Source organism: Mustela putorius, unplaced genomic scaffold, assembly GCF_011764305.1.
Source record: "Mustela putorius furo isolate JIRA1106 unplaced genomic scaffold, ASM1176430v1.1 tig00000196_pilon_pilon_pilon, whole genome shotgun sequence".
Classification (NCBI taxonomy): Eukaryota; Metazoa; Chordata; class Mammalia; order Carnivora; family Mustelidae; genus Mustela; species Mustela putorius.
In genome coordinates this window covers 5,335,357-5,468,254 of record NW_025421310.1, presented here as the reverse complement: position 1 = coordinate 5,468,254, position 132,898 = coordinate 5,335,357, and the positions used below count along the sequence as shown (strand labels likewise).

Here is a 132,898-nt window from a genome sequence, read left to right as displayed (position 1 = left end):
AGTGGTATCATTCTTTAAATAACTTTACCGCCATGGTTTGTGCTGGTGTTATAAAAATAAAACTGGATCTTGTTTACAGAATGTGTACTCAGTTGTCTTGCAGAGTTCACATCTTAATTTTAACATATATAGATTATTTTAGATTATTTCTAGCTTTAAAAGATATTTAGAAAGGGAGTTGAGGGAAATTGGAAGGGGGGGTGAACCATGAGAGACTATGGACTCTGAAAAACAATTTGAGGGTTTTGAATGGGCGGGGAGTGGGAGGTTGGGGGAACCAGGTGGTGGGTATTAGAGAGGGCACAGATTGCATGGAGCACTGGGTGTGGTGTAAAAACAATGCTGTTACGCTGAAAAGAAATAAAAAATTTTAAAAAATGTTTAGGATTTTTTTGTAAAATTGATCTCTTTTTTTTATTGTCTTACTATCTGGCTGGAACCTCCAGCACATTAATCGATAGCAAGAATCCTTTTCTTATTACCAGTATCATGGGGAATATTTTTCATGTCTTACCACTGAGTAAACAAATGGTTATAATTTTTTGTAGATATTCATTGTCCCAGTTAGAAAATACCTTTGAGGTATGAATGGGACCTCAAGGTTCATAACACGAACAGTTATGTGGGGAAACCTTCATCCCCTCTACTCTTACTGGTCCATGGCTCTGAAGACCAGTTTTCTGCTTTGCCCCCTCAAACTCAGGCGTCAGCCCACCGGGAGGTGGTTTCTCCCCACACACACATTTCCGTTGAAGGTGTTTTGTGATAAACATTTATGGCTTCCTAGAACTCGCAGTGGATGCTTCTCAGCCTCGTCTCACCTTTGTGCTTGTGTCGGTTGTATGACCACTTCCTCCCTGAAACAGTCAGCTTCAGCTGGCCTCCTCCGCTCATTTTCTGACTATCCTGCACTATCAGTTTTGCAGGGTTTCCACCACCAGAGCTTGTGGTTCCCATGGTAGACCTGCCTTTCTCTGGATACAAACTGGGTAGATCTCATTTAATGCCATGGTTCCAATTTCTCTAAGACGGATGCCCAAGTCAAGTCTATCTCTCTGAACCCTAGTTTTTTTGGGATTTTTTTTTTTTTTGGAACTTCGGATTATTTTATCAGGTTCTTCCAACCAACCTAGACTCATCATCCTCCTACCACCAAAGTTGTTCTTCTCTTTTGGAAAACTCCAGCTTTGTTCTCTTTTCTATACCTATGCTTGTGCTCTGATCACTGCCCGGAAGAAGTGCCGTACAAATTAGCAGGTAATGGAACATTGTCATTTACATGCTTGTGGGTAGAGATCGATATTTTTATTATTTCTCATAACAACTATCCCTTTGGCCATTTGCCTTTTGGAAGTTCAATCAGGTAAAGATCTTATATATAAATATTTTTAGGGGCACCTGGGTGGCTCAGTCAGTTAAGCACCTGACTGGTTGTTGTTGTTATTGTTGTTGTTGTTTTAATTAATTTATTTATTTTCAGAAAAACAGTATTCATTATTTTTTCACCACACCCAGTGCTCCATGCAATCCGTGCCCTCTATAAAATCCACCACCTGGTACCCCAACCTCCCCCCCCCGCCACTTCAAACCCCTCAGATTGTTTTTCAGAGTCCATAGTCTCTCATGATTCAAGTTAACGTGTAATGTAGTACTGATTTCAGGAGAATTTAGTGGTTCATCACTTACATATAACCCCAAGTACTTATCCCAACACCTGCCCTCCTTAATGCCCGTCACTATATCAGCTCAGGACTTGATCTCAGGGCTGTGAGTTCAAGCCCCGCATTGGGCTCCATGCAGGGCATGGAATCTACATAAATAAATAAACATTTTTAAAAGATTGCCTTATTTTTTAAATTTATTTTAATTTTTTATTTTTCATTACGTCAAGTTAGCCAACATATAATACATCATAAGTTTTTTAAAATATATATAGTATAAGTTATATATTGGAGGTATAATTTCCTCAGTTACATTCATATCACAGTGTTTTTCTGATATATGGTATCCACTGCAACTCACACTTTGATTTATGTTTCATTGTTGGTAAATGCCTTTGACATCTCTTCCTCTATTCCATTTAAAAGACCTCAAAAACCCCAACACAAAGGTCCTCAATCTTTTCACCAATGTCTTTGTCTTTAGATTAGCTATTTTCTCACATACACACATACATCATATGCCTACACTGTAATAGTTGTTTAACTTTACAATCAACTTAATGTAACTCTTATGTACATCATGGCTAGTGTGAAGCACCAGGGCAGTCAGCTGCCTGCCAATCAGACACCCACTGGGACAACTCTTCTTGCACATGTATGTCTGAGACCCTCAAATGCAGTATGTTGGGGGCACCTCTTCACTCCTCTCTTCTGGGACCAGATGATCTTGTATTGTGGGGGAATTGCATCCCTCAGCTCAACTGCTGTAACAAAATACCATAGACTCAGTGGCTTAAACAACAGAAATTTATTTTCTCGTAGTCCTGAGACTGGGAAGTCCAAGATCAAGGTGCCAGACAATTCAGCTCCTCAATAAGGATTACTTCCTGCTGGGGAGATGGCCTTTCCTCAGTGCGGGCACAGATTCTGAAAAGACCACCAATCCTATCAGATCAAGAGCCCACCAGTTTGGCCTCATTTAAACCTCATGATCCGAGACGCCTGGGTGGCTCAGTCAGTTAAGCTGATGACTTCAGCTCAGGTCATGATCCCAGGGTCCTGGGATTGAGTCCCCACATCAGGATCCTTGCTCAGCAGAGAGCCCACTTCTCTCTCCACCTCTGCCTGCCACTCTGCCTGCTTATGTGTGTTCTCTCTCCCTCTCTCCCTCTCTCTGACAAATAAATAAAATCTTAAAAAAATAAATCATGATCCCTTAGAAGCCCTAGAACCAAATACAGCTCCAGTAGCAAAGGCTTCAATGTATGCAACTGGGGGAGGGGGCTACAATTCAGTCTCTATCCATGAGATGCCAAGTGCACCCCCTTAACCTTGACTCTGGATGTTGCTAAATGTCCCTTTGGAGACAAAATCACCCCCCGGTTAAGAACTTCAGGCCTAGAAAGATATAAAGAGGGCACTGGGAGTAGTGAGTGGCATGAGGTCTAGCCTAGCAACCGCTGGTGACCATGTGAGCCCCTACCAACCCCCCAGGCAGAGGGAACAGGAAGGGAGGCCAAAGGGGGCGTGCTTGGGAAAATAGCAGGTGCCCAGCATGGCTAGAGTGATGAGCTCCCGGAAGGTGGGTGACTGGGTCAGCAAGGCCAGGTTAGGCATGAAACCTAATGCCATTTCTCTAAAAAACAGAGATGTCTTACTCAATGCTGAGTCTGGGGAATTGCCCTAGAATTGTAACCCTACATCTACTCCGAACTGAGGGGTGGAAGGCAGTTCTTGCTTTCTGGCAGAGAATCATCTCAGCCAGCATTTCTCAACCTCAGCACTACTGAGATTTGGGGCCAGATCATTGTTTGTGGTTGGAGCATTGCAGGATGTTTAACAGTATCTTGTCTCTACTCCTCGGACACCAGTAGCTCCCCCTCTCTCAGTGCTGACAACCAGAAATGTCTCTGGACATCAAGGGGGTGGGAGAAGGATCACCCCAAGCTGAGAACCACTGGGTCTGGGGAGAGATCCAGGAGGTTAGTCTAAGCGTCAGACCTGGAGGTCAGCAAGCTCTGAGGGAGAGTCTGAGGGGGACCTCAACAGACAGAGATGTCGAATGGGCTGCTGGGCAATGGATCTGCTGCAGAGAGCCTGGCCAGCCCTGCCTCTGCCAGTTCCATTCACCCATCACCCATCATTGTCTTCTCCTGGGTCCTGAGCCCTGTCCAGGGTCCTCTGCCTCTGCAGGAAGAAGGGTATTTCCCTAGTCTATCTGGACCCATCTCTGAGGTGTGCATTATGTGCCTGTGCTCTGGACATGGCAGATTTTTCTCTACCGAAGTGTGAGGGCTCCCCACTTGCTCTATCGTAGATTGTTCCACTTCTCCCCCCACCCCAGGTCTATGATGGATTGTTCCACTTCTGGTTCCTCCATTGGTCTATGGTAGATTGTTCCACTTCTGGCTCCCCACCTCCCCGGTCTATGGTGGATCATTCCACATTTGGTTCCCCCCTGAGTCTATGGTGAATTGTTCCACTTCTGGTTCCCCACTTCCCTACCACCCGCTCCCCATCTATGGTGGATTGTTCCACTTCTGGTTCCCTCCATACCCCCCTATGATGGATCGTTTCACTTCTGGTTTCCCCATGGGTCTATGATGGATTGTTCCACTTCTGGTTCCCCCCACCCCCCTATGGTGGATCGTTCCACTTCTGGTTCCCCCCTGGGTCTATGGTGGATTGTTCCACTTCTGCCCCACCATGGGTCTATGATGGATTGTTGTTCCACTTCTGGTTCCCCCTTGGGTCTATAGTGGATTGTCCATTTCTGGCTCTCCCATGGGTCTACGGTGGATCGTTCCTCTTCTGGTTCCCCCCGAATCTATGGTGGATCCTTCCACTTCTGGTCCCCCTTGATCCATGATGGAATGTTCCACTTCTGGCTTCCCCGGAGCCTGTCACGGATTTCCCAGACCACCTATTTGCAATTACAGACCACGCACCTGCAATCACAGAATTGGGAAGACCTGCAAGAGAAGGGCTGGCAAGAGTGCCTGGGAAGTAGGTTCCAGCCCCGAATCTTCCTGTATTCAGGGCTCTGGGCCATCTTCTATCCTGAAGCTTTTTATGGGAGAAGGAAGCTTAAAACCCCAGCCACCCTGTGCTAACCAAGAAGAAGGTCAAGTAGGCATGAGGTGGGGGGCAAGATTCTCCGACTCAGGGACCCTGGGCCTGGACACAGCGCTGGATGAGAAGCCCAAGTAAGATCACCCCACACCTGCAGGGTTTCTGTCTCATCCTGGGCACAGGATGGGCCGGCACTTTCTTTCTGGACTCCCCAGGCTCAGTAGGGTAGGAGAGTTCAGGAGGCGCAATGGCCAGTCCCCAGCCCACGTGCACTTGCAGGGCTGAACTGGTAAGGGACGATTTCTGTGGGGAGTGTCTCGTGGTGGCACAGATGTGGAGAGTGGGACCCAGTAACCCCAGGAGGCTGAGGTCTCCAGCACCTGCCCTGTGGACCGTAAAGAGAAGGAAGAGTGGACTCCTCCTAGGGGTTTATTTCCCCAGCAGGGCGAAGTGTCCTGAAGACACAAGATCAGGCAGGAAGCCGTGCAGCTGTCCACCTGCTGTGGGGTGTTCAGCCCCAGAATGATGGAATTATTTTAATTATTTTAATCATCGTTATTGACATATAGTTGGCCATGTTTGATTAGTTTCAGGTGTAAAGCATAATGATTCAATTATACACAGTGCTCATCTTAAGTCTAGTCACCATATGTTATGATATTTTTGTTTATACTCACTATACTGCACTTTTCTTCCCCATGACATGTATTTTATAACTGGAGGTTTGTACCTTTTAACCCCTTTCATCTATTTTTATTGATTTGACTAATTATTCCCCACACCCCTCCTCCCCTCTAGCAACCACCAGTTTGTTTTCTGTATTGATCAGCCTGTTTCTGTTCTTTTGGGTTTTTTTGTGGGGCTGTGGTGTGCCTTGTAGGATGGTCGGCAGCACCCTGGGTCTCTGCCTGCTAGAAGCTAGTAACACAACCAGGTGTAGCCAAAAAAATCTGGGACAGTCACACACAGAGGGACAGAAAGCAGATTAGTGGGCATGTGGCTTCCCTTTGGGGTGAAGAACACATTCTGAGACTAGATACTGGGGATGTTTGCATAGTGTTCAATACACTCAGTGTGGCTAAACTGTACACTTTAAAAAATTACAATGGTAAATTTGATGTTATGTGTACTTTTTGTGTGCTCTTTTTATCACAGTAAAAAAAAAAAAAAAAAAAGTCTCTAGGCATTGCCAAGTGTCCTCTGGTTGAGGTCAAATTTTCTGTGGTAATGAATGCAGAGACCATAGAGTTTCTTAATTTTAGCCCTACTGAAATTTCGAGCCAGACCATTCTTTGCTGTGGGGTTGTCCTGCATGTTGTAGATGTTTAGCACATCTCTGGGTTCTGCCCATTAGATGCCAGGAGCACCCCCTTGTTGGCACAAATATCTCCCAACATTGCCCAGTGTCCCATGAATGGCAAGTCACTCCTGCTGAGAACCACTAAGACTCTGTGCTGTTTTGCCCACTGAATCCCTAGCAGCATAAAATAAATAAAAAATAGGAAAGGCAGAATAAAGACAGTCTCAGGCAGAATAAAGACAGTCTCTTCAACAAATGGTGTTGGGAAAACTGGACAGCTACATGCAGAAAAATGAAACTGGACCATTTCCTTAAACCACACACGAAAATAGACTCAAAATGGATGAAGGACCTCAATGTGAGAAAGGAATCCATCAAAATCCTTGAGGAGAGCACAGGCAGCAACCTCTTCGACTTCAGCCGCAGCAACATCTTCCTAGGAACTTCGCCAAAGGCAAGAGAAGCAAGGGCAAAAATGAACTATTGGGATTTCATCAAGATCAAAAGCTTTTGCACAGCAAAGGAAACAGTTAACAACTGATGGAATGGGAGAAGATATTTGCAAACGACATATCAGATAAAGGACTAGTGTCCAGAATCTATAAAGAACTTAGCAAACTCAAGGCCCAAAGAACAAATAATCCAATCAAGAAATGGGCAGAGGACATGAACAGACATTTCTGCAAAGAAGACATCCAGATGGCCAACAGATACATGAAAAAGTGCTCCATATCACTCGGCATCAGGGAAATACAAATCAAAGCCACAGTGAGATATCACCTCACACCAGTCAGAATGGCTAAAATCAACAAATCAGGAAATGACAGATGCTGGCGAGGATGCGGAGAAAGGGGAACCCTCCTCCACTGTTGGTGGGAATGCAAGCTGGTCCAGCCACTCTGGAAAACAGCATGGAGGTTCCTCAAAATGTTGAAAATAGAACTGCCCTATGACCCAGCAATTGCACTATTGGGTATTTACCCTAAAGATACAAACGTAGTGATCCAAAGGGGCACGTGCACCCGAATGTTTATAGCAACAATGTCCACAATAGCCAAACTATGGAAAGAACCTAGATGTCCATCAACAGATGAATGGATCAAGAAGATGTGGTATATATACACAATGGAATACTATGCAGCCATCAAAAGAAATGAAATCTTGCCATTTGTGACAACATGGATGGAACTAGAGCGTATCATGCTTAGCGAAATAAGTCAAGCAGAGAAAGACAACTATCATATGATCTCCCTGATATGAGGAAGTGGTGATGCAACATAGGGGCTTAAGTGGGTAGGAGAAGAATCAATGAAACAAGATGGGATTGGGAGGGAGACAAACCATAAGTGACTCTTAATCTCACAAAACAAACTGAGGGTTGCTGGGGGGAGGGGGTTTGGGAGAAGGGGGTGGGATTATGGACATTGGGGAGGGTATGTGCTTTGGTGAGTGCTGTGAAGTGTGTAAACCTGGTGATTCACAGACCTTTACCCCTGGGGATAAAAATATATGTTTATAAAAAATTAAAAATTATAAATTAAAAAAAAAAAAAAAACGTTGAGTGGCCAACAGGATTTGTTTCAAACCCAATTCAAACAGAATTACTAGCTCTGTGTCCAGCAGGCTTGATGCCTGTGGAAGGTGGGACGAGTCTTGCATTTTTAGAATAGGATATGGATCCGTGGGATGCTCCAGTTCACTTCATCCCTCACCCCAAGGTCTGGAGTAGATGCAGGAGCTGCAGGCAAACCCCACAGAGTCCAGATTCCCTCTTGCCACTGCACTGCAACTTCCCAAATGCAGGGACCCTCTCCACATGCCTGGCAGGGTGGAGGGACAAAGGTCTGAGGCCCCTCTGCTGTTTCTGCCCCCCTTTTTCATCAGGACAGAAATGATATCCTTAAAAGCCCCACCAAAAGGACTTAAGCAGACTTCATTGGCCAGCAATGTTCCTTGGCCACCCTTGGCTGAAACATGGTTTTGTGAATGGAGTTGGTGACAAAGAAGCAAGTAGAGTGGGCTTGCACCTCAGGAGCACAGTGGAGGGGCTTTTCTTGATCCTAAACCTAGAACCAAGCCCTTCCTCACTGGGAAGGGCATGTGGAAGTCCAGGTGGCCAGAAGTGGAAGGAGCCCAGCCCAGATGGGTGCCCCTATCCTGGGTGCTTGCTGGGTTCTCACACCCTCTTCCTCTCCCTCCCTGCCTCGCTCTGTGTCTAGAAACTGCTGATTTCTCTCAAAGATGTAATTCAGTTGGTTCTCCAAAACTGGGCCCAAATGAAACCATCATCCTTGTGGAGTGATTAAAACCTGGACTCTGGAGTTATTTGTTCTGTCTGGTCAGAGTCCATCTGCCGCTTGGTGGTCATGTGACCTTGAGTGGTCTATCTGCCTTTCTGGTGCTTCAGTACCAATATCGGAAACAGGGAGGATATAGCACTTGGAAATATTGTAAGGATTCAGTGAGATGAGGCTAAAGGCCTGATTGCAGTACCTGGCTCCCAAGGTATGCCCTGACCCCACCATGCTCAGGAGGAAATCAGAATCCTAAGTCAGGTACTGACAAAGACTCTCTCCTCAACTCAACTGGGGTCAGCATCCTGGGTTTTCTTTTTCAATAGACTTTGTCCTTGGGCTCCCTCCTTGGCCCACTTAGTCCAGCTTGGCCAGAATCCTGCTGAGTCGGTTCAGCAAAAATCCCCCCACCCCTGGTATCTGATCAAATCCTTCCTCTCCCAGGGACAGCTGCTCACCCTGGTCTGCCCTCAGCATGAATCTTGTTGAATGGATCTACCTCTCGGTGACTGCTCACCCATTGGCCCCACCTCCTTGGATCCGCCTCACTTGTCCTTACTGAGCTTGGAGTTGAGCTCCACATCTCTCCTCTGCCTCCAAACCCTAGCTGAAGCTGGCTCTCTCCAATAAAGCCTTCCTTACCATCTTCAAGGGTCATGAAAAAGTTTCCTTTACCAGCTCCTTGGTTTGGCTCTCCATCCTCCCCATGCAGCAAGAAAAAGTGCCTCTGAGTAGAAGTCAGATTGTGTGACATCCCTGCTAGAAACTTCTAGAAACTTCAGACCTGCTTCCTCTCATACCTGAAATCAAATTTTTAAAATATAACCTGCCACTGCCTTCATGACCAGAGATCTGACCCTAGGGTATGAGTCCCTTCCTGTGTTCCTCTGCTCCAGCGACTGCCCATGCTGAACTCCACCCAGTCCCGAGTTTTAATGCTCATTTGCTCTACGACTTTACCCCCCCACACAAAGCTCTCACAGCTAGCAGCAACTTGTCTTCATGTTCTTAATGACCCATTTCCTTTGAGAAAATGTACATGTTCATGTGATGCAAACCCTGTCTCATTCTGCTTCTGTGCCCTCGTCTTCCTTTTTTTTTTTTTCAGATGTTTTAAGGGAAATTTTATTTTTTAATCCAATGACATTCTGTATAATAAATGTGATGTGTGGGAGTCAATCTATCTTTAGATGTTCTTTCTCATAATTGGTGCTAAATCTCAATGCTTCCTTAAAATTCTTTTATTTTTTCAGTGTCTTCATATTTTTATGTCACATGTTTGTTTGAATTTATCTGTGAAGGGTCTGTTTCTCCCACACCCTATATGTGTACCCAAATTGAGTATAAGCCCCAAGTGAGCAAGGTTCTTACCCATCTTTATTGCTGTCCCTTCAGTTCTAAAATTATTCCTGGCACCTAGTGGGAGCTTTTACTTGAAAAAATGAGTGCCCATGGCCACTTAATGAAGTGGGTGATGGCATACTTGTTTTACAACTGGAAATCTGGGCCTAGGACTCTTGGCTCAAATGCTCAACTATTCAATGAATAGAACTTAAACCCATGTCTGTTGAGGTTAGGAAATAACTCTGTAAGCCATAGCAAATTGAAAAAGCATACCACTCAACTGCTTGGGGAGTCTCTGTTGAGATATTTTTAAGGATTTTTTTTATTAACATATAATGTATTATTTGCCCCAGGGTACAGGTTTGTGAATCATCAGGCTTACACATTTCACAACACTCACCATAGCACCTACCCTCCCCAGTGTCCATCACCCAGTTACCCCATCCCTATCCTCCCACCCCCCAGCAACCCTCAGTTTGTTTCATGAGATTAAGAGTCTATTATGGTTTGTCTCCCGCCCAGTCCCATCTTGTTTCATTTTTTTCACCCCCTCCCCACCATGGTCCCCCACCCTGCCTCTCAAATTCCTCATATCAGAGAGATCATATGATAATGTCTTTCTATAATGGACTTATTTCATTTAGCATAATACCCTTTCATTCCATCCATTGCAAATGGCAAGATTTGGGGGAAAGGGGTTGATGGCTGCATAATATCCCATTGTATATATACACCGCATCTTCTTTATCCATCTGTTGATGGACATCTAGGTTCTTCCCATAGTTTGGCTATTATGGACGTTGCTGCTATAAACATTCAGGTGCACATGCCCCTTCAGATCACTACATTTGTATCTTTGGGGTAAATTCCCAGTAGTGCGATTGCTGGGTCATAGGGTAGCTCTATTTTCTACTTTTTGAGGAACCTCCTTACTGTTTTCCAGAGTGGCTCTCCAACTTGTATTCCCACCAACATTGTAGAGGAGGGTTCCCCTTTCTCCATATCCTCACCAGCATCTGTCATTTCTTGACTTGTTAATTTTAGCCATTCTGACTGATGTGAGGTGGTATCTCATTGTGGTTTTGATTTGTATTTCCCTGATGCTGAGTGATGTAGAGCACTTTTTCATGTGTCTGTTGGCTACTTGGATGTCTTCTTTACTGAAATGTCTGTTCATGTCCTCTGCCCATTTCTTGATTGCATTACTTGTTCTTCAGGTGTTGAGTCTAAGTACTTCACAGATTTTGGATACTAGCCCTTTATCTGATATGTCATTGGCAAATATCTTCTCCCATTACATCAGCTGTCTTTTGGTTTGGCTGACTGTTTTCTTTGTTGTGCAAAAGCTTTTGATCTTGTTGTAGTCCTGATAGTTCATTTTTGCCCTTGCTTCCCTTGTCTTTGGCAATGTTTCTAGGAAGGAGTTGCTGCGGCCAAGTTTGAAGATGTTGCTGCCTGTGTTCTCAGGGATTTTCATGGATTGAGGTCTTTAATTGGTTTTGAGTCTATTTTTGTGTGGAGTGTAAGGAAATGATCCAGTTTCATTCTTCTGCATGTGACTGTCCAATTTTCCCAACACCCCTTGTTGAAGAGACTGTCTTTTTTCCATTAAACATTCTTTCCTGCTTTGTTGAAGATTAGTTGACCATAGAATTGAAGGTCCATTTCTGGGCTCCCTATTCTGTTCCACTGATCTATGTGTCTGTTTTTGTGCCAGTAACATACTCTCTTGATGATTACAGCTTTGTAATAGAGCTTGAAGTCTGGAATTGTGATGTCACAAACTTTGGTTTTCTTTTTCAACATTCCTTTGGATATTTAGGGTCTTTTCTGGTTCCATATAAATTTTAGGATTATTTATTCCATTTCTTTGGAAAAAATTGATGGTATTTTTATAGGGATTGCATTAAATGTGTAGATTGCTTTAGGTAGCATAGACATTTTCACAATATTTGTTCTTCTAATCCATGAGCATGGAACATTTTTCCATTTCTTTGTGTCTTCCTCAATTTCTTTCCTGAGTACTTTATAGTTTTCTGAGTACAGATTCTTTGCCTCTTTGGTTAGGTTTATTCCTAGGTATCTTATGGTTTTGGGTGCAACTGTAAATGGGTACAACTCCATAATTTCTCTTTCTTCTGTCTTGTTATTGGTGTATAGAAATGCGACTGATTTCTGTGCACTGATTTTATATCCTGATACATTACTGAATTCCTGTATGAGTTCTAGCAGTTTTGGAGTGGAGTCTGTTGGGTTTTCCACATAAAGTATCATATCATCTGCAAAGAGTGAGAGTTTAACTTCTTTGCTAATTCAGATGCCTTTTATTTCTTTTTGCTGTCTGATTGCTGAGGCTACAAATTCTAGTACTATGTTGAATAGCAGTGGTGATAGTGGATATCCCTGCCATGTTCCTGACCTTAGGGGAAAAGCTCTCAGTTTTTTTCCATTGAGAATGATGTTCACTGTGGGTTTTTCATAGGTGGTTTTGATGTTATTGAGGTATGTATCCTCTATCCCTACACTGGGAAGAGTTTTGATCAAGAAAGGATGCTGCACTTTGTCAAATGCTTTTTCAGCATCTATTGAGAGTATCATATGGTTCTTGTTCTTTCACTTATTAATGTATTGTATCAAATTGATTTGTGGATGTTGAACCAACCTTGCAGACCAGGAATAAATCCCATTTGGTCATGGTGAATAATCCTTTTAATGTACTGTTGGATCCTATTGGCTAGTGTTTTGGTGAGAGTATACAAAAAATAAGGTTAAATACAATGAAGGGATAAAATCTGACTATAACAATAAAAATTTTAAAAGATTTTTAAAAAGGTATCAATAATAATCCAATGGTCCATATACACTATGGAGTATTATGCCTCCATCAGAAAGGATGAATACCCAACTTTTGTAGCAACATGGACGGGACTGGAATATATCATGCTGAGTGAAGTAAGTCAAGCAGAGAGAGTCAATTATCATATGTTTCACTTATTTGTGGAGCATAAGAAATAACATGGAGGACAAGGGGAGTTAGAGAAGAGAAGGGAGTTGGGGAAAATTGGAAGTGGAGGTGAACCATGAGAGACTATGGACCCTGAAAAACAATCTGAGGGGTTTGAAGGGGCAGGGGGGGAGGTTGGGGGAACCAGGTGGTGGGTATTAGAGAGGACACGGATTGCATGGAGCACAGGGTGTGGTGCAAAAACAAGAAATACTGTTGTGCTGAAAATCTTTAAAAAAGGTATCAGTAAGATAAAATAGTTTAAAAATGTTAAAATAGCTTTGTAGTAAAGCTTGAAATCAGGTAATGTGATGTCCCCCCGTTTTATTTTTGTTTTTCAACATTTCCTTAGTGATTCGGGATCTCTTCTTTTTTTTTTAATTTATTTTTTATTTATTTTCGGCATAACAGTATTCATTATTTTTTCACCAAACCCAGTGCTCCATGCAATCCGTGCCCTCTATAATACTCACCACCTGGTACCCCAACCTCCCACCCACCAGCCAATTCAAACCCCTCAGATTGTTTTTTAGAGTCCATAGTCTCTTCTGATTCCATACAAATTTTTGGATTATTTGCTCTAGCTCTTTGAAAAATACTGGTGGAATTTTGATCGGAATGGCATTAAAAGTATATATTGCTCTAGGTAGTATACACATTTTAACAATGTTTATTCTTCCGATCCAAGAGCATGGAATGGTCTTCCATCTATTTGTGTCTTCTTCAATTTCTTTCATGAGGGTTCTGTAGTTCCTCGAGTACAGATCCTTTACCTCTTTGGTTAGGTTTATTCCCAGGTATCTTATGGTTCTTGGTGCTATAGTAAATGGAATCAATTCTCTAATTTCCCTTTCTGTATTTTCATTGTTAATGTATAAGAAAGCCACTGATTTCTGCACATTGACTTTGTATCCTGCCACGTTGCTGAATTGCTGTATGAATTCTAGTAGTTTGGGGGTGGAGTCTTTTGGGTTTTCCATATAAAGAATCATGTCATCTGCGAAGAGAGAGAGTTTGACTTCTTCATTGCCAATTTGGATACCTTTTATTTCTCTTTGTTGTCTGATTGCTGTTGCTAGGACTTCTAATACTATGTTGAACAAGAGTGGTGAAAGTGGGCATCCTTGTCGTGTTCCTGATCTCAACGGGAAGGCTGCAAGCTTTTTCCCATTGAGGATGATATTTGCTGTGGGTCGTTCATAGATAGATTTGATGAGGTTCAGGAATGTTCCCTCTATCCCTATACTTTGAAGCGTTTTAATCAGGAACGGATGCTGGGTTTTGTCAAATGCTTTTCTGCATCAATTGAGAGGACCATGTGGTTCTTCTCTCTTCTCTTATTAATTTGTTGTATCACATTGATTGATTTGTGAATGTTGAACCATCCTTGTAGCTCAGGAATAAATCCCACCTGATCATGGTGGATAATCTTTTTAATGTGCTGTTGGATCCTGTTTGCTAGGATCTTGTTGAGAATCTTAGCATCCATATTCATCAGTGATATTGGTCTAAAATTCTCCTTTTTGGTAGGGTCTTTGCCTGGTTTGGGGATCAAGGTAATGCTGGCTTCATAGAAAGAGTCAGGAAGTTTTCCTTCTGCTTCCATTTTTTGAAACAGCTTCAGGAGAATAGGTGTTATTTCTTCTTTGAATGTTTGGTAGAATTCCCCAGGGAATCCATCAGGTCCTGGGCTCTTGTTTTTTGGGAGGTTTTTGATCACTGCTTCAACCTCGTTATTAGATATCAGTCTATTCAGGTGGTCGATTTCTTCCTGGTTCAATTTTGGTAGTTTATAGTTTTCCAGGAATGCATCCATTTCATCTAGGTTGCTAAGCTTATTGGCATATAACTGTTGATAATAACTTCTGATGATTGTTTCTACTTCCTTGGTGTTAGTTGTGATCTCTCCCTTTTCATTCATAATCAAAAGCTTCTGCACAGCAAAGGAAACAGTCAAAAAAAAACAAAGCGGCAACTCACGGAATGGGAGAAGATATTTGCAAATGACAGTACAGACAAAAGGTTGATATCCAGGATCTATAATAAACTCCTCAAACTCAACACACACAAAACAGGCAAACATATCAAAAAATGGGCAGAAGATATGAACAGACATTTCTCCAATCAAGACATACAAATGGCTATCAAACACATGAAAAAAATGTTCATCATCATTAGCCCTCAGGGAGATTCAAATTAAAACCACATTGAGATATCACCTGACACCAGTTAGAATGGCCAAAATTAACAAAACGGTAAACAACATGTGTTGGAGAGGATGTGGAGAAAGGGGAACCCTCTTCCACTGTTGGTGGGAATGCAAGTTGGTGCAGCCTCTTTGGAGAACAGTGTGGAGATTCCTCAAGAAATTAAAAATAGAACTTCCCTATGACCCTGCAATTGCACTCCTGGATATTTACCCCAAAGATACAGATGTCGTGAAAAGAAGGGCCATCTGTACCCCAATGTTTATAGCAGCAATGGCCACGGTCGCCAAACTGTGGAAAGAACCAAGATGCCCTTCAATGGACAAATGGATAAGGAAGATGTGGTCCATATACACTATGGAATATTATGCCTCCATCAGAAAGGATGAATACCCAACTTTTGTAGCAACATGGATGGGACTGGAAGAGATTATGCTGAGTGAAATAAGTCAGAGAGAGTCAATTATCATATGGTTTCACTTATTTGTGGAGTATAACAAATAGCATGGAGGACAAGGGGTGTTAGAGAGGAGAAGGGAGTTGGGGTAAATTGGAAGGGGAGGTGAATCACGAGAAACTATGGACTCTGAAAAACAATCTGAGGGGTTTGAAGTGGCTGGGGTGAGGGAGGTTGGGGTACCAGGTGGTGGGTATGATAGAGGGCAAGGATTGCATGGAGCACTGGGTGTGGTGAAAAAATAATGAATACTGTTTTTCTGGAAATAAATAAATTGAAAAAAAAAAAACCACATTGAGATATCACCTTACACCAGCTAGAATGGCCAAAATTAGCAAGATAGGCAACAACATGTGTTGGAGGGGATGTGTAGAAAGGGGAACCCTCTTCCACTGTTGGTGGGAATGCAAGTAGGTACAGCCTCTTTGGAGAACAATGTGGAGATTCCTCAAGAAATTAAAAAGAGAACTTCCCTATGACCCTGCCATTGCATTCAGGTATTTACCCCAAGGATACAGATGTAGTGAAAAGAAGGGCCGTCTGTACCCCAATGTTTATAGCAGCAATGGTCTTCAACGGACAAATGGATAAGGAAGATGTGGTCCATATACACTATGGAGTATTATGCCTCCATCAGAATGGATGAATATCCAACTTTTGTAGCAACATGGACGGGACTGGAAGAGATTATGCTGAGTGAAATAAGTCAAGCAGAGAGAGTCAATTATCTTATGGTCTCACTTATTTGTGGAGCATAACAAATAGCATGGAGGACATGGGAGTTAGATAGGACAAGGGAGTTGGGGGAAATTGGAAGGGGAGGTGAACCATGAGAGACTATGGACTCTGAAGAACAATCTGAGCGGTTTAAAGTGGCGGGGGGTGAGTGGTTGGGGTACCAGGTGATGGGTATTATAGAGGGCACGGATTGCATAGAGTACTGGGTGTGGTGCAAAAATAATGAATACTGTTATGCTGAAAACAAATAAAGTTTTTTTAATTATAAAATAAATTTATAAACAATATAAAAGGGCCTCCAGGGTGGCTCAGTGGATTAAAGCCTCTGCCTTCAGCTCAGTTTATGATCCCAGTGTCCTGGGATCAAGCCCCACATCCAGCTCTACAGGGAGCCTGCTTCCTCCTCTCTCTCTCTCTTTCTCTCTCTCTCTCTCTCTGCCTGCCTCTCTGCCTACTTGTGATCTCTGTCAAATAAATAAGTAAATAAATCTTTATAAATAGAATAAGAAATAAAAATAATAGTAAGAAGAAATAAAGTTTTAAAAATTTAATTTTGAAAGACTGTAGGATCATGGGGGGGAAAGCCATGAATTCTATGTGTTGCTTTCCCTTAGCTCTGAAGTTCTGAGTTTCTCATTGATCTGTGAACTTGGTCTTGACTGGCCATTCTTGCTGATTTTCTGGGGGAGGAGCCTAGTGCCATGATTTTCAAATGTCTTTGCCTGAGGTGGAACTGCACTGCCCTTGCTAGGGGCCAGGCTGAGCGATCTGCTCAATATGCTTGGGTTTGTGCTCAGGAGCTTTTGTTTCCTGAATGCTTTCTGTAGAGCTCTGGAGGACAGGAATGAAGAATGAAGGAATAAAAATGGTGGTCTCCCAATCTACAGCCTGGAGGAGCCGAGAGCTCAGGGCCCCACTCCTCAGTGCACCCTCAGAGAAAAGCTGTCAGTCCCTCCAGTCTCCCTGGTCTCCAGCCACGCTCCAAGCTCACCCGTCTGTGACTGTGCATTTCTGTCTCTGGTGCATGGCCCCGTTTGGAGTCTCCAAACCCAGCAAATTCCTGCCACGCACTCTGCACTGCTCTAGAGGAGGAAGGAGGGGGTCTCCCCAGTTCTGCCACATGTGGGGTCCTTGCTTAAAGAGCAGTGGCCCAACAGTTTAAGGTAACCCCATGCTAAGAGTCTCTCCTTGGCTCCATCTCTGCAGTGGCTTCCCTGCTCCAATACCTAGGGGCTTTGCCACACTCAGGCACCCCTGGTCTTTCTGTGACCCCACAGGACCTGAGACCACACTGTTCCTGTGAGGGCTCCACCCCCCGCCCCGACTTAGCCTCTGGAGTGATGTCCTCAGTGGAGCAGACTTCTACAAGTTCCGATTTTGCGTTCTGCTGCTCCACAGCTGGCTGGGAGCTTGCGGGAGACCCCACGGTCTATCTTCAGTCGCTTCAGATTCACTTCTCTGTATGTTGTACCTTCTGGAAAGTGGTTGATTTTCTGTTCATAGAATTGCTGCTCTTCTCTTCAGTCTCCTGTTGAGTTTGTAGGTGTTCAGAATGGTTTGATAACTATCTAGCTGGACTTCTGCAACCTGATGTCATCTCCATCTCGTACTCCTCCACTATCTTGCTTCTCCTCTCTGAGATGTTGTCAACTTAAGACTGTTCTGTAGTCAAGGTCCATAAACATACTAAAATGACAACATGTCAGGTTGCTCCAGAGAGCTAAAGTGGTTAGTTCTCATTAGTTCATTTGTACACCAAATTTACTAAAAACTAACAGATGATCTGCTAGGTCCAGGAGATGGATCTGTGAGGACTTGATACCTACCCTCAGAGATTTGCACACTCTCAAAAGGTTCCCAGACTCCCAAAATGGGAATCACTGTGTCAAGGCAAAAACTAAGGGGGTTGTGAGTGAATTTTCCCTCTTCAGGGGAGTTGGTTTCCAAAGCAGCAGGCTGAGCAGTGAGAATTGCCCAGTTCCTGGCACAAAGGCAACCAGTGTTTAAGACAGGAGTACCCATTCATGGTCTCTTCTTTCTTCCCTTGATTATTCTTTAATGTCTGAAGCTCAGATCTTTCATGCAGGACAAGATGCAACCTTATGCACAGCTGGGTTTCAACCTTCAGCCCCTCCTGGAGCGGCTCAGCCAAGATGAGCTGAGCCAGTTCAAATCTCTGTTGAGGTCCCTTTCCCCACAAGAGGAGTTACAGCACATCCCTGTGACAGAAGTAGAGGAGGCTGATGGGAAGCAACTGACAGAAATTCTCACCAATCGCTGCCCCAGCCACTGGGTAGAGATGGTGACCATCCGGGTCTTTGACAAGATGAACCAAACAGATCTTTCTGAGAGAGCAAAGGATGAGCTCACAGGTAAGTAGAAACTAGCCCACAAGGTGTCCCAGGAGGAAGGAGGAGAGCCTCCAGAGTTTTACATATGTAGGAATAACACTGAGCCTTGGAGAGGCCACCTGTCCTGAACCCAAGTGCTAGACTTTCCTAAAGTCTGGTGGTATCTCTCATTCTAGCTATTTCTACTCTACCCTGGGATTGTATACCTTCCCACCTCAGTCTATATCCCTTCTCTCGTCCAAGACAATTCCTGGAGTATATTCCGGATCCCATTCTCTCACACATCCAAGGTGTTAAATTATTACACACCCTCTGGTTTTCAGCTCCCACTCATGTTTCCTTCCACACACTCACAGAAACAAACCCCTACCTTCCTTTTGATCAGCTATAGCATTTGGGGCTGGGTGAAGAGACCTCCTTTGTATTGCACGATATTTAGCTGTACCTTTGGGACCCTAGTGCTAGCGTCCCAGCACCTCTACCCGTTAGATACTAGCAGCACACACCTCTCACTTGAAACAACCAAAAATGTCTCTAGACACCGCCCAGTGTCCCCTAAGTGGAGCACTGAGTTGTAGGTCAGCGGTTGTCAGCTTTCACTCTTCTGGGCAGTCCTCTCAGGAGCTTCAATGTGCTGATGTCCAGAACCAATCACCAGAGACTTTGAGCTAAATGATCTGTGTCTCCCCCAGATGTGGATTTCTTGAGAGCTTCCCAGTGATGCCTGCGTGCACCCAAGCCTGGGCTCTGCTGCCTAACAGTGGCCATATGCAGTTAGTGCCCAATGGGCATGAGGTTGGTTCTGTTCAGGCGTGCTACCAGGCTAGGACACACATGGGCTTTTAACTGCATGGGTTAATGTACTATCTCATGAGCCACTCTTACACTGACTACACATCAAAGTGATAGCATTTTATTATTTTTATATTTTTAATATTTTTTAATTGTGTTAGTCACCATATGGGACATCACTAGTTTCTGGTGTATTATTCCATGATTCATTGTCTGCCTATAACACCCAGTGCTTCATGCAATCTGTGCCCTCCTTAATACCCATGACCGGGCTCACCCATCCCCCACCATGCCTCCTCCGCTCTTGAGACCTGTTTGATTCCTGGAGCCTATAGTCTCTGGTTCATCTCCCCCTCCGATTTCCCCTTCATTTTCCCCTTCCTTCTCCTAATGTCCTCCATGCTATTCCTTATGTTACACAAGTAAGTGAAACCATATGATAATTGACTTTCTTGGCTTGAATTAGTTCATTTAGCATAATCCCCTCTAGTTCCACCCATACTGATGCAAAAGTTGGGTATTCATCCTTTCTGATGACTGTGTAATATTCCATTGTGTCTTAGTTACATAAAAATTATGAAAGTCCGTTGTACCTCTTTAGACCTTTCATTGTGTGGCTACTAGAAAATACAAAGTTACATAGGTGAGAGGTGTTATATTTGTTTTGGAGAGCACACTGTTCTAGAGAACATTTTCTCTCTTGTTCTTCAGCAAGGGTATTCAAAGGCTCTTCCTTACCTACCATTTTCTTTTTCCGTAAAAATGGCCTGTTTTATTCCATCTAGAGATCTGTTTTTAGCTTACTGTTCCTGGTCTTCAATGGACAGGGGAGGGTTTTCACTCCCAGCTGGCCTCTGGAGATTATAAATTTGGAAATAGCATGAAGAAACTCCAAGATGAGCAGCTAAAAGGGTCTGGCTCTGAAAAGTGTGAGTTTTCCCACCTCCTCCTCTCCCAGAAGCAGCTGTGGAGTCTCTTGGAACAAGCCTCCAGAATTAGATAAGCTACCTCATTTACTTCTTATGTGAGACTTTGAAATTCAGGAGCTTGTTTTAATTAGACAAAACATGGTGCTGAGCACTAAGAATTCAAGGAAAGCCAAGCCCTTCTCTCTGCAGCCATCCCAGTGGATGAGGAGGGAGACCAGGGGAGCTCCATGAGCTGGTATTTATACCAGAAGTCAGTAAATGCACACAGAAGCAGGAAAGTAAGAGCTTTCCTTGGAATCTGGACAGGCTGGATTTTAGCATGACCTACAGCAAGGACTGGCCAACCAGACTCCCAGACCAGCTCCAGCCTGCCATGTACTTTTGACCTTCCCACAAGCTAAGAACTGTTCTTGTATTTTTAAATGGTTGGGAGGATCAAAAGACTGCCTTACAGCCTATGAAAATCATAGGAAGCTTAAACTTCAGTATTCATAAATGAAGTTTTCTTTGCATGTGGCATGCTTATTTGCTTATATGTTACCTATGACAGCTTTTGCTTTACAAGGGCAGAGATGAGTGGTGTGGCCTGAAAAGCAGGAAATGTTTACTGTCTGGCCCTTTGCAGGAACTAGAAAATTAAGTTTGCTAACCCCAGCCAAAAGGATTTTTGAATTAGTGATTATGAACATTCTCCCCTCTCCATATCCCAAATCACCAGTATCCTTAGTGATAAGACTTGGGCTCAAGGCAATAGTAAATGGGAGTGTGGTTTGAAAAGCAAAGGCACAACCATTGATAATCTCAACCTAGATGTCCTGACTTCTTCTATCAATACACAAGTGCCAAAGGGTTCTACAATGATGACCTAACCAAATGTCAGAAGGAGACTGGTGGTCCATCAGATCTTACACTTGGCAATACCGCCAAGTAGGTATTCATTCCAGTAAGTGTTCAGACTAAAAGCGTGGAGAATTCTTTATTCAGAATCCTGCTCTTGGCTTTTATGACCTTGTTGCCTTTGCTCTGTGGCTTGTTGAGGATTATTTTTTCTTCCATTCTTTCAGAATTCTTGCTCTTCTGCCTCATCTTCAAAAGGAATGACTGGCTGGCCATTTTCTCACTCAGCATCCTGGTCCTGGTTGATATCCTTTGGAGTCTTATTGGCTATTTATGTCCTGATGCCTTTGCAAAGGCTATCTTTACACCAGCATTTCTCCCTGAACTTTAGATGCCTACAGCCAACTACCTCCTGGGATTCTCTTCAGAACTCTCCCAGACTCACCACTTCTTTATCCAGTGTTGAGCTTATAGTACTCCCTCTCCCATCAGGACTCTACTGTATTCCTACATCCCCTCCCAGGACAGTTTGGTTTTATCTACCTCATCAGAAACCAGAAGGTTAATCTGTGAAAGCTTTGTGATGGCCTCAAGACAGAGCAAGGGTACACACATTTCTCTCACTGTATTCATTTCTCTCACTGTGTGAACTTGACTGGAGCCTCCTGGGACAAATCCACCATGATGAGCACTCTAGGACGTGCAGCCTTCTTGAACACCACCCCCACCACAGTCACAGTCATTCCTTTTGTTTAACTACACCCCTGAATATACCCTCAGGGCATAATGTCCTTGACCTTCTCTGGAGCTAGAACTGTGGCACACACCCATTCTTACTCTCCTCCGGGTAGACCCCCATTAGCACTCCCAGCCTCTAGGGCTATGGAAGCAGGGTCGTGGAGATCAGCTGGTCTTGCAGCTACCAAATACATACTTCTGTCCCCTTATTAAACAATTTCTTGGGGCCACCTGGGTGGCTCATATAAGTGTTATCCTTCAGCTCAGGGTCCTGGGATAGAGCCCCATGTCCTGCTTCCTACTCAGTGGGGAGTTTGTGTCTCTCTCTCCCTTTCCCTCTGCCTGCTGCTCCCCTACTTGTGCTCTTTCTCTGTCAAATAAAATCTTTAACCATTTGTCGTCAGGCTGGACTGGTCAGCCTTTTTCTTCAGTCTTACAGCTCCTTGGTCTTTGGAGATGATTGTGCATACAACGCCCTCTCATGAGACAGTCACTGTGTGTTCTCAACCACATAGGAAGCCAGAAAAGGCATGTAAGCCCAAGATCGTGGCCTGACACAATCTTCTCTCCCATAGAATGTTAAGATCCTTTTTATGTCATCTGGGCTTATGTATGAGATGCAGTTGTCAAACATAAGTCTTCTTGAAGTCCCACTCTCTCCCCAGACGGAAGTCTCAATAGAGAAGCCTATAATGGCCCCTCTTTTCTCAGGGTTCACCAGGAATCCAGAACCAAAATGTGCAAACTTGGAAGAAACCCAACAGTGTGCAGAAGGAAAGGAGCCAGGTTGGTCAGTGTTGGAGCGAGCCAAGCCACAACTACCACATCCTGTTCTGTCCTCTGCACCCTCCTTTTGTAAGCTCCATCCCCCCCCCACACCGCACATCCTTTCCTCCATGGTTTATAATCCCCAATAGTCTCACAGAAAATGCCTTCCTCCCTCACTTAGGAACAAAGCAGGGAAAGGACCCTTGGAAAGTACTGGATTTCTTCAGTTCACAGAAAATTAGTGCACTATATGGAGTTTCTCTTCAATTTTTCAATTTCAGTTGCTCAGACTTTAGGAAATTCAACTCCCAGATGAGAAAGTTGAGATGTGCTATATGTACATCCAGCACTCTGGTCCCTTAACATCACTGAGTGCCTAAAGTCAGCTGGGTAGTATTGTTTGTTAATGGCTCTGGTAAAGTACAATCTGCATATCCATAAATTTCATTCAAATTAAATGTGCTACTACTAACTTTCAGTAAACCTACAGAATTTCCCAACCATCACCACTATCCAATTTTACAACATGGACATCACCCCCAGAAAGTTCCCTTGTGTCCACACGTGGTCACTCCCTAGTCTCTGTCCGCCAGCTCCGGGCAACCATTATATTATTGTGTCTCTCTAGATTTGGCTTTTCTGGACACATGGTCTTTCCTGTCTGCCTTTCATCACTTACCATAATGTTTTTGAGGTTTGTCCCCATTGTTGAGTGTGTCACTGACTTGCCATCCATTTTTATTACAAAATGATACTCCATGGTGTGGCTATGCCACACTTGATTGTCCATTCGTTGATGGATGGATGGATATCTGAATTTTTTCTACTTTCTGGATGTCTTGCATCACGTTGCTATGCTTGGTGGGCTAGTCTTGACATACGCGCATTTTCACTTACCTTGGGCAGATTCTCAGGAATCGTCTGGTATTCCACACAGGCATGATCTCATTGCTTACTCAGACAATGGAGCAGCTGTACTGGGTTGGGATTCCCTGGTGTGTGGTCTAGACCAGCAGGAAAGATGGATGAGTAGCTTCAATGGATCACATTGAGTTTTGATGGAGCAACTTGAAAAAATATTTCTTGTTATGGGTCTAGAGAGGGCAGGCAGGAAACTTGGTTTAGAAGGTCATTTGCTGAGTAGCAAGCTGAGACTGCTTCAGCTAGCCGGAGATCAGCTAGATAGCTTATCTAAAGATTGCAAACACCTGAAAATCCATCGGCAGATCGAAGAGAAGAAGAACAGCAATTCTGGAAACAGAAAAACAACCACTTTCTGAAAGGTAGGACCGGCAGAGAAGTGAATCCAAAGCGACGGGAAGATAGACCCCGGGGGGAGGGGCCGGCTCCCGGCAAGCGGCGGAGCAACCGCGCACAAAATCAGGACTTTTAAAAGTCTGTTCCGCTGAGGGACATCGCTCCAGAGGCTAAACCGGGGCGAAGCCCACGCGGGGTCAGCGTGGCCTCAGGTCCCGCAGGGTCACAGAAGGATCGGGGGTGTCTGAGTGTCGCAGAGCTTGCGGGTATTGGAACGGGAAAGCCGGCTACAGAGACAGAGCCGACAGTAAGCTCGCAGCTCCGTGTTACCTTGAACCGGTCGCAGGCTCGGTGAGCTTGGAGCGCGGCCGGAGGTCAGGCAGACGGGAGTGACTGGGCGCTGTTCTCTGAGGGCGCACTGAGGAGTGGGGCCCTGGGCTCTCGGCTCCTCCGGGCCGGAGACCAGGAGGCCGCCATTTGTATTCCCGTCCTCTGGAACTCTACGGAAATCGCTCAGGGAACAAAAGCTCCTGAAAGCAAACCCGAGCGGATTACTCACCCCGGCCCGGGTAAGGGCGGTGTAATTCCGCCTGGGGCAAAGACACTTGAGAATCACTACAACAGGCCCCTCCCCCAGAAGATCAACAAGAAATCCAGCCGAGACCAAGTTCACCTACCAAGGAGTGCGGTTTCAATACCAAGGAGAGCAGCAGAATTCCAGAGGAGGAGAAAGCCAAGCACGGAACTCATGGCTTTTTTCCTGTGATTTTTTTTAGTCTTGCAGTTAATTTAATTTTTTCTTTTTCATTTTTTTTTTCTCGCCTTCGGGTAAAATTTTTTTTTTTAACTGTTACCTTTTTCTTTTTTAACGATTTTTTACTAGTTTATCTAATATATATATATATATATATTTTTTTTTTTACATTTTTCTTAGGTGTTTTCTTTTTTTAAAAATTCTTTTCTTTTCTTTTCTTTTTTTTTCTTTTTTCTTTCTTCCTTTTTGAACCTCTTTTTATCCCCTTTCTCCCCACTCACGATTTTGGATCTCTTCTAATTTGGTTAAAGCATATTTTCCTGGGGTTGTTGCCACCCTTTTAGTATTTTACTTGCCCCTTCATTTACTCTTATCTGGACAAAATGACAAGACGTAAAAATTCAACACAAAAAAAAGAACAAGAGGCAGTACCGAAGGCTAGGGACCTAATCAATACAGACATCAATACAGACATCAGATCTAGAGTTCAGAATGACAATTCTCAAGGTTCTAGCCGGGCTTGAGATAGGCATGGAAGATATTAGAGAAACCCTCTCGAGAGATATAAAAGCCCTTTCTGGAGAAATAAAAGAACTAAAATCTAACCAAGTTGAAATCAAAAAAGCTATTAATGAGGTGCAATCAAAAATGGAGGCTCTCACTGCTAGGATAAATGAGGCAGAAGAAAGAATTAGTGATATAGAAGACCAAATGACAGAGAATAAAGAAGCTGAGCAAAAGAGGGACAAACAGCTACTGGACCACGAGGGGAGAATTCGAGAGATAAGTGACACCATAAGACGAAACAACATTAGAATAATTGGGATTCCAGAAGAAGAAGAAAGTGAGAGGGGAGCAGAAGGTATACTGGAGAGAATTACTGGGGAGAATTTCCCCAATATGGCAAAGGGAACGAGCATCAAAATTCAGGAGGTTCAGAGAATGCCCCTCAAAATCAATAAGAATAGGCCCACACCCCGTCACCTAATAGTAAAATTTACAAGTCTCAATGACAAAGAGAAAATCCTGAAAGCAGCCCGGGAAAAGAAGTCTGTAACATACAATGGTAAAAATATTAGATTGGCAGCTGACTTATCCACAGAGACCTGGCAGGCCAGAAAGAGCTGGCATGATATTTTCAGAGCACTAAACGAGAAAAACATGCAGCCAAGAATACTATATCCAGCTAGGCTATCATTGAAAATAGAAGGAGAGATTAAAAGCTTCCAGGACAAACAACAACTGAAAGAATTTGCAAATACCAAACCAGCTCTACAGGAAATATTGAAAGGGGTCCTCTAAGCAAAGAGAGAGCCTACAAGTGGTAGATCAGAAAGGAACAGAGACCATATACAGTAACAGTCACCTTACAGGCAATACAATGGCACTAAATTCATATCTCTCAATAGTTACCCTGAATGTGAATGGGCTAAATGCCCCTGTCAAAAGACACAGGGTATCAGAATGGATGCAAAAACAAAACCCATCTATATGTTGCCTCCAAGAAACTCATTTTAAGCCCGAAGACACCTCCAGATTTAAAGTGAGGGGGTGGAAAAGAATTTACCATGCTAATGGACATCAGAAGAAAGCAGGAGTGGCAATCCTTATATCAGATCAATTAGATTTTAAGCCAAAGACTATAATAAGAGATGAGGAAGGACACTATATCATACTCAAAGGGTCTGTCCAACAAGAAGATTTAACAATTTTAAATATCTATGCCCCCAATGTGGGAGCAGCCAACTATATAAACCAATTAATAACAAAATCAAAGAAACACATCAACAATAATACAATAATAGTAGGGGACTTTAACACTCCCCTCACTGAAATGGACAGGTCATCCAAGCAAAAGATCAGCAAGGAAATAAAGGCCTTAAACGACACACTGGACCAGATGGACATCACAGATATATTCAGAATATTTCATCCCAAAGCAACAGAATACACATTCTTCTCTAGTGCACATGGAACATTCTCCAGAATAGATCACATCCTCGGTCCTAAATCAGGACTCAACCGGTATCAAAAGATTGGGATCATTCCCTGCATATTTTCAGACCACAATGCTCTAAAGCTAGAACTCAACCACAAAAGGAAGTTTGGAAAGAACCCAAATACATGGAGACTAAACAGTATCCTTCTAAAGAATGAATGGGTCAACCGGGAAATTAAAGAAGAATTGAAAAAAATCATGGAAACAAATGATAATGAAAATACAACGGTTCAAAATCTGTGGGACACAACAAAGGCAGTCCTGAGAGGAAAATATATAGCGGTACAAGCCTTTCTCAAGAAACAAGAAAGGTCTCAGGTACACAACCTAACCCTACACCTAAAGGAGCTGGAGAAAGAACAAGAAAGAAACCCTAAGCCCAGCAGGAGAAGAGAAATCATAAAGATCAGAGCAGAAATCAATGAAATAGAAACCAAAAAAACAATAGAACAAATCAACGAAACTAGGAGCTGGTTCTTTGAAAGAATTAATAAAATTGATAAACCCCTGGCCCGACTTATCAAAAAGAAAAGAGAAAGGACCCAAATAAATAAAATCATGAATGAAAGAGGAGAGATCACAACTAACACCAAAGAAATACAAACTATTATAAGAACATACTATGAGCAACTCTACGGCAATAAATTTGACAATCTGGAAGAAATGGATGCATTCCTAAAACATATAAACTACCACAACTGAACCAGGAAGAAATAGAAAGCCTGAACAGACCCATAACCAGTAAGGAGATTGAAACAGTCATTAAAAATCTCCAAACAAACAAAAGCCCAGGGCCAGACGGCTTCCCGGGTGAATTCTACCAAACATTTAAAGAAGAACTAATTCCTATTCTCCTGAAACTGTTCCAAAAAATAGAAATGGAAGGAAAACTTCCAAACTCATTTTATGAGGCCAGCATCACCTCGATGCCAACACCAGACAAGGATCCCACCAAAAAAGAGAGCTATAGACCGATATCCTTGATGAACACAGATGCGAAAATACTCAACAAAATACTAGCCAATAGGATTCAACAGTACATTAAAAAGATTATTCACCACGACCAAGTGGGATTTATTCCAGGGCTGCAAGGTTGGTTCAACATCCGCAAATCAGTCAATGTGATACAACACATCAATAAAAGAAAGAACAAGAACCATATGATACTCTCAATAGATGCTGAAAAAGCATTTGACAAAGTACAACATCCCTTCCTGATCAAAACTCTTCAAAGTGTAGGGATAGAGGGCACATACCTCAATATCATCAAAGCCATCTATGAAAAACCCACTGCAAATATCATTCTCAATGGAGAAAAACTGAAAGCTTTTCCGCTAAGGTCAGGAACACGGCAGGGATGTCCATTATCACCACTGCTATTCAACATCGTACTAGAGGTCCTAGCCTCAGCAATCAGACAACAAAAGGAAATTAAAGGCATCCAAATCGGCAAAGAAGAAGTCAAATTATCACTCTTCGCAGATGATATGATACTCTATGTGGAAAACCCAAAAGACTCCACTCCAAAACTGCTAGAACTTATACAGGAATTCAGTAAAGTGTCAGGATATAAAATCAATGCACAGAAATCAGTTGCATTTCTCTACACCAACAGCAAGACAGAAGAAAGAGATATTAAGGAGTCAATCCCATTTACAATTGCATCCAAAACCATAAGATACCTAGGAATAAACCTAACCAAAGAGACACAGAATCTATACTCAGAAAACTATAAAGTACTCATGAAAGAAATTGAGGAAGACACAAAAAGAAATGGAAAAATGTTCCATGCTCCTGGATTGGAAGAATAAATATTGTGAAAATGTCTATGCTACCTAAAGCAATCTACACATTTAATGCAATTCCTATCAAAGTACCATCCATCTTTTTCAAAGAAATGGAACAAATAATTCTAAAATTTATATGGAACCAGAAAAGACCTCGAATAGCCAAAGGGATATTGAAAAAGAAAGCCAACGTTGGTGGCATCACAATTCCGGTCTTCAAGCTCTCTTACAAAGCTGTCATCATCAAGACAGCATGGTACTGGCACAAAAACAGACACATAGATCAATGGAACAGAATAGAGAGCCCAGAAATAGACCCTCAAATCTATGGTCAACTAATCTTCGACAAAGCAGGAAAGAATGTCCAATGGAAAAAAGACAGCCTCTTCAATAAATGGTGCTGGGAAAATTGGACAGCCACATGCAGAAAAATGAAATTGGACCATTTCCTTACACCACACACAAAAATAGACTCAAAATGGATGAAGGACCTCAATGTACGAAAGGAATCCATCAAAAATCCTTGAGGAGAACACGGGCAGCAACCTCTTCGACCTCTGCCGCAGCAACATCTTCCTAGGAACAACGCAAAAGGCAAGGGAAGCAAGGGAAAAATGAACTACTGGGATTTCATCAAGATCAAAAGCTTTTGCACAGCAAAGGAAACAGTTAACAAAATCAAAAGACAACTGACAGAATGGGAGAAGATATTTGCAAACGACATATCAGATAAAGGACTAGTGTCCAGAATCTATAAAGAACTTAGCAAACTCAACACCCAAAGAACAAATAATCCAATCAAGAAATGGGCAGAAGACATGAACAGACATTTCTGCAAAGAAGACATCCAGATGGCGAACAGACACATGAAAAAGTGCTCCATATCACTCGGCATCAGGGAAATACAAATCAAAACCACAATGAGATATCACCTCACACCAGTCAGAATGGCTAAAATCAACAAGTCAGGAAATGACAGATGCTGGCGAGGATGCGGAGAAAGGGGAACCCTCCTACACTGTTGGTGGGAATGCAAGCTGGTGCAGCCACTCTGGAAAACAGCATGGAGGTTCCTCAAAATGTTGAAAATAGAACTGCCCTATGACCCAGCAATTGCACTATTGGGTACTTACCCTAAAGATACAAATGTAGTGATCCAAAGGGACACATGCACCCGAATGTTTATAGCAGCAATGTCCACAATAGCCAAACTATGGAAAGAACCTAGATGTCCATCAACAGATGAATGGATCAAGAAGATGTGGTATATATACACAATGGAATACTATGCAGCCATCAAAAGAAATGAAATCTTGCCATTTGCAACAACATGGATGGAACTAGAGCGTATCATGCTTAGCGAAATAAGTCAAGCAGAGAAAGACAACTATCATATGATCTCCCTGATATGAGGAAGTGGTGATGCAACATGGAGGCTTAAGTGGGTAGAAGAAGAATCAATGAAACAAGATGGGATTGGGAGGGAGACAAACCATAAGTGACTCTTAATCTCACAAAACAAACTGAGGGTTGCCGGGGGGAGGGGGTTTGGGAGAAGGGGGTGGGATTATGGACATTGGGGAGGGTATGTGATTTGGTGAGTGCTGTGAAGTGTGTAAACCTGGTGATTCACAGACCTGTACCCCTGGGGATAAAAATATATGTTTATAAAAAATTAAAAATTAAAAAAAAAAAAAGAAAGTGTGGTCCTGGGATGCCTGGGTGGCTCATTTGGTTAAGCAAGCTGCCTTCGGCTCAGGTCACGATCCCAGCATCCTGGGATCGAGTCGCACATCGGGCTCCTTGCTCGGAAGGGAGCCTGCTTCTCCCTCTGCCTCTGCCTGCCATTCTGTCTCTCTGTGCTCGCTCGCTCTCCCTCTCTCTCTGACAAATAAATAAAATCTTAAAAAAAAAAAAAGAAAGTGTGGTCCTTATATACAATGGACTATCACTCAGCCATTGGAAAAGATGAATACCCAACTTTTGTATCAACATGGACGGGACTGGAGGAGATTATGCTGAGTGAAATAAGTCAAGCAGAGAGAGTCAATTATCATGTGGTTTCACTTACTTGTGGAGCATAAAGAATAGCACAGAGTACATTAGGAGAAGGAAAGGAGATATGAAGTAGGGGGTGAGAATCAGAAGGGGAGACATATCATGAGAGACTATGGACTCTGAGGGTTTCAGAGGGGAGAGGGGGGTCTGGGTGAGCCTGGGGGTGGGTATTAAGGCGGGCAAGGATTGCATGGAGCACTGGGTGTTATACACAAACAATGAATCATGGAACATTACATCAAAAACTAATGACATACTGTATGGTGACTAACATAACACAATAAAAAAAAATAAATACTATTTTGACTTGGGATCTTGGATGAGATAAGAGGCTATTCATGCAATCTCATTTGCATTCAAAGCAGCTCTTTGATGACCCTCCTGCAGAAGAAAGATTTAGGTAAACCAGCATGTAGGCCTGTATAAACACTTGGATGAGAGAAGAAACAAAGTCAGGACACAGATGAAGGGAAACACCGGTTCAAAGGAATGCACACATCTCTATGTTTATCACAGCATTATCTCCAAAAGCCAAATTAGAGAAGCTGCCCAAGTGACCTCTGACGGATAAAGATGTAGTATATATAATCAATGGAATATTACTCAGGCATTAAAAAGAACGAAAGCCTGCCTTCTGCCAAGACGTGACTGTAGCTACAGTGTGTAACAGGAAGCCACCTGTGCCAGTCAGAGAAGGACAAATATCACAGGATTTCACTCATATGTGGAATTTAAGAAACAGAACAAATAGGCAATGGGTGGGGGGAAGAAGCGAAAACAGACTCTCCACTAAAAAGAGCAAACTGATGGCTACCAGCAGGGAGGGTGGTAGGAGATGTGTAAAAACGGATGATGGTAATTGAGAGTACGGTCAACACGATGAGCACCGACTGTTGTGTAGACCTGCTGAGTCACTATATTGTATCCGGGTAACTAGTATGACAGTGTATATTAGCTTGACTGGAATTACAATAAAGAACTTAACCAATGGGGTCTGTGAGTGCCGGTGATCTTCAAGGTGGAGAAATGTTCCAGCCCAGCCGTCAGGGTCCTGATGCTCCCTGAGGTGACTTGAGTTCACGACTCTCTGCTACATGGGGAAGGAATAAGAGGGAAAGTGAAGGGGATGTGTAAAATAGATGCCTCCACCAGGAAAGCAAGGCGGGGGTGTTTGATTCCGGCCCTGTGAATATGCATGAGGATTTCAGATACTGGATTTCTGATGACAACCTAGGGTTGAGGAAGAGGCAGGCTGATAAGGTAAGTATCAATATATGTCTGGTGGGCCCTACACAGGACCATGAGAAGTGAGCTTGGATTGTGATGGGGGAGGGGCACTTCATAAACCAGCAGACTGGAGTTCGAATCCCATTCAAACACCCTTTAATGAAGCCAGGATCTTCACCTCAACAGGAAAGATTGCAAGTAGCCACCAGGGGATAAATAGTATTTGGAAATGCCATAAGAGCTCAGCTGATGTTACCTGAGGCTACAGCAAGAATAACGTCTCATGACTGCCTGGGGTCATCTCATTGTGTCAGTTGCATTAGGTGACATGCCCATGATTGCGGATGGGGAGAAGTTTTCAGAACCTTGTTGAATCAGCCTCTGACTTTCCACCTTTAATGCCTTTCCATCTGTCATGCTAAACGGGACAACCCCATACAGAGGGGCAATGTAGACAACCAACACGAGGACTAAAGTGAGGTCGAGCCATGTGCAAACATTGCTCAGCTGGAGAAAAAAGGACACAGGTCTCAAAACAAGGTCTGGTTCAAAGGCCCCATCCTTAATATGAGCACCAAACTCTCCACCTTGAAGCACAAGCTGGCAGAAGTAGTTCTGGTAAGAAGAAAATTCTGACCCTAAGCCACAGGGAGGACACTCTGCACTGCTGCTACTGGAGCAGGGAGTGAGGTAGAAGCCCGGGCACTACCAGAGTGAACAGGGCAGGTTCTTACCCGTCAGCCTGAGCCTCTGATCTCCATATAGTATCGTTCTCTAGGAACACCCCCTTTTCTACTCGCAGCCACATTTTCTGCAAGTTTTCACAACCCTTGAGGCAGAACGATGCGTGCACCAGGTCCAAGGTATCTTCCAAATGCAGGGACACTTCTGTGACCTGGGCCATGGCCTCCTTCACAAGCTGCTCCTCCTGGGATTCGTAGAGACAATACAAGGTCTCCTTCGTGTCTGTCACCGAGGAGAAGGGTCTGTGTTCAGGGGACTGCACTGTGCATTCCAGTAGCTCCCGCTTGAACTGAGTGGACACTGGGCAGCCAAAGGTGGTCCCCAGCTCCCTGGCCCTCTTTTCATTGGCGAGGCCAAACAGGAAGCGCCTGATGGGGGCCAGGTGGGGATTCTTGAGGCCTTCTTCCTTGGAGAGCAGCCTCTGCACACCCCCAGTGTGCCAGATGGGGCTCCCCATGTCTTGGCGGCCCTAGACCCAGGCCTTGGCCCCGCATGGGCGCGAACCCGCTGCAGAGGAAGTGCAGCAGCAGAGACGTGGTGGTCCAGCAGGTGAGCCGGGGGTCCGTGCCCTCGGCCATCTGCAGCCTCAGGCAGGTACATGCCATCCAGCACACGGTGGGCACCGTTCCCATGCAGAACAGCGCCGTGTTGCTTCTCATCAGCTGGAAAGCACACAGGGCCTGAGCCTCCTCTCCGAAGTGTCACAAGAAATACACCCTCCTGTCGCGCTCGGAGAGCCCCTCCATCTCCACCAAGAGCGGGTGCTCCACCAGGAGCCGCAGTTCCCTCAGGGTCTTGGGCTGGGTGGTGACCAGCAGGGTGGCTGTGGGGAAGAGATTTCTCTTCAGTAGGCTGCCCAGGAACACCGGCGCAGGCCTCCACATCCTCCAGTCACCACCCAAGTCGTGTGCCAGTGCACCCATGCCCTAGAACACGCGCAGCTCCTCTAAAGTGTCGATGACCAGCAGGAGCTTGTACGCCTGGGCTGGGACTTGCGGAAGGGCGCACTGCAGGTCTGGGGTGCTCTCCGCCAGCAGCTCTGCGAAGGAGCAAGTCCCCTTGCGGCTGAGCACCTTGCCACTGAGATTGAAAGCAACGCGGGGGGTCTGCATGAGGTGTCCTGTGTCCAGTCCAGCATGCACTTCTTGGCCAGAGTGGTCTTCCCTATGCCTGTGGGACCATGCAGCACCACTGTGTGTGGAAATGGCCCTCTGAGCATTTTAGGATTACAGAATGGAATCTGTGTCTCATATCTTTGGGTGACTGTGTGAATGTTCTCACTGGCTCCAGGCCAAAAGTTCTTCCAGATTTGCTGGACCTTCTCTTTCAAAACGCTTCTGTATTTATCCTGTTAACCTTCAGTGATTGGAGGTAGGGGATAGGAAGGACATAGCTGGTTATTAATTAGGGGAAAAAAGATACTTTGGGTTAGGTAGGAAAAAGACAAAAAAGAATGGCCTGACACCAGACTCCTCCAGGAAGACAGGATACAGACCTGACTTTTCTCCTTCCAAAAGTTCCTTTGCTGCTTCTGGGTTTGGGACATCTTCTCCCTGTACTTGAGTAAGTGCTGCAAAATACAAATTAAAGATGAGCTTGACACAAAGACATGTGAATTTCTTTTACCAGAAATACAGTGTTAAAGTGGATCTAAGGAGTACAGAATCTAATCTCTGTCCATATCATGTGCTGGGAGGTGCAAAGGCCGGGTTTATAGAGACGAACAGAGCAAATGACCTTCTTTTTTTTTTTTTTAATTTTTAATTTTTTATAAACATATATTTTTATCCCCAGGGGTACAGGTCTGTGAATCACCAGGTTTACACACTTCACAGCACTCACCAAATCACATACCCTCCCCAATGTCCATAATCCCACCCCCTTCTCCCAAACCCCCTCCCCCCGGCAACCCTCAGTTTGTTTTGTGAGATTAAGAGTCACTTATGGTTTGTCTCCCTCCCAATCCCATCTTGCTTCATTGATTCTTCTTCTACCCACTTAAGCCTCCATGTTGCATCACCACTTCCTCATATCAGGGAGATCATATGATAGTTGTCTTTCTCTGCTTGACTTATTTCGCTAAGCATGATACGCTCTAGTTCCATCCATGTTGTTGCAAATGGCAAGATTTCATTTCTTTTGATGGCTGCATAGTATTCCATTGTGTATATATACCACATCTTCTTGATCCATTCATCTGTTGATGGACATCTAGGTTCTTTCCATAGTTTGGCTATTGTGGACATTGCTGCTATAAACATTCGGGTGCATGTGTCCCTTTGGATCACTACATTTGTATCTTTAGGGTAAGTACCCAATAGTGCAATTGCTGGGTCATAGGGCAGTTCTATTTTCAACATTTTGAGGAACCTCCATGCTGTTTTCCAGAGTGGCTGCACCAGCTTGCATTCCCACCAACAGTGTAGGAGGGTTCCCCTTTCTCCGCATCCTCGCCAGCATCTGTCATTTCCTGACTTGTTGATTTTAGCCATTCTGACTGGTGTGAGGTGATATCTCATTGTGGTTTTGATTTGTATTTCCCTGATGCCGAGTGATATGGAGCACTTTTTCATGTGTCTGTTCGCCATCTGGATGTCTTCTTTGCAGAAATGTCTGTTCATGTCTTCTGCCCATTTCTTGATTGGATTATTTGTTCTTTGGGTGTTGAGTTTGCTAAGTTCTTTATAGATTCTGGACACTAGTCCTTTATCTGATATGTCGTTTGCAAATATCTTCTCCCATTCTGTCAGTTGTCTTTTGATTTTGTTAACTGTTTCCTTTGCTGTGCAAAAGCTTTTGATCTTGATGAAATCCCAGTAGTTCATTTTTTCCCTTGCTTCCCTTGCCTTTTGCGTTGTTCCTAGGAAGATGTTGCTGCGGCAGAGGTCGAAGAGGTTGCTGCCCGTGTTCTCCTCAAGGATTTTGATGGATTCCTTTCGTACATTGAGGTCCTTCATCCATTTTGAGTCTATTTTTGTGTGTGGTGTAAGGAAATGGTCCAATTTCATTTTTCTGCATGTGGCTGTCCAATTTTCCCAGCACCATTTATTGAAGAGGCTGTCTTTTTTCCATTGGACATTCTTTCCTGCTTTGTCGAAGATTAGTTGACCATAGATTTGAGGGTCTATTTCTGGGCTCTCTATTCTGTTCCATTGATCTATGTGTCTGTTTTTGTGCCAGTACCATGCTGTCTTGATGATGACAGCTTTGTAAGAGAGCTTGAAGACCGGAATTGTGATGCCACCAACGTTGGCTTTCTTTTTCAATATCCCTTTGGCTATTCGAGGTCTTTTCTGGTTCCATATAAATTTTAGAATTATTTGTTCCATTTCTTTGAAAAAGATGGATGGTACTTTGATAGGAATTGCATTAAATGTGTAGATTGCTTTAGGTAGCATAGACATTTTCACAATATTTATTCTTCCAATCCAGGAGCATGGAACATTTTTCCATTTCTTTGTGTCTTCCTCAATTTCTTTCATGAGTACTTTATAGTTTTCTGAGTATAGATTCTGTGTCTCTTTGGTTAGGTTTATTCCTAGGTATCTTATGGTTTTGGATGCAATTGTAAATGGGATTGACTCCTTAATATCTCTTTCTTCTGTCTTGCTGTTGGTGTAGAGAAATGCAACTGATTTCTGTGCATTGATTTTATATCCTGACACTTTACTGAATTCCTGTATAAGTTCTAGCAGTTTTGGAGTGGAGTCTTTTGGGTTTTCCACATAGAGTATCATATCATCTGCGAAGAGTGATAATTTGACTTCTTCTTTGCCGATTTGGATGCCTTTAATTTCCTTTTGTTGTCTGATTGCTGAGGCTAGGACCTCTAGTACGATGTTGAATAGCAGTGGTGATAATGGACATCCCTGCCGTGTTCCTGACCTTAGCGGAAAAGCTTTCAGTTTTTCTCCATTGAGAATGATATTTGCGGTGGGTTTTTCATAGATGGCTTTGATGATATTGAGGTATGTGCCCTCTATCCCTACACTTTGAAGAGTTTTGATCAGGAAGGGATGTTGTACTTTGTCAAATGCTTTTTCAGCATCTATTGAGAGTATCATATGGTTCTTGTTCTTTCTTTTATTGATGTGTTGTATCACATTGACTGATTTGCGGATGTTGAACCAACCTTGCAGCCCTGGAATAAATCCCACTTGGTCGTGGTGAATAATCTTTTTAATGTACTGTTGAATCCTATTGGCTAGTATTTTGTTGAGTATTTTCGCATCTGTGTTCATCAAGGATATCGGTCTATAGCTCTCTTTTTTGGTGGGATCCTTGTCTGGTGTTGGCATCGAGGTGATGCTGGCCTCATAAAATGAGTTTGGAAGTTTTCCTTCCATTTCTATTTTTTGGAACAGTTTCAGGAGAATAGGAATTAGTTCTTCTTTAAATTTTTGGTAGAATTCACCCGGGAAGCCGTCTGGCCCTGGGCTTTTGTTTGTTTGGAGATTTTTAATGACTGTTTCAATCTCCTTACTGGTTATGGGTCTGTTCAGGCTTTCTATTTCTTCCTGGTTCAGTTGTGGTAGTTTATATGTTTCTAGGAATGCATCCATTTCTTCCAGATTGTCAAATTTATTGCCGTAGAGTTGCTCATAGTATGTTCTTATAATAGTTTGTATTTCTTTGGTGTTAGTTGTGATCTCTCCTCTTTCATTCATGATTTTATTTATTTGGGTCCTTTCTCTTTTCTTTTTGATAAGTCGGGCCAGGGGTTTATCAATTTTATTAATTCTTTCAAAGAACCAGCTCCTAGTTTCGTTGATTTGTTCTATTGTTTTTTTGGTTTCTATTTCATTGATTTCTGCTCTGATCTTTATGATTTCTCTTCTCCTGCTGGGCTTAGGGTTTCTTTCTTGTTCTTTCTCCAGCTCCTTTAGGTGTAGGGTTAGGTTGTGTACCTGAGACCTTTCTTGTTTCTTGAGAAAGGCTTGTACCGCTATATATTTTCCTCTCAGGACTGCCTTTGTTGTGTCCCACAGATTTTGAACCGTTGTATTTTCATTATCATTTGTTTCCATGATTTTTTTCAATTCTTCTTTAATTTCCCGGTTGACCCATTCATTCTTTAGAAGGATACTGTTTAGTCTCCATGTATTTGGGTTCTTTCCAAACTTCCTTTTGTGGTTGAGTTCTAGCTTTAGAGCATTGTGGTCTGAAAATATGCAGGGAATGATCCCAATCTTTTGATACCGGTTGAGTCCTGATTTAGGACCGAGGATGTGATCTATTCTGGAGAATGTTCCATGTGCACTAGAGAAGAATGTGTATTCTGTTGCTTTGGGATGAAATATTCTGAATATATCTGTGATGTCCATCTGGTCCAGTGTGTCGTTTAAGGCCTTTATTTCCTTGCTGATCTTTTGCTTGGATGACCTGTCCATTTCAGTGAGGGGAGTGTTAAAGTCCCCTACTATTATTGTATTATTGTTGATGTGTTTCTTTGATTTTGTTATTAATTGGTTTATATAGTTGGCTGCTCCCACATTGGGGGCATAGATATTTAAAATTGTTAAATCTTCTTGTTGGACAGACCCTTTGAGTATGATATAGTGTCCTTCCTCATCTCTTATTATAGTCTTTGGCTTAAAATCTAATTGATCTGATATAAGGATTGCCACTCCTGCTTTCTTCTGATGTCCATTAGCATGGTAAATTCTTTTCCACCCCCTCACTTTAAATCTGGAGGTGTCTTCGGGCTTAAAATGAGTTTCTTTGAGGCAACATATAGATGGGTTTTGTTTTTTTGCATCCATTCTGATACCCTGTGTCTTTTGACAGGGGCATTTAGCCCATTCACATTCAGGGTAACTATTGAGAGATATGAATTTAGTGCCATTGTATTGCCTGTAAGGTGACTGTTACTGTATATGGTCTCTGTTCCTTTCTGATCTACCACTTGTAGGCTCTCTCTTTGCTTAGAGGACCCCTTTCAATATTTCCTGTAGAGCTGGTTTGGTATTTGCAAATTCTTTCAGTTGTTGTTTGTCCTGGAAGCTTTTAATCTCTCCTTCTATTTTCAATGATAGCCTAGCTGGATATAGTATTCTTGGCTGCATGTTTTTCTCGTTTAGTGCTCTGAAAATATCATGCCAGCTCTTTCTGGCCTGCCAGGTCTCTGTGGATAAGTCAGCTGCCAATCTAATATTTTTACCATTGTATGTTACAGACTTCTTTTCCCGGGCTGCTTTCAGGATTTTCTCTTTGTCATTGAGACTTGTAAATTTTACTATTAGGTGACGGGGTGTGGGCCTATTCTTATTGATTTTGAGGGGCATTCTCTGAACCTCCTGAATTTTGATGCTCGTTCCCTTTGCCATATTGGGGAAATTCTCCCCAGTAATTCTCTCCAGTATACCTTCTGCTCCCCTCTCACTTTCTTCTTCTTCTGGAATCCCAATTATTCTAATGTTGTTTCGTCTTATGGTGTCACTTATCTCTCGAATTCTCCCCTCGTGGTCCAGTAGCTGTTTGTCCCTCTTTTGCTCAGCTTCTTTATTCTCTGTCATTTGGTCTTCTATATCACTAATTCTTTCTTCTGCCTCATTTATCCTAGCAGTGAGAGCCTCCATTTTTGATTGCACCTCATTAATAGCTTTTTTGATTTCAACTTGGTTAGATTTTAGTTCTTTTATTTCTCCAGAAAGGGCTTTTATATCTCTCGAGAGGGTTTCTCTAATATCTTCCATGCCTATCTCAAGCCCGGCTAGAACCTTGAGAATTGTCATTCTGAACTCTAGATCTGACATATTACCGATGTCTGTATTGATTAGGTCCCTAGCCTTCGGTACTGCCTCTTGTTCTTTTTTTTATGTTGAATTTTTACGTCTTGTCATTTTGTCCAGATAAGAGTAAATGAAGGGGCAAGTAAAATACTAAAAGGGTGGCAACAACCCCAGGAAAATATGCTTTAACCAAATTAGAAGAGAAACAAAATCGTGAGTGGGGAGAAAGGGGATAAAAAGAGGTTCAAAAAGGAAGAAAGAAAAAAAAAAAAACAAAAAGAAAAGAAAAAGAAAAAAAAAAGAAAAGAAAAGAAAAGAATTTTTAAAAAAAGAAAACACCTAAGAAAAATGTAAAAAAATATATATATATTAGATAAACTAGTAAAAAATCGTTAAAAAAGAAAAAGGTAACATTTAAAAAAAAAATTTTACCCAAAGGCGAGAAAAAAAAAATGAAAAAGAAAAAATTAAATTAACTGCAAGACTAAAAAAAATCACAGGAAAAAAGCCATGAGTTCCGTGCTTGGCTTTCTCCTCCTCTGGAATTCTGCTGCTCTCCTTGGTATTGAAACCGCACTCCTTGGTAGGTGAACTTGGTCTCGGCTGGATTTCTTGTTGATCTTCTGGGGGAGGGGCCTGTTGTAGTGATTCTCAAGTGTCTTTGCCCCAGGCGGAATTACACCGCCCTTACCTGGGGCCGGGGTGAGTAATCCGCTCGGTTTGCTTTCAGGAGCTTTTGTTCCCTGAGCGCTTTCTGTAGAGTTCCAGAGGACGGGAATACAAATGGTGGCCTCCTGGTCTCCGGCCCGGAGGAGCCGAGAGCCCAGGGCCCCACTCCTCAGTGCGCCCTCAGAGAACAGCGCCCAGTCACTCCCGTCTGCCTGACCTCCGGCCGCGCTCCAAGCTCACCGAGCCTGCGACCGGTTCAAGGTAACACGGAGCTGCGAGCTTACTGTCGGCTCTGTCTCTGTAGCCGGCTTTCCCGTTCCAATACCCGCAAGCTCTGTGACACTCAGACACCCCCGATCCTTCTGTGACCCTGCGGGACCTGAGGCCACGCTGACCCCGCGTGGGCTTCGCCCCGGTTTAGCCTCTGGAGCGATGTCCCTCAGCGGAACAGACTTTTAAAAGTCCTGATTTTGTGCGCGGTTGCTCCGCTGGGAGCCGGCCCCTCCCCCCGGGGTCTATCTTCCCGTTGCTTTGGATTCACTTCTCCGCCGGTCCTACCTTTCAGAAAGTGGTTGTTTTTCTGTTTCCAGAATTGCTGTTCTTCTTCTCTTCGATCTGCCGATGGATTTTCAGGTGTTTGCAATCTTTAGATAAGCTATCTAGCTGATCTCCGGCTAGCTGAAGCAGTCTCAGCTTGCTACTTCTCCGCCATCTTGACTCCTCCCCCGGACCACACTTTCTTTACCCATTCATCTGTTGAAGGGCATCTCAGCTCTTCCACAGTTTGGCTATTGTGGACATTGCTGCTATGAAGATAGGAGTACATATGGCCCTTCTTTTCACATATATATCTTTGGGATAAATACCCAGTAGTATGATTGCTGGGTCGTAGGATAGCTCTATTTTTAATTTTTTGAGGACCCTCTTTTTTCTTCTTAACCTTGGTTTAGTTAAAACCAATAATAGAGCCAACATGAACACTGCAGGTAATTAACCACAGTTGGACTGCTTTGTCCTTGGAGCCCCCATCTGAGAAGAAGGCAATGGATGTCTTTAGGTGTGATTACAATCATTCTGATCTGAAACACAAATGGATGCTTTCCATGAACGTTCTTTTCAGGTGCCTTTTGCCACTTTCCCTTCTGTCCTGCTCACCACAGCAGGCCCATAGCATTGCTGGTCTGTAACTCCGGGACGCTTAAATCACAGGCTGCTTTCAGTCAGACCACTTCCTCCGGTAGCACAGTGGGAACGAGCCCATGTTCTACACAACGGCTTGATTATCTTCCCCTGATAAGACCATTGCACTAACCCTACACAGCCTCAGATGTCTTTCCCCAGAGCATATAGACCATGCTCTTTGAAAGGCACAAACTAGGTTTCTAAAGGCTTGTCCTCCTCATGTTGCTTCAAATTCTGCAATGAGGACATTAATTTTAAATATATCTTTCATCGAGGCAAGTACCACTAATAAAACCAAAGGTAAAACCTCAACCTAAAGCAGCCAGGCATGCTGAAGCTGACAGAACCTAAGTTCTTTCTGGATTCTTTCTTCCTCTATTTCAAACCACAAAATGTCCACTTTGTGTAGGACTTGCTATTCCGTCAAGGCTAATAATGGAGCTTCTTGACTTTAGAAACTGCTTATTTCTTCTCTAAGCTCTTTTGAATCTTAGGAAGATATTCACGTTGACTCAAATTTACTCTCCCATTAGTGACTTTGGAAGGGTATCCCCCAAACATGGTCTTGTGTAGCCTTGCCCATCTCTAGGAGAAAGGACAATTGTCCTTCAGAAGATAGGGTGACATGAGTAGCCAGCCTCAGCAGGCTTGAGGGAGAGTGGAAAATAAGAGGTTAATTATTCAGATTAATGTTTATGCCCTGGAAACCGGCCACCTTCGTTTGAAAGCCACCGAGCCCAGTTATAGGCTGAGGAATGGAAGATGGTAGGAGGCAACGAAGGTGCTGGGTCTTACTGTTTGACTTTGAGCTCTGTCTCTGTTACGGCTCTGTTACTGTGATGATGGGGAGTGAGTTAGACGCTTTCTGGGCTTCCTTTCCATTATCTTCAGGTAAGCACTGGACCTACTTCGAAGTAGTATTTTTAGATGACTAATTCTAAAATTACTCAAGGTTCCTAGCATATAGGAGTTCAAATTCCAGCTTCAACTTTCATTTACACTTTTCTCTCTTATATTTATGTGCTGGTTACTCTTATTCCTTGCACACTCGTACCTTCAATTTTCTCCACAAAAACCTCCAAATATTTGATTACTCTTAGGTCCCATAGTATTTCCCCATCAATAAGTAAAATGTTTCAACTTTCTGACACATCATGGCTTCAAGTGTTTGTACTGTTTTCCTGAAAATATTTTTCTGATTGCAAAGATCCCTTACATAAATAGAAAATGAAAGCAATACTGAAAAGGATAAAGAAATCATATCACCTACACCAACCCTATGCCCAGAAGCAACCACAGAACAAAATAAACATTCTCTTAAGTCTGTGATTACATCTTCTCAAGTTTTTATGGACGTTTTAGGTTACAAATACAGTTGTAAATTAGATTGAGAATATCATGCATATGGATACACCATCTGACATTCAGATCTCTGACACGCATATCGCTCATTTTTTCATCAATGGTGTATATTGTTTTTTATTTTTTTAATTTATTTATTTTCAGCATAACAGTATCATTATTTTTTCACCACACCCAGTCTTACCTGGTTGATCCTGCCAGTAGTCATATGCTTGTCTCAAAGATTAAGCCATGCATGTCTAAGTATGCACGGCTGGTACAGTGAAACTGCAAATGGCTCATTAAATCAATTATGGTTCCTTTGGTCACTTGCTCCTCTCCTACTTGGATAAATGTGGTAATTCTAGAGCTAATACATGCTGACGGCCGCTGACCCCCTTCACGGGGGTGATGCGTGCATTTATCAGATCAAAACCAACCTGGTCAGCCTCTCCCTGGCCCCGGCGGGGGGGCGGCGGGCGCCGGCAGCTTTGGTGACTCTAGATAACCTCAGGCCGATCACATGCCCCCCGTGGCGTTGACGACCCATTTGAACGTCTGCCCTATCAACTTTCAATGGTAGTAGCCGTGCCTACCATGGTGACCACGGGTGACGAGGAATCAGGGTTCGATTCCAGAGAGAGAGCCTGAGAAACGGCTACCACATCCAAGGAAGGCAGCAGGCACGCAAATTACCCACGCCTCCAGGGGAGACTGCGATGTTTTTGTTTTTGTTTTATTAAATTTATTTATTTTCAGCATAACAGTATTCATTGTTTTTGCACCACACCCGGTGCTCCATGCAATCGGTGCCCTCTATAATACCCACCACATGGTACCCCAACCTCCCACCCCCCCCACCACTTCAAACCTCTCAGATTGTTTTTCAGAGTCCATAGTCTTTCATGATTCACCTCCCCTTCCAATTTCCCCCAACTCCCTTCTCCTCTCTAACTTGTTTTTAATTTTGTATCAATGATCTTAGACTTTTGGTGTATTCTAAACCTCTGTTAGATTGTTGTGCAAGAAGTTTGAGTTCTGGGTAAAGTGGCTCAGTAAGTTCAGCATCTGACTTTGGCTCAGGTCATGATCTTGGGGTCCTGGGATGGAGCTAGAGTCGGGCTCCATGCAGGAAGTCTGTCCCTCTCCCTATACCCACCCCTACCCCCACACCCCTATTCCTGCTTGTTCACTCACACTCTTTCTCTCAAATAAAAAATCTCAAAAAAAAAAAAAAAAAAAGCAAGCAAGCTTGAGTTCTTTCTCCAGTGACCTGTCTCAGGTGATGACTTGTCTGACAGTGATGCTGAGTGATTCAACCATCTGACTTTAGAGCTCTGCCTGTTTATTGGTGTATATACCCGGAGCAGCCCTCCCTAAATAGCTTCACAATGAGGGACCGGTGGTCGTTTTCTCTCCAGCAGTCTTCGGTAATTTCCCTTCTTTGCCTCTTCCCAACAGGTTCCAGAATGATCAATATGTGCTTCCTTTCTGGATGGATCTTCTTTCCGTGTTCGACTCAAACAAGAGTCTGGTGTTTCTAGATATCAGTCAGAGCTTCCTCAGTACCTCATCCGTGAAGCTGCTTTGTGAAAAAATAGATTCCGCTCCCCATAATCTTCAGAAAGTGGTGTAAGTAGACGCTAAACCCGGATAAATAAATTTTTAAAAATTTTTTAAAAATTTTAAAAAAAAGAAAGAAATTAAAGTTATTAAAATTTCAAACTTTTGAGACTTTTTGAGAAGTTTTGTGGCCCAATATATGATTTATCTTGGTATGTATATTATGCATTTTGGATGGAATGTACATTCTATTGTATTTTAGTTACATGTGATATTCTACAAATGTTAAGGTGCTGATAGTGGTTTTTCAGACCCTTTATGTTCAAACTGATTTTTTTTTGGTCTACATTTTCTATAATTTATAGACAGTATGCTGTTAAGATTTCTAGCTATGATTACAGATCTTAAGCACTTACAAATTTGTGACTGATATGTTGAAATGTTGTTCTTCATCTCCAATAACATGTTTGAAATCATTTTACCTAATATTAATAATACTAATTACTAATATTTAAAAAAATAAAAAAATAAAACCCCTAGGGCATAACCAGGTTCCTTACATTTTTCACATTGGAGTAATATTTGAATCCCTTTCCCAAAGTCCAACTGGGTACTCAAGACATGAGGAATTGAGACAGTCCATAACTTACACTTGTCTACTGAATTGTATGAAGTAACTTTTTCCAATTTTTTTATTGTGGTATAACATAAAACTTATCATCTTAACCATTCTTGAGTTCACAGTGATGGATTTTTAAATGTGTAATTATGCGACAGCCACAACCATTCATCTCCAGGACGCTTCATCTTGCAAAACTGAAACTCTGTCTCCCATTAAACAATAATTCCCTGTGGTCCCTTCTCCCCAGCCCCAGGTGATTTTAACACACTGTGAAATACGATTTGGATGTCCACGAAACTCCATGACAACCATCCAGATCCTGGCGGCAGCTTCAGTACCCCTAGACAACCATAGGGCTGTGCATAGAACAGAATTTCTCAACCTCTGCAGACAGTGGGATTGGGCTGTCCTGTGCATCATAGGATTTTAGCAGCAGCCCTGGCCTCTATCTTCCAGATGCGGGTGGCACCCACACCCCTGCCTCCAACTGTGATGACCTAAAATGTCTCCAGACATTGCCAGGTGTCCCTAGGGGATGCAAAATCACCCATGCCTGGGAGCATTGTTGGGGAGATGGTATCAATGTGCTGAGACAGACCTGTGACCTGGGCTGGGTATACGTCTGAATCTGATCCAAAAATCTAGAAGTTGAATGAAGTTGGGAAGAAATAAGGGGGGCTCAGAAGCACCAGAGAAAAGTAATTACACAAGTTAAATACTCGTAATCAGAATAGAGTGTGGTCCTGTCTGCCTGTGACAACACCTCAGAGTCTTCCTGTGGGCCCCCCCTTGCAGCTCACATGCTGGGAAAGTCCTGGAAGCTTACACATGGGCAGGTTGTGGGGGGAGGTTTAGGGAAAGAGAGCAAACATGAGTTAGTCTGCAAAGTGAGCTCTGGTACCAGCAAGATGTTCTCCAAATGAAGGCATCCTTGTTCACAGGTTTCTTTGTCAACATAGAGAAAGAAGGGTCTCTTCTGCTCACTTAGGGTTGCACCAGCCATGCGATCCTGATTCTACACGTGAGATGTTGAGCAGGACCCAGTGTTCCTGAAACGTTCCCATGGTAACACTTGAGGGGAACAAACTACTACCCTTCCTTATCTCTTTCAAAAACCCACAGAACAGCTTTCCTCCAAAACAACTGTTGAGGACCAACTTCCCTTTTTCAGAAGTCTGAGATGACTAAAGAAACGGGGGCTTCTGGGAGTTCCTAAAATTAGATGTTCGTCAAGCCGTACAAAGTTTCAGTTAGTGCAAAATGGGTGAGTTCTGGGGATGTAACCTCACCAATGTGACAACAATTAACAAAACTGCAAGGTATCGTTGAAACTTCTAAGAGACCTGATCTCCAGTGTTCTTGCCACAAAAAAAAAAAAAAAAAAAAAAAAAAGAGAGAGAGAGAGAAATGGTGACTATGTGAACTGAAGGTATATTCACTAGCTTGTTTGTGGTAATGATTTCACAAGGTAGGAGTATATCAAAATATTAAGTTGTGTACCTTCATATATACAGTTTCTTGACCACACCTCACTGGAGGTGAAAAATAGGAACAAAGTTCCCAGTGTTTAAACCTATTGTGGCCCTTTGTTCCCATGTATGTAGAAATGCAAGATTTTACCTTTCTTATTATTTCTCTAGCCTCAAAAATACTTTCCCAGTGGACACCTATCGAAACTTCTGTTTTGTTTTTTGTGGCCATGAGACTCTCACGCATCTGACCCTTCAAGGAAATGACCAGAGTGATATGCTGCCCGTATTGTGTGAGATTATGACACACCCACAGTGTAACCTACAATACCTCAGGTACACCCCATTCTCCCTGAGAACTCCTCACATGTGCACAGAGATGCCACAAGACTGTAGAGCAACTCTATATAAATTGGGGGGAAATCCCTTATTCTGATTCAAAGCAGTGCTACTCCGGGCACATGCCTCACAACAGAAAGTGGGCTGGAGTTTAGTTTCCTCCTGTACTGATCACTGAACAACCTAGACAACCATCCATAGCAGTCCAACAGAACATTCTGAAACTGGATACCATTCTCAATCAGAGAGAATGTTTGTGGTTTATGTTTCTCCGATGTCAAGGTTCAGAATACCAGATTGTGTCCAGATTCATCTGTCCAGGCAAGGATGCATTGACAGCACCAGGTTTTCCCTTTCTTGGTAGTCCTCTGGGTTGAGAGGTCTCCCCTTGGGATGTTCTCCACCTGATTGCTCTGGTGAGGGTTTCCATCACTCATCCTGGGGTGCCCTTGATCCTCACTGGGCCACACTTTAGTCATAATAGGAACACAGTTCAAGGTGATCTGTTGGACTCTGATTGTGGTTCTGCCTCTACATTACGATCTCAGGCTATTCAGCCAGGTCTTAACCCATCTGCAGATGGGGAATGTGCATCTCCCAGGGATTTGAGGACTAAGACTGAGTCCAAGCACACTTATGCTCACTGTTATATTATTGATAATAGCTGTTGCCAAATTGACCATTGATAATGATGTTCCCTTCTCTTTCCTGTGAGGATTCACCAGGAAAAGAAAGTGTGCAGTTTGAACACTTGGGATATTAACTTGCTTCTTGAGGAATAAATGGATGCCCAAAAATGGAAGGAGGGGATTCCAGAAAAATTTGTTTCATTGCGTGGAGCACTGAGTGTGGTGCAACAACAATGAGTCTTGGAACACTGAAAAAATTAAATTTTAAAAAATTGTTTTACTTTATGGGAAGCCATTAAATACTACTTTGGGAAAAAAATTCTACTTTGTGTTCCAATGCCCAGGTTAACTTCAGTTCCTCTATTATAGGTTAGGCTCTAAGAAAAGGAAGTGTTCTGATGACTTTTACTTACGTTTAGTTATAGGGTACACAGTGCACTTCACACTTCAGGCAAATTATCAACTTTAATGAACTCTCAGCATGAGGGTATGACTTATTTCCAATTTAAAGGTGGAAATGAGGTTTGATGAAGTTACATAACTTGGCCACATTTGCATGTATAGTAAATGGTAGATCTGGGATGTTTTACTATTTTTTTAGAAACCCCACTCCAAAGACAATGATACACATAATGTCCCAACAGAATTCCATTCTCCATGGTAAGAACGCTCTCTTCGGATAGAGTGTGGGTCCCTTGCTGGCTGAAATGGTTGACTGACTGGATGTCTAGAGTAGTTCTCCACATGTGGTCTCCACGCTAGCAGCAGCTGTATGGCTTAGGAACTTGTTAAAACCCAAATTCTTGGGTCTGACTCAGATCCTCTGAACCATCGTCTGAGGGTGTGGCCCAGGAGTCTTCTGGGTGATATAAGATACCCCAAAACCGAAGCCAGTGGATTCTGCACCCAGAGTTTCTTTTTTTTTTTATTTCTTATTTTTTTTATTTTTATAAATTAATTAATTTATTTTCAGAAAACAGTATTCATTATTTTTTCACCACACCCAGTGCTCCATGCAATCTGTGCCCTCCATAATACCCACCACCTGGTAACCCAACCTCCCATCTCCCTGCCACTTCAAACCCCTCAGATTGTTTTTCGGAGTCCATATGCACCCAGAGTTTCTTATTTGCATTTCTAACTGCCCGCCAGGTGACGCAGATGCCACTGGGTCAGGGACCACACTCCGCATCCTCTAGTCCAGGACCTGACATAACGGGGAACAAGGGGTGGGAGTGGAGACCAGTGTTTGGTTCTTAAGAATGACCTGTTCCCATTTCTCTGGCAGGTTGGTGTCTTGTTTGGCCGCCCCCCAGCAGTGGGCCCATCTCTCCTGCTCCCTCAGGATCAGCCAGTCCCTCACATGCCTGAACCTCACAGGAATTGAGCTCCCGGAAGAGAGTGCCAAGTTGCTGTGAACGAGTCTAAGACACCCAAAGTGCTTCCTGCAGAGGTTGTCATGAGTACCATCTCTCTTCCCATGGAGCATCTCTGTTTTAGGTCTGTGGCCACATAGGGAAGAGCAATGGTAGTACTGGGTGTACAGGGCCACCCGTAGGGGACCTCCTCCTGATGCAGACACCCGGTTCCCACTTCGGGTCCCAGGCAGGTGGCTCATGCATCCCATCCTTCTCTTACTCCTGGTCCTTCATTACTGAGCCTCAAACACATGGTGAGAGAAGAAGGGGGCTCATGAGAAGGTTGGTAGCCGGGGACTCGAGGCTTTGGGGACAGCCAAGAAAATGGGGCTTCGGAAATATCCTCCCCCTCTGACTGCTCGTGTGACACTTTGGCAGGCTGGAAGACTGTCACCTTTCAGAAGCATGTTGTAAGGAGCTGTCCTCTGCCTTGATCGTCAACCATAGGCTGACGCACCTGTGCTTGGCCAAGAATGCCCTGGGAGACGGTGGGGTAAAGCTGCTGTGTGAAGGCTTGAGTTACCCGGACTGCCAGCTGCAGGGGCTGGTGGAAGTCCGTGCTGTGTGTGTGTGCATGCATGCTGGGTTCAAAGAGCACAGGTGCAGGCATTTAATAGTCCCTCTGAGTGGCCCAGGTAGGATGCTGGCAGTCAGATCTGGTGGACCTGACAAGAGGGTGTTAGGAAAAAAGTATAAGATGTAGAGTCAATATTCCATAGGGATTTGGGGGAAGTGACTGGGTTTCAGGTATGGGGTTTTTTTTAATGCACTTCTTTAAGATTTTATTTATTTGTCTGAGAGGGTGCTCCCAAGCATGGGGAGTAGCAGGCAGAGGGGGAAGCAGGCTCCCTGCTCAGTGAGGAGCCCGATAAAGGGCTTGATCCAAGAACTCTAGGATCATGACCTCAGCCAAAGGCAGATGCTTAACCAACTGAGCCCCAGGCGCTCCTTAGGCCTGTTTTTAAGGCCACGTAACACAAACTCCACCCGCAGCTGACTGTATGTGGACTTACTGGCCAACTAGCTCGTTAAAATCCTCTGGTTAATACTGAAGTCACAGGACGGGTTTTGAGAAAGGAACAGAGCTGCAGTGACTATTTCTACTCAGATTCTGTTCAGTGCCAGCATCTCCAGTGTTCTTGCCGTTGACAAGATCGCCTCAGACGGCAGCTGTCAGCATTTCCTATAAACTAGTTTTGATCTAGGATATGCCTTAAGGCACCCAGTATCCAAAAACTACTCAGTCACTCAAAGTTCCGTGAAGCATTCAGCTCTTGGTTGGAGAGAGTTGGAAGGAAGGGCATTTACTCCCACTGTCTCAGCCCCCCAAACACTGAAATAACATAAAGTTCCATAAGAAATAAGATGCTGGGACACCTGGGTGGCTCAGTGGCTTAAGCCTCTGCCTTTGGCTCAGGGCATGATCTCAGGGTCCTGGGATCGAGCCCCGCATCGGGCTCTCTGCTCAGCGGGGAGCCTGCTTCCCCCTTTCTCTGCCTGCTGCTTTGCCTACTTGTGCAATCTCTCCATCTCTCTGTCAAATAAATAAATTTAATCTTTAAGAAAAAAAAAGATGCCACCCATGCACTAGCTCTGTCTTCAAGTTATGTTACATGTAATTACCCTCAAATCATTTAAACAGAAAAATAAGTCATGGCCAATATTTACCAGGCTCCCAAATTAATTAATATGTGGTGGGCGCTCTGCCAAGATCTTGCCAGAGATTTCTTTCATTTGCCCCCCAGCTTTATGAAATCAGTGTCTGTCTGTCCATTCTGCAGAGAAAGCTAAGACGTGGGCGTTAAATGTCATTGTATTTGCACCCTGTAGAGGTAGGAGCTATAGGTCAAGACCTCTTCTTTCTGGAGCTCAGTTCTGTTTTGTGAGCTGTGTCCCCACATCACTAAGTTGCCAGAACTTGCTTGGGCCTTCCTCTGTTACCCCATAGTTCTGGGAGTTTCTATAAATGTACAAATGTCCAAGCCAAGGGGCTGTATCATGGCTTGTCTCAAAGGCTGCCTGTGGGCCCACATCCTTGGATATATCATATCACTGTTTTTCCCTGAGCTCTGGACACGTGACAGGGGGCCCTTGTGGGAGCCAAGGCTGATACCGTCACTTAGTGAGGTTCACTGAAACGAAAAGGCAGCCAAGTTGGTGTCCTGTTACTGCTATAACAAATCACCACCAGCTTATAAGCTCAATACTGTTTGCATCTTTCCACAGGCCAGGAGACCAGTATGCACAAGGCTGTGTTCCTTTCTGTGTTCCTTGCTCATTCAGGCTGTTGGCAGAATCTGCTTCTTTGTGGCTGTGGGACAGGGGTCCCTGCAAACGGAGAGCTGGCCTCATCCCCGAATGGCCACCGTGCTCCTTGGTTCATGGCCCTTTCCTCCATCTTCAAAGCCAGCTGTGGTGGGTCAAGCACACACATTGAACCTCTCTGCACTGCAGTGAGGAAGGACGCCTAGCGTTCGATTCCGCCCCTCTCTGCAGTCCAGAATAACCCACCATGCAAGACCCTTGGTCTCAGTCTCACCTGCCATGTAACGCGTGGGATTGGAGCACAGACATCTCAGAGGGACATTATTCTGTCTAAGAAAGTGGCCAGTGATCATTCCAGCCATCTCTGGTTTTCTGATATAGTAATAGTAAACCAGAGAAAGGCAAAAAAAAAAAATGTTTTTAATAGTTAAGATGTCGCACTGCTATCTTGTGTAGCTGACTTGTGGATATCCAGGCTCTAGGGCCAGGCTTGTCCTGAGGAGAACTGGTGCCCTTCACTTCTACATATGGCCTATCTAGTAACTGGATTTGGGACATAGAATTGGTCCCTTCCACTAATAGAATTTGCAAGTTAAGGCAAGATGGATATTCTCTGTCTCACAGTTACAGTAGAAATGATAAATACCACTTAGTTTCCTAACTCTTTCTGTAACCAACTGTCACAAACCCAGAGACTTAAAACAACATAAATTCACTGTCTTAAAGTTCTGGGGGCCAGGAGTCCAAAATGGGTTTCCCTGAGCTAGAATCAAGGTGTCCACAGGGCTGTGTTCCTTCTAAGATCTCCAGGGAAGAATCTGCTTCCCAGCTTTGTCCAGCTTCTAGAGGTGGCTGCATCCCTTGGCTCATGGCTCCTTCCCCCATGCCCAAAGCCAGCAACATCGTGTCTTCAGTGTCCTCCTGTCTGTCTTATCACCTCTCCCCAGGCTTGCTTTGACTTTCTTGCCCCTTCTTGTAAGGATCCTTGTGATTACATTGGCTCACCCAGATAATCTCCCCACCTCCAGATCCTTAACACTCCTCCCCATTACACACAACATCAAACACTCACAGGGACCAGGGATCAGGGTGTAGACAGCTATGGGTGCGTGGAGTGGAAGGAGGTGAGTGGGGCCCATATAATAACTTATGTAGCAATTCTAACTCCACCCATGACTTCATTTCCACATCTCATTGTCTGCAAGCTTGCCTGAAACCTGTGGCTTGAAGTCAACAAGCCTGGTTTGGGTACACCTCCTCAGGGAGGACTCAAGTTTATTTTGTCTTTGTGTGATTGATTTCTAGGCTTTGGTACTGTAGCATAACCAGCAGCAGCTGCAATTATCTGTCAACACTTCTCCAGCAAAATTCAAGTCTTACACACTTGGATCTGGGGCTGAATCACATAGGATTTACTGGACTCAAGTTTCTGTGTGAGGCTTTGAAGAAGCCAACCTGTAACCTCAAATGTCTATGGTAAGTTATGTTTATTTGTAACTTTAACCTGTCTCTGAAATATATTAGTGTAGCAAATCTCCAGCTCAAATACAAGAGACTGGAACAAACCTGGTAGAGTATTTTAAAAATCCAATAGAATAAATAAGTCAAGGAGAGAGTCAATTATCATATAGTTTCACTTATTTGTGGAGCATAACAAATAGCATGGAGAACAAGGGGGAGTTAAGAGGAGAAGGGAGTTGAGGAAAATTGGAAGTGGAGGTTAACTATGAGAGACTATGGACTCTGAAAAACAATCTGAGGAGGAGGTTGGGGGAACCGGTGGTGGGTATTGGAGAGGGCACAGATTGCATGGAGCACTGGGTGTGGTGCAAAAACAATGAATACTGTTAAGCTGAAAATAAATTTAAAATTTTTTTTAAAAAATCCAATAGGGGGGCACCTGGGTGGCTCAGTGGGTTGGGCCGCTGCCTTCGGCTCAGGTCGTGATCTCAGGGTCCTGGGATCGAGTCCTGCATCGGGCTCTCTGCTCAGCGGGGAGCCTGCTTCCTCCTCTCTCTCTCTCTGCCTGCCTCTCTGCCTACTTATGATCTCTCTCTGTCAAATAAATAAATAAAATCTTTAAAAAAATCCAATAGGATAGCAATTTTCACATTTTTTTAAAACCCCAAATTTGGCGACTGTGGCCATTGCTACTATAAACATTGGGGTACAGATGGCCATCAGAAAGGACGAATACCCAACTTTTGTAGCAACATGGATGGGACTGGAAGAGATTATGCTGAGTGAAATAAGTCAAGCAGAGAGAGTCAATTATCATATGGTTTCACTTATTTGTGGAGCAAAACAAATAGCATGGAGGACATGGGGAGTTAGAGAGGAGAAGGGAGTTGGGGGAAATTGGAAGGGGAGGAGAACCATGGGAGACTATGGACTCTGAAAAACAATCTAAGGGTTTTAAAGGGGTGTGGGGTGGGAGGTTGGGGTACAAGGTGGTGGGTATTATAGAGGGCACGGATTGCATGGAGCATTGGCTGTGTTGCAAAAATAATGAATACTGTTATGTTGAAAATAAAAAATAAATTAAAAAAAAAAACAAATTTGTAGACAACCGCAAAAGACTCCAAAGAGCCAAGTCAATTCTGACAAAGAACGAAGTGGAGGCATCACACACTTTCTGATTTCAAACTGTATTATGAAGCCATAGTATCAAAATAGCATGGTTCTGGCATAAAAACAGATACATAAACTGAAATAACAGAATAGAGAGCCCAGAAATAACCCCCCCGCCACACACAGTCAACTAGTCTTTGACAAGCCACCGAGAATACTCAATGGGGAAGGGATAATCTCTTTAATAAATAGGGTTGAAAAAAGCTGGACATCCACATGCAAAAGCATGAAATTGAGCCCTTACACCATCCACAAAAATTAACTCAGAATGGATTAAAGACTTAAAAACCTAACACTTTCAAATTCCTAAAAGAAAACATAGGACATAATCTTTTTTGCATTCATCTTGGCAATGATTTTTTGGATATGACGCCCAAAGCAAAAATAAATAAGTGGAACGTCATCAAATTAAAAATCTTCTGTCTACTAAAGGAAACAATCAACAAAATGAAAAGACAACCTACAGAAAAATATTTGGAAAACATAGGTCTGATAAGGGATTAATATCTAAAATAGAAAAGGAACCTATACAATGCAATAGCAAAAAAATTAATAAATAAAAGTGATGAGCAAAGGACATGAAGAGACCTTTTTTTTCCCAAATCAGACCAACAAATGGCCAACAGGGACATGAAAAATAGTTTGGCATTGCTAATCCTCGGGGAAATGGAAATTGAAACCACATGAGCTCTCACTTGATACCTTTCAGGATGGCTGTTAGTAAAAAGAACAGAGATAACAAGCAGTGGGGAGGACATGGAGAATAAGGAATCCTCGTGTACCCGCTGGTGGGAATGGAAGCCGGCGTGGCACAGAGACAGAGACAGAGCCAACAGTAAGCTCGCAGCTCGGGGTGACCTTGAACCGGTCGCAGGCTCGGTGAGCTCGGAGCGCGGCCGGAGGTCAGGCAGACGGGAGTAACTGGGCACTGTTCTCTGAGGGCGCACTGAGGAGTGCAGCCCTGGGCTCTCGGCTCCTCTGGGCCAGAGACCAGGAGGCCACCATTTGTATTCCCGCCCTCTGGAACTCTACGGAAAGCGCTCAGGGAACAAAAGCTCCTGAAAGCAACCCGAAGGATTACTCACCCCGGGCCCCGGGTAAGGGCGGAGTAATTCCACCTGGGGCAAAGACACTTGAGAATCACTACAACAGGCCCCTCCCCCAGAAGATCAACAAGAAATCCAGCCGAGACCAAGTTCACCTACCAAGGAGTGCGGTTTCAATACCAAGGAGAGCAGCAGAATTCCAGAGGAGGAAAAAGCCAAGCACGGAACTCATGGCTTTTTCCCTGTGATTTTTTTTAGTCTTGCAGTTAATTTAATTTTTTTCTTTTTCATTTTTTGTTTTTTTTTTTCTCGCCTTTGGGTAAAATTTTTTTTTAACTGTTACCTTTTTCTTTTTTAACGATTTTTTACTATTATATCTAATCTATATATTTTTTCTTTTTTATATTTTTCTTAGGTGTTTTCTTTTTTTTAATTCTTTTCTTTTCTTTTTTTTTTCTTTTTTCTTTTTTTCTTTCTTCCTTTTTGAACCTCTTTTTATCCCCTTTCTCCCCCCTCACGATTTGGGATCTCTTCTAATTTGGTTAAAGCATATTTTCTTGGGGCTGTTGCCACACTTTTAGTATTTTACTTGCCCCTTCATATACTCTTATCTGGACAAAATGACAAGACGGAAAAATTCAACACAAAAAAAAAGAACAAGAGGCAGTACCGAAGGCTAAGGACCTAATCAATACAGACATTGGTAATATGTCAGATCTAGAGTTCAGAATGACAATTCTCAAGGTTCTAGCCGGGCTCGAAAAGGGCATGGAAGATATTAGAGAAACCCTCTCGAGAGATATAAAAGCCCCTTCTGGAGAAATAAAAGAACTAAGATCTAGCCAAGTTGAAATAAAAAAAGCTATTAATGAGATGCAATCAAAAATGGAGGCTCTCACTGCTAGGATAAATGAGGCAGAAGAAAGAATTAGTGATATAGAAGACCAAATGACAGAGAATAAAGAAGCTGAGCAAAAGAGGGACAAACAGCTACTGGACCACGAGGGGAGAATTCGAGAGATAAGTGACACCATAAGACAAAACAACATTAGAATAATTGGGATTCCAGAAGAAGAAGAGAGAGAGAGGGGAGCAGAAGGTATACTGGAGAGAATTATTGGGGAGAATTTCCCCAATATGGCAAAGGGAACGAGCATCAAAATTCAGGAGGTTCAGAGAACGCCCCTCAAAATCAATAAGAATAGGCCCACACCCCGTCACCTAATAGTAAAATTTACAAGTCTCAGTGACAAAGAAAAAATCCTGAAAGCAGCCCGGGAAAAGAAGTCTGTAACATACAATGGTAAAAATATTAGATTGGAGGCTGACTTATCCACAGAGACCTGGCAGGCCAGAAAGAGCTGGCATGATATTTTCAGAGCACTAAATGAGAAAAACATGCAGCCAAGAATACTATATCCAGCTAGGCTATCATTGAAAATAGAAGGAGAGATTAAAAGCTTCCAGGACAAACAACAACTGAAAGAATTTGCAAACACCAAACCAGCTCTACAGGAAATCTTGAAAGGGGTCCTCTAAGCAAAGAGAGAGCCTACAAGTGGTAGATCAGAAAGGAACAGAGACCATATACAGTAACAGTCACCTTACAGGCAATACAATGGCACTAAATTCATATCTCTCAATAGTTACCCTGAATGTGAATGGGCTAAATGCCCCTGTCAAAAGACACAGGGTATCAGAATGGATACAAAAACAAAACCCATCTATATGTTGCCTCCAAGAAACTCATTTTAAGCCCGAAGACACCTCCAGATTTAAAGTGAGGGGGTGGAAAAGAATTTACCATGCTAATGGACATCAGAAGAAAGCAGGAGTGGCAATCCTTGTATCAGATCAATTAGATTTTAAGCCAAAGACTATAATAAGAGATGAGGAAGGACACTATATCATACTCAAAGGGTCTGTCCAACAAGAAGATCTAACAATTTTAAATATCTATGCCCCCAACGTGGGAGCAGCCAACTATATAAACCAATTAATAACAAAATCAAAGAAACACATCAACAATAATACAATAATAGCAGGGGACTTTAACACTCCCCTCACTGAAATGGACAGATCATCCAAGCAAAAGATCAGCAAGGAAATAAAGGCCTTAAACGACACACTGGACCAGATGGACATCACAGATATATTGAGAACATTTCATCCCAAAGCAACAGAATACACATTCTTCTCTAGTGCACATGGAACATTCTCCAGAATAGATCACATCCTCGGTCCTAAATCAGGACTCAACCGGTATCAAAAGATTGGGATCATTCCCTGCATATTTTCAGACCACAATGCTCTAAAGCTAGAACTCAACCACAAAAGGAAGTTTGAAAAGAACCCAAATAAATGGAGACTAAACAGCATCCTTCTAAAGAATGAATGGGTCAACCGGGAAATTAAAGAAGAATTGAAAAAAATCATGGAAACAAATGATAATGAAAATACAAAATCTGTGGGACACAACAAAGGCAGCCCTGAGAGCAAAATATATAGCGGTTCAAGCCTTTCTCAAGAAACAAGAAAGGTCTCAGGCACACAACCTAACCCTATACCTAAAGGAGCTGGAGAAAGAACAAGAAAGAAACCCTAAGCCCAGCAGGAGAAGAGAAATCATAAAGATCAGAGCAGAAATCAATGAAATAGAAACCAAAAAAACAATAGAACAAATCAACGAAACTAGGAGCTAGTTCTTTGAAAGAATTAATAAAATTGATAAACCCTTGGCCCGACTTATCAAAAAGAAAAGAGAAAGGACCCAAATAAATAAAATCATGAGTGAAAGAGGAGAGATCACAACTGACACCAAAGAAATACAAACAATTATAAGAACATACTGTGAGCAACTCTACGCCAACAAATTTGACAATCTGGAAGAAATGGATGCATTCCTAGAAACATATAAACTACCACAACTGAACCAGGAAGAAATAGAAAGCCTGAACAGACCCATAACCAGTAAGAAGATTGAAACAGTCATTAAAAATCTCCAAACAAACAAAAGCCCAGGGTCAGATGGCTTCCCGGGTGAATTCTACCAAACATTTAAAGAAGAACTAATTCCTATTCTCCTGAAACTGTTCCAAAAAATAGAAATGGAAGGAAAACTTCCAAACTCATTTTATGAGGCCAGCATCACCTTGATCCCAAAACCAGACAAGGATCCCATCAAAAAAGAGAGCTATAGACCAATATCCTTGATGAACACAGATGTGAAAATACTCAACAAAATACTAGCCAATAGGATTCAACAGTACATTAAAAGGATTATTCACCACGACCAAGTGGGGTTTATTCCAGGGCTGCAAGGTTGGTTCAACATCCGCAAATCAATCAATGTGATACAACACATCAATAAAAGAAAGAACAAGAACCATATGATACTCTCAATAGATGCTGAAAAAGCATTTGACAAAGTGCAGCATCCCTTCCTGATCAAAACTCTTCAAAGTGTAGGGATAGAGGGCACATACCTCAATATCATCAAAGCCATCTATGAAAAACCCACCGCAAATATCATTCTCAATGGAGAAAAACTGAAAGCTTTTCCGCTAAGGTCAGGAACACGGCAGGGATGTCCATTATCACCACTGCTATTCAACATAGTACTAGAAGTCCTAGCCTCAGCAATCAGACAACAAAAGGAAATTAAAGGCATCCAAATCGGCAAAGAAGAAGTCAAATTATCACTCTTCGCAGATGATATGATACTATATGTGGAAAACCCAAAAGACTCCACTCCAAAACTGCTAGAACTTATACAGGAATTCAGTAAAGTGTCAGGATATAAAATCAATGCACAGAAATCAGTTGCATTTCTCTACGCCAACAGCAAGACAGAAGAAAGAGAAATTAAGGAGTCAATCCCATTTACAATTGCACCCCAAACCATAAGATACCTAGGAATAAACCTAACCAAAGAGGCACAGAATCTATACTCAGAAAACTATAAAGTACTCATGAAAGAAATTGAGGAAGACACAAAGAAATGGAAAAATGTTCCATGCTCCTGGATTGGAAAAATAAATATTGTGAAAATGTCTATGCTACCTAAAGCAATCTACACATTTCATGCAATTCCTATCAAAGTACCATCCATCTTTTTTAAAGAAATGGAACAAATAATGCTAAAATTTATATGGAACCAGAAAAGACCTTGAATAGCCAAAGGGATATTGAAAAAGAAAGCCAACATTGGTGGCATCACAATTCCGGACTTCAAGCTCTATTACAAAGCTGTCATCATCAAGACAGCATGGTACTGGCACAAAAACAGACACATAGATCAATGGAACAGAATAGAGAGCCCAGAAATAGACCCTCATCTCTATGGTCAACTAATCTTCGACAAAGCAGGAAAGAATGTCCAATGGAAAAAAGACGGCCTCTTCAATAAATGGTGCTGGGAATATTGGACAGCCACATGCAGAAAAATGAAATTGGACCATTACCTTACATCACACACGAAAATAGACTCAAAATGGATGAAGGACCTCAATGTGCGAAAGGAATCCATCAAAATCCTTGAGGAGAACACAGGCAGCAACCTCTTCGACCTCAGCCACAGCAACGCCAAAGGCAAGGGAAGCAAGGCCAAAAATGAACTATTGGGATTTCATCAAGATCAAAAGCTTTTGCACAGCAAAGGAAACAGTTAACAAAATCAAAAGACAACTGACAGAATGGGAGAAGATATTTGCAAACGACATATCAGATAAAGGACTAGTGTCCAGAATCTATAAAGAACTTAGCAAACTCAACACCCAAAGAACAAATAATCCAATCAAGAAATGGGCAGAGGACATGAACAGACATTTCTGCAAAGAAGACATCCAGATGGCCAACAGACACATGAAATAGTGCTCCATATCACTTGGCATCAGTGAAATACAAATCAAAAGCACAATGAGATATCACCTCACACCAGTCAGAATAACTAAAATCAACAAGTCAGGAAATGACAGATGCCTCGTGGATGCGGAGAAAGGGGAACCCTCCTACACTGTTGGTGGGAATGCAAGCTGGTGCAGCCACTCTGGAAAACAGCATGGAGGTTCCTCAAAATGTTGAAAATAGAACTGCCCTTTGACCCAGCAATTGCACTATTGGGTGTTTACCCTAAAGATACAAACGTAGTGATCCAAAGGGGCACGTGCACCCGAATGTTTATAGCAGCAATGTCCACAATAGCCAAACTATGGAAAGAACCTAGATGTCCATCAACAGATGAATGGATCAAGAAGATGTGGTATATATACACAATGGAATACTCTGCAACCATCAAAAGAAATGAAATCTTGCCATTTGTGACAACATGGATGGAACTAGAGCGTATCATGCTTAGTGAAATAAGTCAAGCAGAGAAAGACAACTATCATATGATCTCCCTGATATGAGGAAGTGGTGATGCAACATGGGGGCTTAATTGGGTAGGAGAAGAATCAATGAAACAAGATGGGATTGGGAGGGAGACAAACCATAAGTGACTCTTAATCTCACAAAACAAACTGAGGGTTGCTGGGGGGAGGGGGTTGGGGAGAAGGGGGTGGGATTATGGACATTGGGGAGGGTATGTGCTTTGGTGAGTGCTGTGAAGTGTGTAAACCTGGTGATTCACAGACCTTTACCCCTGGGGATAAAAATATATGTTTATAAAAAAAAAGAAGATGTGAGATATATACATATACATACAATGTAATATTAGCCAAGAGAAGGAAGGAAATCCTGCCATTTGAGAGAACATGGATGAAACTTGAGGGTATCATGCTAAGAAGCGAAAGGCAAATACAAGTACTGAATGACACGTCTTCTGTGTGGATTCATGAAGAGACGAGCTCATAGAGGTAGAGTAGCGTGGTGGTTGTCAGAGGTCAAAGGGCGGGAGGAAATGGAGTGGGGGGTTGATCAAAGGATGAAGACTTTTGGTTAGAAGATGAACACATTCTGAAGATCTAACACATAGCGTGGAGATTATATCTAATACTCTGTTCTATGCTTGAAAGTCACTAAAAGAACAGATTTTTTTTTTCTTTCCAGTGCCATTAACACATTATTAGTTTTAGTTACACAATATAGTGATTCAACACTTCCACACAACACCCAAGTCTCATCAGGACAGGTGCCTTCATTCCTTCCCCCACCCACCTCCCCTCTGCTGACCATTGGTTTGTTCCCTTGTAGTTAAGAGTCTGTTTAAAAGAATAGATTTTAAATTTCCTCACCAAAAGAAGAAATTATGTTGGGATAGAGGTGTTAGCTAACACTACAGAGGCCATCGTCTGGCAAGACATAAATGTACCAAATCTGCACATTTCACACCTTAAACTTACACAATGGTTTATGCCCATTATATGTCCATAAAGATTAAAGAAAGTCTCCAGAAACTTCTACTTTTCATCAATAAAACATTGCTCTCAGCAAACAAATTGTCCTCACACAAAAAAATGGTGACTCTGTGATCTGACGGTGTGTTAATTAGCTTGATGTGGTGATCATTTCAGTGTGTACATATATTAAATCATTATACAGTACACCCTAAATGCATACAATTTTTATTTGTCAATTTTTATATGTCAGAGAAGCTGGGGGAGAAAATTCACTGGAAGGGTTAAAGGAAGAATTTCTAGTCTAGGTCATTCAAAAGCCACCTGTGGACCATGTTAAGGATGCAATACTTACAGCATCAAGGAGTGGCTGCCCCAACACCCAGCCTCCCCGGGGTAGGAACTCAATACTGCAGCAAATTTCCCATCCGTGAGCAGATAAATGGCTTCCCCTCAGTTCTGTCTCACAATCCTACGTGACTTAGGTACCATTACTTAGATACACTTGAATCTGGAAACTGACCTGTGAGGGACTCCCAGAGGGTAGCAGTTTTCTGGCCTCCACAGTACCACAAGGCAAGGTGAGTCCTGGTGTCCAACCTCTGCCACATAGTTGAAATGCTTGTGCCTTTGAGAATCCCAACACCCAGGCTGTACCTCAGACCCGTCCAGTTGGGATCTCCACAAGTAAAACCTCTGGTTGTTACAATTCGGGGCAGGTACCCCCAAGGAGGGCGGTGATGCTAATGATGACTGGGAGGGGCCTCTCTTAACCACTCACCCTACTGATATAGGGAAGTGTCCAGTGAGCCTTGACTTCCGGACAGTGTAAGCGCAGCTATATGTTCTAGGAAACGGAGTTGGATGCATCCACTGTTGGCTATGATAATGAAATATGTTCTCATGTTATTCAGTGTGCTATGAAGAAGGTGTTAGGTTTAGCCTCTTCAAAATCCTGGGGAATGCTTAAACACATGACCTATTTTCATGTGTGTGTGCGTGTGTGTGCATGTGCACACACTCATATATACACAAACCCTTGAACATTTGTGCAACATTATTTGCTCAGAACAAAATCCTTTATTCCTTTTTTCTTTCAAATACCAAATCCAAACCTTTTTATTTTTATTTTTATTTTTTTTATTTTCAGCATAACAGTATTCATTGTTTTTGCACCACACCCAGTGCTCCATGCAATCCGTGCCCTCTCTAATACCCATCACCTAGTTCCCCCAACCTCTCACCCCCCACCCCTTCAAATCCCCCAGATTGTTTTTCAGAGTCCATAGTCTCTCATGGTTTACCTCCCCTTCCAATTTCCCCCAACTCCCTTCAAATCCAAACCTTTTTAAACTCCTGCTGCCATCTTCTAGAAATCTAGAATCTGATCTCCTACCCCCTCTACATCCTGGTAATATCTGGATGGTTGTAAAGCCTTCCACCTAGTCTGTATTCTGCCTTCTCTGTACCCCTACAGTTTTCAACCAAGTACTAGGAATAACCTCTAAGGTGTAGCTCCTGTCCTGTTTCTGCTCAAAACCCTCGGTGGTTCCCCATCTCATTCCAAGTAAAACCTGCCATTTACAAGGGCCTAAGGACTTTCTGTGAGATGGCTCCCTCTTGTCTGTGACCTCCTCTCTTTCAGCTCTCCCTGGCTCACTCTCAGGCTGGCTACCTTGACATCGTTTTATACGATAATCTGACACAACCTCAGAGCTTTGCACAAGCTATTTATCTGCCCGGGGAGCTCCTACTTCGGGTCTCTCTATGGTTCATTCTCTTCAACACTCAGGTCTTCCTCAACTGTTGTACTGAGTGCCCCCCAGCTTCTCCCTCTGCTCTTCATAACCTTATTGGATATAACACACTACATTCATCTGTTTCCTATTAGTACATGAGCTCAGAGGAAGGAGACTTCTGTTGTTCCTTGTTGCATCTTCAACACCCAAGAGTGTGTCTGTCACATAGGACGGTATCAGTACACGTCGGTTGAATCAACTAATTTTGTGTCTCCCCTATAGGTTGTGGGGATGTGCCATCACGCCTTTCTGCTGTGAAGTCCTCTCCTCTGCCCTTGGAAGCAATCAGAGACTGGTCACTCTGGACCTGGGCCAGAATTCCTTGGGGTATAGCGGAGTAAAGATGCTGTATGACACCTTGAAACTTCAGCGCTCTTCCCTCCAGACACTCAGGTATGATTCTCCTGCTGCTCACGGTGTTTCCTCCAGGATGGTAGGTTTGTAGGGGGCACAAACCATGGGGGTTTGTTGTAGGCAACTACAGCTAACATCTCGTTTTCATCCGTTGAGTTTGGTCACCTGATAATTTTCCCATCAGTCCCTTCTGTTGCTTTGGCCAGTAAATTGAGTCAAAGGACAAGACCCAAACCCAGTCGGAAGCCAAGATGCTGAACTGGGGGCTTCTCTAAGTGATAGAGAGTGATGGCCACTGTCATTAGAAATACCAAGCTGTAGCTGTCCTGCAGTGTTCTGAAAAAGCTTGTGCTGGGGCTATGTTGGTTACGGAGGTCTGGCAGTCAGCCCGCCTTAGAGGGCTGAGTATTCTCTGGAGTGAGTCTGATTTGGAATAAAAGGAGTCCCTGTCCTCTGTTGAGCAAGCTGCCCTTGAGCTGTGTTGTCTGCCTCTACCATGGGAACAGAGAACCCTACAACTCTCCTTTGTCTTGCACAAACTTGTTTAAATTCTCAGATGCCATGTAGACAACTGGTGGCTTGAAATTATAATTATGTAGAAGAAACAGATTATATGTATATGCAACAGGGTAGCTTGCTATCAAAAGAAATGTGTAGACTTAAGTTTGTTTGTTTTTAGCCCCATTCTGGTGAGCTAGCCCTGTCACTTTACACATCAGCAAATTTTAATCCAGCTGTAAAGAACTCACAGAGATAACACAGGAGCTGTTTCTTTAGATATTCTTTCTTGAGTCCTTGAATCTCAAGATGAGTGATCGGGAGTGGGGGGCTTCTTCCTGAATCACAGATCCTGGACCCTCTTGGAGAACCAGAGTCAGAATGTGGTTTTTAGTTCTTTGATTTTATCCGCTACCCCATATCCTTCTGAGATGCTCTTTTTTTAAATTTATTTTTTATTTATTTGTAGCATAACAGTATTCATTATTTTTGCACCACACCCAGTGCTCCATGCAACCCGTGCCCTCTATAATACCCACCACCTGGTACCCCAACCTCCCACCCCCCACCCCTTCAAAACCCTCAGAGAAGCTTTTGATCTTGATGAACCCCAGCTTTCTTTTGAGGTCTGTTGGTATGGTAAATAATTCTTCATCCCCTTCAATCTGGAGTTTTCTTTAGGTTCAAAATGAGTCTATCATAGACAGTATATGGATGGGTCCTGCTTTTTTTATCCTATCTGAAACCCTGTTTCTCTTGATGAGAGCATTCAGCCCATTCACATTGAGAGTAACTATTGAAAAATATGAATTCAGTGCCATTGTATTGTCTGTAAAGTCCCTGTTCCTGTAGGTTTTCTGTTGTTTTTTTTTTTTTTTTTCTGGTCTATGTGACTCTTGGGGTTTCTCTTTACTTAAAGGATTCCCTGTAATATTTCTTGCAGGGATGGCTTGATGGTCACTTAGTCTTTCAATTTCTGACTGCCCTGAAGGCTCTTTATCTCCGTCTGTTCTGAAGCACAGCCTGCTGGGTAAAGTATTCTTGTCTGCATGTTCTTTTCATTTAGTACCTGAATATGTCCTTCCAGCCCTATCTGACTTGCCAGGCCTCTGTGGACAGCTCTGATGTTATTCTGATGTTCCTCCCTCTGTATGTAAGAAATCTTTTCCCCCTAGCTACTCTCAGGATAGCCTCCTTGGCTGTAAGATTTGTAAGCTTCACTATTACATGTCATGGTGTTGATCTATTCTTACTTATTTGGGGAGGGGTCCTGTATGCCTCTTAGACACAAATGCTTGTTTCCTTCCCCAGATTAGGGAAGTTCTCAGCTATGTTTTGCTCAAATATACCTTCTAGTCCTCTCTATCTCTCCACCCTCTTGGGGATACCAATAATTCTAACATTGGAATGTTTCATGGTGTCCTTGATCTAAGTCTGTTTTTATGTACCACTAGCTGTCTATCCCTATCTTCTTCAGCTTCCTTACTTTCTATTAGCATGTGTTCTAGACCACTAATTCATTCTTCTGCCTCATTCACCCTGTCTGTTGGAGTATACAGACATATGAATGCATCTCATTCATAGCATTTTTAAGTTTGGCCTGATTAGATCTCATTTCTGCCCTTAGAGATTCTATATTATCACTAATGCTTTTTTCAAGCCTGGCTGTTGACTTCATGATTGCTTTCCTGAAGTCTATGTCTGACATCCTGCTTATATCCATATCCACTGGTTCTGTGGCAGGGGACATTGTCTCTGGTTCTTTGTTGAGAGTTCCTCTTTCTAATCATTCTCAAGGGCTGGTGGAGCAAAGGGACAGAGTCCAAAATGTCAACCATGACCCAGGCCAGATGCAAAATCCAGAGTGGTCAGACACCACCACCGAAAATACAAAGCCAAAATGAAAGCCAAGAGTAAAATTTTAAAATTGAAAAAATTTAAAAATTTTTAAATAAAAATAGACTTGAAAAAAGGGGGGAGGAGTAAGGGAGCTACAATCTCTCCATGTAGACAAAGCAGGGTGTTTTAGTTGTTCCTGGTTGTATTTTGATCTGTGTGTTAGAGGACACTATGCCCCAAAATTACTAGGAAAGTAAAACTTGTATATATAAAAAGGAAAAACTTAATAGAGTAAAACATAGGCTAAAATAAAGCATATATCTATAAAAAAACATAGGTGTATAAAAATACAAGTTCAAAAAGTGACCATGAAAAAAGAGTTGGTATAATAGACATCTAGTTAAAATGAGGAGAAGGTATAAAGAAAAATACAGCAGGGGGAAAATGTCATGAGAAAAGGAGAAAAAAAAGAAAAGGAGAATTATATCTGAAAAATAAACCAGGCATTAGGTCACACTTGGAGTTCAATGCACATTTATCCCCTGGCATTGGGATTTTACAGTCTTATAGGATCCAAAGGATTGTCATCTACCTGCTCTTCCAGCCTGTCTCCTGCCGCACTGTTTGTGAGGTATCCCTGCCTGGGCAGAGAGGCCCTACCCCCTGTCAGGGGGGTGAGCTCAATGGAAACCAGTCTTCTGTGTCTCTTTTTTTCCCTGGAGGCTTTCTGCACCTCTTGAGGGGATCAGAGCAAAAATGGCCATAGCCAAACCTCTGGTCCAGAGCAGAAAATTCAGTCTGCCCTCTAATAAACTCTCCAAGACAAGCAGTCTCCACTTTGTGTGTGTGTGTGTGTGTGTGTGTGTGTGTGTGTCAGTCACCATACAGTATGTCATTAGTTTTTGATGCAGTGTTCCAAGATTCACTGCGTATAATACCCAGTGCTCCTTGCAATCCATGCCCTTCTTAATACCCATCACTGGCCTCACCCATCCCTCTCCAAAACCCTCAGTTTTATTCCTGGGGTCTGTAGTCTCTCATGGTTCATCTGTCCCTCTTATTCCCCCCCCCTTCATTTTCCCTTCCTTCTCCTAGTGTCCTCCATGCTATTCCTTATGTCCCACAAGTAAGTGAAACCATGCCTGTGCCTCTGAAAACTGCAACCTCCCACACCACATGCCCACAGCTACTCTCTCAGAAGTGTTTGCAGGGACCCGGAAGTATCTGTGCCCTTGGTGCTCCTAAAACCACAAAGGGCTGTAGACTCATGTGTGTACCTAAAGCTCTGGAATCAGGTCTGGATTCTGCCCTAAAGCCCTTTCCCAGCCACTACCATGCTGAGTTTTTGCCCAGTTGCAGGAACAGGTTCCAGATTTTTTTAGGCTGTTCAAAAAAGAGCAGAAATTGACCCTCCAGTTCAAGGTTTCTGGCGATCTGAGCTGAGAGTCCCTTCCTAGGCTTGCTGACTGTAACCTGTTTCCTGACTCCAAGGCTTGGGCCCTCTACCATTTTGGGAATCTCCTTTTGCTCTGTGGTCCCTCATAACCTGAGACCACAATGTCCTACCTAGAGTTCTGCCTTTCCATTTCCAAAGTCATCTTCAGGTTGGGGTGTCCCTTACTAGAACATGTTTCTAAGGGTTTTTATTTGGTGCTCCAGCGTTAGATCGCTTTCCAGGTACCAGCTTATGGCGGCTCCCTCCCCTTCTGTTTTTCTTCTGATGTCTTCTTACAGATTCAGGACTCCGCACATCCTACCTTGCCCAAATCAGTTGCTTTTCTGCTTGTAGAGATCCAGATATATATTCTTAACAACTCAGGCTGATTTCACAGGTGTTCAAAATGGTTTGACAGATATCCAGCTAAGTTCAGGGGACCAGTTGAAATGGGGTCCCCTTACTCCTCTGCCATCTTGCTTCCTCCCTCTACATATTTTTGCTTTAATTATTCCCTCTTGCTTCCCCCTCACCCCGTTCCCTATTTCCACATCACACAGATCAATATGGTTACCAAAAGATGAATCCTACAAATAAAGCTGCACAGATCAGATAAAAGGTGTTGGTCAGCTAGTATCACGTAGCCAAGGGGAACTAAAGTCCAGTCTGACTTGGTTCAAGTGTGTATGTTTCATCCTGGGCCCACCAAAGAGGAGCCGCCAAAGTGAGCTGTGGAGTAGGTAGGTGTTAGGACTACTTCACAGATATATCCATCAATTCCATCTCTCCAAGCATGATATGAGGATCGCCTGAGACCATGAAGCACTACAATGTTAACCTGGTATTGTCTCTTTCCCTACCAAATCAATATGGAACCCTACTTTGCAGCACATAGTAATCTGTAAAGTCTGCCCCTGAACTAAACCATGAGACTTGCAGGCACTTGAACATTTGGAATGAATCTTCTTGAAGTAACAAGAAACCTTTTGCCTCATTGTAACTCCAGGTTGAAGACAGATAAATCTGATCCTCAAATCCAGAAGCTGCTGAAAGAAATCCAAGAACATGACCCACAATTGACCACCGAGAGTGATAATCAAGATCCAACCACTAACCGACCTTCTTCACATGACTTCATTTTCTGAATCCCCTGGAGCTATTTATTCCCCAGTAAATTTGGGGATCATAAGGGTGATGGTGAACTTCCTCTGATCCTTCTCAGTGATGTTAGGTGCTGAACCAGATATGACCATAGCCTTGGTTGTGACTTTTGGTTTCCATGAAACATACACAGATGGTTTATCCCTGTTATGAATAGAATGCCTACATCTTGAGTTTATCAAGAGGAATAAAGGTGTGAAAGCATTCATGAAGGAGGTTGTTTAATGAATTCTGACCAAACCTAGAAGATCCTTCATTTGGGGAGAACCTAACCCGGAAAGAAAATGGGGACAGAAATGTTTGTGATCACGTTGATCTGTTCACCCTGCCAGTCACTGCCCAGTTCTGGCATTCCTTTGCCTCTGTGGATAGCTGCCTGGTAGGTCTTCCTTGTAGAATACTTCTCCTACCAATCCTACAATATATTGTAGCTTTCTTAAGTGCTTCAGGGAAGTCCTTAAATGATCATGTCCTTGCTCTGTTGAATGGATTCCAACCTTATAGAAAATATGACTTCATGGTATCTACTTCACGGTATGTTCTTCCCTGTAGAGTTCTTATTTTCTTGTGACAGAATCCCAAATGTTCTTAAGGCAACAACTCTAAGAATCACTTTCTTTTTATTAAGGACTATTTTTAAAATTTTTCTTCCAATCATCCTACTTTCCCTTATTTCTTCACTGGGGTCCATTGGTTCATGATTCTCACCAAATACACCACAAACCCAGACATCCCATTCAAACCTCTGTTTAATGTGTTTATGTGTCATCATCTCAGTGATGTCCCTGCACACAGTGTGGGCTCCTGGATTTTCCTACAAGTTTCCTTCTGTTTCTCCTAAGGCCTCTTGTTTAGCTGGATATAGGTCTTTCCTAGCATCTTCATTCTCAGGATCTGAGGGGTGGTGCCTGCCTTCAGTGGGAGTAGGTGGGGTTGTTAAAAGAATAAATTTTTAAAATTTTTTAAAACTAGGAAAGAATCTCAAGGTCTTCTACCAAGGGTTTCTCAGTCTCTGTGCTATTGACACTTGGGTCCAGATAATTCTTTGTTAAGTGCTTCTCAAGAGAACATACTCTAGAGGGAGACTGTCCTGTGCATTCATAGTGTTAGCATCTCTACCCTCTACCCACTAAGTACCAGCATCTCCCTCCAGGCGCTGACAAATATCTCTTGTGTGCAAAATGCCCTGAGATTGCCCCCTTTAGGGAAAAAGAAATTGAGTAGTCTGCATGCATCAGTTTAGGGATGGAGAGTCTGGCCATTTCACCTGTGAATTAGAGATTCTGTGAATGTGGTTATTAACTATGGAGCAAGATAGGAGGAGGATATGGCTATAAATCGATGAAACCAAAGCCTATGTCTGAGGAAATGGCATCTGGGATCAAGGAGTAGAAGGGTGTCCTCAGGGTGAGGAGGTGTAGTGGGGAAAGCCCTGAGTACTCACACATTTAACCCAATACTTCTGGTTAGGAAAGAGGCTGGGCTGATAGGCTCAGGAAATAAGTATGAGTCTGAATTAACTAGCTGAACTATGGCTACCCAGAGAAAACACAGGGGCCAACAGGAAGTGTGGGAGAGTTTTATGCAGAGCATAGAATGGGGTCAGCTATGAGACTTGGTGATACAAAAGTCAATAACAAACACGAATTAGGGAAGGTTGAAGAGGTCATTATGATGGTCCAGTTAGGGTGCTACAAGATCCACAATGTGCAAGATGTGAGTGAGGAGACACTGGCATCCACTAGATACTTCCCATCCCAAATGAGAGGAGTCCTTAGATGGAAGCCAAATAGACACTGGCTCAACAGGTCCTTGATGGGACACCAAGGAGAGGCCCCAAGGTCCTCCTTCTCCGTAGTCATAACCCCTCTCCTCTTGCTCCTACATTCCATACACTCCACACATGGTTTTACATCTCTTATCTCGTAGCTACAACCAAGTCTTGGAGTTCTAATTGTGATGCCCATGGTTATGGCCACCTGGTCGACCCCCATCCTGACGACTGTGTTGTCTCTGGGTCTGTGGGAGGGGTGGGAGTGGCCTGCGGATAGGTCTGACCCTGTATGGCAGGGGTTTCTTTCTGCTGTGCCAATCTTCTGCCAGAAGCCCCACCAGGAGTATTAGAATCACAACCCCAATGCATATGCGGACCAGATTGCCCTTGGTGTAGTATTGCTGGGCAAGACCTGGAGGAATGAAGAGAGACAGGAGCGGGTGATGAAAGCCTATCTCTAGGACCTACTTCAAAACACATCTTGGGTTTCCCATACCCATATCCCTCACCTGAGATTCTATTCTCTGCTACCTAGAATGTCAGTCTCCTTCCTAGAGGGTTCCTCTCCTCCTTACCAAGGGTCAGGGCTAGATGAGCCCAATTCTCTAGATATCATTTCTTCCATACACCCCCTTCATAGACCTCTGATGCCCTCCCTCCACACACACACACAGACACTACCTGGCCATTCAGCTAATTAAAGCAGAAAAAACCGTTATACAGGGTGGAAAGAGATGAAATTTACCTTTCCCTTATTCTTTAAAAATCTCAGCTTTCCCACCTGAACTTACTACCCTATTCTGAGTTTCAAGTATAATATTTACCTTCCCCTTAATATTTTATAAACCAGGACCCAAGACCATAGAGCTGTGGCTTCTGTACAGGGAAAGCAGTCAGCTTTAGGGGAAGATACAGGGGAGGTGGGAACGAAGAGGGTCCAGAGAGGACCACTTACTCACCAGTTGGAGACTCTGGCCTCTTTGTAGAGATACTGATAGTCCTAGAAGACTCTGAGAATCAAAAAGGAAAGTTTAAGGGGAAAAGACCATAGCCTGTTCCTGCCCCTTTCCTGAATGCATGCACTTTTGAGGCAGAATCCCATGACTATAAGAGCATGAACTACAGAGTTGGGCTGTCTAAATTTATCTCAACCTTCCCACCTGATCTCGTTGCCCAATTCTGAGTTCCAGGTGCTGATATTTACCCCCCCACACCTTAATATTTTATGAACCAGGGCCCAAGACCATAGAGCTGTAGCTTCTGTACAAGGAAAGCAGTCAAATTTAGGGGAAGATACAGGGGTGGGAATGAAGAGGGTCCAGAGAAGACCACTTACTCACCAATTGGAGACTCTGGCCTCTTCGGAGAGATAGTGGTAGTACTAGAAGACACTGGAAATAAAAAAGAGAAAGTTTAAAGGGACAAGACCATCTTCTGTAACCCTGTTCCTGCCCCTTTGCTGAATGCACACACTTTAGAGGCAGAATCCCATGACTATAAGAGCATTAACTACAGAGTTGGGCTGTCTAAAATTTACCTCAACCTTCCCACCTGATCTCGTTGCCCAATTCTGAGTTCCAGGTGCTGATATTTACCCCCCCCACCTTAATATTTTATAAACCAGGACCCAAAACCATAAAGCTGTAACTTCTGTACAGGGAAAGCAGTCAAATTTAGGGGAAGACATAGGGGTGGGAAAGAAGAGGGCCCAGAGAAGACCACTTACTCACCAATTGGAGACTCTGGCCTCTTTGGAGAGATAGTCCTAGAAGATGCTGGGAATCAAAAAGAGAAAGTTTAAAGGTACAAGACCATCTCCCCTAGCCCTGCTCCTGCCCCTTTGCTGAATGCACACACTTTAGAGGCAGAACCCCATGACTATAAGAGCATGAACTACAAAGTTGGGCTGTCTAAAATTTATCTCAACCTTCCCACCTGATCCCATTGCCCAATTCTGAGTTCCAAGTGCTGATATTTACCTTCCCCTTAATATTTTATAAACCAGGACCCAAAACCATAAAGCTGTAACTTCTGTACAGGGAAAGCAGTCAAATTTAGGGGAAGACACAGGGGTGGGAAAGAAGAGGGCCCAGAGAAGACCACTTACTCACCAATTGGAGACTCTGGCCTCTTTGCAGAGATGGTGATAGTCCTAGAAAACTCTGGGAATCAAAAAGTGAAAGTTTAAAGAGACAAGACCATCTCCCCTAGCCCTGTTTCTGCTCCTTTCCTGAATGCATGGACATTTGAGGCAGAATCCCATGACTATAAGAAGAACATGAGGGGTGCCTGGGTGGCTCAGTGGGTTAAAGCCTCTGCCTTCAGCTCAGGCCATGATCTCAGGGTCCTGGGATCGAGCCTGGCATCGAACTCTCTGCTCAACAGGGAGCCTGCTTCTCCCTTTCTCTCTGCCTGCCTCTCTGCCTACTTGTGATCTCTCTCTCTCCCTCTCTCTCTCGTTCTCTCTCTCTCTCTCTCTCTGTTAAATAAATAAATAAAATCTTTTTTAAGAAGAAGAAGAACATTCAGCATTATGCTGAATGAAATAAGTCAAGCAGAGAGAGTCAATTATATGGTTTCACTTATTTGTGGAGCATAACAAATATCATGGAGGACATGGGGAGTTAGAGAGGAGAAGGGAGTTGGGGGAAATTGGAAGGAGAGGTGAACCATGAGAGACTATGGACGCTGAAAAACAATCTGAGGGTTTTGAAGGGGCGGGGTTGGGAGGTTGGGGTACCAGGTGGTGGGTATTATAGAGGGCACGGATTGCATGGAGCATTGGGTGTGGTGCAAAAATAATGAATACTTTTATGCTAAAAATAAAAAATAAATTAAAAAAAAGAAGAAGAAGGACATGAACTACAGAGTCAGGCTGTCTAGATTTGAACCCCAGATCCATCACTAATTAGATGTAGGGCCCCTGTCAATAGACTTAATACCTATAGGCCAGTTTTCCCATCTGTCCAATAAAAACAATTATAATGCATCACAGGTTAATGTGAAATTTAAACCAATAACAGTAATAATAGCATAAGACACACTGCTTGCATATGATAAGCACCCCACATGCAGTAGCTCTAGATTCACCAGGTGCTCAGCCATACACATCAGAAAGGTACGTGTTTTAATATACTGTGAAAATTGCTATAATAGAAAGTCCATAGGACAGAGGAAACGATTCAACCCAGCATCAGAAAAGACTTTCTTGAGGGACTGAGACTATGAGGAAAGGGAAGGAAAAGCAGACCAAGTGGCTTGGATGCAGAGTAAAGAGATGCCAGGGACTCAGGAGAGCTTCATCTGACTCTGTGTGGCTGAGATTTGCATGAGGAATGAAAACAAGACTGGAGGGATCAACAGTGGCTGATCTAAGGGCATTGGATCCAAAAGTATTAAACATCAAGCTGAGAATCCCGGGCTATAATCCTAAGAGTGATGGGAAACCAGAGGGATTTTGAACAGAAGATGATGAAGAATCTCATCTGGGTCTTAGAAGGAATTTGCTCACATCAGGAATCAAACAGAGAGTTAGAGTCAGGTGGACCCAGTGGAGATACCAGAACTATACTCAGGGGATCTTTCAAGGTTTCTATCTTGAGGGAAGTGGATAATTTTTCCAGGAAAAGTGAGGGGAAAGAGAATTACAGCATGAGGATGGGACTGCAGTGATAAGAAGAGGCAGTGGACAATCGGGGACTAAGGTTATGCACGTGGATTAGAGCAAAGTCAGAAGACTTTGAGCGACGGTCCTCCCATCAAAGCCTTGGCTCTGCTGTCTTTGAAATGGCCACATTTCCGAGAATGCACATCTCTCCCCATGCTCAGAGCCCACCTCTATCCCATCCTTGATCCTCAAACCAGGGACTTTCCTTGGAAGAGTCAAGTGATTTCCTGAAGGGGACTTAAAGCCTACAGCCTTAGATGATGAGAGAAAACCCTAGCTTCATACTCTTTTCTGCTGGTTTCTGAGCTCTTGGTACTCACTGATTGTAGAGCTTTTGTTGACTAGTGAGATGCTCCGTTTCCTGGAGGCTTCTGGGAATTCTAAGCAAGAAGATAATAAGAAAGTGGATAAGGTCAGTCTTCCCAGTGAGCCCCTACTCTGCATACCCCTTCTAAGAAATCTAGGGTTCCCAGAACCCCTTTTTCTGACACATACTGCATAAAACTGAGGAGAGAAACATGCAGAGTTGCTGTAAGACGTGTCTTCTATACCTCAGTGGCTGAATAAGAAATGGATCAATTCGGGGCCCCTGGGTGGTTCAGTGGGTTAAAGCCTCTGCTTTCAGCTCAGGTCATGGTCCCAGGGTCCTGGAATCGAGCCCCACATCAGGTTTTCTACTCAGCAGGGAGCCTGCTTCCCTCTCTCTCTCTGCCTGCCTCTCTGCCTACGTGTGATCTCTGTCAAATAAATAAATAAAATCTTAAAAAAAGAAATGGATTCATTCATCCACTGAGGGACCAACGTTATTTCCTCTTTGGGGCTACTGTGGATAATGTTGCTATGAACATTTATGTGCCTGTTTTTGTATAAACATACATTTTTGTATTTGTTCATTTTGGGGGGGAGCACATAGCTACAGTGGAATAGCTGGGTCCTATGGCAATTAATACAGTCACAGAATAATTCTTTTGAGGAAATGCTGAACCATTTTTCCACAGCAATGATCCCATGTTTCATTCCCACCAGCAATATGTAAGGGCTCCAGTTTCTCCACATTCTCAACAACCCCTCTAGTTGTGTGTTATTATTATTATTCATTACTGTTACTCTCATTCTGCTGGCTATGATGAATTTCGTGGTATGTGACTTACCTCAGTTTAAAAAGTAAGTAGTAGACCAGTAGATGTGTGCAAGCTCAGTTCTTGGTAACCAGCCTCTGAACACAAGAGAATCCCCTCCCTACTAAGGCCATTTTCTTAACCAGGGACCCCCATAGTTACATGGGCACCAAAACATTTCCTAAAACTCCTCAACCTATAAATATGTAGCTCCTATTAAGGATGGGGACAATCTTGGTGGACCTTTCTGTGATGGAACCAGCTCATTAAAGCCTAGCTTATGCTCAGGAATCTGTAGTAAAGTGAGAACTTAGATATTGTTTGCTCTATGTTATTTCTCTTCCTATGAGCCTCATTAATAAATTGTTGTTCAAGGGGAACCTGGATTGCTCAGTCCATTAAGCATCCAACTCTTGGCTTCTGCTCAGGTGATGCTCTCATGGTTCTGAGGTGAAGCCCTACATGGGGCTCTGCACTGACTGTGGCACTTGCTTAAGATATTCTCTCTCTCTCTCTCTCTCTCTCTCTGCCACTCCCCACCTCACATCTGCATACTTTTGCTGTCTCTCTCAAAAATTTGAATTTAGATTAAACATGAGGAAGTATCTGTCTAGCATGGAATACTATGCAGTCATAAAAAGCAACACATTGTTGATAACACACAATAACTTGGATGCATCTCAAGGACATTGTGCTGAGTGAGAAAAGTCAGTTCCAAAACATTCCATGATAGGTGAACCTTTCCATGTATATATAACATTGTCAAAATGATGAAATTCAATAGAACAAATTAGTACTTGCAGGGGATAGAAATGGTGGGAGGGGAGAGGGTAAATATAATCATAAAGGGGTAGCCTGAGTGATATCTTTGTGGGGCTGGAAGAGTTCTGTATCTTGAGAGCTGTGGCGGTTACATGGATCTACACATGTGATAAATTGTGATAAATCACCATAGAGCTAAATACAAATACCGTGTCAATGTCAGGTTCCTGGTTTTATGTTGTACTGTAATTATGCAAGACATATCCATTGGGGAAATCTAGGCAAAGGGTATACAGAATCCTTCTGCATTGCCTTTGCAATGCCTTTGCAACTTCTTGTGAACCTACCTCTCAAAATTAAAAGTTTTAAAATTCCAATCAGAAATACATGCACACACACGTGTGTGCACACATACACACATGCATTGTGCCTCATTTGGCAAGACAGCCTCCATAATGCCCTCCACCACACATGTCAGCACATTCTTGTCCGACTTGGCTCTTTTCAACATGCTTATGTTCCTCAGGGTTTGGGTCTACCCTGCGACACAGGAAGTATTGGCAAGGCCACAGACTGATGCACAACTTCTTAAGGCACAGGCTGGTATGTGATACACCAGAATCAAGTAAGATGCTTTGAGGATGGTAGAATATGATGGCCCACACAAAATTTAGGACAGTCCTTCTCAAAGTGACATCCCAGAGCAGCAGCCTCAGTGTCACCTGGAAACTTGTTAGAAATGAACATAACTGGGGGCGCCTGGGTGGCTCAGTCAGTTAAGCGTCTGCCTTTGCCTCAGGTCATGATCTCAGGGTCCTGGGACCAAGCCCAGCATCGGGCTCCTTGCTCAGGAGCTGCTCCTGCCTGCTGCTCCCCCTGCTTGTGCATACTCTCTCTCTCTCGCTCAGTCTTTCTCTCTCAAATAAATAAATAAAACCTTTTCAACAACAACAACAACAACAAAATGAACATAACTGGACCCCACCCCAGACCTTCTGAGTCAGGAACTGGTGAGATCCAGAAGCCTGGGTCACCTCCAGGTGATTCCCAGGCCCCCTAATGTTTGAGAACCATGGCCAATGGAATCAGAGTCTCAAAACTAGTGTCCAGGAATCTACGATTTTATAAGCCACTCAGATTATTCTTTTCCACATTAGACATTATACATCATCCCCCTAAGGCTGGAGAGAAGTGGAGATATAGGGCAGCACAGTAATGTCTATCTAATATTATTATACCCACGTTCTTTACACACACAAGTAAGTGATTTTTTAAAATAAATCAAATTTGTGAAAGAGACAAGGGAATTAAATAGAAAAATCTAGATAAAGGGGAGAAAGAAAAGAAGGGGTCTGTGGGTCTATACCCCAGACACTGGGATAAATCCTGCAGAACTTACCTGTCACAGAGGAAGGTGGTTCCGTGGGTAACCAAGCGGGGGTCACAGAAGTCCCTGGGAAATCAGAAAAAGAGAGAGATCTGTGCTCTGTTAGCTATGGGTCCTGAGCAAACAAAAAAGCATTCTGTGACCCAGTTTCCTCACCTAGAAGATGAATACAAAGAAGCTCACATCACTGGATGGTCCTGGGTGTTAAATAGCACACCGAGCACATTCTGAGACTAATTAAAAATGACAATCTCTGTAGATGCCCTCCCTGCTCTTTGAACTTCAGTTCTGTCCCTTTTTCTGGACCTCTGTGATGTGCACCTGACTTTGTCCCTGGGAGCAAAACTGGCTCTTAAGTCCTGGGAAGCAGATGAGAAGACAGAAGCCATGGGATACATGTAGGGAGAAAGGGTGATACCTGTGTCACAGAACACAGCACCTTTCCAACCCCACCACCCTAGCTTTGTAGCTACATCAACCTGCCAACCTCCTTTCACCCCAGGACATTTGCTCATACAATCCCACATGCCGGCAACCCGTCCCACTGCTCTTACCCATTTACCTCTTACTCTGCCCTAAGAGCAAGGTCAAACATTGGCTGCTCAGAGAGGTGTTCCCAAACCACTTCCCCTTCTAGGTTCTAACAGCACTGTGTACTTCTAATTCATTACACATGTCCCAGGGACAACAGTGCAGTGTTGGATATTCTCTAAGCCTGTTTGCTCTAATTACTATATGTACATATAACATGTACGTGTGTAATACGTGTGTGTGTAAAGGAAAAGATACCATAGAGAGAGTGAATTTCAAGTCCCCAGCAGAGCACAGGCACAGCAGAGACACTTTTGAAATACGTCCTATGAAAGAAGCAATAATTGAGCAGGGACCCAAAAAAAGACAAATCTATAAAGGCAGGAAGATTAGTGGTTTCCTTGGACTGGAGGGAGGGGGAGGGAGGGGCTGCATGCGGGCAGGAAGGATGAGATATGGTGGTGGAAATGTTCTAAAACTAGACTGTGGTGGTGACCACAGAACTCTAAATTTACTAAAAACCACTGCATTGTACAACTCAAACAAGAGACTGTTTGTTCAGCTCCTATTACATGCCAGGAGCTACTGTTTGTGCTGGGGATACAGCAGAAAAGAAAACAGACACAAATGTCTGTCTTTCTGGAGCTTACCTTCCAGGATGCAGGGGGCAGACAGGTGACAAACACCATAAGTCAGAACAATGTATGCACAGGTGTGGATGCCGTGGAGAAAAATTGGGCAGAGAAGATGGCAGATAGCATCAGAGAGGCAAGAATGGGACCTTTGATAGAAGGCTTGAGCCATGAGATCTGGAGAAAGCATCCCAGCAGGTGCAAGGTCCCTGAGGACATAGTGAGCCTGGGTATTCGAGGAAAAGCAAGACGGGATATAGTCAGTAAACTAGACTTATCCATGGTGACCATTGCATAGTGTATATAAATATCAAATCACTATGTTGTACACCTGAAACTAATACACCATGTCAATTAGTCTTCAACTTAAGGGGGGGGTGCTGATGGTTCTAAGGCAGAGTGGATGAGGGCAGATCAGCAGGTCAGGTAATCAGACAGGTAGAGAAGGGGCCTGGTGAGATGAGAGGAGTGAGTGCTATGGGCTTTGAGCAAAATCATCTGATTTTAACAGCCTGCTCTAAAGGGGTTCCTCTTGCCATCATTCTGCAAACATTCTAAAGAGACAAAGGTATACAAACTTGCAACCAGTAGATGCAAATAAATCCTGGAGATTAATGCACAGCATACGGTCAACTGCACTGTATCCCAGATTTAGTTGCTAAGAGACAAGATCTGTGGTGTTCTCACCACAAAAAAAAGCAACGGCAATTATGTGACAGGTTGAAGGTATTAGCTAATGCCCCAGTGGTAATATGTTGCAACACATAAATGTATTAAGTCAACACGTGCTACATCTTATATAATGTTATATGTCAATTACATCTCAATTAATTGATTTTTTTAAAATTAAAGGGGACAAAGGTAGACACAGAGTGACCAGTATATGGAGCAAATCAGTTCTACATGAAGATGTGCTCCCTTGTCAGATCAGGAACAGGCTTCAGAGATGTGGTAGGAAGCATGAGTTGGGCAAAGGATTTACAAGAAAATGCCTCTGAGTATGGCAGCAGAAAAATGTGTCCTTTAAAATTTTCATGTTATTTTCAAATGTACATTATATGTACCATCTTTAATATTCATTTTAAGTGCACAGTTCAATAGTATTAAGTGCATTCACATTGTTGTGCAAGAAATCTCAGAACTTTTTCATCTGCAGATCTGGAACTCTATGCCCATTAAACAATACTAACTCCACTTTTCCCCTCCATCAGCCTTTGGTAATTCCCTTTCTACTCTCTGCCTCTATGGCTTGGATGACTTTCAAATGCCTCCCGGGAGTAGAATCAGATGATATATGGCCTTTTGGGGCTGCTTTATTTCACATAGCATGACGTTCTCCAGGTTCATCTGTACTGTAGCACATGGCAGGATCACCTTCCTCTTTGGGGCTGCATAACAGTCCGTTGTGTGTCTCCACCACGGTTTCTTTATGAACTATGTTGTCCTCTTTTGAAAGAGGCATGCTGTAAGAATGAAAGACTGATAGTGGCTACAATGCAAACACAGCTCAAAAGCATGAGGCTGACTGAGAGAAGCCAGTCATGAAAGACCCCGTGTTCTAGGACTCCATATATATGCAGCTCCCTCAAAGAGGCAGACTGTTAGAGATAGGAAGTCGTTTGTGGTTGAATGGAAAATGACGGCAAACAGGTGCCAGAGGTCCTGCAGAGGTGATGGAGATGGGCCGACGGGGTTGTGGTGATGGTTGCACAACTCTGTGAACTCTCTGAATACATGGACACATAAAGTGGGTAACCTTATAGGTCTAGAAACCATACCTGAATAAAACAGAATGGAAGGCCATTTCTAGTGTATAATGACCTCACTAGCTAGATTTCAACAAAAATAAGTCTGAATACAAGTACATTTTCATTTTACCCTGTACTACATTAATCCACTGGAGACCAAAAGGATAAGATTTTTCCCTTTGCTGGGAGATGGATAGGGTCATTAGTCTTTTGTATATTGGGGCATTTCATTTTTTAAATTTTACTTTATTTTTTCAGTGTTCCAAGATTCATTGTGTATGTACCACAGCCAGTGCTCCATGCAATATGTGCCATTTTGTTTTTTTAGTTTTCATTTTTAATTTTAGAGAGTGCATAAGCAGGGTGGGGAGGGTAAATTGGGAGGGAGAGGGGGTGGAAAGAATCCCAGACAGACTCCATGTTGAACACAGAGCCCCATGCAGGACTCCATCTCATGACCCTGAGATCATGACCAGAGCCAAAACCAAGAGGCTGACAGTTAAAGAACTGAGCCACCCAGGTGCTCCTATTGAGGCATTTTCAATAAATAAGTCACTGGGGCGCCTCACTGACTCGCTCGGAAAAGTATGCCACTCTTGATCTCAGGGTCAGGAGTTTGAGCCCCATGATCGGTTTAGAGATTATAAAAAATAAATAAATAAACTTTGGGGCCTCTGGGTGGTGCCATGGGTTGAGCTTCTGACTCTTGGTTTCAGTTCAAGTCGTGGTGGCATCAGTCCATCCCACATCAGGCTCTGAGCTCAGCATGGAGTCTGCTAAACTTTCTCTCCCCGCTCCCTCTGCCCCTCCCAGTATGCTCGCTTGCTCTCTCTCTCTCTCTCTCTCTCTCTCTCAAGTAAATTAATCTTTTAAAAAAATAAAATGGAAGGGAATTGAGGGAAATTGGAAGGGGAGGTGAACCATGAGAGACTATGGACGCTGAAAAACTATCTGAGGGTTTTGAAGGGGTGGGAGTGGGAGGTTGGGGTACCAGGTGGTGGGTATTATAGAGGGCACGGATTGCATGGAGCACTGGGTGTGGTGCAAAAACAATGAATACTGTTATGCTGAAAATAAATTTAAAAATAAAAATAAAATAAAATGAACTTTAAATAATTCAGTTGCTTCAATACTTGTAAAGGAACATAGCAGCAAAACAGTGGTGAACAGAAAACATCAATAATGGTTTTTAAATCACATCAGTTGCCGTAAAGGATTTAGCAGCGAGCGTTGTGTGGAGAGGCCTCGTACTTAGACTATTGCAAATAAGAAAGACAGAGTGTGTTTGCATGTAAAGAGAGTCAAAGTTTCCTTCCTATTATAGTGGCATTTTTCAAAGTAATTTCCATAAGTTCTTCACTGCTGTGTGTTTGTTTGTTTCAAATCTAGACAAGACAAAAGGCATTATCACTGGTATTAAGAATTATTTTTTCTTCTCTGATGGAGGCATAATACTCCATAGTGTATATGGACCACATCTTCCTTATCCATTCATCTGTTGAAGGGCATCTTGGTTCTTTCCACAGTTTGGCGACCATGGCCATTGCTGCTATAAACATTGGGGTACAGATGGCCCTTCTTTTCACTACATCTGTATCTTTGGGGTCAATACCCAGGAGTGCAATGGCAGGGTCATAGGGAAGTTCTATTTTTAGTTACTTGAGGAATCTCCACACTGTTCTCCAAAGAGGCTGCACTTTTGTAGCAACATGGACGGGACTGGAAGAGATTATGCTGAGTGAAATAAGTCAAGCAGAGAGAGTCAATTATCATATGGTTTCACTTATTTGTGGTGCATAACAAATAGCATGGAGGACATGGGGAGATAGAGAGGAGAAGGGAGTCGGGGGAAATTGGAAGGGGAGGTGAACTATGAGAGACTATGGACTCTGAAAAACAATCTGAGGGTTCTGAAGAGGCGGGAGGTGGGAGGTCGGGGGTACCAGGTGGTGGGTATTGGAGAGGGCACAGATCGCATGGAGCACTGGGTGTGGTGCAAAAATAATGAATACTGTTATGCTGAAAATAAAAAATAAATTTTAAAAAAAGATTTATTTTTTCTTATTTCTTTTGTATTTCTATATACTCTGCAGTAGATAAAGTAACAGCCTCTCAAACATGCTCATGTCCCAATCCCCAGGCCCTGTGGATATGGTGTCTTACCCAATAAATGGGAGGGGGTGGGGGGGATGCCTGGATTTTCCAGGTGGGCCCAGTGTCATCACAGGGTCCTTTAACATGGAAGCAGGAGGCCAGGGAGACAGAGAGACTGATGATGCTATGTTGCTGGCTTCTGTGATAAAGGAAGGGACCACGGGAGCCAAGGGGTGCAGGCACTTCTAAAATCTGGGAAAAGCACAGGACAGATTCCCCCCCTGGGCCCTCCAGAAAGAATGTAACCCAGCTGACACCTTTGTTTTGTCCCAGGGAGACCCATTTGGTACCTGACCTCCAGAAATGGAAGGTAATAATACATTTACGATTTTTTTAAGCCACTAGATTAGTGGCGATTTGTGACAACTAATATACCCTCCAAAGCTTCATGCCTCTCCTGGCTTCCCACCTCCTTCACAGGTGTTGGCCCTCCCCTGAAACTTCAGCAGAGTGTGCAAGAGCTAAAGAAAAAAAGGCTTAGTCTGCAGCTCCCTCACCTGTGACCACAAGCTCCAGGGGGTCGCTGGGGGCCGACCACAGGTAAGGCAGCTTGCTGGAAAAACTGTAGCATCGGTAGGTCCCACTGTGTGCAGCAGTCACTGCGGTGATGGGGAAGTCAGCCCTGTACTGCTTCTCAGATCCCTTCTGGGGCCCAGCGTCCCCTTCCTTGTACAGAGCAAATTGGTCAAAACTGAATTGGCTTCGACACTGCAGAGTGACTTCGCCTCCTGGGGACACAGCTGAGCTGGGCTGGGCTGAGATCGAGGGCTTGTTGACATAAACTCCTGGGAGAAAAGAGAGCTCTGGTGTTAAAGACCGTGGCCAGCATGTTGGCCATGGGGGTGGCCAGGTCCCCCCACCTCCTAAGAGCTAGGGAACTTTCCAGGTATATCCATCCATAGAGAACCCACTTGCCCTGCTCCCAGCTCACAAAAGGGTTAAGGGAGCATAACCAGGATCCTATCACGGTGCCCGGTCTCAAATCCTCATTCTGTCCCTTAGGGGCTGTGTGATCCTGGAGAGAAACCCACCCTTCTAACTGTGCCCCAGTGTTCTTTACTGTAAAAATGAATCATTGAACACTATGTCAAGAACTAATGATGACTACATGTTGATTAATTGAATTTAAATTTAGAAAAAGAAAATGGGAATGACTGAATAAGCAACTTAGCACAGTTGCTTAATACATAGGGAGCTCCCGAACTACGACAACAGTAACAAAATAGCAAACTGCTGTAGTGCAGTTTTTATTATTTTTTTTTAAAGATTTTATTTATTTATTTGACAGAAAGAGATCACAAGCAGGCAGAGAGGCAGGCAGAGAGAGAGGAGGAAGCAGGCTCCCCGCTGAGCAGAGAGCCCGATGCGGGCCTCGATCCCAGGACCGAGATCATGACCTGAGCCGAAGGCAGCGGCTTAACCCACTGAGCCACCCAGGCGCCCTGTAGTGCAGTTTTTAAACCAAAATTAATTCAAATAATTCATACTGAACAAAATAACCAAGATTGTAAACAAAAACAGACGCCATCTGTGACTCATGGCGAGGCAAAAGGCTCAAAACACTTTCATGCATTTTTATGGTTAATTCTTTCCACACTATTAACATAGTTGAAAAAAAATTGAAAAACTTTAAACTAGGCTATTCAAATTCATAAATTATTTGAAGTTTAAATATTTGATTCATACAAAAAAAATTTTTTTTAAAGAATTCATTATCCTTTTACTCTCCTGGCCTTAGAGAAACAAACTCATCAGTGATATTTTCAAAATCTCTCTGGAAAATAACCACTTGAAAATGCATTAGAAATAAAAGCACAAGCCAAGAACATTATATTCCATCAAAAAGTAAAAAAGAGGGGCGCCTGGTTGGCTCAGTGGGTTAAGCCTTTGCCTTCGATTCAGGTCATGGCCTCAGAGTCCTGGGATTGAGCCCCATGTCAGGCTCTGCTCAGTGGAGAACCTGCTTCCTCCCTCTCTCTCTCTGCCTGCCTCTCTGCCTGTTTGTGAGCTCTCTCTCCCTGTCAAATAGATAAAATCTTTAAAAAAAAAAAAAAAAGTAAACAGAAGGCATTGGAATGTGGCTAGAGCCTTTGGCACGGGGCTCAGGTATGGCTTGAAAGGGCCCTGCCTCGTTCTATCTTGACCTAAAAGTGTGATACTTTGTTCAGCATGGGTGTTTCTGCATTGATTTTGATTGTTTTAGAAAGATCCTGCATTGGGGTTCCTGGGTGGCTCAGTGGGTTAAGCATCTGCCTTCAGCTCAGGTCATGATCCCAGGGTCCTGGGATCCAGCCCCGCATCGAGCTCCCGGCTCAGCAGGAAGCCTGCTTCTCCCTCTCCCTCTAGGTCTCCTTGCATTTCCTCTCTTGCTGTGTTTCTGTCAAATAAGTAAATAAAATCCTAAAAGAAAGAGAGAGAGAGAGAGAAAGAAAACGAAGAAAGGCAGGCAGGCAGGCAGGAAGGAATTGCACTGACCTAGCACTTGCATGGCTCACTGCACCTCCCCTATGAAAGCAGCTAGCACTTTGATCCCCACCCAGTCCCGGCCCCCTGGGTCTCCGGATTCTCTGAATCTTTCCCCTCCTCACCCTCCTGGAGCCCCCAGGCCCCAGGTGCAGCTGCCCCCCTCACCCCTCCAGGTACCTGTAGCGATCAGCTCCAGCTGGTCACTGGGGGGAGACCAGAGGCTCCCATTCTGGTAGGTGCAGCGGTAGCACCCTGCGAAACGTTCCTCCATGGATGGGATGAAGAGGACAGGCTCATCCTGGTAGTGGTTGGACCTCAGCTTCTCCAGACGGTACAGGTCCACATCCGGAGGCCCCTGGCAGTGGATGGTAACCGGCGTCCTCAGTGGCACTAGGGAGCTAGGCCGGGCCTGAAGGGAGGGCTTGGGCAGCAGGCCTGGAAGGGGAAGTGCAGCCTGGTGGAGGGCTGCTTTCAAACAGACCCTCCTCCCCAGGTGGGGGGGGGCACTCCTCCCGCCCTCCCAGGCCTTGTGCAGGCGGAGCCCAGAGGAGGGAGCTGGGACTCCAAGGGAAGGACTCACCATGCTGAGCTTCCACCACCTGCCCCAGGCACAGCCCTGAGCAGAGAAGAAAACAACCAAAGGCTAGGACCTCCCGAGCTCACACTTCTCAAAGCAAGGCGGGTGACCACGCTTCTGCAGGCAGTAACTTTCTCTCGTCATCGCTTTTCTAAGGACACACGCTCTCATAATTGAGGCACCAGAGGCAGCCAGCCATAGAAGGCTGCATATTGTACAATTCTTTGTATCTGAGCCCTGCTCATGAGGTCAGTCTGCCTGCACACAGAGGGATTAGTGGTTGCCTGGGGCTGGGGAAGGAGGGTGGAGAGCAGATTGTCAGGGGTATGGTTTCTTTCTGGAGCGGTGACAGTGTCCTGGAACGAGGCAGAGGGGATGGCTGTGTGCCTTGTGAATGTACTGTCATGAATGATAAATTTTATGCTAAGTTTTTAAAAAACCACAGCTTTTTAAAAGACAGAAACATTTTTCAAAATCCTGGAGCAAACAATCCTAAAATTTGCATGGAACCAGAAAGAGACCCCAAATCGCCAAGGAAATGTTGAAAAAGAAAAACAAAGCTGGGGGCATCATGTTGCCCGATTTCAAACTTTATTACGAAGCTGTGATCACCTAGACATCATGGTTCTGGCACAAAAACAGACACACAGACCAGTGTAACAGAGTAGAGAGCCCAGATATGGACCCTCAACTCAATGGTCAAATAATGTTCGACAAAGCTGGAAAGAATGTCCAATGGAAAACAGTCTCTTCAATAAATGGTGCTAGGAAAATTGGAGAGCTATATATAGAAGAATGAAAGGTGACCATTCTCTTACACCATATACAACAATAAACTCAAAATGGATGAGAGACTTCAGTGTGAGACAGGAATCCACTGGGGCACCTGGGTGGCTCAGTCATTAAGCATCTGCCTTCAGCTCAGGTCATGATCCCAGGATCCTGGGATCGAGTCCCACATCCTGCTCAGTGGGGAGTCTGCTTCTCCCTCTCCCTCTGCTGTTCCTTCTGCTTCTGTGCTCTCACTCATGATCTCTCTCTCTCAAATAAATAAATAAATAAAAATCTTTAAAAAAATAAAAAAGGAATTCATCAAAATCCTAGAAAAGAACATAGGCAGTAACTTCTTCAACATGGGCCACAGCAACTTCTTTCAAGACATGTCTCCAAAGGCAAAGGAAAGAAAAGCGAAAATTTGGGGACTTCATCAAGATGAAAAGCTCCCGCACAGCAAAGGAAACAGTCAACAAAACAAAGAGGCAACCCATGGAATGGGAGAAAATATTTGCAAATGACACTACAGAAAAGGCCTGATACCCAAGACCTATAAAGAACTCCTCAAACTCAACACACACAAAACAGATAATCAAGTCAAAAAATGGGAAGAGCAAACTAACAGACACATGAAAAAATGTTCATCATCATTAGCCATCAGGGAGATTCAAATCAATTCCAAATCAGATTCAAATCAAAACCACATTGCAATACCACCTTACACCAGTTAGAATGGCCAAAAATACCAGGACAGGAAATAACATGTGTTGGCGAGGATGTGGAGAAAGGGGAGCCCTCTTACACTGTTGGTGGGAATGCAAGTTGGCGCAGTCACTTTGGGAAACAGTGTGGAAATTCCTTAAGAAATTAAAAGTAGAGCTTCCCTATGACCCTGCATTTGCACTCCAGGGTATTTACCCCAAAGATACAGATGTAGTGAAAAGAAGGACCATATGTACCCCAATGTTCATAGCAGCAATGGCCACTGTCACCAAACTGTGGAAAGAACCAAGATGCCCTTCAACAGACGAATGGATAAGGAAGATGTGGTGCATATACACTATGGAGTATTATGCCTCCATCAGAAAGGATGAATACCCAACTTTTGTAGCAACATGGACAGGACTGGGAGAGATTATGCTGAGTGAAATAAGTAAAGCAGAGAGAGTCAATTATCATATGTTTTCACTTATTTGTGGAGTGTAAGAAATAACACGGAGGACATTAGGATAAGGAGAAGAGAAGTGAGTTGGGGGGAATCGGAGGGGGAGACAAACCATGAGAGACTGTGGACTCTGAGAAACAAACTGAGGGTTTTGGAGGGAAGAGGTTTGGGGTTGGGAGACCCTGGTGGTGGGTATTAAGGAGGGCATATAGAGGTGCCTGGGTGGCTCAGTGGGTTAAAGCCTCTGCTTTCTGCTCAGGTCATGATCTCAAGGTCCTGGGATCGAGCCCCACATTGGGCTCTCTGCTCAGCAGAGAGCCTGCTTCCCCCTCTCTCCCTGCCTCTCTGCCTACTTGTGATCTCTCTCCCTCTGTGTCAAATAAATAAGTAAAATCTTTCAAAAAAAATAATAAGAAGAGCACATATTGCATGGAGCACTGCGTGTGGTATCTAAACAATGGATATTGGAACACTGAAAATATAAAATAAAATTTTTAAAAATGAGATAAAAAAATACACTTACAGGCCCCTGGGTGGCTCAGTCATTAAGCATCTGCCTGCAGCCCAGGTCATGATCCCAGGGCCCTGGGATTGAGCCCCACATTGGGCTCTCTGCTCAGCGGGGAGCCTGCTTTCTCCCTCTCCCACTCCCCCTCCTTGTGTTCCCTCTCTTGCTGTCTCTCTGTCAAATAAATAAATAAATAAATAAAATTTAAGAAAAATATAGACTTAAAAAAACTAATGATGTTCTAAAACTAATGATGGTGATTAACATAACACAAACAAACAGACAAAGCCATCCAGGAATTCCTTATGCATACACTTTGGACAACTCTAAAGAGAATTATCTCCTCTCTGAAAAGGGGGCTGTGTCCAGGATTTAGTCTCTTTTTTATCCTAGCTTTGTCAATACATAATTGATGTACAATGTTGTGTAAATTTAAGGTGTGTGTGTCGACTTGATATTTATATAGCACAAAATGATTTCTCTCACAGCATTAGCTAATATTAACCAATTACATAATTAGCTAATATTAGCTAATTAGTTAACACCTCCATCCTGTCACATATTACCATTTATTTTTTTTATGGTGTGAACATTTAGGATATTCTGCAAGAAGGTGTTATTGGCTGCAGTCCCCATGGTGTAGGGGGTACCTGGGTGGCTCAGTTGGTTAAGCATCTGCCTTCAGCTCAAATCATGATCCTGCGGTCCTGGGATTGAGCCCCAAGTTGGGCTCCTTGCTCAGTGGGGAGCCTGCTTCTCCCTCTGCCTGATGCTCCCCTATTCATTCTGTGTGTGTGTGTGTGTGTGTGTGTGTCCCACTCAAATAAATAAAATCTTTTTCAAAAGAGATCTCCATGCTGTACATAAGATCTAGATGGGATCTGTTACATTGTATCATGTCTAGAGATCACCAGCTGTGTTGTTAATTGTGGATTTCCCACTGTTTTAACTTTTTGCCTAAATCAATATTCTGGGGCATCTGGGTGGCTCAGTAGATTAAGCGACTGCCTTCAGCTCAGGTCATGGTCCCCAAGTCCCAGGATCAAGTCCCACATCAGGCTCCCTGCTCAGCAGGGAGTCTGCTTCTCCCTCTGACCCTCCCTATGTTCTCATGCTCTCTCTCTCTCTCAAATAAATAAAATCTTTACCAAAAAATTAATAAATGCTTTCTCTTATAAAAAAAAGTAAACCAATATTCTGTACTTACATTATTATGACTATATTATTCATACCTGAGGAGTGTAGTATTATACCTGTATATTTTTCCTATTTATTGTCCCTAGAATCAGTATTTGTCTGCTTTAGTGACATCCGCATAGTTTTCCTTGACCCTGTGTCTAATTCTTTCCACAGTTTCAAATAGCCTTCCCATGTAATCTTACGACACCTATCAAACTGCATAATCGATAAATTCCATCTTCTCCCTTGGAGGTGACTTGCCCCCATTTTGTCTTCTACCTTCTCTAGGTTGAACAACTGCCTTTTTTCTCTCAAGCTGGTGTTTGTTTTTTTTTTTTTTTAACTTTTTGCCAAGTTGGTAGCATTACCTGCTTTAGTCTTGCTAGGGTTGTCAGATTTAGGATATAAAAACACAAGACTCCCACTTAAATATAAATTTCAGATAAGCAATGAAATTTTGTTTGCATAGTATGACCCATGAGATTTAATGGGATATACTAAGCTTACAAAATTATTTCTTGTTTATGTGAAATTAGATTTCACTGGCCATGCTGTATATTACCCAGTAACTCTTATCCTTACCCACACACAGACCTGCTCACGTGTGTGCTTCTTGTCTCCACAATAAATGCAAGGAAACTGAACAGAGAGGCTAAGCAGTTTCTTTCAGTTCACACAGCTGGGATGGGGCTGAACCTGGATCATTACTGACTCACACTTGTCTCCAGCCCCCTCTGAACCTCTTGTCCACACCAGGTTCTGCTCCCTGTACCCAAGCTTGACCCACATCTTTGCCCACTTCCCAACACAACCCCGCCGTGGTCCTCTCATGGGTTTCCATCCAGCCTTCTAACGTGACTGGACATACTCCCTGTGCTCTTCTGAGCACTTCCTGGATGGACTCTGACTCACCACATCCCTATTGGTTAGGGACCATTATTAGCCCCTTTTATAGATCAGACTATGGAAACAATATTCTGTCCCCTGTCCTGCAGCTGGTAAGCGTACATTCAAACACCAGCGGCATACTTTGGTCATAAAGAATGTGAACCTGGCACTAAACTCTTGAGTTTATTTGAGCCCTAGATGCGTGACCTTGAACAAGTTCCTTAATCCCTCTGGACCTCAGCTTCCTCGTCTGTGAAATGGGAACATGAATAGGGCCCTACCTCATCAGGCCATTCTGGGAATTAAGTGTCTGCTAAAAAGCATGGCGTGGGCTCAAGTCCACGTACGTGCCAATGAGTGTGTGTTAATGAATGACTGACAGGCGGTCTGTGCTCATGGTGTGTTTCCTTATCCCCATAGCACAGCTGTTCCTTCCTGCTTGGCCCCTTGAGCCTCTGTCCTTTTAACAATAAGGCTCTTCTGCATAAATGAGGGAACTGGGCACATGACCGGCCTTGTGGGGGCAGGCAGTAAGCACACAGGATCCTACCACCAACCCCGCTAGGAGAGACTCTTCCCACAGACTTGCTGAGGTGCCGTTGACAAAGAGAAGCCATATATCCAGGGTGAGCAACGTTGTGATCTGAAGGACGTGCACATTGTCAGGTGATCAACACAATGGAGCTAATTAACCCACCCCCTGCCTCACATAGGTTGTTTTGATTTTTGATTTTTATTTTTTGTTTTGTTTTGTTTTTATTTATTTTTTATTGTGTTATGTTAGTCCTACAGTACATCATTAGCTTTTGATGCACGGTTCCATGACTCATTGTCTGCGTGTAACACCCAGTGCTCCCTGCAGTCCGTGCCCTCCTGAATACCCACCACTGGGCTCACATAGGTTGTTTTGATTTCTGGTTTGGTTTGGTTTGTTTTGGTGAAAATGCATAAGATCTACTCTGTCAGCAAGTTTCTACAGTATTATTGCCTCGATCACTATTCTGTGCATTAGATCCCCAGAACTTACTCATCTTACAAGTACAAGCTTGTTCTCTGTCCCCCTACCTCACTGTTTCCCACCTGCAGCACCCCCAGACTTTGACAACCACCAGTCTGCTCTCTGCCTTCATGAATCCAACCTTTCTAGATTCTACATGTAAGCAAGACTGTGTGGATTTTCTTTCTGCATCTGGCTTATGCTACCTAGCATCATGGCCTCGGGGCCCACCAGAATTGTTGCAAATGGCAGAATTATTTGTTCCTGTGCCATGAGGTTTGCTGGCAAATCTGTAATCTAGTCCTGATGTCACCAAGTCCACATTAAAAATATAAATGGGGAGTTAGAGAGGAGAAGAGAGTTGGGGGGAAGTGGGAAGGGGAGGTGAACCATGAGAGACTATGGACTCTGAAAAACAATCTGAAGGTTTTGAAGGGGTGGGGGGTGGGAGGTTGGGGTACCAGGTGGTGGGTATTATAGAGGGCACGGATTGCACGGAGCACTGGGTGTGGTGCAAAAATAATGAATACTGTTGTGCTGAAAATAAATAAATTTAATTAAAAAAACTATAATAAAAAAAGGAAAAAAGAATATATAGGGAAAAATAAATAAATAAATAAAAGAAAAAATATATAAATGAATGAATTAATGAATGGATGGGTAGATAGATAGATAAAATTTGAAGACTGGTATACAGAGACAATTTTTCAGCCAAAACCGGAAGACCTGTTTATTTCCTGACCCATCCAGCAAGAGACTAGAATGAAGTAACAGACAAACACGACCTCCCTGGGTCCCTGTTTTCCCAACCCACCAATGAAGGGACCCTCACAGGTCACCAATTGCCCTGAAATCCTTTTCTGATGCAATTTTTTTTTAACATTCTTAGTCTCATAGCCCACTGCCTATCCCTCAGCATTTCCCAGATCAAGCCTTGGGACTCACCAAGACAGAGAAGGGCAGACAGGGGTGCGGCCATGGTCCTTCAGCCCGTCCAGAGCTCGGTAGCCCAAGAGGGAAGCCTGAGGGGCTGGAATGGAGACACAGGATGTGATGAGGATGCAGCAGCCTCTCCCCCTTTCCCTCATCAGCCTGTCTTTTCCCGCATGAGGCTCACCAGGCTGGAGCCATCCCCTCAGTAGAATGACTTGCACACAAGCTCACAGAAACTCCTTTATCTTCTGTCACCAGCCCAAGCTGGCCAGGCACTGAGATGGACTGTTACCTGATGGACCTCCTTAGCATAACAGTTTCATGGAGCTTTCCTTGGGGGGGGGGGGACATTTGAGATGATATCTGCTCATAAGAATATTCATGGAAGACCAGCAGGTTCAGCAGGACCCAAAGCCTGGAGAGGTGAAGAGCCTGGCATGTTCATGTAGGTGGGAAGTGGTTAGTGTGGCTGGAATCAAGGACCATAAAGCTGAGACAAAAGAAATGTTAGGGGCCAGATCAGGGGGTCCCAACCTCAGCTCTGTTGACATCTGGAACCAGATGACTGCTGGAGTGGGAGCAGGCTGACCTGTGCTTCCAGGAGGCTCATGGCCAGTTGAGAGCCACTGGGTTGGATCGTTCAGGAGGCTCTGAGACTGAGATACACTGGGAGTGCAAATATTTCTTTGCAATCCTACTTACTCACTTTTCAGGCACTATTTTGTTTGACCCTCACCCAAGGCTGAGAAACAGGTGAGGCAGCTTTAGTCCCATTCAAACAGGAAAACTTGAACTTGGAAGAAAATGTATTTTTCTAGTTGGAGGATGGGTGCTGGGAGCTGAGTAATTGACTTCTTCTGGCTTAGCACATGCACACCTGCATCAAGGCCATCCTTCTCTTCCGTGATTTGTCTCTGCCCTGTGGTTCTCATTTCAATTCTCAACCTCCAAGGAGAAGCTCTGAGACAGTCCATGCAAATTCATTCATCTCTGCAAAACTTTATTTTGGGGGTGCCTGGGTGGCTCAGTGGGTTAAAGTCTCTGCTTTCAGCTCAGGTCATGATCCCAGGGTCCTGGGATCGAGCCCCGCATCAGGCTCTCTGCTCAGCAGGGAGCCTGCTTCCCCCTCTCTCTCTGCCTGCCTCTCTGCCTACTTGTGATCTCTCTATGTCAAACAAATAAATAAAATCTTTTTTAAAAACTTTATTTTGTATCTTGCAAACTGTATATTGTGTTGTAATTGTTAAATGCTGTGGAAGTCATTCCTTTTTCCATTGCACACTCAGCGTTTCCAGACCATTCATATGTCTACAGGACAGTTGCTTGTTTCAACATGTTAATCTTCCCACTGTCCCAATAATGGACAGCTTGATTATGCTTAAGTATCTCCACTATAAACAATACTGAGCTAAATATCACTCTACAGGTACCCTTCTGGACATATGTGGGAATCTTTATTATTTTTTATTAACACATAATGTATCATTTGTTTCAGGGGTACAGGTCTGTGAATCATCAGTCTTACACAATTCACAGCACTCACCATAGCACATACCCTCCCCATCACCTGGCCACCCCATCCCTCCCACCCCGCTCCACTCCAGCAACCCTCAGTTTGTTTCCTGAGGTTAAGAGTCTCTAATGGAAACAAATGTAGTGAAAAGAAGGGCCCTCTGTACCCCAATGTTTATAGCAGCAATGGCCACGGTCGCCAAACTGTGGAAAGAACCAAGATGCCCTTCAACGGACCAATGGATAAGGAAGATGTGGTCCATATACACTATGGAGTATTATGCCTCCATCAGAAAGGACGAATACCCAACTTTTGGAGCAACATGGACGGGACTGGAAGAGATTATGCTGAGTGAAATAAGTCAAGCAGAGAGAGTCAATTATCATATGGTTTCACTTATTTGTGGAGCATAACAAATAGCATGGAGGACATGGGGAGATGGAGAGGAGAAGGGAGTTGGGGGAAATTGGAAGGGGACGTGAACCATGAGAGACTATGGGCTCTGAAAAACAATCTGAGAATTTTGAAGGGACGGAGGGGTGGGAGGTTGGGGGAACCAAGTGGTGGATATTGGAGAGGGCACAGATTGCATGGAGCACTGGGTGTGGTGCAAAAACAATGAATACTGTTACACTGAAAAGAAATAATTTTTTTTTTAAAAAGAGTCTCTTATGGTTTGTCTCCCTCTCTGGTTTCATCTTTCTCTCCCTCCCCCTATGATCCCCTGTCTTGTTTCTCAAATTCCTCATATTGTTAAGATCATATGGTAATTGTCTTTCTCTGATTGACTTATCCCGCTTAGCATAATAACCTCTAGTTCTATCCACGTTGTAGCAAATGGCAAAATTGGGGGGGGGTTATGGCTGCATAATATTCTATATATATATATATATATATATAGAGAGAGAGAGAGAGAGATATCTCACAATCTCACATCTTCTTTATCCATTCATCTATTGATGGACATCTGGGCTTTTTCCATCATTTGGCTTTTGTGGACATCACTGCTATAAACATTGGGATGACAAGCCCTTTTGGATCACTACATCTGTATCTTTGGGGTAAATACCCAGTACTGCAATTGCTGCGTCTTAGGGTAGCTCTATTTTCAACTCTTTGAAGAAACTGCATAAGTGAGAATATCTTTAAAATATGTGTCTGCTGTATGTTATACACAAACAATGGGTATGGAATGCTACATCAGAAATAATGATGCAGTGACTAATGTAACATAATTTTTTAAAAAGGTATTCAACAAGAAATTGCCGGATCTTGAGTTAGGTGTGTCTTCAGTTTACTCATGTTTGTTGTACCCATTCCTTCTCCTGCAGCAGGGCAAGAGGGTCCCCAGACCTCCCCCCACACCCAAAACCCAGGGCTGCCCAGCATCCTAGTCTTTGGCAGATGGTGCACCAGTTTGCCAGGGCTGCCACAGTATCACTGACTCAGCAGCCTACACAGCAGAAGTTGATTGACTAGGAGAGCATGACTAAGAAAGCATCTGTGGGAGGGCAGGAGAGAGGATGTAGTTAAGGAGAGACTCACCAGCATGTCCATCTGTATATCCTTCTCAGACTGGATGTCCTCCAAGACATCACCTCCAAGGAAGAATGTGGGGTTAAGCCTCCAGAGAGAACCTGCAGATTATCGAGTCCTGTAACCAACATCTCAGGGATGGGTAACTGAAATAGGGAAGGGCAATGGCACCACATCCAGTAGGATGTTCCCCCACCTTCTCTGCTTCTTCCAGGATGCCTTCTATCTTCCCTGAAAACATCCTTCCCCCACCCTAGCTGCCCCTCCTTCTCATTCCCCCTTACATTGATTTTCTTCCTGGAAGTCCATGATTGGGCTGGAGCTGAGAGAAAGGAGAAGGAAGTATTAGGGCAGGTCTGAAAAATAAGACAGGTTTCCTATGAGGGGAGTCCAAATTTTCCTAACTCTTACACTTCATTCTTGGTCTCACCATCAATATTCTCCATGGAGAGTCAACAATCACCCTCCCACCTTCAGGGCATACCATGTTTGACCCAATGCCAGCATCAAAAAAGGAGGAAGAAGGAGAGGAGAAGTAAGACAACAAGAGCCAAGATCCCAATCACCATGGAAAGGTATCCATTTTCAGGAGCAGGTGGGTCTAGGAATTAGTAAACAGTAAAATCTATCATTGAGCTCTTGTTGGATTAATTTACCCATTCGATAAACATTTCTTGTATGCCTTCCCTACATGAAGCAAGTTATTGGATGTTTGGGAAACCATAGTAAACATACCCAACAACAGAATCTATGCCTGGGAACCAATACATAGAAGTAGTGTTACACATAGAGATAAATTCTAGGATGAAACCAGTTACACTGCATTATAAGAAAAGGTTTCTTTAGGGGATGAGCCCTGAAAGATAAGAAACACCCAGATCTCTGAAGCGCAAGGAGAACTGCCTCCAGGCAGAGGAAACAACATAACCAAACTCAGAGGTGAGAAAGAGTCATGTGTGACCCACACATAGAAAAGACAAATTGTGCCTGATGGGAAAAGTGGGTCCTGATGGAGGTGTAAATGTCAGGAGAGGTCAGCAAAAGCCCAAAACTATTAAAAAAGGAATCTGGATTTAAGTCTAAATACAATAATGAACCACAAAGGGACTGACAAAAATATTGGATTTCATATATATATAATTTTCAATTTTATATATATAATTTCAATATATATATGAATTATATATATATACATATATATGTATATATATATATAAAATTTTCAATGATTCATGATTTTAGAGACCAAGTCAAAAGAGAAGCCATCGGGAAACATGCTATAGGGTGTGGTTGTGTCCTAACAATATGGTTGTGGTGGAAGAAGGAAATGGACTTGAGCTTTTGAGGACAGAAATAATGAGATTTGAGACGGGGTGATGGAGTATATAGGCACTGGAAGTAGAAGAGGAACATCAAATACCATTCTCAGTGACCTGGTCATTGGAGAGAACAGATAGCACCTACAGAGATGGGAAGATAAGTATAAGGAGGAGGTTTTGAGATCTGTCAGGTAAGATCCCTTCTGAGATGGCTGAGATGTTTATTAGGTATCTGAGTGGATGGTATTTTATCAGGATGGTATTGAAAATATGGACCTCTCTGGGCAGTGTAGACTCTTTAACAATGTCTATTCTTCCAATCCATGAGCATGGAATGTTATTCCATTTTTTGTGTCTTCCTCCGTTTCTTTCATGAGTGTTCTATGGTTCCTCGAGTACAGATCCTTTACCTCCTTGGTTAGGTTTATTCCAAGGTGTTTTACGGGTTTTTGTGCTATTGTAAATGGAATCAATTCTCTAATTTCCTTTTCTACAGTTTCATTATTAGTGTATAGGAAAGCAACTGATTTCTGTACATAGATTTTGAATCCTGCCACTTTACTGAATTGCTGTATGAGTTCTAGTAGTTTGGGGATGGAGTCTTTTGGGTTTTCCACATAAAATATAGACAGAGGCTGACTTCTTTGCCAATTTGAATACCTTTTATTTCTCTTTGTTGTCTGATTGCTGTTGCTAGGACTTCTAATACTATGTTCAACAACAGTGGTGAGAGTGGGCCTCCTTGTGGTGTTCCTGATCTCAAAGGGAAGGCGGCTGTCAGGTTTTCCCCATGGAGAATGATATTCACTGTGGGATTTTCATAGATGGATTTTATGAAGTTAAGAAATGTTCCCTCTACCTCTATACTCTGAAAAGTTTTAATCAGGAAAGGATGCTGTATTTTGTCAAATGCTTTTTCTGCATCAGTTGGGAGGACCATGTGGCCCTTCTCTATTCTCTTATTGATTTGTTCTATCACATTGATTGATTTGCGAATGTTGAACCATCCTTGTAACCCAGGGATGAATCCCACCTGGTCATGGTGGATAATCTTTTTGATGTGCTGTTGGATCCTGTTTGCTAGGATCTTGTTGAGAATCTTAGCATCCATATTCATCAGTGATATTGGTCTGAAATTCTCCTTTTTTTTTCTTCAGAATTACAATTTATTTTAACTTTCAAAAGTTAATCAATGTCAATTCTGACACTAATAAAAGAAAAAAGGAAAATGATCACCTAGATTATTTTTTGTTTTTTTTTTTATTTATTTTCAGCATAACAGTATTCATTATTTTTGCACCACACCCAGTGCCCCATGCAATCCATGCCCTCTATAATACCCACCACCTGGTACCCCGAACTCTCACCCCCCACCCCTTCAAAACCCTCAGATTGTTTTTCAGAGTCCATAGTCTCTCATGGTTCACCTCCCCTTCCAATTTCTCCCAAGTTCCTTCTCTCTATCTCCCCATGTCCTCCATGCTATTTGTTATGCTCCACAAATAAGTGAAACCATATGATAATTGACTCTCTCTGCTTGACTTATTTCACCCAGCATAATCTCTTCCAGTTCCGTCCATGTTGCTACAAAAGTTGGGTATTCATCCTTTCTGATGGAGGCATAATACTCCATAGTGTATATGGACCACATCTTCCTTATCCATTCATCCGTTGAAGGGCATCTTGGTTCTTTCCACATTTTGGCGACCGTGGCCATTGCTGATATAAACATTGGGGTACAGATGGCCTTTCTTTTCACGACATCTGTATCTTTGGGGTCAATACCCAGGAGTGCAATGGCAGGGTCATAGGGAAGCTCTATTTTTAATTTCTTGAGGAATCTCCACACTGTTCTCCAAAGAGGCTGCACCAACTTGCATTCCCACCAACAGTGGAAGAGGGTTCCCCTTTCTCCACATCCCCTCCAACACATGTTGTTTCCTGTCTTGCTAATTTTGGCCATTCTAACTGGTGTAAGGTGATATCTCAATGTAGTTTTAATTTGAATCTCCCTGATGGCTAGTGACGATGATGGCCATTTGTATGTCTTCATTGGAGAAGTGTCTGTTCATATCTTCTGCCCATTTTTTGATATGATTGTCTGTTTTGTGTGTTTTGAATTTGAGGAGTTCTTTATAGATCCTGGATATCAACCTTTTGTCTGTACTGTCATTTGCAAATATCTTCTCCCATTCCGTGGGTTGCCTCTTTGTTTTCTTGACTGTTTCCTTTGCTGTGCAGAAGCTTTTGATTTTTTTTTAAAGATTTTTTTTAATTTTTTATTTTTTTTATAAACATATATTTTTATCCCCAGGGGTACAGGTCTGTGAATCACCAGGTTTACACACTTCACAGCACTCACCAAAGCACACACCCTCCCCAATGTCCATAATCCCACCCCCTTCTCCCAACCCCCCTCCCCCCAGCAACCCTCAGTTTGTTTTGTGAGATTAAGAGTCTTTTGATTTTGATGAAATCCCAAAAGTTCATTTTCGCTTTTGTTTCCTTTGCCTTTGGAGACATATCTTGAAAGAAGTTGCTGTGGCTGATATCAAAGAGATTACTTCCTATGTTCTCCTCTAGGATTCTGATGGATTCCTGTCTCACATTGAGGTTTTTTATCCATTTTGAGTTTATCTTTGTGTATGGTGTAAGAGAATGGTCGAGTTGCTTTCTTCTACATATAGTTGCCCAGTTTTCCCAGCACCATTTATTGAAGAGACTGTCTTTTTTCCACTGTATATTTTTTCCTGTTTTGTCAAAGATTAATTGGCCATAGAGTTGAGGGTCCATATCTGGGCTCTCTACTCTGTTCCACTGGTCTATGTGTCTCCTTTTTGATGGCTCTTTGCCTGGTTTGGGAATCAGTGTAATGCTGGCTTCATAGAAAGAGACTGGAAGTTTTCCTTCTGTTTCTATTTTTTTAAATAGCTTCAGTAAAATAGATATTATTTCTTCTTGGAATGTTCAGTAGAATTCTTCAGGGAATCCATCAGGTCCTGGACTCTTGTTTTCTTGGAGGTTTTTGATCACTGCTTCAACCTCGTTATTAGATATCAGTCTATTCAGGTGGTCGATTTCTTCCTGGTTCAATTTTGGTAGTTTATAGTTTTCCAGGAATGCATCCATTTCATCTAGGTTGCTAAGCTTATTGGCATATACCTGTTGATAATAACTTCTGATGATTGTTTCTACTTCCTTGGTGCTCGTGGTGATCTCTCCCTTTTCATTCATAATTTTATTAATTTGGGCTTTCTCTCTTTTCTTTTGGATTAGTGTGGCCAGTGGTTTATCGATCTTATTGATTCTTTCAAAAAACCAGCTTCTAGTTCCATTGATACGTTCTACTGTATCTCTGGTTTCTACCTCATCAATCTCAGCTCTAATCTTATTTCCCTTCTTATGTGTGGAGTTGGTTTGATTTGTTGTTAATTCTCCAGTTCTTTAAGGTGTAGAGACAGCTGCTGTGTTCTGGATTTTTCAGTTGTTTTGAGGGAGGCTTGGATGGCTATGTATTTCCCCCTTAGGACTGCCTTTGCTGTATCCCATAGGTTTTAGATTGAAGTGTCTTCATTCTCATTGGTTTCCATGAATTGTTTCAGTTCTTCTTTGATCTCCTGGTTGATCCAAGCATTCTTAAGCAAGGTGGCCTTTAGCTTCCAGGTGTTTGAGTTCCTTCGGAACTTTTCCTTGTGATTGAGCTCCAGTTTCAAAGCATTGTGATCTGAGAATGTGCAGGGAATAATCTCAGTCTTTTGGTATCAGTTGAGTCCTGATTTGTGACCCAGTATGTGGTCTATTCTTGAGAAGGTTCCATGTGCACTTGAGAAGAATGAGTATTCTGTTGTTTTAGGGTGGAATGTTCTGTGTATATCTATGAGGTCCATCTGGTCCAATGTGTCATTCAATGCTCTTGTTTCTTTATTGATTTTCTGCTTTGATGATCTGTCTATTTCTGAGAGAGGCATGTTAAGCTCTCCAATGATTAGTGTATTCATATCAATATGACTCTTTATCTTGATTAATAGTTTTCTTATTTAATTGGCTGCTCCCATATTGGGAGCATAGATATTTACAATTGTTAGATCATCTTGGTGGATAGTCCCTTTAAGAACGATGTAGTGTCCTTCTGTATCTCTGACTACAGTCAGAAGAAGGCTGGGGTAGCGATTCTCATATCAGATAAATTAGATTTTAAACTAAAGACTGACCTCCCTCTCAGAGAGAAGCCTCAGTCTGGCTGCAGAGCCCAAATAAGTTCCCCCTTGGCCGTTGGCAGAGCAGGTTCCGAGTCGCGGTCCCTGGGGACGCAGGATCTTTTGCTTGTACCCAAAGCCACGGCAGTGGCGGCTGTCTGGGCAGCTCCAGACTGCCAAAGAGGTCCCAAGCAGCAATCGCACACTGAGATTTTCCTGCTGGCCCAGGCTGGGAGTGCCTGGTCTTTCTGGGTCTAAGAGCGCCCAGCTTGCGTGCACCTTTCGGGGGAGGCTGTGGGTCACACGCTGGTCTCAGGCTCTGAGAACGGGGCGCAGGTCCGAAAGCACCAGGCTGGGCCTTCGCACACCTCTTTGGGGGGAAGTTTGGTGCACGTGTCTTAAGCTCTGAAACAATGGCTCGTATCAAAGGGCGCAGGCTTGGCCTTTGTACCTCTCTCAGTGGAGGATGAGGGGCACGCGCATCTCAGGCTCTATAGCAGGGCTCGAGCATTCTGCCATCCGGTGTGGCTCCCATCCCCTCACAGGAGCCAGGCCCCCACGTTTTCAGGCACGCTGGCGGCTTAGGGACCAAGACCTGGTTTCTCCGCCACATTTTCTCTGACTCAGCATCAGGGGAGGCTGTCCTGGGACCAGGGACTTAAGACCCTGTCCCTAGCTGCCCTGACTCCCACAACCCCCCACCCCCGTGTGATCCTTTGCTCTTTTGGAGTGCTTTCAACCAGTCTCCAAGTTAATGCTGGTCCCCAGATGCAGGGCACTCTCGCTCGTATTAGGGGAATTACTTTCCAACCAGTCGCCTCTGGTGGCTCCCTCCCCCTTTTGTTTATCTTCTGATATCAGTCCCCTGTTCCCACTCTGCTTTACCTGCCCACTGGCGTCTTCTGCCCCTGTAGAGATCCAGACAGCTACTTTCTAAGCAAGGATGACTGAGGGGGTTTCTGATACCTTGCCTGCCTGCAGATGTTTTTATGGGGCTCTTATGTGTGATGAATAGTTTTGCAGAATTTAAAAAAAAACAAACAAACAAACCCTAGGTTCAACAGAACTTTTTGCATGGTTTTAATTGTGTCCCTTGAAGGGTTGTCTTGGCTCGTGCCCTCACCGGGGAGAAGCCTGCCACTAGTCCAAGTTTTCTTCTCTCCAGGGCTGGGGGAGAAGCTTCTCATTATCTTTACTCTTTTAACATTTTGTTCTACGGGCCTTGGTGTGGGTCTTTGGGCCCTTGTGTGAGGCCCTTTGTGGCCCTGTGACTCTTGGCTTCGGGAAAGGTCGTCCTTTCTGGGCGAATTTCTGTTCTGGGTTCTGTTTCTGGAACGTCTCTTGATTGGGGATCCAATTTCCTGGGCCATCTTCTCTGGTGGTCTTAGCTCTGATTTCCCACACTCCAGAAGATTCCATCCCCCAACCCTCCATCTCTGCTGGAATCCGCATGTGGCCATCTTCTGAGAGCGCTTTCTTGTTTTCTCGTGCTTGCTTAGGTGAAGCGCGAGCCGCAGGGAGGCTTGTTTGTAGCTCTTACAGAGCAGGTGTCTCTGGCGGTGGGAGGTCGAACCCTGCCTCTGCCACCCAGCCGGGCCCCTTGGGGCCAGGAAAGCGACCCAACCTCTGCACCTTGGGACCCATCATGGTGGTGACCCCGTAGGGCTGTGGTTGCGGGGCTGACACGAGTTGGTGTGTGAGGCACTGAGTGCAGTGTGTGGCCGGCGTCAGTGTGGCCTGTCCCTGTCCTCCTGGTCTCCTTAGCTCTGAGAAGGGCGCCGGCGGGCGGTGAGGACCCAGCAGTGTTTGCCGAATGCCCAAAGGTTGCTGCTCAGGGTGTATAAGGGACTCCTAAATCAATAGAAAACAGAAAAAGTTCTCAATCCGAGAAACTCAAACAGGCAACTAAAGGTACAAAGAACAATGGCAAAATTTGACAGCGAGGAACGGGCGAGCCGATGCCAGAGAGTGCGAGAACTGTGGCCGGTGTGAGCTGGCAGCACCATTGGGACCCACCAGGTCCCGGCAAGAGCACCAGACCAAGGGCGACTTTGCAGAACAGTTGGGCATGGCCTTGTCGGGGGGCAGCCCCCCCACCCATGCTGTGAACCTGTGAGCACCTCGCAGAGATGAGGCAGGACGCCCGCGGGGAGCCGCAGGCTGGGGACAGTGGGGACCGTGTGAGGCACGTTGAGGCCGGGAGCAGGTACACTGGCCGGCAGCTTTCAGGGTGCACAGCTGTTGGCAGGGCCATGCCTCACCAGCAGAGCTTCCAGCTGCCAGGCTTTTCCTGCCCTCCCCGTGTGCACCCGGCAGTGTTGACATGACCGTCGAGACTTTAATTATTTTTAAAGATTTATTTGTTCATTTGAGAGAGAGTGACAGAGCATGAGCTGGGGACGGGCAGGGGACAAGCAGGCTACCCGCTGAGCAGGGAACCCAATGCGGGACTTGATCCCAGGGCCCTAAAACCATGACCTGAGCTGAAGCAGATGCTTCACCCGCTGAGCCCCCTGGGCCCCTGCTGTCGGGGCTGTGATCTGGGGAATATTTTCTGTCTCCCGCTCTCGGATGCTTTCATTCTGTTGCCTTCACCGTGGGGCACCACAAGTCCGGGTCTTCAGTCCTCTCTCCGCCCACGTACCTGTATTTTTTCTTGGGGCCTCATTCCTCTAACCCCGTCCTCTGTGCTGTGCCCGGCTGGAGACTCTTATTCAGATCTGTGCAGGTCCCAGTTTTTCAAACCCTTTTCATTGCTCACAGGCTCTCCTGTCTTCCACTGTCAGATAATCTCTTCTCTGAGATCTGTTCCTGGGGCGTGTTGTCTCTGGATTTCCTGGGAGTCTGGTGTCACATGTCCCTGTCATGTGGACATGTGGGTCTCATGGTGGCTCCTTCAGACGGATGCTTTCATGATGACGCCCATGGCAGGGTCACGGAAGACACTGAGATAGAGCCGCCACTCTCTCTTCGGCACCATTGAAACGACAGAGGTTTTTACTCACGGGCGCCGTGCCAAAATGGTCTCGATGATTGGGCACGTCACTGTGTCCCTACCATAGTGATGACCACATGACAGCTTCAGGCCTGAGAAAATGAGAAAAAATAATCCAGTTCTTGACTGCAGAGAATTTGAGAATATACTCATTTTCATTATGTTCTCGGTTGTGCCCCCAGATTTAAGCACGGCGAGGCAGGCGTCATTGGGGCTCTGTAGCTGCCCAGGGCAGAGAAGGCTCATGGCGGCCAAAATAGGTTTCTTGTCAGGAGTCTGCAGCTAGGTTTTTCCAGAGGGTGTTGGCTGGGAGGAAAGGGTATTCGGCCAGAGAAGGGGATAGGCCGTGCAGAGGGGTCAGGTGTGGGGTCGGTGGGAGGAGGTCGGGCCAGCCTGAGCCAAGGTCCAGATGAAAGGCTACACTGCAGGGCCTGTACTCATGATGTCTGCTCTGGGTGAAGCCCGGTGAGTTTCACCAGCCAGGTACAAGGTGATCGCTGGCCTTGGAGCAGAGACTGAGTGCGTCGGTGACCGCATACCAACTCCCGGTGCTTTGCTTTGGTCTTGTCCTAAGTGGGTCCTGGTGGGGGTGGCAGGGAAGGAGGGGAAGGGACAAACCTTGGGGTGGGGGGACTCTTCCCTTTAATGAGCATTTTGACGCAGTGACATCGCCATCAGCAGACTTGCCCATGGTGGATAGAGAGCTCACTTTTGGACGGCAGGGTATCTCGGAGATCAGCAGGGTTGCGTGTCCCCGTCATTAGCGCAGGACAGAAGACAGCACCCTCCTATTTCCCAGCTTTATGATTTACTTAAGTAAAAGCTGCTGCCATCATCCCAGAAGGTTCTTGTGAATTCTCAGAAAAAAGAAACATACGTAACTCCGTGTCTTTGTGGTACGTCTTGTAACAGCCCATTTGGGGTTGGACTTGTGTTTACATTCCAGCTCTCCACGTAGCCCTTGGAGAGGCCTGTCACCCAAGTTCTGTGTTAGACTGTGAAGACCGTTCGGTCTTCTCGGTGATGACAGGGGTTCGCAGTTGTGTTGGCTAATGCGGTGTGCTCTTCTGGGCTCAGAGACCCGATCAGGATGTCCAGCTGGATTTCACCTGGGGGAAGCGTGATGGCTCTGCAGAGAATGGCTGTGACATGTGTCCCAGGAGCGCTGGTCCACAAGGCATGGGGAAGCCAAGTCGGTCGGAGCCCCCGGGCACCGTGGTGTTTGCGAGGAGAACGCACCAGATTTTCCTCTGTTCACCCTACGTGCTTCTCTTCCCCCGACAGGGACAGTTAAGGTACGTGCGCAGTTGACAGCCCTCCGCCAAGCCATGGGTTCAAAGCTCGGAGCGGGTGTTTGCTCAAGCTGAGATGCTGTTGTCTTGCTTTCTGAAATGCTCATCCTCAGGTCTGTGGTGCTTCCCTCCCTAGGCAGACAGAGGAGTATTTTCTCCCCCGGATGATACAGGATGTGACGAAGCAGGTGAGTGTGACTGGATCTCAATTTCCAGCCAGATGTCCCTGTTCTGGGCCAACGTGCACCACGTGGGGCAGGACCCTAACCCGCCCTGATGGGTGGAGGAACAAAACGAAACACAGGGAGAGATTCCTGTATGAGCAGAGAGGCTGGAGCCCCGGGGGTGCTGGGCACCTCCTTTCTCTCACATCAGTGATGCTCTGCCCGTTCATGCCTCCCCCTTTCCTCCAGCTCACCTACCAGGGGAGCTGGGGTGCCAGGGGAGCTGGAGGAGGGGTCCCCACCCCACCTCAGTGGGCTCCTTCTTGCTGGGACTGCTGCCTGGGCCAAGGCACCACCCAAGCAGCCAACTTTGGGGTTGGGGAAGGAGGGTTCTAATTGCTAAACTCAAGGAAGACTTTACGAGGCTGCTTGCTCAGTGTGTGATGACCCAGCATCTGGCATCTGTCGTGTCTTTTGGACCTGGCCGGCCTGGCCTTCCGAGCTGGGATCATCCGGTCTGATCCAGGGGCTGTGTCCACCCTCTTCCTACGGGAAGCTGCTGGGGTGATGGCTGGAGCCCTGCTCTGTCCACTTCCCACAGGTGGTCGGAAGTTGGGACACAGAGGGTGCTGCAAGGGGGGCCTGCCTTCTCGGGGCTCTTCCTGCGGTCCTGTTCCGCTTGCCGGGGTATCACTTGGCTCCAGCTGCCATAAGACAGCACCCCAGATGGAGGGGACGGTGCTGAATGACAGATGCTTGCCTCTCGGCCCTAGAGGCCGATGCACAGGAGGCGGGGGCGGGCAAGGCGGGTGTTCCCGAGGCCTCTCTCCTTGTGTGTGGACGGCCGAGCTCTCCCTGGGTCCTCACGGTGTCATCCCTCATGCATGTCTGTGTCCTGATTCCTTCTTCCTCTGAGGACCCTGGTCACCCTGGATCAGGGCCACCCCAGTGACCTCATGTTACCTTAACTACGTCCTCCAAGGCCCCCGCTCCAGACACGGTCAGGTTCTGAAGCGGCAGGGCGGGGGGCGGGGGTGGGCAACGCTCCAACAGGCACAGTTCAGCTTGTGACACTGAGTTCTCTGTCCTCCGATGACTACACTCCAGGTGGCTCACGGCCATTTACAGACTCCCTCTAGCGGACCGCTTGGCCGGGATTCATCGAGGTCTCAGACACAGGCTTGAGCCAGACCAGGGTCCCTCTCCCCTGATTCCCACGAGGTTCTGCCCCCACTGGCCTCTTTGCATCAGCGACTTCCTCTGCCTTGTCCCTGGAGGACAGTTGCCACCCTAGCACCCAGATGGAGGTTACCTCCACCCGGGAGCCAGACTATGCCTCTGGCACGGGCTTTGATTTGTGAGCGAGGCCCTTCCAGGGGCCAGCTTGGGCTCAGTGCCTTCTGCACGGACAGTCAGGGACGGGCATGGCTGAGGTGATGGCAGGTCTGGTCACCTCCCAAGTGACCTGGACACTCCTTTGACCCTGAACTGGGGCAGTGAGCACATTCTAAAGCCATTGTGACCCAGAACGGACTCCGTGGGTGTTTGTATGTGTCCGTGTGTCTGTGTCTGAAACAGACATGTCTACTGCAATCCTGACAGTGGGATGCTCCCCATTTCATTCTTATGGGATCATGGTATATCCTAAAATCCATCCCAGGAGAGACACACAGGGCTGACATGGAACAGAATCTGCCACTGGAAGGATTTTGCAGGGTAGCTGCTTGACTGTGGTTCCCTGAATTGGCTTCAGTAACTGTGGGTTCAAGTCAAGGGATGTGTCCAAGAGGAGGGTGAGGACTGCCCAGGACCTCCTCTGCGCGGACAGTTCAGGCCCCCGGAGGAGGGGCGGTCCATAAGCCCGGCTTTGGCTACGTAGTTCACCAGCCTGTCGCTCTGACCCTGGCCTTCTCACGATGGGGTGTGGATTGCAGCCATGCCCACGTGCTCTCGTTTGCCACATGGCCGTCGTGCAGGGGCACAGTGGTCCCATGGTAGCCAGCGGGGCCCCTGGGTGAGGGCTGTCCTCACAGCCACAGTGAACAGTGACCTTGTCCATCCGTGGCAGGAGGCATCAGAGAAGAAAAGGCCAGGTTTACACTGTGGCTCTTGCCGTGGGCAGTATGGGTGTCACACACACACACACACACAAACACACACGCACACATACACACGCACACGCACAGATCAGGGAGCCCGGCCAGGTGTTCTAGGATGTGTTCCAGGCCTCGGGATCATATCTTGACTGAGTAAAGTAACATCTCTTCTGTAACTTTGGGATTACAGGTGGTGGCCAAGTTGGACCCATGCCGGCACGTAGCAGTGGCGTCGAAGTGGCCTGTCAGTATGTGGGGGGCTCAGGGCCTCCACGCCCCACCCGGTAGCCCGGGGGGGCGGGGGGGCTCTGCACCTTCCTGGGGAGCTCCTGCCATGCGTGGTTGGTGAACGTGGCTTTTGGTGATAGACACGCTGGCATCCGGCCCTGCCCCTTGGGCTCTGGGCGATCTTTCTCAGGTTTCTTGAATGAGCCTCGGGTCCTTCTGGGCACAGGGGTGGGACCACTGGGTCAGGCCAGTGAAAGCGTGGGTGACACAGAAAAGTGCATGGTGCCACGGCTGGCGTAGGGTGGCCCTTGCTAAATGAGACCCTTTATTCTTAATAACTAGGATAACTGTGGGTAATTTGTGCCAACGGAAGCTTCAAGTGCAGAGTGACACAGTGAGCCCTGCAGCCACGCAGAGCACAGCCCCAAGCTAGTGAGATGCCCACTGGTGCCAGGGCACGTGGGCTGGGACTACTCTACACTGGGATGGGGAGGAAAAGGGTGGTGAGGTCAGGACACAGCCCGGATGTGACACGGCCAAGGGGTCTCATGGGCCCTGTCCTCCAGCTGCAGGAGACCACGTCCTTTGGAGACACAGTGCTGGCCACCCAGGACACCTGCATCGGGAGCGAGATCTGTGAGGAGCTCTGGACGCCCCACAGGTCAGGCTCGCCCCATGCACGGCAGCCCTGGCGGCATGGCCTGGAGACCTTGGGGCTGGGGAGGGCGGTGCGGGCGCGCAGCCCATCTCTTCCTGTCAACCGCCTCTGCCCGCAGCCCACATGTGGACATGGGCCTGGACAGCATGGAGACCTTCACCAATGCCTCGGGCAGCCACCATGTGCTACGCAAAGCCCACACCAGGGTTGATCTGGTGACCATGGCCACCGCCAAGTTAGGCACTAGGCTGCCGGGGTGTGTGCACTGTGGGCCAGTGCTGCATCCCCCACGCCTGAGCCCCCGGAGCCCAGGTGGACAAGGCCTACATAGCAGGTGCCGGTGCCCGTGGTTATGGCCAGGGCTCAGCAACTTTGCACGGACTCCTCTCCTTGGGCCCCACCTGCCTGACCTAATTAAACCCCGGCAACCAGGGAGGCAGGTGCTGCCATCCCTGCTCCTTGGAGCAGGACTCCTGGCTCACGGTGTCCAGCAGCCACAGATTCACTCCCCAGCATCCGGACCTGTCCCCAGGGTCGCGACGCTGGCTGCAGGAGTGCTGAGGGCTTTTCGGCGCTGAGCCAGAGCATGGGGAGTGCCCTCGAGGTGGCTTCTCTCACTGGGCAGCATGACACAGTCACGGGATAGGCCTGGGGTCAGCGAAGCCAGCTTGGGGTCTTGGCTTTGCCGTGTGGAGTTTGTCTTCCCTGGACTCCCACCTCCTCCGGTCATGTGAGGGCACTGGGGGGCTGGGGGCTAGGGGTGGCGACGGGCATTGGAAGGGCCCACGGCATGCATGTGGTTTCCCTGCAGGGGTGCTCTCGCTGGTGTGGCGGGAGGGCTGAGGACAGGGAGGTGAGGTCCGGCTGCCATGTGTGTTCTCCAGAATGGTGGGATCTACTTGCTGGCCAACCAGAAGGGCTGTGATGGGGACCGGCTCTACTACAACAGCTGCGCCCTGATCGCCACGAATGGCTGCATCTTCGCACAGGGGTCCCAGTTCTCCCTGGACGATGTGGTAAGCAAACACGTGTGTGCCCCTAGAGGTGACCACACTGGGGCGGGGGGGGGGGCGGCTGTGCTGACAGCAGAGTGGGGACCCTGGGGCCCCAGGGAGGATGTGGAACCAGAGCCTCCTCAGGAATAAGCAGGTGTCAGTCCTGGTCCCTGAAGCGAGGGGGGTCGTTGGCGGGGGGCCCGTGTCTGCAGGAGCGGAGCACAGGGGAGCTCGACAGGGAGCTCAATACCTACTCGCTGTTCCCCATGTGGCCAGGCACACGTGTGTCTGTGCTAGCTGTAGGCCCGATGCCACCCGGCCCCCATGTCCCCCCTGCCCCCACATCCTGGGAGCCCCGATGCTCCTCCAGGGGGGCCTGTCACTGTGGGGCTGTGTGGTCTCACTGGACGCAGCCAGCAGGCCGTGGGCGGGCGTGTCTGCACGGGAGCCCTGGGAGAGCTCAGAGGGGCATCACCGCAGTCCGGGGTGGGTCAGGGACCAGGGAGGGGTGAGCCAAGGGGGCCTGTACGGAGCTGGTGGACACTCGCCTTCCCCCATAGGACGTGGGTCTGGGCACCATCTGTCCCGCTAGCCCATCCAGCCACGTTGGACATGAATGTCCTTTGCAGTGGAGGCGGCTGAGAGAAAGTCCTTGTGGAGAACTGTTTGCTCTTGCTTTTGTTTTTGGTATTTTGCTTTTAAATTCAAAACAAAAGGAAATGGCTATTATTGCCAGAAACGAACGCAAGTGTGGGTCCCGCCACAGGCCCGGAAAGTCAGCCCTGGGTTCCCGGCAGGCCCTCCTGCGACATCTACCATCTTCACTCGGAAGCCACCTGCCTGTGGGGACAGGGGAGACGCTGATTCAGAGGCAGGGGCGGCAGCGTGAGCTCACTCCCCGAGGGAACTCCCGCAGCCCTGCCGGAGCTCACATCGGGGAGGTGACATCTGGTACCTCCGTGGCCTTGCTGGGGTTGTGGGCAGGGCAGTGGTTATAAAACTGCTCTGGGTTTCCGAGCGGAGACAGCGAGTTCCACGATGCCTCCTGGCCGGTGCAGGGCGGGAGTTCAGCAGCAGGGACGCTCCCTGCCTCCCAGCTGACCCTCGGGCCACGCTTGCTGTGTGACACTGTCCCCAGAGGCCTGCAGTTCTCTGCATTGGTCACAATGGAGACAGGAGGGTTTGACAGAAAGGTCAAGTTCTTGCAGAAGGCAGTGCGTCGTCTTCTGTCCCGCCGGAATGCCCAGCTGTCTTCAGGCCAGGTCGACGTGGCCAAGACACTGGGCCGCACATCAGAGCCACAGGCACCTGACCAGGGACTGACTGGCAGTGCGGGGGGGGGGGGGGGGGGAGGGGTTTACCTGTACCAGGAACACCAGGTGTGCGTGTCCCTGTAGGCTCTGGGCCTCAGCCAGGCCTCACGGCTGGACCCTGGGGACCCTGTGTTTTAAGCACACGCCCAGTTGATTTGTAAGCTCACAAGAACCCGAGGGCTTGCCTCCTGTCTCCCTAAGGGGGCTCTCGGGCTGGAATTCTCTGATTCTGTCCAAAGCGTGCAGGGAGAGAGGGCATCGCGGTCCTTGCGCCAAAGGCCATGCCGTCCTGCCACTTCCTCCATGACCACCTAAAATGATCAGAAGAAATTGTGTGGCACACAGGGCCATTGCACAGAGCGGTAGAGGTACTGCCCCCTCCCCACGACGTGCTTCTCGGGCTCTTACGAACCTCGCAGGCTGGCTGGCTCCTTGGACGCCTCCCTCAGGCGTTTCTGTGGACGCTGACCCGCCCTGGGAAAGGAGGAGTGGAGGCTTCTCACAAAAATGTTCACATCATCTGGCCTCTCTTTGTTTTCTGTGGCCTCACACTTCCTTTGGCTTTGTCCTGTGGAGAGCCCGGTGGCTTTGGTGACCCATCACTTTGGGAATGACAGGGAGACCAAAGGACACATGCGCTCCATTTTCTCTTTCTCTGTGTGGGTGTGTTCAGCTGGGGTCAGGCCCGGTATTGACGGCAGCAGCTGCCCACAGGCCCGTTCACACGAGTGTGGGGGCCACAGCCCCCGTGTCATGTGGTGCACAGGACCGGCTCTCACTGCCCCAACTTGCCTGTAGCCTGTAGTGACAATGCTCTAGTGACACACTTTGACAAGGAGGTGTTTTTCATAAAGAAAGACATAAATGAATCAAAAACTTTTTTTTTTTTGCTGTTTTTTGAAATTTTATTTTTTTTCCTGTTTCGTGGTATTTTTGTATTCTTAACACTCCTGTCTCATCTGGGTTTGAAGGCAGGGACACGTCACCACGATCACACAGGCAGCACCTGCCAGCCCCGCACGTGGCTTGCCGGGGCTCTGGTCCAGCCCCCTGCCGTCTCTAGCCTGGCTTCCTCTGTGTGGGCTTGGATCTGGGGTTGCCTCTCCTGGTCGCAGGGCGGTGGCAGCTCCAGCCCTCTCCTCTCTGCGCAGCCCGTGGGAAGCAGGGAAGGAACCCTTGCTCCTGAGCATCTCAGAAGTCTGCGGCAGACGTGGCAGACATGGCCCTGTGCCGTGACTGAGGCACCACTGCCGTGTGTCTGAGTTCACTGGAGGCTGTGGTGGCCACAGTGAGAGGAAAGGGTGTTGGGTCAGCCGCAGCACCGGCTGTCCCCTCTCCCTGGGCCCCTGGGAACATCCCTGCCTTGGAAGGTGTGACTCTTGTGTGCAATGTGGTGCACCTGTGAGCGCGGCCAAGTCTGCCGCATGAGTGGGGGGAACGGGAATCACACAGGAGGTCCTTGCTGCCACGTTGGATTTGGAGGACGTCCGAAGCCACAGGGCAGAGATTTCATCTTGAAACCTGGCGGTGAGTCCACGGAGTCCCACAGGTGCTCCGCAGTGCCCCAGGGACTGTTCCTGAGCACGTGACTGAGCTGTCATGGCCGTGCCACACTGTGCTGCAGGGGCTTCTGGCACGTTCACGGGGAGGCACAGCCCTCGACTCAGCAAGGCAGCAAGAACAAACCTGGAGCTGCGAGGCTCGGTCTGTGCCTCCTCTGCCCTGCACAGCCACCAGCCTGCTTTCGGCCTCTGGGTTGCCCGTTGTGGGTGTGGTGCACGGATGGGATCCTGTCTGGCTTGTGTCACGGAGCAGCATGTCCAGAGAATGTGTCTGCAGTGATGACCAGCCCCTGCGGAGGGCACATGGCCCGTGTGGCCTTCTGTCTGATGAACGGACGCTCCGCGAACGTGTACGGGTTTCTGTGCGAGCGGCTTCTCTTGGGCCTGCACTCGGGCAGGGAGCTGCTGGGCTGCGTGGTCACACCATGCCTTCATCTTTGAGGGACTTCCAGACTGTCCACAGCAGCAGCCCCTCGACGCATGAGGATTCCAACGCTGGTCAGTCCTGACCGCTTTCAACTCCAGCCGTCCCACTGGGAGCGAAGGCTTGGCCAAGATCGGACACGCACTCCTGCGGGCCTGGTGCCACACCAGCGTCACGTTGTCGTGACTGTCCCTCCGCAGGCCAGCAAGGTGAGCCCCTACCCCCATGTGAAGGTGGACTTCGCCCTCTTGTGCCGTGAGGACCTGCTGGAGCCGCCGTCAGAGCCCATCGAGTGGACGTACCATAGTCCCGAGGAGGAGATCAGGTGGGCCGCCCGTGTGAGCTCAGGGTGGGGGTGCTGGTCCCAGGGTGCCCCCTTTGCCCACTGTAGTGGTTTGCACCCTGCGGGGGGGCGGGGGCCAGAGCCGTGTGGGTAGCTGGGTCCCAGACCGTGCCCAGGGTGACCGCTCCTCGAGGAGGTCGGGCGGCATTGGGGTGGAGGGGTGGGGGGCACAGCCAGGCGGCCTGGCTTCCTTGTGCCGGGGCCTTGGGCTCAGACGCCCTGCCTGGCCTTTCCTTTTTGTGTCTGTTTTTCTGTTTGAAAAAGAGTCCAAAAGATAATCATCTACTTCCCAGGGCAGTTTGGAGACAAAAATGTGCTAATTTCCATGAAATGCTTATCACAGAGACTTGGTGAATCGGGAGCCCAGCCCCCCGGCAGTTCTCACGTTGCTGCTCCTACCTTGGCACATGGCCCAGGTGAACTGCCGACCGGGTCAGCGGCTCCCAACCTCACGCACCTCCTTGCTCCACAGCCTCGGAGCCGTGTGCTGGCTCTGGGACTTTCTGAGACGTAGCCGATAGGTAAGCTTTCCCGTGCTTGTGTCTGAGTCTGTGGCCCGCTGGGACTTCTGTCCTTCCCGCTGCCTCCGTCAGCTGCTTAGTCTACGTGAGGCAAAGGCCAAAGGGCCTGTGGAGGTTTGGTTGCATCTCTGGGGTCCTGTCTGGTGACACCGAGCATGGCAGGACAGCATCTCCCAGTGGTTCCGTGGGTCTGCCGTCTGCCTGTGGAGGACAAGTCCTACGTGCCTGTCACACAGAGAGGTCCCTTCCCTCTAGAAGATCCGTCTGAAACGTGCGCCTTTCTGCCCCCGCATCTGTGGGTGGAACGAGGCTAAATTCAGGGTGCGCTGCTCCGCCAAGGCTCTGCTCACCCCTGCCTGTGGTTTGCCCATTCCAGGCCAGGTTCTTCTTGCCCCTTAGTGGTGGGGTGGACAGCGCGGCCACTGCCTGCATCGTCTACTCCATGTGCCGCCAGGTCTGCGAGGCCGTGAAGCAGGGAAGTAGGTAGCGATCGTCCTGTGGCCCGAGAGAGGCTCCAAGGTGGGGACTGGGCTGTGGGGTCCTCGGGTCCCGGCCATCTCAGGTGAAGGGGGCTCTGCAGACGTGCTCAGGTGGGGACAGCAGGCCATTAGAGCCCCTCCCTGGGGCTCAGGCCTGCATAGGCATGGCCATCAAGCCCGCTGTTGCTGCTGGGCACTGGCCGTGTGGCCTGGGCCTTGGGCTCAGGCAGACCTGGGTCAAAATCCTCCCCTGTGCACCCTACGTCGACTATCCCCTTAACATGCACGCCGGAAACACGAGGGGGAAGCTCCACCTGGGGAGACGTTGCCCAGGTGAAGGGAGGGACTAGGCTCTGAGCGCTGCGCAGCGGGGGGCCGCCACCCGCTTCCCATCATCTGGTGGCTTTCAGACCAGGAAGAGCTGGCTGACATCCGGACCATCATGGACAAGCTCAGCTACACCCCCCAGAACCCCTGGGACCTCTGCGGGCACGTGCTGACCACCTGCTACTTGGCCAGCGAGAACTCGTCGCAGGAGACGTGTGGTAGAGCCAGGGAGCTGGCCCAGCAGATTGGCAGGTACAGGAGGCGGCGGGCTTGGGGTGGGGGCTCTGTGGCGGGACCAGTGCCACTGGAAGCCTCGCCCAAGCCCACACTCCTGGCTAGATGTGCGTCCGGGCTTGAACAGGTTCCTAGGGCCTTCCATGAGCCAGGGCTTAGGGAGACTATTCCAGATCCCCCAGACCCTCGCTGTGTCTGATCACACCCCTGCTTCCCGTCATCCTTGTGTCCCAGGCGCTGGCGCATTCTGGAACTGGATGCAGCCCCAAGAGCTCGCCCGCGGAGCGCACACTTTCACATGGTTGGACGGTGAATCAGGGGTTGCGTGTGCACACACACCCCATGCACTCCTGCCCTTTCCCTGGCAACCACCACATCGGTCTCAACATCGAGCCCACGGTGACGGCCGTCGTGGGCATCTTTAGCCTGGTGATGGGTCGAAGGCCTCTGTTTGAGGCTCACAGAGGGAGCCGCAGGGAGAACCTGGCCCTGCAGAACATTCAGGTGAGCCTCCGGCTGGGCGCTCGTCTCCACACAGGAGCCGCAGGGAGCATGAGGACTCATGCACCAGGCAGAGGGTGCGCCTGCCCCCCTGTGTGTGTGTGCGAGAGCAGGAGGCTGCAGGTTGTCTGTGAGGACTGCCTGGGTGGACGCATGTACATGCGTGATGCGAGTGCACAAGCATGTGCATGCAAGTTGGTGAGACGTGATGCACATGTGTGTCAGTTTCCTGCATCTCCAGGGAGTGGCTCCCCGTGTCCCTCCCGGGCTGCTTCGGGGGAGGCCCGGCTGGCTGGTTGGTGGAGGGTCCTTGGGCTCTAGCTGCTGCGCTCTATCCCATCTCTGTTCCTTCCTTCTGGCCACAGCGGCCTTCTCTCCGCCTGAAATGCCAGCTGTGAAGGGGGTGCGACAGGGGGCCCATCCCGCCCCGAGCGCTCTCAGCAACCCCCTGGCTCGGGCTCGGGCTCCGTCTGTCTTGGCCGTCACGCCTGTGTGAGTGATGTGGTGGCGGTCAGGCCCGGGGGACTCTGCTTCCTCTGCACGCTAGAAAGCTTCTACACTACTTGGAGCCCCTTTCCCTGGAGCTGTATGGGGGCGGGGGGAAGCCAGTGTGCCCCCACCATGTCCAGCACAGGGTGACATTTCCCGTCGTGTCCCCCAGGCTCAGCTAAGGATGGCCGTGGCGTATCTATTTGCTCAGCTGAGCCTCTGGGCCCGGGGCGCTCACGGAGGACTGCTAGTGCTCGGATCAGCCAACGTGGACGAGAGGTGCGCACGCCTGACTCCCAAGGACCCCAGATTTCCGAGGGTGAGTGCTCCCCAAAATGGTGTTTCCAGGCCCCTGCCCATTCTCACTGTCTGTGAGACGCATGCTGTGGGGGTCACATCACCTCACGGCACAGGCCACATCTGGTGCTCACGGGACGTCATTGCTCCAGAGCTTCCCAATGACTCGGGTGTTGAGACAGGGCCACACCGTTTCCCTCTGGGTCCCTGTCCCCCGGCCCAGCCCTGCACCGGGCCTGGGGCCCTTCACTCTGGGTCTGGAATCTGTCTCCCCACCCACCTTGCTGGGTCTCACCCGTTTTTTTTCCTGGACAGTTCCAGCATGTTCTAGGTCCTTGCTCTGGGTCCACTTCTCACTCCCAAGCAGATGGGGACTTGACATACTTTCCTCATATTGTTTGCTGCTCAGAAACACTCAGATCCTCCCTGTTGTTCTTCAGATAAATTTCAGCTGAATCTTCGTGTGCGCGGCAGAGGCCGGGAGCACTGCTCCAGCTTCGTCTCTCGGCTTCTCTTAGGCGGGGCCTTGCTCAGGTGTTCTCACTGCTCCTTGTTAGCAGAGGATGTCAGGAAATTCCTCTGTCATTTATTCATCTGTTCCTCTGTGTATCAGTCCATCTGTCCATCGGCCCACCCATCCATCTGTCCACCCATCCGTCCGTCCGTCCATCCGTCCGTCCATCCTTCCATCCATCCATCTGTCCATTCTTCCATCCGTCCATCTGCCCATCAGTCCATCAGTCTGCCCACTCACATGTTCATCTATCCATCTTCCTATCTGTGGCATGAAGGTCTTGAATCTTCCTACATCCTTGAATGTCCGCAGATGTGTTCTCTATTAAACACTACTTTGGACTTTTGGATCCTGTTTCCTAATTATGACAAATTGAGGTTAGCACCCTCTAGCTGGTAAAAAATATTCTCACCATTCTCGTGCACATTTTGTCAATTTTCATTGCTTTTCTGTTACCATCAGTGCTTCTTTCAGGAAGTGATGTTTCAGGAGGGGTGGACAGCTGGTGCATGTCCTGAATCCCGTGGAGTGGGGAATGGTGGCATGTTTTGCTCTGTTGGCCTTTGAACATGGGTTTGACTTGTTATCGTTGATATGGTGCCGCTGCTGTAACGATTTTATTGCACATTCCCTATCACAACGCTTACCGTTGTCTTCTGGGATTTAATATCAAAGCCAACAATAATAGTGGTTTCTTTCCAGCGGGGGGGGTGGGTAGTGGCTTCTGGGGGCTTAAAGGTTCTCCATGGTGCCTATTTACATATTTATCTGTTTTCATCACTTTTTGCTACCAGGCCTCTTACAGATCATAGAAGTCTGTCTACAGAAATGTTTCAGTTGTCCTTCCTCTGTCCCCACTGGACAACTATCCCTCACTGTGTCCCCATCTATGATCTCCCTGTTGCTCACATCCTGGGGGGGGGACCTCTGGTCTACAGTCTCTGCCGTGTTGGTTCTCTGTTAAATGTGACTTTTCATCCTAACTTCGGTTCCATTACATTCCGATTTGCTCACTCTTCAAGGAATTGATAAAATTCCGTGGGAATTTTACGTGTGACGTGGGTCACATGTCAGGTGGTCTTCTTGGTGCCATGAACAAAACAGAAAAGTAATTCCCATTTTATTCTAGTGGAAGGAGGCAGGTAATAGGAAAACTAATCATGTGTGTAGGTAGTGGAAAGTCTATAGAGAAAACCAGGGTAGGCACGGGGGGCGGGGGTGTGAATTTGGGCTTCTAAGTAGGGTGGCCAGGGAAGGCCTCTTTGAGAAGTTGGTTTATGAAGGAGGAAGGAAAATGCAGTCAGGTGAACAGCCTGTGCAAGTGTCCTGTAGTGAGAGCCCACCAGGACCGAGAGCAATTGTCATTTCTCTGCACAGCCCGCCTTGTCTGAGGAAGGTACCGGGAGCTCAGTTGGGGCAGGTCAGAGAGTAGCAGGTGAGGAGACCGGGGGTCCGCTCTTTCTAGAAGTTTCACACTGCCAGAGAGAAGAGATGTGGGGTGGTAGCTGGCAGGAGCAGTGAGACGGGGAGGGTGTTTTCTTAAGGTAGAATGAGAGAGGTCTAGCAGGTACGATGAGAGAGGTCTAGCAGGGAGGGAACAGAGTGACTGATGAGGAAGGGGGACGTGGGTGGACAGCTGTTCGGTGTCACGAGGAGATGAGAGCAGGCGGCCGAGTGGGGGCTGGCTTTACTGGGAGCCCGGCTTGTGTGTCCACAGAGCAGCAGAAGGCTGCAGAGAAGACAGCACAGACGCGGGTCGGGGTGGCATAGGGTCAGGGCCATGACCTTCCTTAGCGAGGCAGGAGGTGGTCACCAGGCAAGAGAGGGTGCAGGACAAGCATCGGGTGTTGGAGGGGAGTGGTGACAAGCGAGCGAGACGAGTCGGGGAGCTAGGCCGGGAGCCCCCGTGCCAAGGCTGCACCAGAGGTGGGGTCACGCTGTCACGCCAGCCATGCCCAGCTGCATCCTCTTGTGGAGCTGGGGGCCAGGCAATGGTGGCAGAGAGGGACGTGGGAGCCAGGGAGCCACAAGGACAGGTGATGAGGGGTGAGCACGAGGCAGAGGACAGGTGACCTGCAGACTCCGGGTCCTGGTGCCATGAGCTGCCAGCCCCGTGCCCTGTGCTCACTGGGAGACAGACAGAGACTCGGGTGCAACTCATGGCCATGGTCGAGTCCAGCCAAGGATGCAGAGCAGAAGGCACGCGGGGAAAACCAGGCCCAGGCTTCCAGATTGTCTCCCAGGGCGGCGTCCCTGACGGGTGTCCTTCCCCAGCAACACCTGTGATGACAGGGAGGTGTGTCAGAGGCTCAGTGCCCAGGGCTTGTGCCTGGGGCTAGTCCCACGGTCACCTTCCCCCTGGCACGAACCGAGCTTCCACTCCCAGAAGAGCAGGAGGGAGCACACACCACTGTTTGAACAAAGAAGTTCCAAACAGGGAGACCCTGTTTCTTGTTAGGGGATGGGTGGGGACACTCCCCCAAACCAGCTCCGCCCTTCAATGGGCATGTGGGGTCTTATGACCAGGTGGCCCCCAGGGACACCGGGTGATGTCTGAAGACCTTGTTGGTGATGGCGGCCAAGTGTGCCCCTGGCACCTAGTGGGAAGGTACCCCCAGGACGGCCCCACAAAGACGCATGACCTGCCCTGAATGTGGACAGTGCTTGGGCAGAGAAGCCCCGTGGGGTAGCCTCTGCCCGCAGCTCCTGCCCCAAGTCATGAAGCCCCCCGACATTCACGTCCGACTCCCCAGGAAAGCCCAGCCCAACCAGCCCGCTCAGGGTCGACAGCGGAGTTGCAGGAGGCTGGCCCTTGAGCGTGGCGCAGTTGGTGTGGGGGTCACCTCCCCGTGCCCACAAGCACTGTGGCAGCCATGATGACTGACCTGTGTGTCTTGGCCGCAGCATCCTGGCAGCACTGGCCACCACAGAGCTGGAGCCCTTGACTGATGGCCAGGTGTCCCAGATGGATGAGGTAGTGCTGGCGGCTCTGTCCCCGTTCCCCATGTCTCTGCATCCTCGAGTCCGAGCTGGGCTCCCCCGTAGCCTCCTTACTGCCCCAAGCAACCAGGGAGCCCAGCACAGTGCCTGTCCCACTGCTGCTTTGACATTTCAGTCCAGCCTTCTTGAGGCTGATGCCCTGGAGGAGGGGAGAGTAGGGAAGATCTCTCGCAGGTGGGAGGGATGCGAGCTCAGAACCGTTCTTGTCCCCTCCAGTCGAAGCTGGCCTGTGAGCCAGGAGGGGCAGTCAGGGCCATCAGCAGCGGGGTGCTGCTTCCGTGGCCCTGGGCCATTGCAGAGTCTGTCACAACTAACCGTCCTGCTGCTAGCGGCTGTGGCCACCAAGATTTACCTGTGCTCCTCCCGAAAGTTTGTCATGTGACTCGCATTTTGAAGTCAGTGACCTGGTTGGTTTGTCTTAGTGTGTGGTGTGAGGAAGGAATCACACTTGATCGTCTGGCACCTGGCGCCATTTGCTGCCGGGACAGTCTTTCTCTCGTAAGCGTCTAGGCATCCGCGTGGAAACCAGGGGTCTGTGTGTGCATGCAGTTCCAGACTCTGCTGACCCACGGGTCTGCCCCCCCCAGGGTCGCACCCCCTGGGCCACCGCAGCTTGGTAGGAAGTTCTGAAGTCGGCAAGTGGGAGTCCTCCCATTTTGTCCCTCTCTTTCAAGGTATTCCGGCTGCTCTGGGCCCCCTGGACGCCCGTATGAGTGTCGTCTTCTGCCGCACACGCGGCGCCAGCTTGGCTCTCCATGGCAGGCATGCCGAGAGCACAGCTGGGCTTGGTGGGTGTCGCCCCTGGAGAACGCAGCCTCTGAAGCCTGGTGTGACAAGTCTCCCTCCTCACTCTGGGCTTCTTACGGCCTCAACGTCTTGCAGTTTTCAGAGCGTGAATGTGCACTTATTTCATTATTCGTTTCTAAGCACATTTTCTCCTTCGTCCTCCCGTGAACGGAATTGTTTTCCGTGTTTCCTGAGCCGCTGGCTCATCTCCAGTGTCGGGAAGCACCTGTCGTTCTGCAGCCCCTTTCCGTCTTCTCTTTCTCATCTCCTTCCGTGTGCTGGACAGTCAGCTCGCACTTCTCCCTGTGGGGCACAAGGAGCAAAGTGAGGGCTTCTTTCTGAATAAATCCCCCCTTACTGCCACACCCCTGCGCCCCAGATGCCACGCATCGTCGTCATTTTCGTGCACCTCCAGGAGAGGTCTGATTTCCCTCGTGATTTCTTCTCACCTGTTGGCTACTCGAGAGTGTGCCGTTGGAGTCCCGCGTATTTGGGGGTTTCTGAACTTTCCGTGTGTCCCCAAGTCTGTTGCCCTTTTCCTCTACGGTTGGGAAGCAGGCTTTTCCAGTGTTCTGAAATTCATAGAGGCTGGTTTTACAGCCTGGCATCTGGTCTGTTCTGGAGAACGTCCCGTGTGCCTTGAGGAGAATGTGTGCTCTGCGGTCGTGGGCAGAATGTTCTAGAGAGGTCGCTTAGGGCTCGTTGGTTTGTAGGGTTCGAGTTTTTCATCCCCTTGTTGGTTTTCTGGTTCAGTTCTGTGCATCACTGAAAGGGGTGTTAAAGCTTCCAAGTGTTACAGCTGAATCTAGAGAATTCAAGTGTCGCACTGGAAAACATTCACGCAGAAGTGGGCGCTGAAGGAGGTCCCTGGTGAGACCCGCTGGGCCCTGGGGCTTGGCATGGAGCTAGCTGGTCCTACCATCTGTGTGAGTCTCCGGGACAGATGAGTGGGAGGTAACCATGAGGGCTCCAGGTGTCTCCTGGTATTGCCCACACATGGACCTGGGTGCCCCAAAGGTGACTGTGTCCTTCTGATGGGGGCAGGACAGGCCTCCCCAAGGAGGTGACATTGGAGCTGAGGCTGGAGGAAGACTAGGTGGGCGGTGGGGAGCAAGAAGGAGGGCTTGGTCACTGGGGGTCCTGGAGACCCTGAATGAAGGTGAGATCTGTCCTGCTATTCTCCGGAAAGGCCAGTGCCACCGTCGGTCTGTCGTCGGCTCTGGTTGTATATTCTGGGGCACAGTGGGAGTTGAGAGGAGATTTGAGCAAATACTCAGAAATGCAAGAAGGGTTTATGTGAGCCTCCGTGGGAGGCTAGCTCTTTCGGACCGTGCTAGGGGCGTCCCATGGCCAGCATGACCCAGGAGTCTGTGCTGAGCTGTTCATTCTTAGGGACAGCAGGATCCCTGAGGCAGGGCGCAGGGCTGGTCTGTCGGGCTGCCCTGCCTGACCTTGGTCCTGGCATCAGCCTCCTAGGGCTGCTGGAGCCAAACCCCCAGGCCAGCGTCTTAAACGACGGACACTCTCATTGTGCTGGAGGCTGAAATCAGGTCATCTGCAGGCACTGCTCCCTGCCGGGACACTCCAAGGGGGGTCCTTCATCCAGCTCCCAGGGCTTCCTGGGCCACGGCCACACCCCCCATTCTGTCTTCATGCAGCTTCTCCCCATGCGTCCCGTTCCATCTTGTACAAAGGTTCCCCATGCCCAGGGCCAGCTTATCTCAAGTTTCTTCACTCTGTTACATCTACAAAAACCTTTATTTTCCCAAATAAACCCACAGTTTGTAGGTTCTGGTGCTTGGAGCCTGGGCAGACCTAAGTCCCTCAGCCCTCAGAACTAGTCCGGTCCTTTCTCCAAACATGGCACCGGGTGGTGACGGGGAGTGAGTCTGCTTGGGGCCCCATGGGGACCTGCCCCTCCCCCTGGCCCCAGGCCCACCGGCTGTGGGGACCCCAAGCTCGCCTCTAGCACCAGCCTGCTGCCTCTCCCTCCTCGGCAGGAAGACATGGGCATGACATACACGGAGCTGTCTGTCTACGGCCGCCTCTGGAAGGTCGCCAAGGCCGGGCCCTACAGCATGTTCTGCAGACTCGTCACCATGTGGAAAGAGGTGTGCTCCCTGCAGCAGGTACGGCGCGCACGGCAGTCCTCAGGAGGAGCCGCAGACTCGGTCCCTGCGGGGATGATCTAGCTGGGGGCAGCAAGTCAGCCTGCGTGGCCTAAAATGGTGGTGCTCTGTCGCCCGGGACACCAGCGCCCAGTTGTCAGGTCCTCTGCGTGGGAACACCGCCCGCTGTCCGGCTTACGTGGTGGTCCCCACAGAATCGCCTGGAATCCTCTCGCCGCGTGTCTTTCCACTCGCCCTGCTCAGCTCCACTGACGCGGCGTCCTGGGGCCACCTGGGACAGCCCCCCAGCCACCCTCGGACAGGGACATCCATCTGCGGCTGCCGGGGTGTGGCTGGCACGCAGGGGGCACTAGTGTGTGCAGTGTGAGATGAGCGGGAGTCCCGGCCTGGGTCCCTATGCCCGGCGACCCACAGCCCGGTCTGTCCTCGCCCACCAGGTGGCTGACAGGGTGAGGCGCTTCTCCAAGTACCAGGCAAACAGACACAATACGACCACACTGACGCCCGCGTACCACGCGGAGAGCTACAGCCCCGATGACAACAGGTTTGACCTGCGGCCGTTCCTATACTGCGCCAGCTGGTCCTGACAGTTCCAGTGCATGGAGGATGCGGTGAGTTGGACGCAGGTGTTTCCCTATATCTGGCATCCATCTCGGAGATGCTGGCTGGCTCCCACTGAGGGCTGGAAAGCTTTCTGTGGGCGGCGGTGTCGTGACTGTCCTCGTGTCTGCCAAGAGACGCGCGTCGGGCGTTTGCTGTTCCTGCCGTGTTACTCACAGGAGCAGCCATGGGGACAGGGGGCCCTCGCTGTCGCTTCCAGACAGCTCCGGCATCCGGCCGGGCTCACGTCTTGTAAGCTGCCCGGCCTCACCGTTCCTCTTCTGGTTAGTGATTATGTGGCGAAGAAGGGATTGGTAAGACCAGCCTACAAGGCAAGGCCCACCTGCCTTTTTCAAGCCCAGTGCTGGAGTCTGGTGCCCGTGGGCCGCACCCCCGGTACAGGTAGTGTAGCCCATGGGCTGGAAAGGGAGGCAGGCCTGCGGGTACGGAGGGAGGCTGGCCTGCGGGGAGCCCTGATACACTGACCACAATGAGCTGAGACAAGGGCCGTATTGCGCCAGCGATCGCAACGGACTCAATGGACACAGCGTCTATCTGGTGATCCAGGGAGGCATCTGCATAGGCGACGTGGATCCAGAAGAGTCACCCCGAGTCAAACTCATGTCCAGCCTGCAGTTCTTGGGGGCAGAGTCATGTCAGGGGACAACAGGCCGTGTCTGGAGATGTTCTCGGGGATCACGCCTGGGGGGTTGTCTGTGTCACTGGCCTCTGGTGGGCAGAGTGTGGGGACGCCACTGGCTTCCAGAAGTGCCCAGGATGGCCCCGATGGGTTTCCCCAAATCAGGAATGGGGTTCAGAGGCCATGCAGGTGTCAACCCCTCAGAAAAAACACGTGGTGAGAGATATAGTCCATTGTGGTCTTGTGCGGCAGGGACCGTCCCCCAGACTCGTCCCGCGCACGTGCTCCGTGTTCTTCCTGCATCCTCATGGATCCTGGGGACGGCTCATGGCTGCTTGTCCAACCCATGACTGCCACCCTGATACGGAGCGAACCGCTGGGTTCTCACTGTGTGGACACTCACATGACCTCTCCATCTAGGTTGTCCAGCTTGAGAGCAGAGGCCAAAAGGACCTGGACGGGGTGGACAGACGCGACTCCTGCACAGAGGGCCCCTCCCGTGAGGCTGCCGTGTGGGACCGTGGGTAGGGGCCCAGCCACCCGGGCTGGAAGACCACACCAGCCTCTTGTTTCCTATCTCACGGGAGAGGGATCTCTCCATTCGAGTGCCTTCAAGAAAGGCTCCAATAAAGAGAATGTGGTTTCTGGGAGCAGACTCTACATATGTGGTGGGATGAAGATCCCCCCTTGTCCATCCCCTCCAAGTCCCCCTGGGTTCCCTGAATCCTCTCTCTGGGCCTTAAGCCCCAGGGGATCACAGCCTCCCAGCTGCAGAGTGAAGCTGAGATGGGGTGGGCCTCACACACTCACAGTCTCCCCCAGTGCTGGGGAGGGGGCAATCAGGGGTCTCTGCTGCTCTCCCTGCCCAGAAGCCTTCCCTAAGAAAAGAAACTTGTAAGCAAGGAGAGGAATTTATTTGTTAACACGGAAGATAGTACAGGGCTTTGATTGGCTTCAGGTCTGGCTGGATCCAGGAGATACCCGTATCCTTAGAACTTGGGCCTCTCCTCCCCCAGCCCTGCTCAGCTCCTCTGCCTCTGCTGGCTCCCTTCCTGATCCACATCAGGGCCCTATGGCCTCTGTCTTGCCAAGTCCTGGTTTGAATCCAGCAGGAAATCAGTGCCTGTGTCTTCTTGCTGGGTCATAATGCCCATCCCTGAACCAGTTAGCTGCAGCCCGGGGGCCCCCCACAGAGGACCAGGAGGTGTTTGAGAGGCAGGAAGAGTGGATGGTGAGTCCCCAAGCAACACACAGTCTTCCCGCACACCCTGGTCCAGGCCCGGGCTCTGGGAGGGCTCCACCCTCCTGTCCAAGGCGCACTCTCCTCAGGGTGCAGCCACAGGCTCTGGGCCAGCGAAGCCTATGCTCCACCTTCCCCTCAGCTTCCCACAGTGACAGCAAGGACCCCGCAACATGAATTGGGTTGCGCCAAAGATGTGGGCCCAAGCAGAAGGAAGGACACGTTTCTCTCCTTCCCCAAAGACTGCCCGCATAAGAAGTTTTTCCTGATGGACAAACGGACAAGCCAGATGATGATTCAGCTTCCCACCAACACACAAGGGGCCATGACCACCATGATGGATGGGAAGAGCAGGTGGATAGCAGTGTCCACGCACAGAGCCGTCCCTGTGATATCATAGCTGGAATCGTTACAGCACAGGTGGTGCTGGGGAGGACTGAGCTCAGGAGGGTACTGCTGTGCACCCCTCACTGTGGGTTCTGGGCACCCCTGGTCAGGCAAAGACAGAAAGGCACCTGGCCGATAACCAGGTGCCTCGCTCCTCCTGGCTCCCTCTGTCTGCCTCTGCCTTCCCCTTCCCTCTAGTGCACCCCCTCCCACAGCCCCACCCACCAATGTCCTCAGTGAGACGTCTCCTATTCTTCTTGGTTCTCGGCGGGTAACAGAAGAGGAGACTTTATCTCATCCTCTCATCCCCACCCTCCTGGGCCTGGCCCCATGAGCATCTGCATGGCTCACTCCTGTCTGTCTCCCACAAACTGATTTGTTGGATGTCCTTTCTGGGTCAGGCTCTAAGCTCAATGCACAGGTGGTAGGAGTTGGGGAGACCCAGTCTCTGCCCTCTAGCAACCTCCAGTATCCACAGCTTATGGGATCATAGGATCGAGCTCTGGGACTCAGCAGAAAGAAAGGGCCACCACTTGAGTAAAAGACATAGAAGGTATGGGGGCACCTGGGTGCTTCAGTGGGTGAAGCTTCTGCTTCAGCTCAGGTGATGGTCTCGGGGTCCTGGGATCGAGCCCCACTTTGAGCTCTCTGCTCAGCAGGGCACCTACTTCCCCCAACCCCGCCTGCCTCTCTGCCCGCTGGTGATTTCTCTCCGTCAAATAAGTAAATAATATCTTGAAAAAAATGTGGTAAAAACAGGAGTTCTTAGGAGAAGGGAGGCACAAAACACAGAAACCACCCGTGGAAGGGTCTGGGGTTGGGGAGCAAGTCACCCCCAAGGGCTGAGCTCTGAGTGTGGCCGGGCCGGGAAGAGCAATGCAGGACACCAGGGAAGGGCAGCGGGCAGTGTCCGTGTGGGCCGAGTCATCTGGTCTACCTCCTTCCTTGGGTCCCGTGCTGAGCCTCCTGAGCTGAGTGGCAGCCTGCGTGCACTGGTGCCACTGCGGGAGCCGTGCCCCAGCCCCTGAGGGGTTTCTTGCATGGCCTCTGCTTCAGCATCACCCACGTGACCATGACTCCAAACACAGCCGGCCCCCCAGAGGTGCTCTATGGGTCCTTAGGGTTGTGAATTTGAGCATCCCAGGAGCTGCAGTAGACAGAAGACCGGCTCTTGCCAGAGATGCCCGTGTCCTAATCCCTGGAATCTGTGACTATGTTAGGTTGGCAAGAAGGAGTGAAGGTTGCGAATCAGCTGGGCTTGAAAGAGGAAGGTGCTCCTGGATTACCCAGGTGGGCCCTCCATGGAACCATGGGGTCCTTGTAAGGAGGAGTCTTCAAAGGATGGGATCATGGCAGCTGAGGTTGGAGTCATGTACTGTTGGCTCTGAAGATGGTGGCCTTCTGGAGACCGGGGATGCTGGCAGCCTCTAGAAGCTATGTTAAGGCAAGGGAACACGTCCTCCCCTAGAGCCTCCAGAAAGAATGCAGTCCTCCCAGGGAACATAGCCCAGTGAGACATCACACAGATTGGGGGCTTCCAGGCCGCAAGATGACAACAAAGTGACTAATTGGAATTGTTTGAGGCAGCTAAATCTGGTGGGAATTCTCGACGGGGTGTGGGGTCCTCACTGTAACCATCCTGCTGCTGGAAGGCTTGGGATTCTGCCTTTGGATGACATATTTCTTATCTTTCCCTCCCTCAGAATGGCCAGGGACAAGCTTTGCTGAAGGGAGATGGATCACAGGATGTGGTGAATCCTGACCTGAGGCCAGAGGCAGGCAACAGGGTGTCAGGGCTCCTGAAGGCAACTATCCCTGGCTCCTGCTTCTGTGACTATATCATTTGTGGTCAGCTATCCCTGGGCCATCGACCGACATTTTTAAACTCTATTTTATTTGAGAGAGAGAGCATGAATGAGAGGGGCAGAGGGAGATGGAGAGAGGATGTCAGCAGACGCCAGGGTGAGCATGAATTTGGAAGCAGTGCTGGACTCCACGACCCTGAGATCACGAGCTGAGCTTAAACCATGAGTCAGAGGCCCCTCAGGCTGAGCCCCCCAGGCACCCCCGATGTGTTGGGAAGACAGCAGTCATGGAGGCCGCATGCATGTAACCTGAGTCTCCTGCAGCTCAAGAGAGGCATGCCCCTCTACTACCCAGGTCTGGTCCTGCCCTCCATGGAGACAACCCAGAACACTGCGACCCTGGCTGAGCCTCGCCCGCCCCACTCACACTGCCCTGTGGGGCTCAATGAGGACGCCACAGATATTCATCTGCAAGACACCACGAAGTTGTCCAGAGCAAAGCCTGGTTCAGAGAGATCAAGCCCAAACCCTGAGGGCTCCAGCATTGCCCCAGGAACCAAATGATCAGTCTGGACAGGCTAATGCTTCCACCCACAGCACGACGGGCCTTGCAACAGGGAGGGGTCTGACGGATGAGGGGATGCTCTGCTCCACTCTGATATGTAGGGAATTTTCTGTTTCCCATAAAGAGGGCACCAAGCAGCAGAGGCTGATCTGTCCCAAGACCAAGGTGGGAGAAGGTCCGAAGCCCAAGGTCAGGACTAGGGAGACCGGTGCTCGAGTCCACACACCTTGTGTCCCCATGAGACCCACCCCAGTGAGTCCACGGTCTCGGGGAAGCTTCATTGTGGGTCGTGCCTCTTTTGGCCTCACAGTAGTGATCGGGAGACCCGAAGCCCAGCCTGGGAGAGTCCGTGGGCTACTGCCCGTGCCCCAAACCTCAGTCCTGACTGGGAAATGAAAGAATCATTAAAAAATTTTTGGAAACAGGGCGCCTGAGTGGCTCAGTGGGTTAAGCCGCTGCCTTCAGCTCAGGTCATGATCTCAGGGTCCTGGGATCGAGTCCCGCATCGGGCTCTCTGCTCAGCAGGGAGCCTGCTTCCTCCTCTCTCTGCCTGCCTCTCTGCGTGCCTCTCTGCCTACTTGTGATCTCTCTCTGTCAAATAAATAAATAAAATCTTTAAAAAACAATTCTTGGAAACAAATGTAAAGGACAACAGAGTTCTTCAAACATTTGGGATGCAGCAAGGACAGTCCTCACAGGGAAGTGCAGAGGGATACAAGGTTTTCAGAAGAAATAAGGAAAGTCTCAAATACACTACCTCACCTTCCACCTAAAGGAGCCAGAGAAAGAACCACAAATCAAGCTGAATTCCAGAAGGACAGAGAATTCATAAAGGTTAGAGCAAACATCAATAAACAAAAACAAAAAGAACAGAACAGACAAGGAAGCCAAGAGCTGATTCCTTGAAGGACTCATAACACCAACAGAACCGTAGCCAGATGTATGTACCAAAAAGGAAAGAAGAGGACCCAAATCGATAAAATCATGATGGAGAGACAAGAGATCACAACCGATATCAAAGAAATACAAGCAATCTTAAGAACATAAGTTGAGCAACAATAGGCCAACAATGAGGCAATCTGGAAGAAATGGAGGCACCCCTAGAAACAGAGAAACGACCAAGACTGAAAGCAAAGAAGAAAGAGAAAACCTGAACAGAACCACAACCACCAAAAAGAAAAATGGAAACGAGGGATCAAAACTCTCCCAGCAGACAAGAATACGGCACTGGATGGCTTCCCAGAAGGTGACCTCACTCCAAATCCTCTCTTTTTCTGTGTATGATGACCTTGTACTGCTGCTACACACCTTCCCCTTCCCTCGCCCTTTGGAGCCCTCCTCCACCCACTCGACAGGAGGCCGCCCAGTCAAGAATGGTGTCCTAAGCCCCTTAGATCTTCAGATCGCCTCGTCCTACACTTGGGAACCCAGCAAGACCCTCCCAAGAGAAGTGCCTCCGCACCCCGAGTCGGTCCCCTTCCCTGGCCAAGAGAACCCATCCTCTGGCTGCAAGCTCTGTGCAGTTCAGATGGGGCAGGACCTTGCTCGAAGAGATGGCATCCCCTTCATAGAGGCCTGGGCCAAGCCAGGCCAGGTGAGCAGGCTCCCGACCCCACAGCGAGCCAGGGACCCATCCTGCCCTGCCCTGCCGTGGCCCTGCCAGCCAGCAGTGCTCGCCGTCCCCTCTCCTCCCACACAGGGCAGCCACACTGGCTCTCACTCCAGCTCAAGGACCCTCTCCAACACTCTGGGAGCCCTGCGACCCAGCGGCCCCTAGCACTGTAAGTGTCCCTGAACCTTGGGGAGGTGAGAATTCCGGCGTTCAGGGCCTAGTCTGAACCAGCTCCAGGGAGAGGGGGAGCTCCAGGGAGAGGGGGAACTCCCTGGACAGAGCTGCCCTGAGGTGGGCCCTAAGGGCGACCTTGGGGCCCTGGTCCCTAGGTCCCCAGAGCTTCCTGTGGTCCTTGTTGTTCCTGCCCCTTTCATGGGCTGGTGGGGACAAGGTCATTGCTCAGATGGGAGTGGGACACTTGATGTTCAAGTCGGGAGCCAGACCCCAGGTACGCCCTGTGGGGGAGTGGGGTAAGGACCTCCTGAGGAGCGAGCTGCCTGGTGCGGGCAGGCCTGTGGCTGTGGAGTGAGTAGGACACGGCGCCCCTTGTGTGGGAACCTGGGCAGACAGGGGGAAGAAAGAGGAGCTTTGGACAGACTGTGGTGACCTGAGGAGACCAGCACCCGCCTGTCACTCTGCTCCTACCCCTCTCCTGGCCCCAGGAGAGGGCACAGGCTCGGTCTCAGTCCATCATTTCAGGGACTGGACGCTGGCGTCTGGCCGAGATGGGAAGGGCCCCGGGTCCCTCAGCGTTGTCTACCTGGAGGCCCCTCAGCGAGGAGCCCTGCGTGGACAGGGGAGGCGGCCTGGGCCGAGCCCCCCTATTCTGTCTGGGTGTCTGTCTGGCGTGTCTAGCAGATGGTCTGGGTGCCACAGGACAGGCCGGCTTTGTGTAGGACCACAACACTTTATTGAATATCAGCAGTCAACGGGGGCTCAGAACCAGGAGTAGGAGTCTTCCCCTGGGGACGGACACAAGCTTCTCCTTCAGAGGAAGGCAGAAGTCCCACGGAGGCCTGGGCGCTAGCGTCCCCCACTTGGCGACTATGCTAACTGCGGGTGTGGGCACGTTTCGTGAGTTTGGGGCCCCAAGAGGCAGGTGCTGAGTCCAGTGGACCTGAGCCGGGGTGCAGCATCCGGCTTCCCAGACAGGGTCCCCACATGACTCCTGGCCACGGCCATAGCTCCAGGGCTGCAAGGGGACCGCTGGAGACACAAGCTCTGGTGGCTCCTGCCTCCCGTGGTATGGAAGGGGAGGGCGGGGCCCACTGGCTTGTCCCTGCTGTCCCCAGGCTAGGGTGACCTGTGATCCCCAGCGGTGCCCTCAGTGGGAACGTGGATCCATGGGGCACACCCAGGACGCAGGTAGACACAAAGAGTTCTTCAAACACTTGACAGCTTTGGGTCAGAACTCAGGATTGCCCAAGGCCACAGAAGCCTCAGATCCCTCAGTCTTCCTTTTGGTCGTGGTGGGGCTCATGTTGTCTCTGCTCCCGGGGGCAATCTGGCAATGCTGTGAGTCAGAGCAGAGGGGCGCCTCCCCACTGTCCCAGGATCCTGCCCAGAGACAGTGGTTAGGCTGCTGCTGTTCCCAGGAGCACCATAGGAAGAGCCAGGCAGGGGAGGCCCTGCTACTCCTCTACAGTGCGGCCTGAAGCCACCTGCCGGCCTGTGTCCCTCCAACAAGGTCTGCCTGCTCCTCACTCCTGGGAGCGGGGGCCGGTTCCCCAACCCCCACACCTGCATGGGGCCCCCCTGGGCTCCCGCACGGTCCCTAAATGCGGTGCAGCCTGAGGACGGTGTAGGCCATAGCTGTGAGGACGCGCTCTCCGTCCAGCATGTAGGCGTCCCACAGCTTCAGGTTGAGTGTGAAGGGGGTCTGCAGGGAGAGCGCATGTGGGAGAAGCCACCTCAGGGTGGCTCAAGGGGGCCTCACAGGGTGAAGGTCTCCCCTCTGCCCAGCTGCTGATGCCCCCCTGACTGTGTCAGATGTTCCCCTGCAGTGAGCTGAGTGGGTGACCGGGCTGTGCAGCAGGCCTGGCGGACCCAGCACACTTCTTGCAAGAAGTGGGAGATGCCACCACCCGGTCAGGCCGTGGGCTGCCAGAGGGACCCGGCAGGAAATGTGGCAGCCAGTCAGGAGGTTCAAGGTCCCTTGGGAATGGGACAATGGTCTGCAAACGCTGTGGCCAATGGCCATGGCTACAGACGCCTTGAGGAGGCCGTGCCCTTTGCCTGTGGGGAGGCAGGCTGGCTGTGGGTGCCATTCTGCCCCTCTGCTGCGGCCGCCCTGCAGAGAGGGAGTTCTGAGTTCCAGGCCTTTCCCAGGTGCCCTGCAGGCCCCCTACCATGCATGGCATGGGTCTCCAAGGTCATCAGCTGGGCCGGGGCCCAGAAGGTGTCTTCCTCACCCAGGTACATCAGCAGAATTCCCACAATGTCAGTCATCCCCTGACAGATGCCCACCTCCTGCAAGAGGCAGACCCCATGGAATGGGGACTGGATGCTGGGGGAGGTCAGGGCAATGGGAAACGCCCTCCCCGCCCCAGTCCGATCCACCCATGGGCTCTTCAGGACACATCCCCAAGCATTAGCACCACAGCGGTGCAGGCCAGAGCCCCCCAGCACCCACCCCTCAGGGACTTAAGGTCTGTTCCTCCCCGCACTGAAGTCTGCATCCGAGCCCGGCCTCAGTCCTAGGGTCCAGGGTCCCTCCTGTGTGTGTCTGGGACTTTGGGAACTGGAGTCCCAACTAGGAGTCCTGCCTACTCAGGTGCCCTGGAGACAAAGGGCACCACGGGGCAGGAGGGCTGGCGGCAGGGACAGTCATGGGATTATAGACCGAATAGGCCAGGAGGACGTGGAACAGGGCTCGCTGCCTGGGGACGGGGAGAGCAGGATGTGTGGCTCTTGTCTGACCAAGCCACATAGGAGCCCTCTGAGGAGCAGAGTGCAGCGCCAGGGGACCCACGGTCTTCAGCGAGGCTCAGGGAGGGACACTTGCGGCGGGGGATGCAGGTGGTGAGCACGGGACATTGGGTGGGGCCGGGTGGCATTTGGGGGTTCATGGTCCTGGCTATCTTTACAGTGTCCACTGTCAAAAATACAATGCCAGTCCACGCAGAAACACATCCAGCGAGCTGCCCCCTTGATCATGTGTCCCTCGTTCATCCATGTGTGTCTTCGCTCGGCCAAGTCTGTGGTGACTGACCCCCAGCTCCCCGTAGTGCCCCCTGCCATGACCCACCCCCTGCCCGGCTCCCCTTGTACCAGCTCCACGCCTCCTTTATGGCTTCTGCTCATATGGCTTCCCTGAGAAGCCCTGGCCCGGCGCTCTCCCCATCGCGGCAGCCCTGGAGGGGAAGGTAGTGACCCCTGGGTCCTCTCGACCATGTTCGCCATGCGGCTGGACCATGTTTGCTGCCATTCCTCCCCTCTTCTCAGTGACTCCGCATCCCCCACCCAGGAGTCCCCTGGGTCACGCCTTACCCCCCAAGGAGCTCATGTGCCCCCAGAGCCCTGCTTGTCCCCGAGCCTCACATGATGCCATAGCGGTCCCCCAACATGACTTGGTTCCGGAAGGTCCAGTTCACATCCAGGTCGATTTGCCAGATGTCCTTGGAGGAGAGCTTGGCCTGCTCCTTCATTTTCTGGGGGCAGAACCGGGGAGGAGGAGCCAGCATCAGGGCACAGAACCCCAACTGCCACCAACTGCCCCAAAGCAGGGACTGTCCCAAGCCACCCCGTGATTGTCCTGAGGACACATCCTTCCGTCCCTGGTTTCTGAGGTGAGGCCCCCCACAGGAGCCCATCCTGCCTGGGACAACTGCGTCAGGGATCACACTCGACAGCCCTGGAAGCCCAGGACAGTCCCGAGGGTCAGCCCGTGGGTCTTCAACTCCTCCACACCAAGCCCAGTCCTCCTGGGCCCGGAGCTTGCCTCTCCCCACGGGGTGCCCTCAGCTCCTGCCCAGGCCTTCTCCGAGGGCCACGTCTCCATGAGGGCGCAAGGACTTAGCTCGTAGAGCCCCTGTTGGGTGGACTTCACCTTCTCAATATAGAGCAGGAGGGCCCACACCTGACCCCTCACCTGGCGAGGGACCCCTTGATACACGCGCAGACGCATCTTCAGGAATCAAGGCATGCTGCGACCCAGAACCAGGGCCACCCCAACAAGCCCAGGGATCGTGAGGCATCCAGAAGCTTCTGGTCTTGGCTCTCACGGCATCCCCTGAGAGGCTGGGACTCCCTTTAGCTGGGCCCCATATGCCACGAAGAGGAGGGGACAGGGGCCCTGACCCGTTGCTCCCTCCACTGCCTGCTTGGGCCTGGAGAGGCTGGGGCTCTGCCAGCGGTCTCGCCCCAGACAGGGACACTCCCGTAGCTTTGGGGTCTGGGGGAGGCAGGGATTTTACCCCCAACACCAATGGGACAGATGCCTTCTGTGGGCGTATGGCACCCACCTTCTCTCTGGGCCCGTAGTAGTCCCAGTTACATAGCATTTTCACCCACTTGCTCTAACATTTATTAATTCTCTACCTGGCTGGATTTCAGCTTTAGTGGCTGTTCTTTCTCCAGCTCCTTTAGGTGGAAGGTGAGGTTCTGTATTGGAGACTTTTCTTGTTTCTCCAGAAAGGCTTGAATTGCTCCGTGCTTCCTGTATGGACTGCCCTTGATGCATCCCAAAGGTTTCATATAAATTTCATTCCACGGAATTTCCTGTAGAGTCACTGTTTTTTTTTTTTTTTTTTTTTTTTTTTTTTTTTTACATTCTCTATTTCCTTTTGGGTCTTTGTTTCCTTTCGGTTCTCTCTTCACTTGATGATCCCATTGACTATTTCTTGCAGGGTTGGTTTTCTGATCACAATTTCTTTCGGTTTCCTTTGCCCCAAAAGCTCTTTATCCTTCTTTCCATTCTGAATGTCGGCCTTGCTGGGTAAAGGATTCTCACCTGCCTCTTTTTCTCATTTATCCTCTATATATATGCCATGCCAGTCTTTTCAGCCTGCCAGGTTTCTCTGAACAAGTCCAGTGCCAGCCTTATGTTTCTACCCTTGTAGGCTAAGGACCTCTTATCCTGGGTTGCCTTCAGAATTTTCTCTTTGCTCCGAAATTTACAAGCTTTACGATGCTATGTTGAGGTGTTCACCTCTTTTTATTGATTTTGAGGTGGACTCTCCATGCCTCTTGGACTCGAATGCCTACTTTTTCCCCAAATTAGGAAAGTTTCAGCT

General features: G+C 47.1%; 3 protein-coding genes across 6 annotated transcripts; 2 read left to right on the top strand and 1 right to left on the bottom strand.

Annotated features, from left to right (window-relative positions):
- Window positions 1-18,149: 18,149 nt before the first annotated feature.
- Window positions 18,150-68,610, top strand: NLRP2 (NLR family pyrin domain containing 2). Its single transcript, XM_045077263.1, is given in 9 exon segments — window positions 18,150-18,449; window positions 21,214-21,287; window positions 43,626-43,873; window positions 46,067-46,231; window positions 48,152-48,319; window positions 48,660-48,845; window positions 51,852-52,022; window positions 62,580-62,750; window positions 67,490-68,610. Coding segments are annotated over 9 exon segments (1,614 nt in total). The 5' UTR covers window positions 18,150-18,157; the 3' UTR covers window positions 67,629-68,610.
- Window positions 68,611-69,209: 599 nt separating this feature from the next.
- On the bottom strand, window positions 69,210-91,056 carry GP6 (glycoprotein VI platelet). Of its 4 annotated transcripts, XM_004777056.3 has the most exons (11): window positions 90,917-91,054; window positions 84,464-84,499; window positions 84,061-84,318; window positions 81,915-82,202; window positions 76,365-76,418; window positions 73,406-73,465; window positions 71,530-71,580; window positions 71,149-71,193; window positions 70,759-70,809; window positions 70,378-70,428; window positions 69,210-69,830 (listed from the first exon to the last, which is right to left on the bottom strand). In XM_004777056.3, the coding sequence occupies exons 1-11, from the start codon at window positions 90,948-90,950 to the stop codon at window positions 69,595-69,597; spliced, it is 1,164 nt and encodes a 387-aa protein (XP_004777113.1). In that variant the 5' UTR covers window positions 90,951-91,054; the 3' UTR covers window positions 69,210-69,594. The 4 variants fall into 4 exon arrangements, with proteins under 4 accessions (XP_004777113.1, XP_004777115.1, XP_004777114.1 ...); XM_004777058.3 differs by lacking the exon at window positions 71,149-71,193 and having other exon boundaries at window positions 90,917-91,056; XM_004777057.3 differs by lacking the exon at window positions 84,464-84,499 and having other exon boundaries at window positions 90,917-91,055.
- Window positions 91,057-110,124: 19,068 nt separating this feature from the next.
- Window positions 110,125-122,697, top strand: LOC123391160 (glutamine-dependent NAD(+) synthetase-like). Its single transcript, XM_045076936.1, has 5 exons — window positions 110,125-111,520; window positions 111,882-113,117; window positions 113,334-113,603; window positions 114,262-114,408; window positions 120,687-122,697. The coding sequence occupies exons 3-5, from the start codon at window positions 113,442-113,444 to the stop codon at window positions 120,876-120,878; spliced, it is 501 nt and encodes a 166-aa protein (XP_044932871.1). The 5' UTR covers window positions 110,125-111,520; window positions 111,882-113,117; window positions 113,334-113,441; the 3' UTR covers window positions 120,879-122,697.
- The last annotated feature ends 10,201 nt before the right edge of the window (window positions 122,698-132,898 follow it).

Excerpts from the sequence above, each read along its gene's own strand:
- GP6 (XM_004777056.3), bottom strand. The coding sequence starts at position 90,950 with ATGGCCGCACCCCTGTCTGCCCTTCTCTGTCTTG. Across the intron at positions 84,500-90,916 it reads GTCTGCCCTTCTCTGTCTTG|GGCTGTGCCTGGGGCAGGTG; the intron begins GTGAGTCCCAAG and ends TTCTCTGCTCAG. Across the intron at positions 73,466-76,364 it reads ACCACCTTCCTCTGTGACAG|AATTCCCAGAAGCCTCCAGG; the intron begins GTAAGTTCTGCA and ends CTTCTTGCTTAG.
- LOC123391160 (XM_045076936.1), top strand. The coding sequence starts at position 113,442 with ATGCACTCCTGCCCTTTCCCTGGCAACCACCACATCGGTCTCAACATC. Across the intron at positions 113,604-114,261 it reads TGGCCCTGCAGAACATTCAG|GCTCAGCTAAGGATGGCCGT; the intron begins GTGAGCCTCCGG and ends CGTGTCCCCCAG. Across the intron at positions 114,409-120,686 it reads AGGACCCCAGATTTCCGAGG|GAAGACATGGGCATGACATA; the intron begins GTGAGTGCTCCC and ends CCTCCTCGGCAG.